This window comes from Scyliorhinus torazame, chromosome 6 (genome assembly GCF_047496885.1).
Source record: "Scyliorhinus torazame isolate Kashiwa2021f chromosome 6, sScyTor2.1, whole genome shotgun sequence".
NCBI lineage: Eukaryota > Metazoa > Chordata > Chondrichthyes > Carcharhiniformes > Scyliorhinidae > Scyliorhinus > Scyliorhinus torazame.
Window position 1 is genome coordinate 233709061 of NC_092712.1, and position 144179 is coordinate 233853239.

Here is a 144179-nt window from a genome sequence, read left to right on the forward strand (position 1 = left end):
GTGGGGGCACCCCCCGGGGCCAGATCACCCCACGCCCCCCCCCAGGACCCCGGAGCCCGCCCGCGCCGCCTTGTCCCGCCGGTAAGGTAGGTGATTTAATCTACGCCGGCGGGACAGGCATTTTAGCGGCGGGACTTCGGCCCATCCGGGCCGGAGAATCGCGGGGGGAGGGCCCGCCAACCTGCGCGGCGTGATTCCCGCCCCCGCCGAATATCCGGTGCCAGAGAATTCGGCAACCGGCGGGGGCGGGATTCACGCCAGCTCCCGGCGATTCTCCGACCCGGCGGGGGGTCGGAGAATCTCGCCCCATGTCTTTCGGGACTTGTGGGAGGAAACCGGAGCACCAGGAGGAAACCCATGCAGACACGGGGAGGACATACAGAATCCGCACAGACAGTGACCAAAGCCGGGAATCGAACCTGGGACCCTGGCGCTGTGAAACAATAGTGCTAACCACTGTGCTACTGTGCCGCCCAATCATAATCGCAAGGATTTTGAAGTGGAGTATTCAGTAACTGTGATGTTGTTGAATATCAAGGGGAGATGGTGAGATTCTCTCTTGTTGGAGATTGCCATTGTCTGGTAAATGTGTGGCATGAATGTTACTTTGCACTTTTCAGCCTAAGATGAACCTTGGGGAACCCGCTGCATACCTGCATAGACTGCTCTAATATCTCATGAATTACGAATGGTGCTTCACTCTTCACAATCTTCAGTCATGTTATGGGCCAGGGTTTAGAAAATTCTAAAGTATATCATGGAGTTCACTTGACCTACAACTGTTTATCGAATTTGGCACATGAGCCTACCTTTCAGCTATTAGTCAACAGAGTTCTTAGGCGCTTTTAATCAAAAAACACAAGCTTTGTTCTACGAATTTAGTTAACATTTGTATAAATACACACATGCAAGAATTTTTATCAACTACAAATATAAATACCCACACAGCTACAGTAATCTATGTATAACCTTTAATGACTCCCCCTTAACTGTTCCAATTTAATAACAAGATCCAAGTAAAAACCAGAGCCCCATTTTCAAAGGTGTGGCCCAGCACACGGCACTCCTACTGGTAATAAGACTGTTATTGATACTCTTGTTTCCTTTCCAAACAGCAGGTTTGAATTCCTTCCAGAAAACAATTATCTCTTTTAAGTTATCAAGCAGTCTGGAAACAGCTTTAAAAATGAAGATAGAGAAACCCTTCTTTCAATCTGTGCAGTACAAACCAGTCCAAACTCAAAACGAAAGTAAAACCCACTGGGCCGCAAACCAGCTCCAAACTCAAAGCAAAAGTAAAAATTTACAGAGCCACAGCCCAGCTCCACCCACACAATGACATCACTGAAGCCATGCGATAAGACAAAAACATTTCTTAAAGGGACACTCCCATGACAGTAAACATCCCCACTTCTGACCTTATGATGGAGGGAAGCAGCTGAAGATGGTTGGGTTTAGGACACTACCCTGCAGAACTCCTGCAGCGATGACCTGGGGCTGAATTTATTGGCCTCCAACAACCGCAACTATCTGGTTTTGTGGCAGATATGATTCAGTGAAGAATTCTCCCCTGTTTCCCATTCACGTCAATTTACCTGGGGCTCCTTGATGCCAGACTCCTTCAAATACTGCCTTGATGTCAAGGGCAGTTACTCTCCTCTCACCTCTGGATTTTGACTCTTCAGTCCATGCTTGGACCACAGCTGCAATGAGATCTGGAGCTGCGTGGCCCTGGCTGCATCCAAGTTGAGCATCAGTGTAGAGATTATTTCTGAGTAAGTGCTGCTTGATAGCACCGTATCATGACTGTTTGCTTCACTTTGCTGATGATTGAAGATAGACTGAAAGGGAGGCAATTGGGCAGATTGCATTTATCTTGCTTTTTGTGTATAGGACAAACCTGGGCAATTTTTCACATTGCTGGGTAGATGTCAGTGTTGCTGCTGTACTGGAGTAGCTGGCTAGAGGTATGGCTAGTTTTAGAGCACAAGTCTTTTATACTGGAGCTGGAATGATGTCAGAGCCTATAGCCTTTGCAGTATTTAATACACTCAGCCATTTCTTAAGATCATGTGAAGTGAATTAAATTGGTTGAAGACTGACATTTGTGTTTCTGGGGTTCTCATGCAGAGGCTGAGATAGATCATTCACTTGGCACTTCTAGCTTATGATCGGTGCAAATGCTTTATCCTTGTTTTTAGCACTGATGCATTGAGCTCCTCCATCACTGAGGATGGGACTATTGTTGGACCCGCATCCTCCGCCTACCAGTAGTTGTTTAATTGTTCACCCCGGTCATGCATGGTTGTAGCCGAATTTCAGAGCTTTCACCTGTTTCATTGGTTCGGGATCGCTTTGCTCTAGCGTATGCCACTTTCACTGTTTAGCATGCATGTAGTGCGGTACTGCAGCTTCACCCGGTTTGAACCATCAATTTTAGGTACACCCGGTGCTGTTGCTGACATGCTCTCCTGCACTCCTCACACGAGAAACAAGTTGATTACTTGGTTTGATGGCGGCACGGAAGCACTGTGGTTAGCACTGTTGCTTCACAGCTCCAGAGTCCCAGGTTCGATTCCCAGCTTGGGTCACTGCCTGTGCGGAGTCTGCACGTTCTCCCCGTGTCTGCATGGATTTCCTCCGGGCGCTCCGGTTTCCTCCCACAAGTCCCGAAAGACATGCTTGTTAGGTGAATTGGACTTTCTGAATTCTCCCTCAGTGTACCCGAACAGGTACTGTAGTGTGGCGACTAGGGGATTTTCACAGCAACTTCATTGCAGTGTTAATGTAAGCCTACTTATCATAGAATCATAGAACTTACAGTGCAAAAGGAGGCCAATTGGCCCATCGAGTCTGCACTGACCCTTGGAAAGAGCACCCTACCCAAGCCCACACCTCCACCCTATCCCTGTAACCCACCTAACTGTTTTTGGACACCAAGGGCAATTTAGCATTGCCAATCTGCACATCTTTGAACTGTGGGAGGAAACCGGAGCACCCGGAGAAAACCCACGCAGACACGGAGAGAACGTGCACAGACAGTGACCCAAGCCGGGAATCGAACCTGGGACCCTGGAGCTGTGAAGCAACTGTGCTAACCACTGTGCTACCGTGCTACTTGTGACGCTAATAAAGATTATTATCATATGATAGAGTAAAGTTTCAGATTGTGCTAGAATATAATTCTGTGCTGCTGATTGCCCACAGTGCCTCATGGATGCCCAGTTTTGAGCGACTTGATCTTTTCTGACTCTATCCGATGGTGGTAGTGCCACACAACATGATAGAAGGTATCCTAGTATGAAAACATCTCTACAAAGTCTGCGCAGTGGTCACTCCTAACAATATCACTTTAAAATTAAATGTGATATTATAAGCCTGATTTATTTTTGGTGACATTAGATACAACATATAAAATATATGCAATGCATGCATATGATAAAGCCTGCTAATTTAGTGAAGACAATAAACTATTTAAAATAAACAGATTGATTCACTCCTTTGTTAAAATACTGGACATCATAAAACTGCATTAGGCTCCATCACCAAAAATAATTTTCAGACTATAATGCTGACTATTATAAAGGTGATTTGAAGGAGGATCAGCAGCACATTGGGCTAGAAATCAGTCTTTTCATCGCTGGGACCTTGGTTTGTATCCAGCCCAGGCAGATGGAATGAAAATATCTTCTCTCTGCTGAATATAAGGGTCCAATGTGAATGGAGTGTTGGTAATCTCATTTCTTAAGTGGTGTGTGCGTACAGTAAAGGTGCAAATTGCATTAAATAGGCAATCTTGGAGAACCCTTAGGATGGCTGGTGTGAAAATAAACATGTTTACCATGCTGCCGTAGGGAATGCTTTTTCAAGGTTTTGATTGTTCATACAGAATAGAAGGATGTTTTACTCTGCATCTGCTACATGCCACACTTGACCTGGAAGTGCTTGATGCTGACACTGGGCTTGCAAAAGAGGAAATGTGTTACATTCTTTGGCAATGAATCAGCCCCCTTGAAGTGTGTATAAAAATAGACACAAAATATGTATATAAATAAAGTTGTAATGTAAATGAAAGCTCAATTATGTTGATAATACGAACAGAAGTTTGACTATAACATTTATAACTAATAAACAATTTTAAATGATCATAGTTTTGGCTTTCTTATGAATAAACTAGGTTAATCCCCTCAGGGGTCAACAAATCACAACAGATAATGCACATTGCAATGGGAATGTAATGATATACAAACCATTGTTTTTTGATCCTCTTTAGTGCAGGTTACCTCCCATCATGCTGTGCAAATCTCTACTATTTTACAGGTGGAGAGACCTTACAGCAACTGACACAGACAGATGACATATTTATTAGCTTGTCAAAGACTCCCCTGTTCATGGAACACTCACCTAGCTAAACAAAACAATCAGTTTTTCATTGGATAATTTGTATGGCTCCCATTGCGAGCCTCAGCAAAGTGCTTGATGAGGCATAAAATGATGATTAATTAATTTACTGCTCAGTTGATCATCAAACTGAGAGGTTTATGATTCTCTCAGCGGTCATTGGTCTCCATTCAATGTGCAGCAGCATGAAGAGTCTTTACTCCAGCCTACTGCTGCCTTTGGTTTGACCTGAAGCATTGCATCCTGACTGAAAGTTTCACAGCACAACAGCTACACAGATAGTGGACCCTCTCTCCTGCCCTGTAGAAACAAAGAGGGTTTTCACATGTCTCATTACACAATCAATTAATCAAGTTAAGTTTTGTCTGACGTTGTTATCTTTAAGTGGAATCTTAACATACAATAGTTTCTTTAATACATACAGAATTGACCAGTTTGATTAGTTGAGCAAACATTAAATCATTAACTGTTGACAGAATTATAATGTTAATAAATGAATCAGGATGACATTATTCATGAGAAAGTGATGACAATCAGATAGACAATGATGTAAAATATTTATTTGGGGATAGTAATGAGAATATAGACTGAGATGAGCAAAACAAGAATTACGATCCTTTTAAGTGATAACAACAAGCTTTCCAGAGGCAGTTTTGTCACCATTTCAGCAGAAACATGCTGTAGGACCTTTCTTACAAGACAATTACTGAATTTTAATGGTGCATGCTACCAACATTAAATGATCTAGTGGAAGCAAGGCAGCAGCATGGAAAATGTCAACACATGTTATATTGTTGTCTTGAGAAGGCTCAAAGTTTTGTTGTGTATTTTTAAAAAAATCGCCAACCAGAAATCTGCATTTGTTTTACAAAAACTGCAGCTTCATGAAACAATGCCGCATTCCTCAAGTGATAGAGGCAGCATTCAATTTCTGGAGAAGGCATATATTGTGGGGTGAATAAACACTCCAGAAGCTTTGTGAGACTTGTCTGGCATGTAGAATATTAAATACATACTGCATTGGCACAGAAACTAAAGAAAGCAGGGAACCAGGTGAGGCAGCCAAGGCCCTAATGAGATGGCATCTGCTCCCATTTCATGTTTCCAGTTCCACAGAAAATACATTGATAGATAATCAACCCTTGGAAAGGCAGCAAAACTCACAGAATGTGCAGTTGTCATTTTAACAACCCTTCACTGTGCAAGCACAAAGTGGATAAAAATGTGGGTATGCTCTTAAACACCTCCATTCTTATTTCACCCAAAGGACATCATTCATTGGCCTTGGGTCAAAAGTTCCAATCAAGCCAGGGTATCAAATTACTCAAAATGTAGAAATTCCAGGAGCAACGATTGTGTAGTAGCTAAGTCACAGAACGGGTAAATGCTCTGTGAATATTGGTTAATCGCACCATGGCAACTGGTGGAATTTAAATTTAGTAAATAAATCTGTAATATTAATCTAGTCTCAGTACTGGTAACAATGACAACTACCATTGATTATTCTAAAAACTCATCTGGTTCACTAATGCCCTTTAAAGAAGCAAATCTGTCATCCTTACCTGGTCGGGCCTACATGTGACTGCAGACCCACAGCAATGTGGTTGACTCTTAATTTCTCTCTGAAGTGGTGTTACAAGCTACTCACTTCAAGGGTAATATATGGGCAACAAATTGTTGGCCTCAATTGTGAACATGTGAACAATGCTCACATCCCATAAAATAATTTTAAAAAATAAATATTCATGCACCTTATTTTCAATCTACATGTCCATTACGTTGACAATGATACCTAAAATAATTCTCTTTCTAATAGTAAATGCAGTGAGAAATTTGGCCTTTTGGTGCCTGCTTTTTAATTTGCCTTTTGTTTCATACTTTTCCTTTATATGCCTAAAATATAGAAGTGTATAGCTGAACATTATGACTGCTACATAAATAATATTGTGATCCCCTTGAGACTGATAACTGGTAAAAGGAAATTTAAATTTCCAGTGACTGGAAGGATTACACAACATAATCTCAAGTTTTAATACTTTTACTGTGACAGTAAAAGCAACATTGACTAAACACTATTTCAGCAGTAAACTGAGACTCTAAAATACAGAAACGTTTCCACATTTAACTTTCAAAACATCTGAAAATCCTCCTTCACCCTTATACTTTACTCTGTCCTTCATGCTCAGGCAACCAGTCCAAAATCAAGAATTCAGGCCGGGATTCTCTGACCCTGCCCCGGGCCGGGGAATCCCCGGGGAGAGGCACGAATCCCGCCCCGCCGCCGGGACGCCAGCTGCCCTATTCTCTGGCGCCGTTTTTCGGGGGCCGGCGGGATTCCCACCACGCCGGTCGGGGGCTGTTGATAGCGGCCCCTCTGGTGATTCTCTGGGCCCCGATGGGCCAAATGGCCATCATGCCATTCTGGGGGAGGGGGCAGGGGGATCCAAGCCCAGGGAGGCCCCCATATGGTGGCCTGGCCCGCGATCGGGGCCTACCGATCTGCGGGCGGGTTGGTTCCATGGGGGCCTTCTTTCCTCCGTGCCGGGCCCATGTAGGACTCTGCCATATTGCCTGGGGACCAGCACAGAGAAGGGAACCCCCGCGCATGTCCAGAAATACGCCGACCGTTCTGCGCATGCGCAAGATCACGCCGACCATTCCGTGCATGCGCAAACTCGCGCCGGCCCTTTGACGCCGGCTGGAGCTGCGGGAACCACTCCGGCGTCAACCTAACCCCCGAGAAAGTGGAGAATTCCTCACTTTCGGGGGCCGTTGATGCCGGAGTGGCTGGCGCCGGTTTTCACGCCGGCATGGGGAGATAGCCCCATTATTTCAGAATCCCTCCATCAGCTTCTGATTGGTTGCTTCTTTTTTTCCTTTGAATGCCAAATAACTGGTAATCCCCAAAATGACTGTCACAGTTAGGGATACTCTGGCCTTTCCTCCCTCCAGCCAAGGTGAGTTGAATCTTTCAGATTTATCTTAATCCACGAATTCCGTCTCTTCAATACAAACGCAAACTCCCACCCACATTCTGGATGATGACAATAGAGACAGCTCTCTCTCTTTTTCGTTCAGATTCTTGCAGACTGACATGTCTTGTGAAGTTCATGGCTATCATTAAAAAAATCCTGTAAACTGATGCTACAATATTTTCTAGGGGGCTGGATTCTCCATGGGATAACGGCAAAATAGCGAAACGTGATCGGCTTGAGAATCGGCTCAGACGCCGAAATCGGGGCTGACGCTGGTTCCGCACCGAAACAGCATTCTCCAGATTGATGACATCGCGGCCCCGACGCGCGGCCCGGAAGTGCATCTAATTATCGGTCGTGACGACCGATTCTCCGGGGCCTCAGCGATTCTGCGTCTCAGATGGGCCGAGTTCCCAATGGCGTATTTCTAATGTGGTATAAAAAATCATGAAGGTGGCGTGCTGACTAAGGTGGCTGCGAGAGGAGGTAGGAGGTGGTGTGAGGGAGACCGACCGTGCTTTCTGCGTTGGGCGGGAGGTTGCCCTGCCAGGGCCGGGGAGAGGAGAGGAAGGGGGAGGGAACATGCGGAGCAGCCGGAGAGCCCTTGACAGGACAGCCCATGCACCGAGCACCATTACGGTAGCCATCTCGCTGGCCACCCACCCCGGCCCCTGGATGTTCGAAGAGAAAATGACCACATGGGCGAATGCCACCCCGCTCATCGAGCACCCCACTGAACCGGCGACACCCACTGGGGGACCACCCAGGGCCATACCGATGGCAGCCCCCAGTGAGAGCAGTGCCATAAAACGGTGCACAGAGGAGCGGGCTGCAGAGGAGATGGTGGCAGCCGCTCAGGCTGCAGGGCTGCCCACCCAACAGGATGGTGAGGAGGAGGTGATGCCAAGGAGGCGCCTGATAAGGCCACGTGTCTACTGCGACCGCATGTCCTTTGATGACCTTGCAGACCGGGCATGCAGGAGGTGACTGCGGATGAGCAGGAAGACAGTGAAACACATCTGCCATATGATTGCACACCTGGCACCGCATGGGAATGGGGGAGGACAGCCCCCCTTGGTGGTCGTCAAGGTCACGGTAGCATTGCACGTCTACACGACGGATTCTTTCCAAATCGCCGAGTGGGGACCTGTCCGGCATCTCCCCGACATCGGCGCACAGGAGCATCCTTGCCGTCACGGATGCCTTGATTGCAATGCCGGACGGTACATACAGCACCCTGTGGACCACACCTACCAGGATGTCCGGGCAGCGGGCTTCACCGCCATCACCATCCTGCCTTCATGGATGCCCTGTATGCCAGGGCAGCACAATACATTGCCTTTGCATGCACTGAGCCCACCAGGTTGTCCAGACAGTGGGGATTCTGTGCCATTGCTGGCATGCCTCAGGTCCAGGAGGTGATCACGGGACACATGTCCTCCTATGAGTACAGGTCCATGAGGGGTTCCCCTTCACAAACCGGTAGCGGTTTCACTCCCCCAATGTGCAGCTGGTGCGTTACCACTGGCTGCACATCATGCACATCTGTGTCCGCTATCCAGGTAGCGTGCACGATGCCTTTGTCCTGGCACACGCGACTGGTGTAAGACACTTCCGAGGTGCCACTCCCTGAGTGTGGGGTTGTATCCTGTGCGACGTGGGCTATCCGCTGTGGTTGTGGCTGATAATGTCTATCCAGAGGCCTCAGACTGACGCTGAAAACCACTATAACAACGGCCATACAGCGACCAGAGACGTTCTCGAGCGGTGCATAGGCATCCTGAAGGCGCAGCTCTGGCGCTTGGACCGCTTTGTAAGGGCCCTGCAGTAGGACAGCACGGTAGCACAGTGGTTAGCACTGTGGCTTCACAGCGCCAGGGTCCCGGGTTCAATTCCCCGCTGGGTCACTGTCTGTGCGGAGTCTGCACATCCTCCCCGTGTGTGCGTGGGTTTTCTCCGGGTGCTTGGGTTTCCTCCCACAGTACAAAAATGTGCAGGTTAGGTGGATTGGCCATGCTAAATTGCCCTTAGTGTCCATAAAGGTTGGGAGGGGTTATGGGGTTGCGAGGATGGGGTGGAAGTGAGGGCTTGAGTGGGTCGGTGCAGACTCAATGGGCCGAATGGCCTCCTTCTGCACTGTATGTTCTATGTTCCATATCCTAGAGCCCTAAGAGGATCTTCTACATCATGGTGGCATGCTGCGTCCTCCACAAAATCACACAGCAGAGGGGAAATGTGCTGGAGGCAGAAGTGAAAGAACGCTATGCCACGTCCGACAAGGCGGATGTGGAGGAGGGTCAGGATTGACAGGACATGGGGCCTGGGCAGACTCAGGTGGCTCCGCACAATGTGTGCGCATAGGGAAACATGATTGACACCAGTTTCGTCAACTGGTGTGGTTGACTCACGTGTGATAGGGACATTGCAGCACATTGGGAATGCACTTGGTTGTTAACACAGTGGTTAGCACTGTTGCTTCACATCTCCAGGGTCCCTGGTTCAATTCCTGGCTTGGGTCACCATCTATGCGGAGTCTGCACATCCTTCCCGTGTGTGCGTGGGTTTCCTTCGGGTGCTCCGGTTTCCTCCCACAAGTCCAAAGATGTGCAGGTTAGATGGATTGGCCATGATAAATTGCCCTTAGGGTCCAAAAAAGGTTAGGTGGGGTTACTGGGTCGCGGGCTTAGAGTGGAGGTGTGGGCTTGAGTCAGATGCTCTTTGCAAGGGCCGGTGCAGACTCTATGGCCTGAATGGCCTCCTTCTGCACTGTAAATTCTATAACTAGGGAGCCTGGCCACCGGCAGCTCAACCGTCTCAACCCAACCCCACAACGCCTCCGCGCCCACCCCCATGAATACCATCCCCCCCCACTTCCCTGCACCCCATCCCCCACACCCCAGTACCAGTACCACCACCTCCCCTCCAAGTGTCCCACCAGCTACACCACAGTGTGTTGACCCGGGGTAGGCAGCATCAGACGGTCCGGTCCATGGAGCGGTGGATGATGATGACCAACTCCGTTGGTCAGACCTGTCTGGACAGTAGCTAGACTCTGGGGCATTGCTGCCCTCCGACCGTCCGCCACCCGAGGGGTTTCTACCCTACCTGATGTACCACTGGGTGTTGCGGGGTTGGGGCTGGGGGCGAGGGGCCCAGACGGTCCCACTTTGATCTTTGGCGGGCCACGGTGTTGTGACTGGGGGCAGGGGACACCATCCGGTTCCTCATTGTCTGGTGGTGACTCTGAAAGACCCAAGACAAGACTCATTGCAACTAGATTGCGGGAGGGAAAGGTGTGGTTGACTTATGTGTGATAGGAACATTGCAGCACATTGGGGACTCACTTGGTTGTCCCATATGGGAGGCAGTGGCCGAGTGGTATTGTCACTGGACTAGTAATCCAGAGACCCAGGGTACTCTGGGGTCCCAAGTTCAAATCATGCCACTGCAAATGGTGAAATTTGAATACAATAAAAATCTGGAATTAAAAGTCTAATGATGACCATGAAACCATTGTCGATTGTCGTAAAAACCCACCTGGTTCAGTAATATCCTTTAGGGAAGGAAATCTGCCATCCTTGCCTGGTTTGGCCGATACGTGACTCCAGACCTACATTAATGTGGTTGACTCTTAACTGCCCCTCAAGGGCAATTAGGGATGGGCAATAAATGCTGGCACAGCCTCCGCAATGGCGAGGGTCCAGCAGGTCCAGAAGGCCCCCTTTGGTTTTCTCTCTCTCCTGGCGGTCATGGGCCGCCTTCTCCTGGGGGACAGATAATGCACAATGTGAGACACTCATACACACACGGGGAAATAAGGGAATACACAGAGAATATACTGTTCAGCTGGTGGTGTTCTCTCGCAAACTCAGGCATCATATAAGGGTACTTTCTCTTTGTTCCTATGTATTCTTTGTTTATTCCCTTATTTCCCCTTTCTTTTCTTTTTGCTGTCACATTTGATTCATGGATGATTAATGGACCTGTGACTTTGAGGCAATGCAACTCGTAAATGTACTGTGCCTGTAATGCAAGCAGAGAATTTCAGTAGCAGGACAGATCAGTGATGACTCAGTTTGACTGATGTGGCTGGTGGCCAATTAATTGGCCCAGAAGGCAGTGCTCTGCTTGGTAACAGGTGATGATTGGTTCTGTTCCCACCAAAATGGTTCATAGACCAAAAGAGGTTTCTGTTGCACTTTTGGCAGTGAAGGGAGAAAAGCTCGCTTTTACCGCTCTGTTTTCTCCAGAAATAACTAGCAATTTCTCGCCAAAATGATCACTGTGTGAACCAAGTCTCTGCAGAACATGTTGATGCAAGCGGAAACCAGGGGCGAAATTCTCCCCAAACGGCGCGATGTCCGCCGACTGGCACCCAAAACGGTGCCAATCAGACGGGCATCGCACCGCCCCAAAGGTGCGGAATGCTCCGCATCTTTGGGGACCGAGCCCCAACATTGAGGGGCTAGGCCGACGCCGGAGGAATTTCCGCCCCGCCAGCTGGCAGAAACGGCCTTTGTTGCCCCGCCAGCTGGCGCGGAAATTACACCTTGGGGCGGCGCATGCGCAGGAGCGTCAGCGGCCGCTGACAGTTTCCCGCGCATGCGCAGTGGAGGGCGTCTCTTCCGCCTCACCATGGTGGAGACCGTGGCGGAGGCGGAAGGGAAAGCGTGCCCCCATGGCACAGGCCCGCCCGCGGATCGGTGGGCCCCGATCACGGGCCAGGCCACCGTGGGGTCACCCCCCGGGGCCAGATCGCCCCGCGCCCCCCCCCAGGACCCCGGAACCCGCCCACGCCGCCTTGTCCCGCCATTCAAAAGGTGGTTTAATCCACGCCGGCGGGACAGGCAATTTATCGGCCTGGAGAATCAAGTGGGGGGGCCCGCCAACCGGCGCAGCCCGATTCCCGCCCCCGCCGAATATCCGGTGCCGGAGACTTCGGCGACCAGCGGGGGCGGGATTCACGGCGGCCAACGGCCATTCTCAGACCCGCTGGGGGGTTGGAGAATGACGCCCCTGAATCTGATAACCCTCTCTGCAGAACAGTCTGGTCTAAAACTCTCCTGGAAAATCTGTGAGTAGGATATTGCTAACTGCAAGGAGGATCATTATGGGCTGTAAGCCAGAGACTTTAAAAAACACTCACACTGTGAAGAAAGTGCACTGAAGAACTCATCATCTGAAGCAATAACTCTTATCCTTTGGCCTTAATTCTTATTATTTTTACCCCTTTCTCCCGCTCTGTGTTTGTCTGACTTGTGTGTGTGAGTGGAGGGTGGGGTAGTTAGAGAGGCGTCAAGTATGAGCTCGACATTAAGCAGCTGTGTTTATTGTATATTTCATATTTGCTCTGGTTATAAATAAACAGCAGTTGTGTTTAAATCTACAAAGCTGGTGGCTGTATTTATTGGAGAGTTAAGGACCAAAGATTCCAGATATTTTTCTCAGAATTATTAGTTAATTTACTTGTGTTGTGACTCTGGGGTCTGTGGGGCTGGAATTGACCGCACACTAGCCCAGAGTGTCGTAACAATCATGAATGAACTATGGAGGCGGTCGATGGAGTTAAACGTGCCACCCCTCCTAGGACTCTGTGATCTTTATCTATTCCTTTCGTTCCTCTAAAGGGTGAAGCATCTGTGGAGTAATGCTCTGTGACAGAAGCTGCCCCTTCAGAGTCACCGGAGGAACAACTCATGGAGTTGTTGTCCTCACAAGTCTGCACTGTGACTGAGTACCAAGGGCATTTCAGGCCCAATCAGTCACTACCAAGCAGTCAGCCTCCAACTTATTCTCGTCCACAGTGTGAGCACCTCATGGGTGTGGCTGCGAGTGCAGGCCACCGAATTGGTAATATTACTGTGTGATTCACTTGTGTGCTTATGATGTGAATAATATTGAAGTGTTAATCAATCAATGGGTAAGTTGTTGCACTAAAACTGACTTGTGTTGTTCCATTTCATGTTGGCAAAACACAGGAGAATGGGAAGTGAGGGTTGGCAGAGCGACGGATTGTACTAGTGAAGATCGCATCAGATGGAGTGTCTGGAGTCTTCCTTCTCCTCCGCCCTCACCCCTTGGCCCCTGGTTTCCAGGGGTTTGTCTCTGTTCTGGCCGAAACTGATCACCATCACTCACAGCATATTCAGATAAGCTTGATCCCATTTCATCTAATGGCCTTCCTTCAGTGTAAATGGAGCATGGAGTCTTCCCAAACCTCCCCATTCTCCTCTGTCATTAGCCCATGAGACCTATTAGCAGAAGGTCCAACCCGCTCTCCACTATCCCACTGCTTTATCCTCCATGGTTCTGACCGTGACCACCTGCTTACAGTGAGCGGGTGCCTCTTCCCACTCCTGATGCTGCAGTTTAAACTCAGGGCATACTGGATTCACATTGTAAAATCTGGGGCGGACTTTGCCTGCCCCCTTTCCAGCCCTCAGCTACGAACAAAGTCCTGGGTGGGACTCTCCATAGCCCGATGCCGAAAACGTGATCGGCGATCGGGCGGAGAATGGATTCGGACCCCGAAATCGGTTTGATGCTGGTCCGCCATGCTCCGTACCCCATCCAAATAGGCATCATCATGATGCTCACCACATGCCGTTTCGGCGCTGTTGGTGCATAATTGGCTGGCCCATCCGCGATGCTCCGCCCAGGATGGGTCGAGTTCCCGACGACGCGGGACATGTGTGGTCTCAGCCAGTGTGCCGGCTGCGGACTGTGTCCAGCGCCGCGTCACTTGGCCAGGATCCGTACCGCTGGCTGGATAGGCTTCTGCTAGGACTGGTGGGTCTCGTGGGGGGTGGCCAGGGCATGGGCAGGGGGTGGGCTGTGGGGTCGCGGTTGGCAGATTAGGTTTCGCGCACGGCCAGTGCGATGTTATATTGCAAGACCGGTGCAGATCATCAGCCGTGTGCATGCGCAGTCCAGGACCCGACCATTCTCAGGCCGTTTTCGGCATGATCCGCGGGACTTTGACTCGGCGCCGGTGCTAGCCCCTCACCAGCACCGGAATCGGTGAGGGGTTGGCGCCAAATTTCCTGTCGTGAAAGTCCACACACACTACGCTGGCGTCAGCATTTAGTCTCATTCTCAATGCCAATTAGAGATTGGCTACAAATGCTGCCCTTGCCAGCAGCACTCATATCTCATGAACAAATACAGCAGGTGTTACTTCTAGTAAAGGAATCTCTTGCACCTCAGCAGTGCAATGTAAAAGTCACAGATTATTAGATTATTAGATTTATTTCAGAGTTATTTTTTATGTTTTGAGATTCCAGTGCTTTTCTTTTTGCCAATGGCAGGATTGAAGTTTTGTTCAGTATTTGAGACATTACCTTAGATTTTCGTCAGTAGTCATAACATTCTAAACACCGCATTTGCCTTTATATATTTCCCATGGATTTGTATAATTACATTCCTGCAGGATGTGTGTTAAACCTTTAATTGACAGATGGAACTGTTAATGCATTTGTTGATAGCCAGTCTTTGTTGTCAGCTCTTTGGTTCATCTTCAGAGTTTCTGTTATAATCTTGTCATTCTCATAGACTTGCTTTTGAATTATTTTGATCAAAATAACCGCACATAAAAATTTTCTGGAATATTCAATCGTGTTCACAAGATGTGAGCGTCACCCACAATGCCAGTATTTATTGCTATTTCTAATCGCCCTTGGGAAGGTGATGATGAACCACTGCAGTTCATGTGGTAAATAAAGTGCAAGGGCAAGCTTTAAGTTCAAAAATTAATGTTTTGAATATTATTTCAAAATCATCAATGTACTTTTTTTACAGTGTCTTTAAAGGCACTTCACAGAATCAAACAGAATTTCACAATCAACCATGTAAGGAAATTCGATGATAGGTGAGTCAAATAAATTCATATTCAGGAATGTGCTTAAGGAAGAAAGATTTGAAGAGCACGTAAGGATCCTTCCTGTTTATTCCTGGCCTTTATTTTGCCGTTCTTATTTTTGACCCATGGATGATTAATGGGCATGTATCTTTAAGTCAAGCAGCAGAATTCAGAAGTTACAGGAGAGAACGCTCTACAAAGCAAGTCTATGACAATGAGAAGATTATAACAGAAATTCTGAAGATGAATCAAAGAGCTCACAACAGGAGCTTCAGACTTGTCGGCACCAGAGAGCGAGAGATGGGGCGGGGCTCGGTTTGATTTATTGGCTGGTGACCAATGAATTGGCCCAAAAGGCCATACTCTGCCTGGTAACAGATGGTGATTGGATCCTATCCCAGTGGAATGATTTTCAGAGTCCCAAGGAGTTTCAGTTTGACTCATCATGGCACAGGGACCAGATCCTACTCTCCTCCGTATTTTCTCCAGAAAGGCTGTATTCCTAGGGCTGCAGAGAACCCAAATAAATGGATCTACAGGATAATCATTACAGACTGCAAACAAAGACAATAACCTTCTCTATCTCTCCAGAAAGGTAACAGAGTGCTGTATTTCTGAAACTACAGTGACCTGAATGAACCTACAATACAACCACAAACTGAAAGCAAGATTTGAAGAGGAGTAAATGCTGGAAATCACAATCTGAAACAAAGACTATTTTTTTCCCTTTTTCTTATGATTTGTTTTTATCCTTTCTTCCCCCCTCTCCCCCGCCCCTGCCACCACCATGCTTCTCTGTCCTGTGAGTGTGTGGAGGGTGCGGGACAAGTTAAAGTGGGGAATTAGGAATTAGATAATAGTTAACCGGTTGTATTTGCAACATACGTCATTATAGTTTTTGTTATAAATAAACAGTTATTGTGTTTACATTTACAACATATTTACAAACCTGGTGACTGTAATTATTGGGCAGCCAAGGGTCAAAGACTTTGGGTATTTTTCTGAGAATTATTGGTTAATTCACTTGTGTTGTGGCTCCGGGTCGAGTGGGGCTGGAATTGACCATGCACTAGCCAAGGGTTGTAACAAGCAGCAGAGAGGGTTAGGAGGGAAATTCGAGAGCTTAGAGCTCATCAGATGAAGAGACAATTGTCAATGGTGGAGCAAATAAAATTTATGATATTAAAAAGCTGGAATTGGAGGAGTATAGCTATCTTAGTAGGTTGCAGGGCTGGAGAAAAATACACCGAAAAGGAGGCATGAGGTGATGGAGGGATATCAGAGCAAGGTTGAGAATTTTTAAATCAAGGTATTCCTTAACTGGGAGTCAATACAGGTCAGTGAGCACAAGTATAATAGGGGAAAGGGACTAGGTGTGAGTTCATACATGAGCGGTAGAGTTCCAGATGGCCTCAAGGTAGAATGTGGAAGACCAGCAAGTGGTGCATTGGAATAACCACGACAAGAGATAACAAAGGCACAGAGGAACATTTCACCAGCAGGGGAGCTGTAGTGGAAACAGTCAGCAAAATTATGGAGGTGGAAATAGGCTGCCTTTGACATGGGGTTCAGATATGGGTTCATACATTCTTTTCAGGATCAACTGAAACCCATTCATCAGCCCTCATAATATCTCTCCCCTTGGAAATGTTGTTTGTAAATCAAGTTTCGCACTTTGGGTAGGATAAATATTGTACATTCTGCTAAGAATCTCAACTAACATGCAGATCTGTAGTTATGGAGATTGGTTTTAATTTAGGTTTAAGTAATTACATAATTACACCAGAGTTTAGATTTAAAATACTCATCGTACCTCTTCTTTTCAATACAAGTTGTGCAAAAACCTGCTTTTAGATAACATATAAAGAATAGACAAAGCAACTATAGGTGTAGTACGACATCTACCCCTTAGTCTTACATTGTACTTTTACAGCATTTAAGATAATTTAGTGAAGAAATTAATGTATATCAATGTATATTTTCCCCTGACTGACAATGGCAACTGCCTTTCATTGACTGTACAACACTTTGTAGTACTCCAAGTACAGGATAAGGCATGTAGAAATGAAATTCTTTCTGTCTCACATCACTTAACTTATAACTTTCCAAAATGACAGTAAAAGCATTAAATGTAAGTTGACAGTGTTTAGGGCAGTACTGAGAAAGTACTACATCGACTGAAGTGCCAATTTTTGGATAAGATTTTCAAATAAGATCTGTTCTTCCGGTTCCAGCACATGTGAAATATTCTGCTACCGTTTAAAGAAGATAATGGGAATTCTAACCGTAGCCTGGCCAACATTGCTTCCCATTTAATGACAGCAAAAATAAGGGCAACACGGTGGTGCAGTGGTTAGCGCTGCTGCCTCACGGTGCTGTGGTCCCAGGTTCAATCCCGGCTCTGGGTCACTGTCCGTGAGGAGTTTGCACATTCTCCCCGCCCCGGCAACCCAAAGATGTGCAGAGTAGGTGGATTGGCCACGCTAAATTGCCCCTTGGTTGGAAAAAATGAATTGGGCACTCTAAATTTATTTTTTAAAAATAACAGCAAAACTATATCGTCTGATCAGTCATTCATTTGTAATTTGTGAAAATTTCCTGTGCGTAATGTGAGGGCCCTGCCTGCTGATTCTCTTATTTTCCATTTCTTTATTTTTGCTGTTAATATTTTGATTCACGGATCCTTAATGGGCATACACCTTTAAGCCAAGCAGGGGAAGAAAGTTACAAAACTGTGCTAACAGTTGAACAGCAAAACTCAGACTTTTTGGTACCTGAAGGATTGGTGGGACTCGGTTCGATTGTTTGGCTGGTGGCGAATCAATTGATCAAAAGGCCATGTTCTGCCCGGTAACATGCGATGATTGGATCCTTCCTGAGTGGGATGATTTTCAGAGAGCCAGGGGAAGGATAGTTGGACTGCTGGACTTCCAGAGGAAGGTCGCTGCTCTCTCCCTTGTGTTTTGCCCAGAAAAGCTGAAAAGCTGTACACAGAATCTGCATGAATCGACTGTGAAAACCTCAAATTGAAAACCTAAATTGAAGAGAAGGAAGATCTGCTGTAACCAGTCAACGGGAATGCCGAAGAGTGGGAAAAGTGAACGCAACGTCTGGAGAATTCAGGCCATTAACTCTGCTGCTCTCACCACAGATTCTTCCAGACCTCCTGAGCTTTTTCCTGCATTTTCCGTCTTTAGCTCCATTATCTCCTAATATTTCTTCGTGTCAGATTTCATTCAATCACACTTCTGCAATATACTTTGGGATGTTTTACTACAGTGGCTAGTGCAGTGACTCCCCAGCTCATTACTGCATAAAGGACGTCACCAATGTATTGTTCAGGAAGACTGGAATGTTTGTGCACTACCACACCTCCATGTGCAAGGTATAACTGAATGAGTGCACATGGCTATTAGACACCCTTAAACAAGAAGTGCATCCAGTTGATTAACATGCAACTTGTATGTAACCATGGAAAACACATCCTGCAGGCCTGTGTCTAGTCCCTGGAAGCCATCATGGTGCATATAAATGTTGACAATCTCAGGTGCCACAGCTGTTCAATACCCGTGCATACCTTTTGGACTGGATTTTCAGGGACAAGGGGTACCCACTAAATACTTTTGATGTCAATGAAAAACATTTAGCAGCAATCAAAGAACACTACAATTTCTGCCTCTGGTAGACCGAACAGCCATTGGCCTCCTAAGATTGCCTGGGTCCATGGGTGGAGCACGCTCCAGTGAGGGTTTCCGGGATCACAGTCACTTGCTTTGCTCTGCACAATTTTTCACTGTAGATGGGGGAGGCCTTGCAACCAGAGGATTTAGATGAGTGTCACTCCTTATCTGATGAGGAAGATTCGAGGGTTTGGAACAGGCAGGACAGGATGATGCATCTCCTGAACTGGAAGCCAGAGCAATTGGGAAACGCACAAGCTAGAGGCACAGGAGATCCTAATTCACACACTCTTTCTGCAATCATAATGCCCTTTGTCTGCCAAAAAGGCCTCCATCCATGTTGGCATCCATCTCCTTCCACTTGTTACTCAACATCACCTCACGCTCAGCCTCTCCATGCTCACTGCCATATCTGAGGTGATGTGGATACTGTCAGCCTGCCCTCACACAGGCATGCAACTGAGGTTACAAGACACCATTCACTGCACTAATCACCCACTTCTCAATATATAACAACAATTTATTGAATCATTACTATCAATCCTTAAAATGTTCAAACTCTTCACATCTGTGACCCTGTGGTGCGTCCAGATAATTTCCTTCATATCCTTATGAGTGATTCTGAAGTGTGATCTCTGCATTTGAAACTGAATTGGAGGCAGACTTCTCGGAGCTTCCCCATGGTTTCGGATGAACATGACGCCCATCTCCCAGCTGCGTGAAGTGTGGAGGACCCCAGCAGAGGTGAAGGAACCCTCCTGTGTCATCATGGCTACTGGAGCTGTGATCATTGGCAAAGGGGATGAAGTGATGCTCTCCACACTCTGAGAACTCTGACAGAGTTCCCCAGGTGTGGAAGGCAGTCACTTCTCCTCCTTCAAGCTGCATAATGGCACCAATCACATCACAGAAACGGAGGAGCATCCGGCGGAGACTCCAGGTGCCTTGTTCCCCTCTCGCCTTATCACTGCTGGCTACAGCTCTGGTTTAAGGCAATGGCATGCATCTCTGTGCGCATCCACTGACTGGTCTGCTGGATCTGGCTCTCCATTAGGGTCACAAACCTCTCAATGAGGAAGCAATGCACATACATGCCTGAGATATGGCAGCACTCATTGCCTGTATGGACTCCTCCATTATCTGCACATGAATACACATGAATTCTGGCAGCTCCGCCAGATTTTCCCTTACCTGTTGCTGCAACTCCAGGTTGACACATGAGCTCACAGCCTCCTCACTCTTCGCTCATGCTCCAATTTTGCTATTTTGATTGACCAGCTGCCCTGCACTTTTGCCAATTCGAGGGCCTCGTCCTCTGCAGGCATTAACCATTCCAACACTGGTCTTGGCCCTCGCTCTGCTTTTGTGGGCATGATTCTCCTGCAGGTCGAAGGTGGAAACTGAATCTTCAAACAAAGATCAGCCAACCATATATGCAGCTGACATTTTCTGGCCAATGATTCCAAGATGTCTCCCTCATATATCACCTCTCATGGGATGTGAAGGGCGCTGTCAAAGGTAGACAGATGCTTGCCACCTAGATGTGGCCATGCAACAACAGGAGGTGCTGATGGCAGGGCTCATGGGGCCAATCCTATTCCATGTGGCGATTTGTCAATTGCAAGGATCAATGACCTGAACGATAAGTAAGAATCACCTTGGCACAGCCAGTTTTGTGGCACTTCAGTGCTGCTGGTCCCACTGGCTCCGACTTCTGCTGCTATCTCCATCCAGGCTTCCACATCAGGAAGGGGGAGTCCCGTCTTGCCACCTTTTGGGAAAAGTACCTTTTCTTGGGCAGCCTGGCAGAGAACTAAGAGAGAGATTTCACCAAACCGAGGGGTCTTCTGGGGTCTTCCCTCAGGCATGTTTGCTGCAGACTCCTGGGGTGGGATTTAACATTCCCCTACCGACCGGTCTGAATGTAGGGCAGTATGTTAAATCCAGTGGCCAATCTTCCCACTGCTTATTCACCCAACTCTGGGGTGCTCTGGCACTAGCACTCGTCCCGCTGCCAGGGGTACAGTTGGCTGGTGCTGCCCTTGCCAGTGGTACGCTCCATGGCCCCCGTCCTGCAACCCTTGTAGAGACATTGCCTTGGGTGGGACACATGATGCACTGCCGGCAGGTGGCGCTGGTTAGGGAGGGGAGGTATAGCGGAGGCTGGGGTGTGGGGGTGGTGGGGTGGAGGGTGGGGGCTGCAGTATGGGGAGTGATGGAGTCAGGACATCCATAGGGCTGGTCTCACTTTGCAGAGCCACGGACCAAGTGAGTGGTCTGTGGGAAATGCAGAAAGATGGCCACCTTTCAGGCCATGGAAATGGTGGTCCATGCCTGGACACCTGGTCACACTGGCCCCACGGTCTGTCCACTAGTCACCACCCCCCTCCCACCCCCTCCGCCGGCCGGTGGCATGACTGGCAACCCACGGTCACGCCTCTGCGTGTCATACCTCCTCTCTCCCCCTCAACAGGCACGGTGCCTGTTTCCCGATTTTTAAAAGTACAAGTGAACCTCACCATCGGGAATGATGCCCGATGGAGGTGGAGAATTGTGGAGACCCTGGAGAATACCAGGTCAGGCCTGCTGATGATATGCAAATGCTGTTTACTGTATGCGTGGAGTAGAATGCATTGGCGCCGCCGTTGAGGCACCGGCGAATGGTGATTTGGTCACGATTTTGGCATCAAGACCAATTCTCTGCCCAATTGCCTTTCCTGATTTCTGTATCAGCCAATGGAGTATCCCACCCCCAGTTGAGCTGTTGATATCCTCCCTTGAGCCTATAAACTGCCAAAGCCTGAAGGGCAACTGGTACTCCCTTCAGTGGGCTCCTTGCATCCTTTTCGCCGGAGGGGGGAGGGGAGGGGGAGCTGAGGGGATGGCTGGGGGGGGGGGGAGGGGGGAAGAGGGGGGGGAAGTGGGAGGGTCAGTGAATTCATTGCACTGTATAGTTCAGCTCCTGGTCCCTGTGGTGTTGGGTGTTCTGACACACAGATGAGCCAACACGGTTGTATATGGTACAACGCTATTTTATTTAAACTTACTATTTACAGTTTGGTCTTTGCACTCTGCACGTGGGGGTTCCCTGCTTGTGATGTTTTAACAGCTCTTTCTTGTTCCCTTCTCCCCAGACCTACTGACCACCAGGTGTCGTGCTCGTGCTTTTTATGTGGTTGGTGTTCTTGTCTGTGATTGGTTGTGGTGTTGTGTACTCTGATTTGCCTGTTAGTGTGTCCATCATGATGTGTGTGTTTGAATATCATGACATCCCCCCTTTTTACAAAGATATGTGCCTACGTGGTAATAAATATGATCGTGTCGTGAGTGCATCTAAGAGTGTGTGTGTGTCGTGTGCAGCATGTGCATATGACGGAACTATGTACATGGGGCGATGTCGGGTGCGTCACATGAACCAAGTTGTACCATAACATAACATAACATAAATGCGAACGAGAGAAGAAGAAAAAAAAAAAAAACTTGAACAGTTGTCCAGTCAGACGACATCTGGAATGATAAACAACAACAGGTTATCATGTAAAATTGTGCAACTTGTTAAACATATGAACGGTATTATAAGTCCAGTCTAATGGGCTTGCGACGAGTTCGGGTTGACCGTCAGGGTGGCACACCACTCATCGGCTGGATTGATGGCATTGACCTTGTTGACATCAATGACGGAAACGCGGAAGGCATCCTGGTCATCTGCATCACTTAACTGGAAGTCTTGATGCGTGGGCTGGACGGTCCTGACTTGTCTGCGAGATTGTCGAGGATGCGCCGGATCCATGGGTTGAGCCGAACGACAGTGGGCTGCGTAGTGGCCCATCTTGCCACATCTGAGGCACTGTCGGTTTTTTGCAGGACATTGCCCTTTTAAATGTAGAGCTCCACAATTGCCGCACGTCATGACGTCACGGCGTCCGTTGCGCCACTGCGCATGCGCAGTGCGATCTTGCGGTGGGCGCGCCTGCGCAGTGCGTCCCTCGTTGTGGCCGTTATTTGTGGCGCGCACCTGCGCGGGAGACCGCGAAAAGCGCGGGAAGCGGCCGCTGTCGTCCGGGCCGTGGGTCGGGAAGTAATCGACCGCCTGGATGCGTTCGACGTCGTGGGCGGCCTGGCTTGCCGATTCGACGGCTGGGGACCCCCTCCGTGCCAACTCGGACGCCTGAAATCGGGCAAAACGGCAGGTAGCATTTTCGTGGAGGACACAGGCTTCCACAGCAGACGCTAAGGTGAGGCTTTTCATTTTAAGAAGCTGCTGGCGTTGGCCACTAGAGGCAACGCCAAAAACAATCTGGTCCCTGATCATGGACTCTGTGGTGGTGCCGTAACCGCAGGACTGCGCTAGAATCCGGAGGTGCGTCAAGAAGGGTTGAAAAAGCTCCTCCTTACTTTGCAGGCGTTGCTGAAAGAGGTATCTTTCAAAACTTTCATTTACTTCAACTTGAAAGTGCTGGTCCAGTTTGAGGATGACCGTGTCATATTTGGATTGGTTTTCGCCTTCTTCGAACACCAGTGAGTTGAAGACGTTGGTGGCGTGCTGACCTGCGTAGAAGAGGAGCATTGCAATCTTCGTGTCATCCGAGGCATTCTGTTTTTCGGTGGCACGGATGTACAGGTCAAATCGCTGCCTGTAGAGCTTCCAGTTGGTACCTAGGTTCCCCGCGACTTGCATCGGCTGCGGTTTGTCGGTGTGGTCCATGTCCAGAATGGCAGGTTAGTAGGCAGGTATCGATCCACTCCTGTACCATGTGGTGTTGGGTGTTCTGACACACAGATGAGCCAACACGGTTGTATATGGTACAACGCTATTTTATTTAAACTTACTATTTACAGTTTGGTCTTTGCACTCTGCACGTGGGGGTTCCCTGCTTGTGATGTTTTAACAGCTCTTTCTTGTTCCCTTCTCCCCAGACCTACTGACCACCAGGTGTCGTGCTCGTGCTTTTTATGTGGTTGGTGTTCTTGTCTGTGATTGGTTGTGGTGTTGTGTACTCTGATTTGCCTGTTAGTGTGTCCATCATGATGTGTGTGTTTGAATATCATGACAGTCCCCTCCTTGGGAATTAAATTCAGCTCATAGTGCAATTACAGCCAGAAGGTGGCCTTAAGCTCATCAAGTCCATGCTGGTGCTTTGAAAAGCAATCCAGTAAGTCCCACATCCCCCCAGCGCTGAAGATGTTATACCTTTAAGACTTCATCTAATTTCCTTTAGAATTCATTGATTGTCTATGCTGCCACCATCTTAATGGGGAGCGGGTTCCCGGTTATTATCTCTTGTTATGTAAAATGATGTTCTTCCCCACATCCTCCCTGTCTCTCTTACACTATTATGACAGTCTGAGGATGCAGGATTGACCATTTATCCCCATTTAGGTCAGAGATGAGGAGAAATGTCTTCACCCAGAGAGTGGTCGGCCTGTGGGATACGTTACCACGGCAAGTAGTTGAGGCCCAAACATTGCATATTTTCATGAAGCAGTTGGATATCGCACTCAAGGTGAAGGGGATCAAAGGATGTGAGGGGAAAGCAAAATTAGACAATTGAGTTGGAAGATCAGCAGTTATCAGAATGAATGGCGGAGCAGGCTCGAAGGACCAATTGGCCTCCTCCCGCTCCTATTTTCTATGTTTCTATGACCCCCACAAAGAATATGGTGAATTACCGATTGATCTCCCCCTGGGGATCATGGAGTATGAGTTTCCATATTGAGCGGGCGGATGTCCCGAGCTGGGACAAGAGTGTTGTACACCATGGCTGCGGTTCTATTTCCGTTAAGAATGAAACCTTTGTTTTGCTTAACATAGAACATACAGTGCAGAAGGAGACCATTCGGCCCTTCGAGTCTGCACCGACCCACATTAAGCCCCCACTTCCACCCTATCCCCGTAACCCAATAACCCCTCCTAACCTTTTTGGACACAAAGGGCAATTTAGCATGGCCAATCCACCTAACCTGCACATCTTTAGACTGTGGGAGGAAACCGGGGCACCCGGAGGAAACCCACGCACACACGGGGAGAACGTGCAGACTCCTCATAGACAATGACCCAGCGGGGAATCAAACCTGGTACCCTGGTGCTGTGAAGCCACAGTGCTATCCACTTGTGCTACCATGTTTCCCCCTACTGTGCTTAACCTGGCCTCCGCTGGAGTTATTACATTGGCGACAAGGAGCAAGAATGGGATTCTGAGCAGCTTTTAAAGAAAGAAGACAAGTCCAGTAAAAAAAAATGGAAATGCCCTTCTTTGGAAAATTAGAGCTGTACAATGCAAGCTAAGAAGACTGGACCCTGTATGCTGAGCACATGTCTATTTCTTTCGTGCCAACAACATTGAAGAGGATGAGAAGCAGACGGTAATCTTTCTGACTGCATGCAGGGTCCAGGCATTTAGCATCGTAAAAAACCTAACATTCCCGGCGGCCCTTGACTCCAAAACTTTCAACATGCTCGTACAATTAGTGCAAAATCACTTAGACTCGAAGCCATCAATCATCCTCCAATGTTAACATTTCAATATGGCTCGGGGAACCCCAGGGGAACCCACTACAGAATTCCTTAGTAGATAACAGATATTGGCAGAATAATGCAAATTCAACTCGTCCCTGACCGAGATGCTATGCGATAGCTGGTGTGTGGAAATAATAATGTCAGAACCGAAAAGAAATTGCTGGCGGAGCTCAACCTAAATCTGAAAAGGGCCATTGAGATAGCCTTGTTCTGGGACGTAGAAACTTCAAGGGATACCGGACCGTAATGTTCTCAGGATGGGGGGAGGAACGTCATATAGAGAAGCCTCCAGTTCAAGTGGAGGCACTCATGTATATTAACCATTATTGACCAAATATTCCGTAGGCATGCCCTGGTGGTCAAAGAAACAACAAGAAAACCCAGATATACCTGTGAAATCTTTCTGGAGGAATGCAAATGTCAGCTGCTGGGCAGAACCCAGGCAAGGTTGTTGAAGTCAGCAATACACGTACCACCCAGGCAAGAAACCACAGTGAACTCAGGTATATCAGCCTCCAGATGAAGGGATGATGGAATTGAACTGCATCATCATGACCAAAGTCACCCCAATTAGGAAAAGGCTACTCATGAACAGTCATTCCGTACGGATAGAGGTAGACATCGGAGCTGCCACCTCTGTCATTGGTGTCATGTGTGTGACACACATTTAATTGCCTTCGAACAGGTATCCTGCCCTTAGACCTAAGAGATATCAAAGATAAGCTAATCTCTGCAAATCCCAGGGACCACCACAACCTCGGTAACCTATAGACAGCAGTCGGCCCAACCTCCCCACATAATCATGCGAACATCAGGACCAAGTCTCATTGGCAGGGATTGGCTCCAAATGATCTGACTGGACTGGCTGGAAATTTTTTAATTGGGGATTATATGAGATCATTACCAAATACCCAGAAGTCTTTCAAGAGGGCCTCTGTAAAATAAAAGGAGCAAGTGCTAGGATCTATATTGACCCCACTGCCGAATAAGGCGGTCTCATATTCCTTCCTCAAGAAGTTGTGACTGAATTTGGGCAGTTGTAAACCTTTGGAAAATATGACCCAGTGCAGTTTGTGGAGTGGGCTGCACCCGTTGTTCCAGTCCTCAAGCCTGACCAGTCGGTCCACCTTTGTGGGGATTATAAACTGACAGTCAACAGGGTTTCAAAACTGGACCAGTACCCATACATAGAAGATTTGTCTGCCAAATTAGCAGGTGTCCAGACATTCACGAAGCTAGACATGAGCCACATCTACCTCCAGCTCAAACAAGATGAACTGTCCCGTAAATACATCACATTTAACATACAAAGGCTTGTATGAGTAAACATGCCTTCCTTTTGGAGTCTTGTCTGCATGTGCCATGTTTCAGCGTGTCATGGAGAATGTCCTTCAAGGGCTACCGAAGGTGACAGTATACCTCTGACATTTAAATTACAGGGGATACAGAATGGGAGTATCGAGTGAACTTGGAGGTCTTGAGGCATTTTCAAATGCAGGAGTACGTCTCAAATGAGAAAAATGCATATTCCAGGTGAGCGAGGTAAGTTACCTAGGATACCGGGTGGACAGAAAGGCCTACATCCCATGGAGGGCAAGGCCAAGGCCATTGAGGAGGTGTATATCTCATGAAATTCAACAGAACTGACATTGATAAATTAGTATGGAAAATTCATCACAAATTTGCCTTCTCTACTGGCGCCACTACATCTGCTGCCAAAAAACCCACCAGAAGCGGTCATGGGAGGTGCCACACGATGAAGCCTTCGTGAAAGTAAAGCCAAACTACTGTCATTAAACATATTAGCCCTTGGTCAATCATTTGATTTTAAAATTCTTATATTTGTTTTTAAACCTTGTCCCTTTCTTATCTTTGCAATCTCCTCCAGCCACACAATCCTTTGAGATATCTGGAATCATCTATTTCTAACACTTGAGCATCCCTGATTTTAACCACTCCAAGGTTGGTGATTGTGTCTCCAGCTATCTAAGCTCTAAACTCTGGAATACCCTTCCTATGTCTCTCTACCTCATTTCCCCCCCTTTGAAACACTCCTTGGAACTTACCTTTTTGACCAAACCATCTGACCTAATATCTCTTAATGTGATGCGGTTTGTTTTGCGATGTTCCTGTGAAAGGGCTTGGGAGGGTTGATCACATTAAAGGCATAATATAAGTTGTTATTGTTTTAACACCTGAAGTATTCAATCAATATTACCCCCAACATTCTCAGAGCCAGCATATGCAAAAAATTCTGGTTACTTGCTAAATTACATCAATGCATCTTATGAGTCAGTGATATAATGAAGGTTATGACTGCAATCACATATTGCATTCTTACTGATATATCAATATCTACATTGATTTCTAGCTCTCCTTCAGTAGTGTTTAGACCGACATGAATTCCTGTGGTTTTTTTTGCCAGGACAGATTAAGAACATTTTCCACTATTATCATAAATTGCTCCAATATAATTTGAAAAATACCACCTTATTGAGAATTGCCAGCAAAGAGCACAAGGACGGGGTTGCAAAGTTCAATGAAAGTAGATCATCCTCAGGAACAAAAATCAAAAGCTTGGAGTTGTCCTGAGGCATATTGATGTGTCTGCAGTGAGATGAAAGATGTATTCACATGAAACACCTGGGTGGACATTTGAAACAGACGGTATCTCTTTTGATAGATGACATAGTTTAAATTTAAAAGTGTCAGCAATCAAAACTACACAACCTTCTCTGTTACACATCTCAGGCTTAATGTAATGTTCAAAGCATTTTAAATGAATTTAGTTCGAGAAAATGGGAACAGAAATCAGCTGCCATGTTTATTTATGGTAGTTATGAGACTATTTTCTCTTTGTTGCCAAAATTAATGACATTTATGAAATGTTTTATCTTAAACATCCTTTGTTGTACCTCACAAACAGTGTACATTCATAATTGCAGTAACACATCTCTTTCTAAATGTTCTAAATTTTCTAAATGTCTTGCTACTACTTCCTTAGTAATGAATTATTATTGTAATGGTAAAAAATTGCAGCATGCTGCTGTGCAGAGGGATCTGGGTGTTCTTGTGCATGAATCACAAAAAATTGGTTTGCAGGTGCAGCAAGTAACGAAGAAGGTAAATGGAATGTGTCCTTCATTACAAGAGGGATGGAGGAAGGTTATGTTGCAGCTGTACAGGGTGCTAGGGGACACACCTGGAGTACTGTGTGAAGTTTTGGCCTCCTTACTTGAGAAAGGATGTACTGGCACTGAAGGGTATGCAGAGGAGATTCACTCGGTTGATTCCGGAGTTGAGAGGATTAGCTCATGGGGAGAGACTAAGTAGACTTGGACTATACTCATTAGAATTTAGAAGAATGAAGGGGGAATCTTATAGAAACATATAAAATTATGAAGGGAATAGATTGGATAGAAGCAGGGAGGTTGCTCCCATTGGCAGCTGAAACTAGAACTAGCGGATGTAGTATCAAAATAAGGGGGAGCAGATTTAGGACTGAGTTGAGGAGGAACTTCTTCACCCAAAAGGTCGTGAATCTGTGGAATTTCCTGCCCAGTGAAGCAGTTGAGGCTACCTTGTTAAATGTCTTTAAGGCAAAGGTAGATAGATTTTTGAGCAGTAAAGGAATAAAAGGTTACGGTGAGCGGGCAGGTAAGTGGAGCTGAGTCCACAAAAAGATCAGCCATGATCTTATTGAATGGTGGAGCAGGCTCGAGGGGCCAACTGGCCTACTCCTGCTCCTAGTTCTTGTGTTCTTAAGTTCTTATGAATTACAGCATTTTCCCAATGGCTGGCTCATTATTTCCCATTTTCCGTTTCCCTCCTTTCTTGAATAGATGTTCAATATATTTGTAGTTTTCCTGTCCCCTTGGACCTTTCCAGAATCGATAAACACTGGAAGATTACAACCAACGCATCCAGTGTTTCTGCAGCCACTTATTTTAAGACTTTAGATTTGTCAGTCTAGTCCCATTAGTATTGTTAGTATCTTTCTCTTTAATGCGAGTGATTGTTTCAATTTCGCCTTTCTCCTTTTGCCCCATGATTTTCGTATCTTCTACCATGAAAACAGATGGAAAGTACTTGTTCAAAGTCTCTGCCATTTCATTTTTCCTGTGACTAATTCCCCACTCTCACCCTCTAAGAAACCAAAGTTTACTTCAGCTACTCTCTTCCTTTTGATATGCTTGTCGAAGCTCTGAATGTCCGTGTTTACATTTTCTACCAGTTTATGCTCCTCTTCTCATTTTCACTTTCTTTCAGTCATCATTTGCTAGTTTCTAAAGTTTTCCCAATCAGCTGGCCTGCCACTAATTTTGAAGAATTGTCAGCATTTTACGAACATAACATATGAATTAGGAGCAGGGGTAGGTCACTTAGCCCCTCGGTCCTGCTCCACCATTCAATAAGATCATGGCTGATCTAACTTTAACCTCAACTTCATTTCCAGCCTACCTCTGATAATCTATCATGCTCTTGCTTATCAAGAGACTATCTACTTCTGCATTAAAGATATTCAAAGACTGCCTCACCCACTTTTTGAAGAAGAGAATTCCAAAATCTCACAGCCTATTGATAGAAAAAAATAAACCTCATCTCTGTCTTACCTTGGCTTTTCTTTCAATTTGCTGCCATTCTTAACTTCCTTTGTTCGCCATAGGTGGTTCATCCTTCCCATAGAGTCTTTCATTCTCAATGGAAAATATCTTTGTGAGAGTAATGAAATATCTCTTAAATGTCTGCCCACAGATTCTCTACCATCTTACTTCTGTAGAAGTCATACCCTGTAGAAGTGGTCTCTGTTCTACTTGCTTACTTATTCAGCAATAATAATGCCATTGACTGTCAAAGCGAAATGTTTGGATTTGCTTTTGTTGGAGCTGGGCATTGATTAGCACTTGTGTGGTGTGAATGTTACTTGCCACTTATCAGCCCAAACCTGCATATTGTTCTGGTTGTGTGAAAGCGGGCATGGACCTTTCAGTACCTGAGGAGCTGCGAACGGTACTCAATGCTGTGTAATCATCAACGAACATCCCCATTTCTGACTCCATATTGGAGGATAGGTCATTGATGAAGCAGCTGAAAATGGTTTGGTCAAGTACACCACCCTGACGAACTCCTGCAGTGATGTCCTGAGACTGAGATGTTTGGCCTCCACTGACCACAGCCATCTTCCTTTGTGCTATGTATGACTTGAACCAGCTCAGCCTTTTCTCTTTTATTCCCATTGATTTCTATTTTGCTTGGGCTCCATGATTTCATATTCTGTCAAATGTTGTCTTGGCGTAAAGGGTAGTCACTTGCATGTCCCTTCTGAAACTTATCTCTTTGTCCATGTTTGAACCAAAGCTGTAATGAGATCTGTAGTCAAGCACTATTGGCAGAACTCAAGCTGAGCGTCAGCAAGCAGGTCTTTACTGAGTAAGTGCCGCTGGATAGCACTGTTGATGACACCTTCCACCACTTTGCTGATGATGAGAGTGGGGGCACAGTAGCATAGTGGCTATCACAGTTGCTTTACAGCTCCTGGGTCCCTGGTTCGATTTGCAGCTTGGGTCACTGTCTGGGCGGAGTTTGCACTTTCTCCCTGTGTCTGCATAGGTTTCCTCCTCTTGTTCCGGTTTCCTCCAACAGTCCAAAAATGTCAGGTTAGGTGGATTGGCCAAACTAAATTGCCCTTTGTGTCCAAAAAGGTTGGGTTGGGTTGGGGTGTGGGCTTAGGTCGGGTGCTCTTTCCAAGGGCCAGTGCAGACTCAATTGGCTATATAGCCTCCTTCTGCACTGTAAATTCTATGATTCTATGGACTGTTGGGGCTATATATTCCCAGATTGGATTTGTACTGTTTTTTAAGGACAGGACATAGCTGGACAATTTTCCATGTCCAGTGTTGTAGACGTTGGTGTTGTAGTTGCACTGGAACAGCTTGGCTAGGGTTGTGGCTTTAATCTGGAGCATAAGTCTTCATTACTAATATCGGGTGTTGTCAAGGCCCATAGGCTTTGCTATCATTCAGCTGTTTCTTGATATAATGTGGAGTGAATAGAATTGGCTGAAGACTGGCAATTGTGATGCTGGGGACATCAGATGGAGGCTGGGAGGAATCATCCACTCGATACCTCTGGCTGAAGATGATTATAAGCGTGTCAGTCCTTTTTCCTTTGCAGTAAAGTGCTGTGCTCCCCCATCATTGAGGATGAGTTCTTTGTGGAGTCTCCTCCTCTGATTAACTGTTTAATTGTACATCACCATTAATGACTGGATTTGGCAGGATTGCAGAGATTTGTTGGTTATGGAGTTGTTTAGCTCTTGTCTATGGCATGCTGCTTCGGCTGTTTAGCATGCCTGGTGCATAAACACTAACAAGAAGGGAAGGGAAGATAATTTTAACATGTGAAAATTTGACTCAGGTTCTTGATTCTTTTCTCTCGCCATCTCCTTCATTAGCAGGTATTTGGGTTTCAAGAGACTAAATGTTCTGCTGTCCTTTTCTTTGGCATGGGTCTCTGAATTGGGGGGAAAGTAAGACTTTCACTGGTCAAGGACATGCTCCCTGACTCTGACTGTGGTTGAAGTCTCAAGGTCATTAACATTTTGCAGGCAGTGTCTCTGGAGTTTTGACACAGCAGGTCTCGGGAGCCTGCCATAGATCTGAAGGCAAGCAGCCTCTGCGCTGCTTGCAAAATGTTTTATTTTAATTAAAAACATCCAACTCCCTCCCTGGGGCTATGTAAAGCAATGTACCTTGAATGCTTGCACAGGCCCTTTTCGCATAGAGTTTCTGAGCCTGTCTGTTGCCACCCATTGAATGCTGGACACCTGGTACAAGCAGGCTGTTCCTGCATCCAACCTTCTAATAGTAAAAATGTCAAGAAACATGCAGAGTACATGCTTTCCTTATTCGCAAGTAGTTTATAAGCACCTGTCCACGTATGATTGGGTGTTTTCTGATCAACAGGGCAAACCTTTGTAAAATGATGGGGGAAAACAATGGGGTAGCGTATATCACTGAGTAGTATTCTACCGATGCCTGTGACAAACATAGTGAGCACTTGGCATGGCAGGGGGCAGCGGAAAGCCTCAACAATGTTTTTCAGTAACCTTGTTAGATATTTAATCTTTTCCAATACAATATCCTTTGCTTCTATGGGATTTTCGCTATCCCATAGCTAGGCCTCCAAAATAACCCTGGTTTTAGACATTTGGTAATTGTCAAACCACGTCAATGCCCTTTCCTTAATAACCTGAGACAATTTCTGTCTCTGTGTTCTTTTGCTGACAACCTCATTCCTGATTTTCTGGTGGGAGTAGATTTTCAGTATCCTTCTGAATAATCACTGACCAAATGTGTCAAACCTTCTTTGCTTTTCCTAAAGAAAGTACAGGAAAGTAATGAGATCTGTTTGTTATGGACAATTGTTTCACTGCAAAATAACATGCCTCAAATTAACTTCATATTATAAACACCGTAATTTACTGTGAAGTGAAATTGTGAGTACTCAACAGGCTGTAGTTGTTTTGCATAATCAACAGTCATATTATTAATGTAATTTATAACACACATGTGTCAGTGTAATGATGAATTAATTCCCATAATGTTGTATTTTCAGAATAGCTTTTCTGCCTGAGTACAGTAACAGCTATATGGAGCCATGTTGTTTGCCACATTAATTATCAGTGTTTGTTTGGTGGTCATCCAATGCAATTATACATTTAAGTAAATGTGTCATAGGTCAGATCTTTAAATTCTAAAATTTGTGTCATGCCGTACACTCAGCCCCTGCCATTCACTGGAAATGCAAATAGTCTGAATATAAATCAAGCTGTCATGACTGCAGACTTTGAAAGATTCTGAATTTTTGTACATTTATACAAAAACGCAGGAGAGAAATGTGAAAGAGGAATGTGAATTTACACTTTCAGTGAAAACTGAGCTGAGAAATAACTGAGAGTATGTCTCCAGCAGCTTCAGCTCCAAAACAAGAATGGGGGAAATGGCTTCGAAAAGTTGAGATACTGCTAATGGGCTACCCATATTCAAGAGATCACGACCTGCAGGTCCCTAGTCTTGCAGCAAATGCCATGTAGGGGATCAGAGAACAAAATTTTCCGATCAGGAAAGTAACTGTTTTTATCCAATTTGGCTTTGTATTGTCCCTTTAAATCCACTCACAATATATAAGAGGGTAAAAAAATATGCTGTGCTTTTGTGGTGGATTAAACTTATAAACTTGCTTTATAATGGATGTGAGCTCCCCCATAATTCTTAAGGATGGGATTGTTTAAATAATAGGAGCAGATGCACATGTCTGGAGTAGTGAAACAGGCGCACGTGCCTCTTAAATCAATGTAATCTTGACATGCCCGACAACATTTAGCAATTGGTGATATGCATCACTGTAAAAACACAAGGGGTTAATGTAAATACACTTTGACTAAGTAAACACTAGAGGGTGCACCAGAGACGTCAGGACATGCAGACACATAGAATAGGACATGACCAATGGGCAGTCAAGACACCCAGAGGTGACACTACCACAAGGGGGCATCACACAACCCATATATAAGGACAGGGCACACATGCTCTGTCTCTTTCCACAGGCGACACTTAGAGAGTAGGACAGGGGCAGATCAGAAGCATCACACCCACCACGTGGCTTAGAGCAGACTGGCTAGTTAGACTGAGTTACTATAGCAAGATTAGCAGGAGAGTCAAGCTCATTGAGAACTGTGTTAATGATTCAATAAATCACATTGAACTTACTTCAAAGTCTGGAGTATCTTTTGGTCAAAGCTGCATCGAGTTGCAGCCTGTGTTATCCCGGAGAACATAACACAACAGCAATCAGTTTATATCTTCAGGACTTAGATGTATTACAACCCCAGACAAGACCTAATAGTGGCTAGGATACTGGACAGAAACCCCAATATTTAATTTTAATTTTGCATGACTGTGCGGGAAGGATATCTCACTCCAGGAGTGATTACAAAAAGAAATAGTGATTATGGTATATTAAAACAAACTTTATTATTAACACAGTAATAAAATATCTTTAACATCACACCAGAAAATAACTTATAATTACACCTTAAACAATGCTACGCAATACATGGAATACAAAACCCTTAACTTCCCTCTTTATTTTCACTCAAACAAGAATTTCTTTTGATGAAGAGCCTGCCCCTGTGCTGTTTTGTTCTTTGTTATTTTTTGCTCATCCAGACTCGAAACGTGAGCTCCCTTCTCTCTCCACAGATGCTTTCAGACCTGCTGAGATTGTTCAGCATTTTCTGTTTTGGAACAAGAAATCCCATCTCAGCTCTCAATCCTGGGGAGGCAGAGGCGTAATGGTATTGTCACTGGACTAATAATCCAGAGATGGGATGTTAAAGCTGACCCAGCAATGCCCAAATCCCATGAATGAATAAAGAAAAGAAAAATATCATTAGCACAGAGGAATACCTGCTTTACAGAGATGTTCTTTGGGAAAGAGAAGCCTTTTGACAGTGCTTTAAAACCAAGGTTTGACTCCTGACACTGCCTTGCAAAAACTCGAGCTGCATGTCTTCAAAAGCTTTTTTCAGCTTGTTTTAGCTCCCCTCATTCTCAGACAAGTCTGCATTGCTTTCAAGGCTGTTATTCTCTTTGTGCTGAACTGCAGCGAGAGCAAACTGCTTCACTTCTGGTCACAGCTTCATTCAGCTCACAACCAAACTGCTTACTGCAAAATGCCTGATGTTGTGGCTCCACCCAGCAACAACATTATCTTACCAAGCTGTAATCTAACTAAAATCTAATTAGCCAACGGCTTTTACGATATTTTAATTGCACCCCTGACTCCAAAGAACGTTGTTGTCTTTCAAATTGTGATTTATTTTAAAACATGACTGCAGCAGTCACACACACTAACCCAGGCATTTCACCTTCACTGCACCAAATACCTATAATACAATACACCTGAAATTCCAACATTCATCACATATTTCAGTTTGTCTCAAATATTGTACTGAAATCGCCAGACAGAACCTTTGGCAACACTCAGATGTACACCTGAATGCAGAATTAGGAGCAGGAGTCGGCCATTTGGCCCCTCAAGCCTACTTCTCCATTAAAATAAAATCACGGCTGATCTAATTTTAACCTCAACTTCACATTTCTGCCTATCTCCATTTCATCCCCTTGCTTATCAAGAATCTATCTGCATCTACACTGAAGATCGACTCTACCTCAACCACCTTTTGAGGAAGAGAATTCCAAAGTTTCACAACCCTTTGAGAGAAAATCTTTTCCTCGTCTCTGTCTTAAATGGGCAACTGCCTGTTTTGAAACAATGACTCAGAGTTCTTCCACAAGGGGAAACACACTTTCCACATCCACCCTGTTAAGACTCCTCAGAATCTTATGTTTCAAACAAGTTGCCTCTTACTCTATTAAACTCCAGTGGATGAAGTTTGTCCAGCCTTTCCTCATAAGACAACCTGCCCATTCCATGTATTAATCCAGTAAACCTTCTCTGAACTGCTTCCAATGCATTAACATCTTTCCTTGGATAAAGAGACCAATACTGTTCACAATACTCCAGTTATGGTCTCACTGGTGTCCTGCATAACTTCCCTACTCTTTTAATCAATTCCCCTCGCAATAAACAATACTGCTTTTTTAGCTTTGGTAATTAGTCGCTGCGCCAATATACCAAGATCCCTTTGGATCTCGTGGGGTGGATTCTCCAGTCGCTGACAGCGAAATCACGTTTGCGAATGGCCAGAGAATCCAAGTTTACGACAGAATCGGGGGTGGCGCCACTTTTGCGATGGCCCACCCCCTCCCAAGCGGCATACTCTGCGAGTACACCGTGCACCGTATCGACAGCCTCAGGAGATTGCCTGAGGCCCAGCCCCCGATGCTCAGCCCGTGACAGACCGAGTACCCGATGGCGTGGGCCTCTCATGGTCTCATCTGGCGGGAACTCAGCGTGGCGGCTGCAGACTGAGTCCAGCACCACCACAGTCAGGTGGGACATTATTCGGGGCTGGGGGCACTGTGGGGAGGCGGTCTGGGGCGCTAGACCTGACCGAAGGAGGGGACTATTACGTCCTGCGTATGCGCGGCCACGGACCCGGCAATTCTCCGGGACATATCGGCAGCTAGAGCCGGGTGCTCTTCGCTGCCGTCCTGCTGGCCCCCAGAAAAACGGGGAATCGGTGGTCGTTTTGCGCCGGTTTTCCTGCCACCGTTCCCACGCCGGTGTGGGGACATAGCCCCAGAATCGGAGGATCCAGTCCCATATCCTCTGCAATCTTTCACCATTTAGATATGATGTGGAGATGCCGGCGTTGGACTGGGGTGAGCACAGTAAGAAGTCTTACAACACCAGGTTAAAGTCCAACAGGTTTGTTTCGATGTCACTAGCTTTCGGAGCGCTGCTCCTTCATCAGGTGAATGAAGAGGTCTGTTCCAGAAACATATATATAGACAAATTCAAAGATGCCAGACAATGCTTGGAATGCGACCATTAGCAGGTGATTAAATCTTTACAGATCCAGAGATGGGGTAACCCCAGGTTAAAGAGGTGTGAATTGTCTCAAGCCAGGACAGTTGGTAGGCTTTTGCAGGCCAGATGGTGGGGGATGAATGTAATGCGACATGAATCCCAGGTCCCGGTTGAGGCCGCACTCATGTGTGTGGAACTTGGCTATAAGTTTCTGCTCGCCGATTATGCGTTGTCGCGCGTCCTGATGGCCGCCTTGGAGAACGCTTACCCGGAGATCAGAGGCTGAATGCCCTTGACTGCTGATGTGTTCCCCAACTGGAAGGGAACATTCCTGCCTGGTGATTGTCGCGCGATGTCCGTTCATTCATTGTCGCAGCGTCTGCATGGTCTCGCCAATCTACCACGCTTCGGGACGTCCTTTCCTGCAGCGTATGAGGTAGACAATGTCGGCCGAGTCGCACGAGTATGTACCGCGTACCTGGTGGGTGGTGTTCTCACGTGTAATGGTGGTATCCATGTCGATGATCTGGCACGTCTTGCAGAGATTGCCATGGCAGGGTTGTGTGGTGTCGTGGTCACTGTTCTGAAGACTGGGTAGTTTGCTGCAAACAATGGTTTGTTTGAGGTTGCGCGGTTGTTTGAAGGCAAGTAGTGGGGGTGTGGGGATGACCTTGGCAAGATGTTCATCTTCATCAGACGTGTTGAAGGCTGTGAAGAAGATGACGTAGTTTCTCCCCTCCGGGGAAGTACTGGACGACGAAAGGTATTCTGTCGTTTGTGTCCCATGTTTGTCTTCTGAGGAGGTCGGTGCGGTTTTTCGCTGTGGCGCGTTGGAACTGTCGATCGATGAGTCGAGTGCCATATCCCGTTCGTACAAGGGCATCTTTCAACGTCTGTAGATGTCTGTTACGCTCCTCCTCGTCTGAGCAGATCCTGTGTATACGGAGAGCTTGTCCATAGGGGATGGCTTCTTTAATGTGTTTAGGGTGGAAACTGGAGAAGTGGAGCATCGAGAGGTTATCCTTGGGTTTGTGGTAAAGCAAAGTGCTGAGGTGACCGTCCTTGATGGAGACGAGTGTGTCCAAGAATGCAACTGATTTTGGAGAGTAGTCCATGGTGAGTCTGATGGTTGGATGGAACTTATTAATGTCATCATGTAGTCGTTTTAGTGATTCTTCGCCCTGGGTCCAAAGGAAAAAAATGTCATCGATGTATCTGGTGTATAACGTCGGTTGAAGGTCCTGTGCGGTGAGTAGGTCCTGTTCAAACTTGTGCATGAAGATGTTGGCGTATTGGGGTGCGAATTTGGTCCCCATGGCTATTCCGTGTGTCTGGATGAAGAACTTGTTGTCGAAGGTGAAGACGTTGTGATCCAGAATGAAGCAGGTGAGTTGCAGAATTGTGTCTGGAGATTGGCAGTTGTCGGTGTTGAGTACTGGGGCTGCTGCAGCAATGCCGTCATCATGGGGGATGCTGGGGTAGAGTGCCAAGACGTCCATTGTCACGAGGAATGTTCCTGGTTCAACTGGTCCATGGTTGCTGAGTTTCTGTAGGAAGTCCGTCGTGTCGCGACAGAAGCTGGGCGTACCTTGTACGATGGGTTTCAAGATGCCCTCGATGTAGCCAGAGAGGTTCTCACACAGGGTCCCATTGCCTGAAACGATAGGGCGGACTGGTGTGTTGGCCTTATGTATTTTCGGGAGGCAGTAGAGATCTCCAATGCGGGGAGTACGTGGGATGAGAGCACGTAGGGTGCTCTGAAGATCTGGATCCTGCAACAGCCTCAGTACGCAACACCCAACAACTGCCAATCTCCAGACACAATTCTGCAACTCATCCGCTTCATTGTGGATCACAACGTCTTCACCTTCGACAACAAGTTCTTCATCCAGACACACGGAACAGCCATGGGGACCAAATTCGCACCCCAATACGCCAACAGTTCACGGCCACCGTGTTGAGGCTATCATTTTAAGTGGCTTTGCAACTCCCATTGTGTCCATCAAAGCTAAGGCCATTTCTGATCACTTCTCGTATCATTCACCACTGACCTCTGGGGTGGCCAATGATGGAGCGCAAGAATACCAGCCTCGCCCCCGCCAACTACCTAAATACACAAAGAAGATTGTGCTAAAAGGAACAGTGCCACTTCAATTACACTGCTGTGGCACGTTCAGTACTACTATCAAGGCACCTTGGAAAAACAACTTCAAAGCATAATATGTGCCACACTTCTGTCACAGAAGAGGATAAGATTATAATGTCCGGGCAGAATCAGTGTCAGTGCCTCTCAGTTTGAAAGTAAATGTTGTAAAAAAATTGTGCAGGAAATGAAAAAGAAAAAACACTGAGCAGGAATGGTGAGGCTGAGTGACTCGCTGACAAGGCAGCAAGTGCAAAACCTGCAGTTCACCTGGTGACCGTGGATGGATGCAGCAGAGGCCAAGATTCTTGATAATCTAGTCAACCTCCCTATGAGATTTGCATGCCACAGATCCATTACAAAATCTAAATTCTTTGGTATACAAACCTTCATTTCCCGTGATTCAATGTATTTATTCTTTGCAATAGAAAACTATTTAAAAATAATTCATTCATGACATTGCACACGTTTTTGCCCCTTCGTTGTGTCACAGCTTCTGCTGATCTATTCAAGCGAAGAACAGTGGAGTCAAAGGCTGGAATTTTAAGTTACTCTATCTCTGCTCCTGCCCCACCCGTAAGTATAAGATGATGGGAATTGGTAGCAGAACATTGCACAATTTATTCAGTTCAAAATGTTAACCAATAAAGGTAAACAGTATAACATTAAGTTTTGCTTCTTAAAGGCTGGAAATTTCTAAATAAAAACAAAGCACATAAAGGTGTCCAGTACAGAACAGGGGTAGACCAACTGAAAACCAAACCGTGTCGTATGTAACTGGGTAAATGGCCACTCTACCCACCTTCCACTTCCCTTTCCAAGAAAATGGCTCCCCTCTTTTGTTTGCCCCTACATCAAATTCGACTTTACTTCCAGCCACACTTAAATATCAGCTGCCTCGTTTCTGGCCCTCCATTCACCATAACATGTCTTTAGTTAGGTAAAGGTAAAGTTGCCAGCTGACCATAGGCTGTTTTCCCCCTTGAGGGGGAGAGCTGACTGGTGGTGATTTAACCTGAGGATCACCACACCTCAGGTGAGGGGCAAGGTTGAGAAGGTAGAACCTTAATGAATAACGTCCGTCTGTCGTTGCCAAACTGCTTGTTCACACCCTCACCTTCATCTTTAAAGTGCTGGTCATCATTTTCTTTATTCTTTCATGGGATGTGGGCATCGCTGGCAAGGTCAGCATTTGCTGCCATTCCTAATTTCCCTTGAAATTAGGCTTGCCACACTATTTCAGAGGGCAGTTAAGAATCAACTCCATTGCTATGAATCTGGAATCACATGAAGGCAAGCCCAGGTAAGGACAGCAGATTTCCTTCCCTTGAGGACATGAGTGAACCAGATGATTTTTCTGACAATTGACAATGGTTTCATTCCAGAGACTAGCTCTTAATTCCATGTTATTAATTGAATTTAAATTCCACCAGCTACTGCGGTGGGACTTGAACCCTTGTCATCAGAACATCAGCCGAGGCCTCTGAATTACTAGTACAGTGATAATACCACTCCGCCACCATCTCCTCATCAAAGCCATTATTTTCTCTCACCTGGGTTTCCTCCCACAGTCCAAAGATGTGCAGGTTAGGTGGATTAGCCATGCTAAGGTTTCCCTTAGTGTCCAAAAGGTTAGGTGGGGTTACTGGGTTACGGAGATAGGGTGAGGGCGTGTGCCTAGATAGGGTGCTCTTTCAGAGGGTCGGTGCAGACCTGTTGAGCCAAATGGCCTCTTTTTGCACTGTAGGGACTCTAAGAAAACTCTATTCTATTCTATGAGAGGCAGAAATGCGAGAGAATTATATGCAGTCCAATTCTCAGTGTGGTTTCTTACATGCTTAAAATATGTACTTAGCATTTTTGGAGTCATTGTAAAAGGAAGGTTATGCTGATTAAATTAAGAATATGGGGCTCGCAATGTTGGCTCAGTGCATGAACAGAGAAATCAGAAGGGGAGGGTGGGTAAAACTGACTTTGAAAGGAAAAGAAAACCAGATTTGGTTTAACATTCCCTGTTGATTCATTACTGTTCACCTCAGATATTACCAAAGACCAGTTTTACCACCACTATCTTTGCAGGTCATATGTCAACAGAACATTCCTGTCCATAACTATAGGTGGCCTAAATTGTGTGAATTTTGTTCATTGAGGTAAATCAAAGGTTCTTATTTTGAAATATAAAGAGAAAATTGCCATTAAAACATTCTGATAGCATGTTTGACTACAATGTCAAAGTACAGTGCCAGCAGAGGTTTCAATGCCACATTTCACATTAATAGCCAGGCTGTAGATGCTCTTATTCAAAGACTGAGAACAGAAAGCAGGTAATGGTTCTCAGGTATGAGACATGCCTTGTTGTTTACTTTACGCTTGTTTACCAACAATATGATATTTTCATATAAATATGGATACAATTGAAATTTGACCCCTGAATGTTTTTTTAATCTTTTGCTCATTTGGTTAGTATTCCTTTCTTCATTTAACATATTTATGATTTGGACAGCACGGTGGCGCAGTGAGTAGCACTGCTGCCCCTCACGGCGCCGAGGTCCCAGGTTCGATCCCAGCTCTGGGTCACTGTCCGTGTGGAGTTTGCACATTCTCCCCGTGTTGCGTGGGTTTCGCCCCCACAACCCAAAAATGTGCAGGCTAGGTGGATTGGCCATGCTAAATTGCCCCTTAATTAGAAAAAATTAATTGGGTACTCTAAATTTATGGGGAAAAAAACATATTTAGGATTTAAATTGTCGAAATTACCTTGTTAAATGCATTCAAACGTTATTTTGTGGAACAAAATATTTCTGTTTAAGTGGACCATTTGGTGGGTCAAAATTGAACTTACATTTAATTTAAGGTGTGAGTTGAGGCCACTGCCGAGGACACCTGGAATAATCCATGCCTCTAAAGAGAGTTGTCATGGAAGGAGTTGGCTCAAGAAATGATCACTGTTGGGGGAGTGAAAATTCCTGAAGCAGGAAGACCCAGAGTTGCCAACTTGAGGCCAGAAGCAACATTCTTCATCTTGTTTCTCCCACAAAGAACCAACAAAACTTGCTGGGCCTGCACTGGTCTTCGATCAAACACACGGCAGTTTTTCCTGATGCAGCTGACACTACGCAACCCCAATCCCGACATTTGAACATCTCCTACCTGCAGCAAGGGATTCACATGTTTCCCAAAACTCCAAGAAAAAGTGTCAATGAAAACAGAAAATGTTCGAAGTACTCAGCAGGTCTGGTAGTATCTGTGGAGAGAGAAACAGAGTTAACATTTCAGGGCATTGACTTTTGACTTGAAACGTTAACTCTTTTCTCTTGTCATTCAGAGATGATGCCAAACCGGCTGAGTATTTCCAGCATTTTCTGTTTTTATTTCTGATTTCCAACTTTCGCAGTATTTTAATTGATTGTGCTCAGGATAATGTCTTTCTCTCCTTTATGCCCGTCATATCTTTCCTTTTCCTTTGTTCTCCTGATGCCCTTGGGTCTGTCTTTTCTGCGTAGGTTGTTGTGTAATGCTGCTTCGTGTGGCATAAGCTGCTTCCTTAATGTATGCTTTGACAAAGGAAGCTCCAGACTATGAAATGTGTTCAATTTGTTTATTGAACAATTAACACAGTTCTTAAATGAGTTCGACTCTCTGCTAATCTAGCTGTAGTAACTCAATCTATCTTTACCAGCCTGCTTTTATGATGGCCAAGGCATAACTCAGTCAGTGATAGCCATGGCTGAGAGCCTCAACAACATCTCCGAGTTGCTGGGAGACATGTCCCTGATGCAGGTGGACCTTTCCGAGGCACTGCAGAGCATGTCCCTGCCTCAGGTAGGCATTGCCGAGGCACTGTGGAGCATGTCCCGGCCATTGGGGGATGTGTCCCATTCTCAGGTGGACCTTGCCAGGGCGCTATAGAGCATATCCCAGTCTCTCAGGTGGGCATTGCCCAGGTACTCAGAGCATGTCCCAGTCGCTGAGGGCAGTGTCCCACATGCAGGTGGACATTGGCGAGGAACTGCAGAGCATGGCTCACTCATAGAGGGGCATCGCTGAGGGCATCAAAACCATGGTGCAGACATTGAGGAGCTGCCAGGGCTGACAAATCCAGATGACGCAAGGGCATCCAGAGCACAAGCCAGCTTCCCCTCCACCCCGAGATGACCCCAGGGCCCTACGGGTACTGATCGGGAGGAGGGAGAGCTGGAGGCCGAGCCGGAGCCTCCTTACTGGGTGACGATAGTAGTCATCAGCTCTCTCGGGTCTAACCCCACTGAGAACGGAGATTCTCTGGATCTGCGGGCCGAACAGGATGGCACGGCAAGACATGTGCCACCGCCAAGTGGACGCAGCCCTCCTACCCCAGGCCATCCAGAGGATGCCTGCCAGAGGTATCAAAGGCCCAGGGGATGTGGTAAGCACCAGGCTGACCCCACCTCTGATGTATATGTTGGGGACACACTTAGACATAGCGGTGGAGCTTGGAGGGCTAAGCAGATAGAGGAACACTGAAAGGGTACTGTGGGGGAGGAGGGGTGGCACCATTGGAGTCTAGGGACAGTTGGGTGTCACGATTGTGCAACATTAAAGCACGATGCACCCGATATTTTTGTGAATCCTCCATCACGTTATACTGCACTGCATGTCGGACTGCTGCCCCCCTCTCCCAGTAGCCCTTCACTCTCTGCTGTCCCCAGCCCCCCGGGCTCCCAGCTACTAGACCCAGCCCCCCCCCCACCCCCCACCAAAGGCACACCATGTGCAGGTAACGGGTGTGTATGTGCACTCAGCCGACAGACAGGATGTCAGATTAAGCCATAGATTGAAGAGCACCAGAGCTCAGCTCACAGCAGGTTATCATCAACCTCCTGCCTTATATGTTGTTGTCCCGCTGGCATTGTCGACACAGGCCCATCACCCTGGGAGATTCGGTGGAGGGGAGGGAGCGGATAGTGGGGGAAGGGAACGGGTCATGGGTGGGTAGATAGATGGGGGAATGGTTGGGGGGGACGGAAGGGAGGGGGTGGTGTGAGGCGGACTGGGTGTGGGGGGTTCACGGGTGTGGGGGGGATGTTGTGGGGGGAAGACGAGAGAGAGAGAGATGACACACAAAGCCACGTCCTATGAAAAGTGGACGAGTATGAGGGCCTCCTTAGTCCTCCAGGCATGCCGGACCATTACCGCTGCCGCCTGTCCTCCACCCTCCATCTGGTCCCGTCGGCCTTCCCCAGGTTCATTCACCAGCCCCTCCTAGTCTGGCTCCTCCTCATCCTTCTCCTCCTCAGAGGTGGTCATATGTTCCTGCTCCTCCACCTCCAGCAGGTTGCCCCGCTGCTGTGCCAGGTTGTGGAGGAAAGAGCAGACCACAACAAAGTGGTCGGCCCTCTGGGGGATGTATCGCAGTGCACCACCAGAGCGGGTCAAGACATTGGAAGCGCATTTTAAGCAGTCCGATGCACCTCTCAGACGGCCCGGTTGGTCACATGACCCATGTTATATTGGGTCTCTGCATTGGTCTCTGGCTTCTGTACTGGCGACATTAGCCAGGTCTTAAGCATCACCCTTATGCCCTAAGAGCCAACTGGTCACTCTGAGTTGTCCATCGAAGATGCCGGGGATCTCCAGCTGCCCCAGGATGTAGCTGTCGTGCACACACCTGGGGAAGCGTGCACACAAGTTCATGATCTTGAGGTGATGGCTGCACACAATTTGGACGTTCAGGGAGTGGAACTCCACCTTGTTGATGAAGGGTGCACATGGAACTCCAGGTGCACGCAAGGCAACATGTGTGCCATCAATGCACCCTGGACCTGGGGCATCCTGGCAATAGCGGAGAATCCTGCTGCCCGGGCATCTTGATGGGCTTGGTCCAGGTCAAAGTTTATAGTCAGCAGCTGGACAAACAGGGTGGGCTGTTGGTTGGGAAATGCCAAGCAACTACCCGCTCATGCCCTGGAATGAAACTGAGGTGTAAATGTTCAGGCTGTGGTGAATTTGATAACCACCAGGAGCATGTATTTGTCTCCTCCACGTGTTGCCATGTCCATAAGGACATCTCCTTGTTGAGGCGGAGCCTCCTGCGGCACATGCTGTCTATCTTCTGTTCAAAGGATCAGCGACGCCTGTACACCTTGGGCCGTCACCAGCCTCCCTCCCTGGGGTTTTGGGCGGACGGTACCTCAGGGTGTGGGGCGGGGCCTGCACATGGGCCGCCACCACTCGCCTTTGTCAATGCTGCCGCCGCCACCTTCTCTGGCGTCTGGCCGCCTGGCCTGCCAACCCCACTGTGAGGACCGCTTCCACAGGGTCCAAGATATCACCCATAATGTGATATCTGTGTGGAATTGGAGTGGGTATTAGACTGACAATCAGTTATGGTGTCTACCCTGGTACCCTAGCATCTCCCAACCATCCCCTACCCTCAAATCCTCTGCCATCCCTCAGGCTGCTTTCCAACACGCCTGCACATGAATCCCCGACCATAGCAGTGGCCCCTTGACACCAGACCCTCAACCCCAGACACCTGCTGGAAATGTGAACTGGACCGGGTGTTGGTTCGCTCCCTGGTCCACACTCTGGTTGTGGGGATGTCCCCAATGCTATGGCCCAGATCCTGGGTTTTGGAATGCTGGCTGCTGCCTCTGTGGTGTTGCTGCCTCCGGAATTCAGGACAAGTGTCCAGGCCTCACAGCGTGCTTGGGATGCTAAGCAGTAACAAGCACCTGCGTCATAGCACGTGTACACATGGGGAGCCACGTGGGAGCTGTGAAGTGCTCACATTACTAGAATTGCCAATTCCCCATTAGCAATAGCCTTCAGCTGAATGGCCAGCGATCACTTGTTCGGTGACCCATTCACCATATTGCCACGGACGGGGCTTTCTCACAGGGGTGTCCGGTTGGACAGCCAGGCAGCAGCTGGAGCTGCCCCCATTATGGGTAACATGATCCGGGGGGTGGCATAGAGGACCCGCGGGCGCTGAGCCCCCTTGCCCCCAACCCAGGGGTGAAACCCCTAATGATGGCAGACCAACACCCCAACCTTCTTCCCCCCCAACAGAGCCTGTCGCCCCCCCTCCCCCGGGGGCTCACCACTTCCCCCCTCACCCTCGAACACTGGGGCAGCGGCCCAGGTGCCCCCGGGATGACTGCTCAATTTCAAAGATGGCTACTCACCTCCTCGGATCCAAACACCAGCCATTACGCTAGCTTCACTTTTTTTAAATAGGTGTCTGAACGGTGCCTGCTTGTCCATTCGCTGGGTAAGTGGCTAAATCACAGGAGGTCATTCTATAGGGGCTCATTCTTGTTGATGGGATGGAGATTGGTCTTGAATAGTGATTATTTGTTTCTTGCCATGCTGCTACAGGATCCAGATATCGTCAACGGGAGCGGGCCGGTTAGATCGTAAACTGATTGACGCGCTCAGATTCCCGCCCGGCGCAATGCGGCCGGTAGATTGTGCGGAACAAGTTCATGTTTTCCTTTTTCTTTCACAATTGTTCAACTGATAATTGTGAAGCTATTTCTTTGATATTGGTACATTCTGTGTTTAAATTAAAGTTTGTTTTATCATTAAAGATAGCTATTGATCATAGGGCAGCACGGTGGCACAGTGGTTAATACTGCTGCCTCACGGCACCAAGGGCCCAGGCTTGACCCTGGCTCTGGGTCACTGTCCATATGGAGTTTTCACATTCTCCCCATGCCTTGGTGGCTCTTTTTTTAGAATAATAATCTATGTTAGTGTCACAAGTAGGCTTACATTGACACTGCAATGAAGTTACTGTGAAAATCCCCGGTGAAAGTCCATACACTCTGGAGCCTGTTCGGGTACACTGAGGGAGAATTCAGAATGTCCAATTCACCGAACAAGCACGTCTTTGGACTTGTCTCCCACAGGGGAGCATCCAGAGGAAACCCACGCAGACATGGAGAGTATGTGCAAACAGTGACCCAAGCCGGGAATCGAACCCAAGTCCCTGTGCTAACCACTGTGCTACCATGTAGCATCAATAGGAATATTTAATGATAAAACAAACTTTAATTTATCCCCACAAACCAAAGATGTGCAGGGTAGGTGAATTGGCCATGTTAAATTGCCCCTTGATTGGAAAAACAAATGAATTGGATACTTAAAATTTATTTAAAAAAGAGATACCTATTGATCAGAGTAATCACTCCTGGGGTGAAGTTCCCTTTCCTCAGTTTTACAAATTTAAAAAAAGATTGAGATTCTTGTCCATTATCCTAATAAATATTGGGGTCTGGTCTGGTATCCGAACAATCGGGTAGATGTTGAGAGGATGTTTCCCCTCTTGGAGTAATCCAGTGGAGATGGGGCCATGAAAAGTTTGGGTATAACCTTATCGAATGGCAAAGCAGCCTCAAGGGGGTGTATGGTCTACTCTTGTTCCTATTTCTTACGTCCATCTTGTAAGGATCCTCTTGTTTAAACACTGTTTGTTTCCAGTTTCCCCCTTTCTCTTCTTTTTCACTATTACATTTTTGTCCATGGATGATTAACGGGCTGTGCCTTTAATGTGGACTTTGCCTTTAATTCTAGCAGATCCTGTGTTGGTTTGAACTGAAGATTGACCTGTGACCCTAAAGCAAAGCAGTCTGCATGAAGCTGTCTGTAATTCCAGCCAGCAGATTCCAGGGGGTTGTGCTGCTTTTGTTTCAAACAAGCAAATTCCAAAACAATTTCATAGAATCATAGAATTTACAGTGAAGAAGGAGGCCATTCAGCCCATTAGGTCTGCACCGGTCCTTGGAAAGAGCACCCTACCCAAGCCCACACCTCCACCCTATCCCTGTAATCCAGTAAATGCACCCAACCCTTTTAGACACTAGGGCCAATTTAGCATGGCCAATCCACCTAACCCGCACATCTTTGGACCAACATCAATGGTGACTTAGATTGATGGATTTGGTTGGCGGCCAATGAGCTGGCTCAAAAACGCAGGGCTTTTCCGATACCCGGTGGTGAGTGGTTTTGACTTTCCTGAAATGTTCTTCAGAGCCATGAGGTTCCATTTTTACTTTCAATTTGAATTCTGCCAGTGAAGGTGAAGGGCCCAGCTGAACTCTCTCTCCAGGGAAATGAAGGCTAAGCCTCTGCATGAAAAGATCCAGCCAACTCTTTCTATCCAATAAAGCAGGGAATGATTGATTCCTGAAAACAGGGCCTGGAGACCCCATGAGCTGAGAGCAAAATCTGAAGGAACAAAACCTCTGTCACTCCAGAAAGGTGTGAGTTCAGTGTTTTGAAAAACTGCAGGAAAGCCAGTGTGGACCGCAGCATTAGAGATTTAAACATAACCATTACCAGGAAGAAGGTGCACTGAACAATCCAACAGCGAAATCAAAGACTCTTACCTTTCTTTTTACTTTAATCCTTATTATTTTCACCCCTTCCCACCCTTCTCTGTTTGTTTGTCTTGTTTGTGTGGGGAGAAGGTGAGACAGTTGGGGGGGGGGGGGGGGGTAGTAGCTTGCTGTTAGTAATTACTGCATATTTCACCTTTATTTCAGTTATAAATAAACAGTAATTGTGTTTCAACTTACACACCTGGGGCGTGATTCTCCGACCCCCCACCGGGTCGGATAATCGCCGGGGGCCGGCGTGAATCCCGCCCCCCGCCATGTCCCGAATTCTCCGCCACCGGAGATTCGGCAGGGGCGGTAATTGCGCCACGCCGGTCGGCGGGCCGACCCTCAGCGATTCTCCGGTCCGTGATGGGCAGAAGTCCCGCCGCTGTCAGCCCACGCCAGCCGGCGTGGATTGAACCACCTTTCGAACGGCGGGACAAGGCGGCGCGGGCGGGCTCCGGGGTCCTGGGGGGGGGGGCGATCTGGCCCCGGGGTTGCCCCACAGTGGCCTGGCCCGCGATCAGGGCCCACCGATCCGCGGGCGGGCCTGTGACGTGGGGGCACTCTTTTCCTTCCGCCTTCGCCATGGTCTTCACAATGGCGGAAGCGGAAGAGACCCCCTCCACTGCGCATGCACGGGGATGCCGTGAGCGGCCGCTGACGCTCCCGCGCATGCATCACACGGCAAAGTCATTTCCGCGCTAGCTGGCGGGGCGCCAAAGGCCTTTTCCGCCAGCCGGCGGGGCGTAAATGATGTGACTGACAGGTATTATGTGGTAGGCATCACAGAGACATGGTTGCAGGGGGTTCAGGACTGGCATTTAAACATCCAGGGATTCACAACCTATCGAAAAGACAGAGAGGTGGGCAGAGGGGGCAGGGTTGCCTTGTTAATTAGGAATGAAATTAAATCAATAGCACTAAACGACATAGGGTCAGATGATGTGGAATCTGTGTGGGGAGAGTTGAGGAACCACAAAGGCAAAAAAACCATATTGGGAGTTATGTACAGGCCTCCTAACAGTGGTCAGGACCGGGGGCACAAAATGCACCACAAAATAGAAAGCGCATGTCAGAAAGGCAAGGTCACAGTGATCATGGGGGACTTCAATATGCAGGTGGACTGGGTAAATAATGCTGCCAGTGGACCCAAGGAAAGGGAATTCATTGAATGCTTACAGGAGGGCTTTTTGGAACAGCTTGTGATGGAGCCCACGAGGGAACAGGCCATTCTGGACTTGATTAAAGATCTTAAAGTAAGGGAGCACTTAGGAGGCAGTGATCATAATATGGTAGAATTCAATCTCCAATTTGAAAGAAAGAAGGTAGAATCAGATGTAAAGGTGTTACAGTTAAATAAAGGTAACTACAGGGGTGTGAGGGAGGAACTGACAAAAATCAACTGGGAGCAGAGCCTAGTGGGAAAGACAGTAGAACAGCAATGGCAGGAGTTTCTGGGAGTAATTGAGGACACAGTACAGAGGTTCATCCCAAAGAAAAGAAAGGTTATCAGAGGGGGGATTAGGCAGCCTTGGCTGACAAAGGAAGTTAGGGAATGCATCAAAGCAAAAGAGAAAGCCTATAATGTGGCAAAGAGTAGTGGGAAGTCAGAAGATTGGGAAGACTACAAAAACAAACAGAGGATAACAAAGAGAGAAATAAGGAAAGAGAGGATCAAATTTGAAGGTAGGCTAGCCAGTAACATTAGGAATGATAGTAAAAGTTTCTTTAAATACATTAAAAACAAACGGGAGGCAAAAGTTGACATTGGGCCGCTCCAAAATGACGCTGGTAATTTTGTGATGGGAGACAAGGAAATAGCTGAGGAACTGAATAAGTACTTTGCGTCAGTCTTCACAGTGGAAGACATGAGTAATATCCCAACAATTCCGGAGAGTCGGGGGCAGAGTTGAATATGGTAGCCATCACAAAGGAGAAAGTGCTAGAGAAACTAAGAGGTCTAAAAATTGATAAATCCCCGGGCCCAGATGGGCTACATCCTAGAGTTCTAAAGGAGATAGCTGAAGAAATAGTGGAGGCGTTAGTTATGATCTTTCAAAAGTCACTGGAGTCAGGGAAAGTCCCAGAGGATTGGAAAATCGCAGTTGTAACCCCCCTGTTCAAGAAGGGAACAAGGAAAAAGATGGAAAATTTCGGCCAATTAGCCTAACGTCGGTTGTTGGCAAGATTCTAGAATCCATTGTGAAGGATGAGATTTCTAAATTCTTGGAAGTGCAGGGTCAGATTAGGACAAGTCAGCATGGATTTAGTAAGGGGAGGTTGTGCCTGACAAACCTGTTAGAGTTCTTTGAAGAGATAACAAATAGGTTAGACCAAGGAGAGCCAATGGATGTTATCTATCTTGACTTCCAAAAGGCCTTTGATAAGGTGCCTCATGGGAGACTGCTGAGTAAAATAAGGGCCCATGGTATTCGAGGCAAGGTACTAACATGGATTGACAATTGGCTGTCAGGCAGAAGGCAGAGAGTTGGGATAAAAGGTTCTTTTTTGGAATGTCAACCGGTGACGAGTGGTGTCCCGCAGGGTTCAGTGTTGGGGCCACAGCTGTTCTCTTTATATATTAACGATCTAGATGACGGGACTGGGGGCATTCTGGCTAAGTTTGCCGATGATACAAAGATAGGTGGAGGGGCAGGTAGTATGGAGGAGGTGGGGAGGCTGCTGAAAGATTTAGACAGTTTAGGAGAGTGGTCCAAGAAATGGCTGATGAAATTCAATGTGGGCAAGTGCGAGGTCTTGCACTTTGGAAAAAAGAATAGAGGCATGGACTATTTTCTAAACGGTGACAAAATTCATAATGCTGAAGTGCAAAGGGACTTGGGAGTCCTAGTCCAGGATTTTCTAAAGGTAAACTTGCAGGTTGAGTCTGTAATTAAGAAAGCAAATGCAATGTTGTCATTCATCTCAAGAGGCTTGGAATATAAAAGCAGGGATGTACTTCTGAAGCTTTATAAAGCATTAGTTAGGCCCCATTTAGAATACTGTGAGCAATTTTGGGCCCCACACCTCAGGAAGGACATACTGGCACTGGAGCGGGTCCAACGGAGATTCACACGGGTGATCCCAGGAATGGTAGGCCTAACATACGATGAACGTCTGAGGATCCTGGGATTATATTCATTGGAGTTTAGGAGGTTGAGGGGAGATCTAATAGAAACTTACAAGATAATGAATGGCTTAGATAGGGTGGATGTAGGGAAGTTGTTTCCATTAGCAGGGGAGACTAGGACCCAGGGGCACAGCCTTAGAATAAAAGGGAGTCACTTTAGAACAGAGATGAGGAGGAATTTCTACAGCCAGAGAGTGGTGGGTCTGTGGAATTCATTGCCACAGAGGGCGGTGGAGGCCGGGACGTTGAGTGTCTTTAAGACAGAAGTTGATAAATTCTTGATTTCTCAAGGAATTAAGGGCTATGTAGAGAGAGCGGTAAATGGAGTTGAAATCAGCCACGATTGAATGGTGGAGTGGACTCGATGGGCCGAATGGCCTTACTTCCACTCCTATGTTTTTTTTTAATGTATTTGTTAGCCTGATCTTGGTTGAAAGTTAGAGGGATGGCAGGGAAGGGAGTGCAATGTTCCTCCTGCAGGATGTTTGAGGTGAGGGATGCCGTTAGTGTCCCTGCTGATTTTACCTGCAGGAAGTGCTGCCATCTCCAGCTCCTCCAAGACCGAGTTAGGGAACTGGAGCTGGAGTTGGAAGAACTTCGGATCATTCGGGAGGCAGAAGGGGTCATAGATAGCAGCTTCAGGGAATTAGTTACACCAAAGATTGGAGATAGATGGGTAACTGTAAGAGGGACTGGGAAGAAGCAGTCAGTGCAGGGATCCCCTGCGGTCGTTCCCCTGAGAAACAAGTATACCGCTTTGGATACGTGTGGGGGGGGGGGACTTACCAGGGGTAAGCCATTGGGTACGGGCCTCTGGCACGGAGTCTGTCCCTGTTGCTCAGAAGGGAAGGGGGGAGAGGAATTAGTAATTGGGGACTCGATAGTCAGGGGCACAGATAGGAGATTTTGTGGGAGCGAGAGAGACTCACGTTTGGTATGTTGCCTCCCAGGTGTAAGGGTATGTGATGTATCGGATCGTGTTTTCCGGGTCCTTAAGGGGGAGGAGGAGCAGCCCCAAGTCGTGGTCCACATTGGCACTAACGACATAGGTAGGAAGGGGACAAGGATGTCAGGCAGGCTTTCAGGGAGCTAGGATGGAAGCTCAGAACTAGAACAAACAGAGTTGTTATCTCTGGGTTGTTGCCCGTGCCACGTGATAATGAGATGAGGAATAGGGAGAGAGAGCAATTAAACACGTAGCTACAGGGATGGTGCAGGCGGGAGGGATTCAGATTTCTGGATAACTGGGGCTCTTTCTGGGGAAGGTGGGACCTCTACAGACAGGATGGTCTACATCTGAACCTGAGGGGCACAAATATCCTGGGGGGGAGATTTGTTAGTGCTCTTTGGGGGGGTTTAAACTAATGCAGCAGGGGCATCGGAACCTGGATTGTAGTTTTAGGGTACGGGAGAATGAGAGTATCGAGGTCAGGAGCACAGATTTGACGTCGCAGGAGGGGGCCAGTGTTCAGGTAGGTGGTTTGAAGTGTATCTACTTCAATGCCAGGAGTATACGAAATAAGGTAGGGGAACTGGCAGCATGGGTTGGTACCTGGGACTTCGATGCTGTGGCCATTTCGGAGACATGGATAGAGCAGGGACAGGAATGGATGTTGCAGGTTCCGGGGTTTAGGTGTTTTACTAAGCTCAGAGAAGGAGGTAAAAGAGGGGAGGTGTGGCGCTGCTAGTCAAGAGCAGTATTACGGTGGCGGAGAGGATGCTAGATGGGGACTCATCTTCCGAGGTAGTATGGGCTGAGGTTAGAAACAGGAAAGGAGAGGTCACCCTGTTGGGAGTTTTCTATAGGCCTCCAAATAGTTCTAGGGATGTAAAGGAAAGGATGGCGAGGATGATCCTGGATAAGAGCAAAAGTAACAGGGTAGTTATTATGGGAGACTTTAACTTTCCAAATATTGACTGGGAAAGATATAGTTCGAGTACATTAGATGGGTCGTTTTTTGTACAATATGTGCAGGAGGGTTTCCTGACACAATATGTTGACAGACCAACAAGAGGCGAGGCCACTTTGGATTTGGTTTTGGGTAATGAACCAGGCCAGGTGTTGGATTTGGAGGTAGGAGAGCACTTTGGGGACTGTGACCACAATTCGGTGACGTTTACGTTAGTGATGGAAAGGGATAAGTATACACCGCAGGGCAAGAGTTATAGCTGGGGGAAGGGCAATTATGATGCCATTAGACGTGACTTGGGGGGGGATAGGTTGGAGAAGTAGGCTGCAAGTGTTGGGCACACTGGATAAGTGGAGCTTTTTCAAGGAACAGCTACTGCGTGTTCTTGATAAGTACGTACCGGTCTGGCAGGGAGGAAGGCGTAGAGCGAGGGAACCGTGGTTTACCAAAGAAGTGGGATCTCTTGTTAAGAGGAAGAAGGAGGCCTATGTGAAGATGAGGTGTGAAGTTTCAGTTGGGGCGATGGATAGTTACAAGGTAGCGAGGAAGGATCTAAAGAGAGAGCTAAGACGAGCAAGGAGGGGACATGAGAAGTATATGGCAGGTAGGATCAAGGAAAACCCAAAAGCTTTCTATAGGTATGTCAGGAATAAGCAAATGACTTGGGTAAGAGTAGGGCCAGTCAAGGACAGGGATGGGAAGTTGTGTGTGGAGTCTGAAGAGATAGGCAAGATACTAAATGAATATTTTTCATCCGTATTCACTCAGGAAAAAGATAATGTTGTGGAGGAGAATTCTGAGACCCAGGCTATTAGAATAGATGGCATTGAGGTACGCAGGGAAGAGGTGTTGGTAATTCTGGACAGGCTGAAAATAGATAAGTCCCCGGGGCCTGATGGGATTTATCCTAGGATTCTCTGGGAGGCCAGGGAAGAGATTGCTGGGCCTTTGGCTTTGATTTTTATGTCATCATTGGCTACAGAAATAGTGCCAGAGGACTGGAGGATAGCAAATGTGGTCCCTTTGTTCAAAAAGGGGAGCAGAGACAACCCCGGCAACTATAGACCGGTGAGCCTCACGTCTGTAGTGGGTAAAGTCTTGGAGGGGATTATAAGAGACAAGATTTATAATCATCTAGATAGGAATAATATGATCAGGGATAGTCAGCATAGCTTTGTGAAGGGTATGTCATGCCTCACAAACCTTATCGAGTTCTTTGAGAAGGTGACTGAACAGGTAGATGAGGGTAGAGCAGTTGATGTGGTGTATATGGATTTCAGTAAAGCGTTTGATAAGGTTCCCCACGGTAGGCTATTGCAGAAAATACGGAGGCTGGGGATTGAGGGTGATTTAGAGATGTGGATCAGAAATTGGCTAGCTGAAAGAAGGTGATGGTTGATGGGAAATGTTCAGAATGGAGTTCAGTTACAAGTGGTGTACCACAAGGATCTGCTCTGGGGCCATTGCTGTTTGTCATTTTTATCAATGACCTAGAGGAGGGCGCAGAAGGGTGGGTGAGTAAATTTGCAGACAACACTAAAGTCGGTGGTGTTGTCGACAGTATGGAAGGATGTAGCAGGTTACAGAGGGACATAGATAAGCTCCAGAGCTGGGCTGAGAGGTGGCAAATGGAGTTTAATGTAGAGAAGTGTGAGGTGATTCATTTTGGAAGGAATAACAGGAATGCGCAATATTTGGCGAATGGTAAAGTTCTTGGAAGTGTGGATGAGCAGAGGGATCTAGGTGTCCATGTACATAGATCCCTGAAAGTTGCCACCCAGGTTGATAGGGTTGTGAAGAAGGCCTATGGAGTGTTGGCCTTTATTGATAGAGGGATTGAGTTCCGGAGTCATGAGGTCATGTTGCAGCTGTACAAAACTCTGATACGGCCGCATTTGGAGTATTGCGTACAGTTCTGGTCACCGCATTATAGGAAGGACGTGGAGGCTTTGGAGCGGGTGCAGAGGAGATTTACCAGGATGTCGCCTGGTATGGAGGGAAAATCTTATGAGGAAAGGCTGATGGACTTGAGGTTGTTTTCGTTGGGGAGAAGAAGGTTAAGAGGAGACTTAATAGAGGCATACAAAATGATCAGGGGGTTAGATAGGGTGGACAGTGAGAGCCTTCTCCCGCGGATGGAAATGGCTGGCACGAGGGGACATAGCTTTAAACTGAGGGGTAATAGATATAGGACAGAGGTCAGAGGTAGGTTCTTTACGCAAAGAGTGGTGAGGCCGTGGAATGCCCTACCTGCAACAGTAGTGAACTCACCAACATTGAGGGCATTTAAAAGTTTATTGGATAAGCATATGGATGATAATGGCATAGTGTAGGTTAGATGGCTTTTGTTTCAGTGCAACATCGTGGGCCGAAGGGCCTGTACTGCGCTGTATCGTTCTATGTTCTATGTTCTATGTTCTATGTCTTATGGTCTTATGGTCTTATGGAAATCAGTCCGGCGCGGGCCTAGCCCCTCAAAGTGAGGGCTCGGCCCCTCAAGGTGCGGAGAATACCGCACTTTTGGGGCGGCGCTATGCCGGACTGATTCGTGCCGATTTTGGCGCCGGTCGGTGGACATCGCGCCGATTGCAAAGAATCCCGCCCCTGGTGACTAAATTATTGGACAGCCCAGGGCCAGAGAGTTTGGGAATTTGTTGTGAATTATTGGTTAATTCACTTGTGTTGAGACTCGGGGGGAGGGCCTGTGGGGCTGGAATCGACTGCACCCTAGCCCCACAGGCCCCCCCCCCCCCCCACCATCACACCGAGAGTATTGTAACGATATATCGATATATTGTTATAAATCCCCCCATCATAAGCATCCTTGGGCTTAGCATTGAGTAGAAACTGAAGCAGAAGGTTGTGGAGGCTGGATCATTAAACATGTTCAAGGCTGAAGTAGACAGATTTTTAATCAGTAAGGGAATCAACGGTAAGGGAAACAGGTAGAGATGTGGAGTTGAGGATTATCATATCAAATCAGCCATGATCTCATTAAATGGTGGAGCAGACTCAATGGACCAAATGACCTACTTTGGATCTGATATTTTATGGTCTTATGAGCTGGATCAGCCATGTAAATACCGTGGCTACAAGAGCAAGTCAGAGATTTGGAATTCTGCGGCCTAGAACACATCATACGCTGGTCACCAAAACCAATCCAACGTTTTATGTAGCCATTGACTTTGTGGCGACAAGGCACAAGTCAGACCTGTGGTGAAATATTCTCCTCTTGCCTGGATGAGTGCAGCTCCAACAACACTCAAGAAGCTTAGCACCATCCAGGAGAAAGCAGCCTTTTTGATCCGTATCCATCCATCAACTGAAATATTACTCCCTCCATGACTGATGCACAGTAGCAGCAGTGCGTACTATACAAGATGCACTGCAGCAACTCCCCAAGGCTCCTTTGACAACACCTTCTAAACCCGTGATCTCTACCACCAGGAAGGACAAGGGGAGCATAAGCATGGGCACACACCATCCTGACATAGAACTATATTGGCATTTATTCATTGTCAATGGATCAAAATCTTGGAACTCCCTTCCTAACAGCACTGGGGATGTACCTGCACAACATGGACTGAAGCAGTTCAAGAAGGCGGCCAATTCAAGAAACAAATGAAAAGGTATTAAATCTTCTCAAGTGGTTTCTCCAATATAAAAACAAACTACATAAAAGACAGCTCATCTTGTGATAGTCTCTTGAAACTGTCAATCAAAATACAGGGCCGGATTCTCCCGGATCAGCGAGGTGGCCGGTCACCGGTGTAAAGAACGGTGCGAACCACTCCGGCGTTGGGCCGACCGGAAGTTGCGGAATTCTCCACACTTCTGGGAGTTAGGCCGGCGCCGGAGGGGTTGGCGGCGCGCCAGCTGGCGTGAAAGGGACTGCGTGAGTTAGCGCATGCGCAGAACCGCCGGCATGTTTTGGCGCATGTGCAGACTGGCCGGTGTATTCTGGTGCATGTGCAGGGGGGGTGTCATCTCCATGCCGGCCACGGCTACAGGGGCCCCGATCGCGGGTCAGGCCACCGTGGGGGCCACCCCCAGGGCCGGATCCCCCCGCGCCTTCCCGAGGAACGCGCCAGCCGGCCTACCAGCCAGGTCCCGTGTGTGGGACCATGTCCAATCCACGCTGGCGGGACTGGCCAGAAACCGACGGCTGCTCGGCCCATTAGGGCCATGAGAATTGCCGGGGGGGGGGGCGCTGCCAATGGCCCCGACCGGCGTGGCATGATCCCCGCCCCTGCCGGAAATCCGGCGCCAGAGAATCCGACAGCCGGCGTCGGAGCGGCGGGGCGGGATTCACGCCGCCCCCCGGGGATTCTGCGACCCAGCGGGGGTCGGAGAATCGCGCCTTCAAACCCAGAACCACTGCTCAGACAATTAGAGCCATTGACATTCTGCCAAGCATTCATACTGATATAATAATAGCGCTTTGGGGAAACATCAACAAAGACTGGTTGTTGGAGGTCCCTGGTTATAGATGTTTCAATAAGATTAGGGAGGGTGGTAAAAGAGGTGGGGGGGTGGCATTATTAATTAGAGATAGTATAACAGCTGCAGAAAGGCAGTTCGAGGAGTATCACCCTATTGAGGTAGTATGGGTTAAGGTCAGAAATAGGAAAGGAGCAGTCACCTTGTTAGGAGTTTTCTCTAGGCCCCCCAATAGTAGCTGAGATGTGGAGGAACAGATTGGGAAACAGATTTTGGAAAGGTGCAGAAGTCTTAGGGTAGTAGTCATGGGCGACTTTAACTTCCCAAATATTGAGTGGAAACTCTTCAGATCAAATAGTTTGGATGGGGTGGTGTTTGTGCAGTGTGTCCAGGAAGCTTTTCTAACACAGTATGTAGATTGTCCGACCAGAGGAGGGGCAATATTGGATTTAGTACTGGGTAATGAGCCAGGGCAAGTGATAGATTTGTTAGTGGGGGAGCATTTTGGAGATAGTGACCACAATTCTGTGACTTTCACTTTAGTAATGGAGAGGGATAGGTACGTGCAACAGGGCAAGGTTTACAATTGGGGGCAAGGGTAAATACGATGTTGTCAGACAAGAATTGAAGTGCATAAGTTGGGAACATAGGCTGGCAGGGAAGGACACAAGTGAAATGTGGAACTTGTTCAAGGAACAGGTGCTACGTGTCCTTGATATGTATGTCCCTGTCAGGCAGGGAAGAGATGGTCGAGTGAGGGAACCATGGTTGACAAGAGAGGTTGAATGTCTTGTTAAGAGGAAAAAGGTGACTTATGTAAGGCTGAGGAAACAAGGTTCAGACAGGGCATTGGAGGGATACAAGATAACCAGGAGGGAACTGAAGAAAGGGATTAGGAGAGCTAAGAGAGGGCATGAACAATCTTTGGCGGGTAGGATCAAGGAAAACCCCAAGGCCTTTTACACATATGTGAGAAATATGAGAATGACTAGAGCGAGGGTAGGTCCGATCAAGGACAGTAGCGGGAGATTGTGTATTGAGTCTGAAGAGATAGGAGAGGTCTTGAACGAGTACTTTTCTTCTGTATTCACAAATGAGAGGGGCGATATTGTTGGAGAGGACAGTGTGAAACAGATTGGTAAGCTCGAGGAAATACTTGTTAGGAAGGAAGATGTATTGGGCATTTTGAAAAACTTGAGGATAGACAAGTCCCCCGGGCCTGACGGGATATATCCAAGGATTCTATGGGAAGCAAGAGATGAAATTGCAGAGCCGTTGGCAATGATCTTTTCGTCCTCACTGTCAACAGGGGTGGTACCAGGGGATTGGAGAGTGGCGAATGTCGTGCCCCTGTTCAAAAAAGGGACTAGGGATAACCCTGGGAATTACAGGCCAGTTAGTCTTACTTCGGTGGTAGGCAAAGTAATGGAAAGGGTACTGAAGGATAGGATTTCTGAGCATCTGGAAAGACACTGCTTGATTAGGGATAGTCAGCACGGATTTGTGAGGGGTAGGTCTTGCCTTACAAATCTTATTGAATTCTTTGAGGAAGTGACCAAGCATGTGGATGAAGGTAAAGCAGTGGATGTAGTGTCCATGGATTTTAGTAAGGCATTTGATAAAATTCCCCATTGTAGGCTTCTGCAGAAAGTAAGGAGGCATGGGATAGTGGGAAATTTGGCCAGTTGGATAACGAACTGGCTAACCGATAGAAGTCAGAGAGTGGTGGTGGATGGCAAATATTCAGCCTGGATCCCAGTTACCAGTGGCGTACGATCAGTTCTGGGTCCTCTGCTGTTTGTGATTTTCATTAATGACTTGGATGAGGGAGTTGAAGGGTGGGTCAGTAAATTTGCAGACGATACGAAGATTGGTGGAGTTGTGGATAGTAAGGAGGGCTGTTGTCGGCTGCAAAGAGACATAGATAGGATGCAGAGCTGGGCTGAGAAGTGGCAGATGGAGTTTAACCCTGAAAAGTGTGAGGTTGTCCATTTTGGAAGGACAAATATGAATGCGGAATACAGGGTTAACGGTAGAGTTCTTGGCAATGTGGAGGAGCAGAGAGATCTTGGGGTCTATGTTCATACATCTTTGAAAGTTGCCACTCAAGTGGATAGAGCTGTGAAGAAGGCCTATGGTGTGCTCGCGTTCATTAACAGAGGGATTGAATTTAAGAGCCGTGAGGTGATGATGCAGCTGTACAAAACTTTGGTAAGGCCACATTTGGAGTACTGTGTACAGTTCTGGTCGCCTCATTTTAGGAAGGATGTGGAAGCTTTGGAAAAGGTGCAAAGAAGATTTACCAGGATGTTGCCTGGAATGGAGAGTAGGTCTTACGAGGAAAGGTTGAGGGTGCTAGGCCTTTTCTCATTAGAACGGAGAAGGATGAGGGGCGACTTGATAGAGGTTTATAAGATGATCAGGGGAATAGATAGAGTAGACAGTCAGAGACTTTTTCCCCGGGTGGAACAAACCATTACAAGGGGACATAAATTTAAGGTGAAAGGTGGAAGATATAGGAGGGATATCAGAGGTAGGTTCTTGACCCAGAGAGTAGTGGGGGCATGAAATGCACTGCCTGTGGAAGTAGTTGAGTCGGAAACATTAGGGACCTTCAAGCAGCTATTGGATAGGTATATGGATTACAGTAAAATGATAGTGTAGATTTATTTGTTCTCAAGGGCAGCACGGTAGCATTGTGGATAGCACAATTGCTTCACAGCTCCAGGGTCCCAGGTTCGATTCCGGCTTGGGTCACTGTCTGTGCGGAGTCTGCACGTCCTCCCCGTGTCTGCGTGGGTTTCCTCCGGGTGCTCCGGTTTCCTCCCACAGTCCAAAGATGTGCGGGTTAGGTGAATTGGCCAATGATAAATTGCCCTTAATGTCCAAATTGCCCTTGGTGTTGGGTGGAAGTGTTGAGTTTGGGTAGGGTGCTCTTTCCAAGAGCCGGTGCAGACTCAAAGGGCCGAATGGCCTCCTTCTGCACTGTAAATTCAATGTTAATCTATGATTAATCTAGGACAAAGGTTCGGCACAACATCGTGGGCCGAAGGGCCTGTTCTGTGCTGTATTTTTCTCTGTTCTATGTAAGACTAAATTGAAACTGCATGACGACACAGTACTATTTTTCTAACTTGCACAAGTTAGCCTGTCAATCAATTCCTTCCAGCAGATGCAGTTTTAAAGTTTACCAACAACTTTCGGCTGTTATTTGTTTCCGTAGGGGATTTTTTTGAATCTTGAGATCTTGACATTTGAGCAGATTTTATCTGCTTTGGAAGAGCATCAATTTGTGATTCACACGCTTCAGATTTAGCCCTTACAACATCCAAAATGAGGTCTGTTTGAACTCATCACTAAATTCAAATGCCCTGCTGAGATTGGGTTTCCCTCGCCCCCTTCCTAATGTTGACAGAAATTGGGTCTGTTGGAAATGGGGCAAGACGTCTGCATTCAGGTCCTCCATGACATTTGTAAAGGTTTGCAGAATCTTACTTACTTTGCAACATTCTGGCCCTTTGTATTTTTTTAGATTGCTTAGGTCCCACATAATATACAATCCCTGAAAATCTGTGGGAGTTACCCCTTTGCACTGGAGCAACTTTGGAGATTAGTGAAGTCCTCCAGAAAATAGCCTTTCGTTAAGGCAGAGATATTGGGCGGGACCTGTTTACTGGTGCGGCACGCCCCCACGGGAAGCGGGATTCTTCATCCTGGCAGCCAGCCAATGGGGTTTCCCATTGTGGGTACCCCCACGGCGTCGGGAAGTCCGCAGGCGTGAGTGCGCTGCAGGCGAAACGGAGAATCCCACCGACGGAGAATCGAGCTGTGTGTCTTTTGGATGTCCTTTAGGATAGAGTTGCCTTTGATAAAAAAAAGTGTTGAAAATCTGTCAAGGAGTTTGATTAACTAGTGTAAATACCAACGTCACTAAAGGTCAGAGATCTGTTGTTGATAGTCTTTTCACCTGTGGCTAAGTAAAGGAAATGGATATATTCAGTTTATTAATAAGTAATCTTTATTCCTTCGTGGTACCTGAACATCATTACTATTGTTGGCTGAACCAACAACAATAATAGACAGAGATGGAAGTAATTATCTAAGTAATTAGGATGTTTATTGATAATATGTAATAGACAGTCTTTTCACTAATTAACTGCACAACACAGCTAACTTTAGCCTACATGCTGCCTGAAGCTATTCAGAACAATATTACTTCAATGTACAACTGTGTACATCAGGACCTTTCATCTTGAGCATATGCGGCACACCTAACCCCTCCCAAGACAGTTGGACTGGAGCAGTAAACAAAGAAAAATAAAGTCCTACCTTGAGTTCTGTAGTCATTCGTGATTTGAAGCTCTGCTAACTCCGAGAACTGCCTTGATTTCTGTTGCCTCGTTTGGTTGTCAGTCTGTGATGTGCCATCAATTAACACAAGACGAGTAGTGAACGAAACTGTGGCTTTAATAAGCTAAACAGAAAGCCTCCTGGCCACTGATCCCGAACTGGGATAGGGCCGGAGGTCACCCACCTTTATACCGAGCCCGAGGGGAGGTGGAGCCATCAGGCAGTGGTTTACCACAATACATGTAGTACAGTAACAGTTTACCACAATACATATAATACACTAACAGTGGTTTACCACATTCACCCCAGTGAAAAAAAGAGTCCAGCGGGAGTGAAGTGGACTTAAAGGTCGAGTCTGTTGGAGGCTTTGACCTTCCGCCGTGATCGCCTCAGTCCCGGCTGTGGTGTGTGCACTGGTGTCGAGACCTGCGTGTCTGGAAGCGTGTGTCTTCTTCTTTGCCCAGTAGCGGAGTCAGTGGAGGGGAGGGCAGTGTAGGGGCGGGGGTGGTGGTGATGGTCGGCGGTGGGCCTGCGGGTGCCAAATCTTGAAGTAGCTGGGTAGTGGTGGAGGGAGACGGTGTAGGGTCGGGGTGGTGGTGATGGTCGTTGGGGAACCTGCAGGTGCCAAGTCCAGGAGGGAGACTGTGTCCTGTCGCCCGTCATGATGTGCCACGTAGGCATATTGTGGGTTGACATGAAGGAGCAGGACCCTCTCGACGAGGGGATTTAATTTATGACTCCTTGCATGCTTCCGGAGGAGGACGGGCCCTGGGAGTGTCAGCCAGGACGGAGTGAGATCCCAGAGGTGGACTTCCTAGGGAAGACAAACATACGTTCGTGAGGGGTCTCATTGGTGGCAGTGCACAGGAGCAACTGGATGGAGTGGAGGACATCGGGAAGGACCTCCTGCCAGCGGGAGACTTCTAGACCATAGGGCCAGAAGGACGGCCTTCCAGACCGTTGCGTTCTCCCTCTCCACCTGTCCGTTTCCCCGGGGGTTGTAGCTGGTCGTCCTGCTTGAGGCGATGCCCTTGCTAAGCAGGAACTGACGCAACTCGTAGCTCATGAAGGAGGAACCCCAGTCGCTATGGATGTAGGTGGGGAAACCGAACAAGGTGAAGAGACTGTGCAGGGCCTTGATGACGGTGGCAGAGGTCATGTCAGGGCATGGGATGGCAAAGGGGAATCGTGACTACTCGTCAACAACATTGAGGAAGTACACATTACGGTCAGTGGAGGGGAGGGGCCCTTTGAAGTCGATGCTGGGGCGCTCAAAGGCGTGGGAGGCCTTTACCAGGTGTGCTCTGTCGGGCTGATAGAAGTGCGGTTTGCACTCCGCGCAGACTTGGCATCCCTGGTCATGGTCCTGACCTCCTCAATGGAGTAAGGCAGGTTGCGAGCCTTGATAAAATGAAAAACACAGGTGACCCCCGGTGACAGAGGTCATTGTGGAGGGCCCGAAGTCGGTCTACTTGTGCGCTGGCACATGTACCGCGGGATAGGGCATCTGGGGGCTCATTGAGCTTCCCAGGTCGGTACAAGCTATCGTAGTTGTAGGTGGAGAGTTCGATCCTCCACCTCAGAATCTTGTCGTTCTTGATTTTGCCCCGCTGTGTATTATTAAACATGAAGGCAACCGACCGTTGGTCAGTGAGGAGAATGAATCGCCTGCCGGCCAGGTAATGCCTCCAATGTCGCACAGCTTCTACAATGGCTTTTTGGCGCAGGAGTGTCGCATTTCGGAGGCATGGAGTGTACGGGAGAAGAAAGCCACGGGCCTGCCCGCCTGGTTGAGGGTAGCGGCCAGGGCAAATTCCAACAGATCGCCCTCCACCTGGAACAGAATGGACAGCGTCCACAGTGTGAATCGCGGCTTTGGAAATATCTGCATTGATGCGGTTGAAGGCCAGGCAGGCTTCAGCCGTCAGGGGAAAAATGGTGGATTTAATGAGTGGACGGGCCTTGTCCGCATAATTAGGGACCCACTGGGCATAATAAGAGAAGAACCCCAGGCATCTCTTCAGTGCCTTGGGACAGGGGGGGAGGGGAAGTTCCAGGAGGGGGCGCCTGCGGTCGGGGTCAGGCCCTAGGACTCCGTTTTTCACAACGTAACCAAGGATGGCTAGGCAGGTTGTGCAGAAAACACATTTCTCTTTATTGTATGTGGGGTTAAGGGACTTAGCGGTGTGGAGGAAATGCCGGAGGTTTGCGTCATGGTCCTGCTGGTCATGGCCGCAGATGGTGACATTATTTTGGTACGGGAACGTGGCCCGCAACCCGTACTGGTCAACCATTCGGTCCATTTCTCGCTGGAAGACCGAGACCCCATTGGTGACGCCGAAGGGAACCCTGAGGAAGTGGTAGAGGCGGCCATCTGCTTTGAAGGCAGTGTATTGGCGGTCCTCCGGCCGGATAGGGAGCTGCGGACTTCAAGTCAACAGTGGAGAAGACTCGATACTGCGCAATCTGATTGACCATGTCAGATATGCGGGGGAGGGAGTACACATCGAGCTGCATGTACCGGTTGATCGTCTGACTGTGGCCGATGATCATCCGGTGCTTCTCCTCAGTCTTGACGACCACCACTTGGGGTCTCCAGGAGCTGGTACTAGCCTCAATGATCCCCTCTCATTGGAGTCGCTGGACCTCCGACCTGATAAAGGCCCTGTCCCGGGCACTGTATCGTCTGCTCCTAGTGGCGATGGGCTTACAGTCCGGGGTGAGGTTAGCGAAGAGAGAGGGTGGGGCGACCTTAAGGGTCGCGAGGCTACAGACGGTGAGGGGGGGCAGGGGTTCACCAAACTTTAAGGTAAGGCTTTGGAGGTGGCACTGAATGTCGAGCCCTTGTAATAGAGGCGCGCAGAGATCGGGGAGAACGTAGAGCTTAAAATTAGTGTACTCTATGCCTTGTACCGAAAGGGTCACGACACGGTACCCCCGGATTTCTACGGAATGTGATCCGGAAGTCAGGGAGATTTTCTGGGTCGCGGGTAAAATTAGGAGGGAGTAGCGCCTTACCGTATCTGGATGGATAAAGCTTTCTGTGCTCCCGGAGTCGAAGAGGCAGGCCGTCTCATGCCCGTTGATCCGGACGGTCATCGTGGATTTCGTGAGATGGTGAGGTTGAGACTGATCGAGTGTGATGGAGGCGAGCTTCGGAAGGTGGTGGGTGGGCCGGTCGGAGGTAGCGGTGGCCAGCGTATGACTAGGTGAGCAGGGGTCCCGGGAGGCGGCGGAGTGGTTCCAAAATGGCGGCCCAACATGGGTCGCGCGTGGCAGGTGGCATCGAAGGTGGCATCAAAGATGGCGGCCCCCATGGGTCGCGTGTGGCGGGTGGAATCAAAGATGGTGGCGAAGATGGCGGCCCCCACGGGTCGCACATGGCGGGTGGCGGGGCAGATGGGGGCGGACCTGACAGACAACAGGCAATGCTGCCGGGCCTAGGAACTTTAGGGACAGGTAGGGCCTGGCAGACTTTGGCGAAGTGGCCCTTCCTCCCACACCCGTTGCAAATCGCGTTCCGTGCAGGGCAGCATTGTCTGGGGTGCTTACCCTGGCATCAAAAGTAGCATTTCGGGCTTCCGGCATTGGCGGGCTGCTGCGTGGCACAGGCTTGCGCTGCACTCGAGTCGGGTGATGGCAGCGCCCACGGCGTTCACGAGGGTGCCGTGTGGTCAGAGGTGTAGGCCTCCAAGTTCTGGAATGCCACTTCCAGCGAGTTTGAGAGCTGCACTGACTCTGGGAGGCCGAGTGTACCCCCTTCTAGCAATTGCTGGTGGATGTAATTGGATTTAATGCCCGCGACATAGGCATCCCTGATCAGCAGCTCTGTGTGTTGGACAGCCGATACCACCTGGCAAGCACAGTTCCGGCCGAGTACCCACAAGGCACGCAGGAATTCGGCTTGTGATTCTCCGGGGCGTTGTCGCCTGGTGGCAAGGAGGCGCCTGGTGTACACCTCGTTTACTGCATTTACGTACTGTCCCTTCAGCAGCATTATTGCCTCCGTATACGAGGGGGCATCTGTGATAAGAAGGAAAACTTGCAGGCTCACCCGTGCGTTGAGTATTTGAAGCTTTTGGAGGTCGGTGATGTCGTCGGTGGAGGATTCGAGGTAAGCTTCGAAGCAGCTCAGCCAGTGCTCGAATATCGCAGTGGCGTCGGCTACTTGTCGGTCCAGCTCCAGGCGATCAGGCTTGAGTGATGAATTCATCTTAAAAGGTTAGCTTTTTTAATTGATGTGCCATCAATTAACACAAGACGAGTAGTGAACAAAACTGGGGCTTTAATAAGCTAAACAGAAAGCCTCCTGGCCACTGATCCCAAACTGGGGCAGGGCCGGAAGTCAGCCACCTTTATACCGAGCCCAAAGGGAGGCAGAGCCATCGGGCAGTGGTTTACCACAATACACGTAGTACAGTAACAGTTTACCACAATACATATAATACACTAACAGTGGTTTACCACAGTCTGAGTGACCTGAATCTTGCTGCAGCAGAGATTTCAGTGGAAAGAGCGTTAGACCTTAAGCATTTGAGTTACCAACCTTCATGTCTTCACTTACCATCACCTTGATCGATTCAGGTTACTGAGCAGCAGGAGCACCAATAACAGTTTATGTTTATTTAAGTGTCTTTAACGTAGAAATATGTAAATATACGAGCTATTTCCCAGAAATGTGAGAAAAATGGATGACACGCTAAAGAAAAAGAGGGCAGGTGTCCAAAATCTTGGTTAAAGTGGGGGCAGAGGTTTAAAGATTTTTATGAAGGTGATGGGCAGAAGGATTTAGCGAGATAATTCCAGAGAATGGAACCAAGGTGTCTAAAGGCATGACTATCGGTGACCAGGTGTAGAGAATGGGGAATTGTTCATGGTGTCAGATTCAGATGAACAGCTGGTTCGAGGGAGAGGCTGGAGGCTGGAAGAGGTTACAATAATAATAATAATAATCGCTTATTGTCATAAGTAGGCTTCAATGAAGTTACTGTGAAAAGCCCCTCGTTGCCACATTCCGGCGCCTGTTCGGGGAGGCTGGTACAGGAATTTAGCCCACTGTGCTAAACCAGCCCCATTTGATAAGTAGTCAGTGTTTAGTGACGCATGCATCACCCCTTTTTCTGCACTGCCTTGTTTACAAAGGAAGAGATTTTACCCCATCAGAGTGTCTTCTTGATTTGTATCCAACAGTTCTTCAAAGCTAATATCATTAATTTCCCACTTAAGGGCCTCAATTGGCAGCAAGGTGGGAAGGCTTTCCATGGGCATTCCCGCCATGGACTTAATTGGGTTGGAGGTGGGAAAGTTGTGGGGAGCCCACCCGCCAACCTCTCTCCTGGTTAAATGCCTCCCCCTCCCCCACCGCCAAACATACCAAGGGGGACAGCACAAGATTCTCTCATTGGTCAGATGAAATAAAACAGCAATTGTTAAATTAATGAGCAATGTGACTCAAACACCTTTTTGCTTACACTCCATGCAGTGAATTATCAGTGTTGTGATATGATGACACGCACTTTTAAAGGGTGGATCTTAAACTACTACCAATTATTACCCACCTTGACAAGATGTAACTTGTAGCTGGTCTGGAAGCAGAGGTGGTAGAAGTCAAATGTACCATATTTCATCTCCAAGTGAACACTATCTGTATATATCGTCGTATCTTCAAATAAAGAAGACATATATTATTGTTTCAACATATGATTGGTATGTTTAAATCGAAGAAAAGAAGACCATGACCCAGTGGTAGGGTGGCAGCATGGTTGTGAAGATATTTGTGGGCAGAATACGAGCTTCAACATCTTCACATCCAGAACAAAAATAAATAACTGGTGTGAAAGTGAAATGTCTGTCAAAGCTCACCATGTGTAAGTGATTCGACAGCTCTATAGGAATTCTACACATTCCATACGTTTGTTCTGAGATCAAACCTTGATTCAGAAAGCAGGCAAGGCATCCTGGTAAGACAGTTCAAATCTGGGAGAGCTTAAATAGTTAAAGTCTACCTGCTTCAGAGCTTAAGTCGGAACAAAAATTAAACTCCAGGTCGTTTTGCTTTAAGGGGGACTCCAAAAACAAGAGAATTCATTACTGCTTACTGTCCCTATTGGTGATCTGGGGAAGTTAAATGCTGAAAACTTGGCTGGGAAGAAAAATCCATTCTGTAACAGCTCCTGATGCCTGGAAGAAGCCTGTAAATAAAGACTTGCATCCATTTTGCACCTAAATCACTGCTTTGTGAGCTGAGTTTAAAGTCAACCTGGGAAACTCACAGCGCCACCATTGTAGTCGAGCAATAACCTATAATCAGCTAAGGCAGTGACCACTAAAGATACCGCAACTCAAAGCTGAAGTAAAAGAGCTGGCGCAAACTTACATAACTGTGAAAAACTCCAGATACCATTACAAATGCTGCAAAAAGACTAAAACATCAACACAAAATTTACAATGCTCAGTTGGAAGACAATAAATCTCCTATCTGAGTTTACTTTTGTTCTGATGATGTGCCAAGCTGTGTTTTCTGAGCCTCAATATTTCCGAAACAGATGAACAAGGTATAACAATTAAAAATGCGATAAGCAATGAAGGCCTCCACAGACATTTCAGGTTTGCCCAATGACCATCTTAAAAATCCGGTTAAAATATCGGCAACACTCAAAGATAAGTTACAAGTGAAGCTTAACTTCAGAATACACCGCCTGGTATGCTTCTCTTTTAGGCAACAACCGACAGAGACCAGTGACCAAGTTGTAGGTAGATAGTGAGACAAGGGGAGCAATTGTGAATTTACGGCAGCAGAGCTAGCTGACAGATTCTGTAATAGCATCTACCCCAAAGGAAGTGTTCCAGAAAGACATCTTGTACCAACCCAAAGGTTACACCATGGAAGCAGTACTGCAAAGAGGATGCAAATATGAAGCCATATGAATGGGTGACTGTTTAAAGGTGATGCATAATTCATCCCCCATTGGCATGATAGCCATTGTTGGCAAGTCTTGTAAGTAATGCAAGAAGTGTGGACTCATTCACAAATCACAAGAATTTAGTATCAGGTACAAATGTGATTAGGAAGACAAATGGAAAGATGACGTTTATTGCGAGGAGAATAGAATATCAAAGTAGGGAAGTTTTACTGCAGCTGTACAGGGCCTTGATTAGCCTACGGGATGAATTCTCTGCCTCCTCAGTCGAGTGTTTCTCAGCGGCGAGCCGTCATTGTTAGCGGCAGTCCCCATTCCGCTTTTGGCCAATGGAATTTCCCATTGGAGCCACCCCATACCATTGGGAAACCCACGGGAGGGGGTGCGCTGCTGGTGGAACGCAGAATGCCGCCGGCGGAGAATACACCCCCTCATCTGGAGCACTGTGTACGGTTTTGGCCTCCTTATTTGAAAAAAGATAAAACTGCATTCGAAGCAGCTCAAAGAAGGTTCACTCAACTCCTTCCCAGGATGAAGGGCTTATCTTGTGTATCATTGGTACATTTGCATTCACGCGATGAAGAATGTAACAATCAAGAGACTTGTTATTAAAACTAGCTATCTCTAAAATCCTCTTGGGGTGCAGGTATAAAGAAAACATCTGCACTTCTTAAACAGTAGGGGCCAGCCTAGCTTAAGAAGTCTGGTATGATTGAATTTGGGTCACTTTCTTGGTTTGACATAAATAGTGAGCTGTGGCATCCCACAAACTGGCTTGTCCAGGCATAAAACAAAGCCTTAATGTCTGCGACAAGGACAAATTGTGCGAATTCACTTTGTTTTAAAATAGAACACTGAAACACCAGTCATTCCTAAATCTTAGCTGCAGAAAAAGGATTAAAGCTTCAAAATTCAATTTTGTAACACTCAGGTTTTCAGCAAGATGGGGGCTGTTTTGCCACCAAAATGATGTCTCTGGTGCATATGCATACTTCTGGTCTCGCAACGGTGTAGGTGCCATTTTGCTGAGGGTATTAGTACTTGTAAGGATGTCTGCTGGAAGTATGCAGATTAGCCAGATCGTTACATCATTGTCACCAGAGTTACCATTTTGAAGGTCAGTGCTCCAGTTTCTCTTAACCTAGCATAGTTGATCTGTTCAGCAGCAGGAAGGACACCCCACTACTGCTATTTAAAGAGGTCATCAACTATTTTCAAGTTATTGCTGACAGATTTCTGTTGGTTCTAGCTGACATTGTAGAAGGGCTTACTTGTTTCCAGAGTTATTTGAAGTTGCTTGAATCTGCAGGGAGTGGTGTGATATGCGTTGAATTACTTTGTTCTGACTTCAAGGACTCTGCATAAATGATTTGCTCTCAGACATGGGTGTGTCATTTGTATCTCCCTTGGACTGCAGCTTGATGAGTAGAGGTGACACAGAGCGCAACAAACTGATGGAAGAAGAAGGAGGAGGTGAGAGGAGGGCTGCCAGCAAGAAACCATATCCACCCATCCATCCAGCGGCATGGTTTCCTGTCCCCTCCCACAGGTGGGGTCTACCAGTCCCATTGAAATCAATCCCATGTGGCAGGCTAGAATCATAGAATCCCTATCATGCAGGAGGAGGCCATTCAGCCCATCAAGACCGCAATGACCCTCTGAAAGAGCATCCTACCCAAGCCCAATCCCCACCCTAACCATGTAACCCCACCTAGGAGCAATTTAGCATGGCTAATCCACCTAACCTGCACATCTTTGGACTGTGGGAGGAAACCAGAACACCCGGAGGAAACCGATGCAGACACGGGGAGAACGTAAAAACTCCACACAGTCACCTGAGATTGGTCTCAAACACAGGTCCCTGGTGCTGTGAGGCAGCAGTGCTCACCACTGTGCCACCCTGGTGCTACTCGGTAGCGGGACGGGTGACCCACCAAAAGCTCATAGACTTTGGTGGGACCAGAAGATCCCGCCGGTGGCCAATGGCTCACTGCATCCTGAAAATCCCAGCCCATGGAACAATTCTTCTACCCCAACTGCAGGAGGGCCAGTGTTCCAAATTGTCTTGCTTCACTGAGGCTGAATCCACCAACTACTGCAGGCTGAACTGCAGCCTCAGAGCAGGGCAAGGACAATATTGGCAGTTGTTGTGAAGGTGAAAATGGCCATCATCTATTTTATGTCTGACTCCTTCTAGGCTGGAACAGGAGATATTCCCAGAGAGAAGCAGGAAGAGCAAGCGCACAGCCTCTTGAGAATTGCAGGCTTCCCAATAGTGCAGGGTTCTATTAACTGTATGTATGTCACTTTATTGGTATCACACATCGATTCAGAGAAGCATCGCCACCGAAAAGGATTTCACTCCCTCAACGTTGAGACGACGTGTGACCAAAGATAATCCATCATGCAGTTCAATGCCTGGTATCCTTGCATCAATCATGGGCGAAATTCTCCCGAAACGGCGCGATGTCCACCGACTGGCGCCCAAAACGGCGCCAATCAGATGGGCATTGCGCCGCCCCAAAGGTGCGGAATGCTCCGCATCTTTGGGAGCCGAGCCCCAACATTGAGGGGCTAGGCCGACGCCGGAGGAATTTCCGCCCCGCCAGCTGGCGGAAACGGCCTTTGGTGTCCCGCCAGCTGGAGCGGAAATGACATCCCCGGGCGGCGCATGCGCGAGAGCGTCAGCGGCCGCTGACAGTTTCCCATGCATGCGCAGTGGAGGGAGTCTCTTCCGCCTCCGCCATGGTGGAGACCGTGGCGGAGGCGGAAGGGAAAGAGTGCCCCCACGGCACAGGCCCGCCCGCGGATCGGTGGGCCCCGATCGCGGGCCAGGCCACCGTGGGGGCACCCCCCGGGGCCAGATCGCCCCGCGCCCCCCCCAGGACCCCGGAGCCCGCCCGCGCCGTCTTGTCCCGCCGTTCGAAAGGTGGTTTAATCCACGCCGACGGGACAGGCAATTTATCGGCGGGACTTCGGCCCATCCGGGCCGGAGAATCGAGCGGGGGGGCCCGCCAACCGGCGCGGTCCAATTCCCGCCCCCGCCGAATATCCGGTGCCGGAGACTTCGGCAACCGGTGGGGGCGGGATTCACGGCAGCCCCCGGCGATTCTCCAACCCGGCGGGGGGTCGGAGAATGACGCCCCATATCTTTAATCTGCACATGTCTGCTGTGCCAGCTACATTTGAACTACTACAACAAATTCGGAAATGGTAATAATGGCTTTCCAATTTTTTATATATTTCATGGGATGTGGTATTCCTGACAAGGCCAGCATTTTTTGCCCATCCATATATGCCCTTGAGATGCTGATGGTGAACTGCCTTCATGAACTGCTGCAGTACATCTGGTGTAGGTACTTTCACAGTGCTGTTGGGGATTGAGGTCCAGGACTTTGGTCCATTGACAGTGAAAGCACAACAATACAGTTCTAAGTCAGGATGGTGTGTAGTTTGGCGAAGAACATGCAGTTTGTGGTGTTCCTGTGCATTTGCTTCCCTTGTTTTTCTAGGTGGCAGAGATTGCAGGTTTGAAAGGTGCTATTGACAGAGTCTTGGTGAGTTGCTGCAGTACATCTTGTAAATGGTGCACACTGCTGCGACTGTGCATTGTTGGTGGAGAGGGTGAACATTTAATTTGGAGGATGGGGTACCAATTAAGTGGGCTGTTTTGACCTGAATGGTTTCAAGCTCCTTGAGTGCTGTTGGAACTGCACTCATCCAGGCAAATGGATAGTATTGTATCACACTCCTGACTTGTATCTTGTAGATGGTGGACAGATTTTTGGGAGTCACGAGGTGAGTTATTCACCTCAGAATTCCCAGCCTCTGACCTTCACTTGTAGCCACAGTATTTATACGGACAGTCCAGTTCGGTTTCTGTTCAATGGTAACCTGAAGTATGTTGATAGTAGGGGATTCAATGATGGTAATGCAATTCAGTGTCAAGGAGAGATGGTTAAATTCTCTCGTGTTCGAGATGGTCATTCCCTGACAACTTGTGTGACACAAATGTTGTGACTGTGCACAGCCCATACACATCCAGCAGCAAGCTGGCACAGAACTCCACTGCTCTCTTTGACACTGATTGCCAGCTTTCTGGCAAGGTTACTGAAATACCAAACAGTTAATTGTGCACACCCATCAGTTTTTGACTGTATGCTGCTATATCGAGGTCCTCCTCTGAATCTTCAGCAGCAGAACATGTGTGCGACTTCACCCTCCAGCCAATTGGCACAGGTGCTACCCTGTTCTAAAGAACAGACAGATTCAACTCGAAACATTAACACTGGGCACAATTCACCCAAAACATTTCTAAGTGTCGCTTTGGGCGGGTTTCCCATCAGCTTTTTGGGGGAGATCGAGAAATCTTGCACCTTGGGGAGTTTCTCCATAACTTAGCACACACTGAGAAATCGAGGCACCATTTTGAAAGGGTGCCCAATCTCTAAGTGAGCTTCAGGGTCCCCCACACCGCTCACCAATGAACAGTGCCACCTCCCGCAGACATGGGCATTACTGCCCCACATCCCCACAAATGAGGACACCCTCTATGGGGTCACTGAGAGCCGCCCCCTTTCAAATCCCCCCAATCCCCCCTTCAGGGCTCCCTTTCACCTTACTAACCTCCGTGAAGCCCCTTCATAGCCCCAATCACTCCCCCCCCACCCTTCATACACCCCTCACATCCCCTTTCATGGGCATGTCTCCCCTCAGGTCCCAGCCATTGGCACTGCAAACCTGGCACCCTGGCAGCCTAATGACTCATTTAAATATGATTATCTGGATCACGCCCAACGAGGGTGTGATCAAGATCATGCGAGGTATCGCAGGTAGAGTGAGTCGCGCAAGGTTTCACACAAGGCATGAAGCCTGATTTGGGCCTCTCCCGCGCTGCACCCAATGCACCCGGATTGGTGCCAGGGACAATGCAGTGGTAGAACCTGGCCCACTGTTTCGCCCTCCACAGATGCTGCCAGACCACTGAGTATTTCCAGCAGTTTTTGTTTTTATTTCAGATTCCAGCAGTTGCAGTATTCTGCTTTGATTAATATTTTGGCACATCCTTGTCGGCCATTCAACACAGGTTCTTCACCACTTGCAGATCCTGTCTCTAACCTATTGTTACAACATCCCAGGCTAATGCACTTGCCCCCGAGTCACAACACAAGTGAATTAACCAAAATTCTTATAAAAATACCCAAAGCCTTTGGCCCCTGGCTGCCCAATAATTACAGTCACCAGGTTTGTAAATGTAAACACAATTACTGTTTATTTATAACAAGAAATATAATGGAACATGCAGCAAGTACAAGTGGTTAACTATTAGCTAAAGCCTAATCCTCACTTTAACCTCCCTCCACCATTTACACACACACACACACACAAAACACAGAGGGGTGGAAAGGGGTTAAAATTGTGCGGAAATGGAAAAAGAGTCTTTGTTTTTTGTTTCAGATGATAGTTTTTAGCACTCCTTTCTTCACAGAAAGCTTGCAGGTTAAAGCCTCTTTTTGTAGCCTGCAATGGTCTTCTCTGTAAAATCCTTCATTCAAGTCTGTATTTTCAGAAATGTAGCAGACACAGCCTTTCTGGAGAGAGGGATAGCAGTACAACACTCACAGGCGTTCTGGAGAGACATAGCAGCTTCAGACATAGCTGGAGAGATATAGCAGGTTCTGGTCTTTATTTGCACAGCCTGCACTGGTTCCCCTGTAAATATTCATTCAGGTTCTCTGCCAGTTCAAAAGTACAGCCCACACAGCTTTTCTGGAGAGGGAGGTAGCACTCTTACTCCTGGGCTGCCAGAATCAAAACTGAAACTCCTTGGGACTTTGAAAAGCATTCCACTGGAATAGGATCCAATCAACAGCTGTTACCAGGCAGAGTACAGCTTCTTGGGCCAATTCATCAACAACCAGCCAATAGACAAGTCGATTAATCATCGATGGATCAAAAATGTAACAGCAAAAATAAAAGAAAGGGGAAATAAGGGAATAAACAGGAAGGATCCTTACACTATATTTTGAAACGCTGGACTAGTCATGTTCAATTCCAGTCCCACTTGACCCAGAGTCATAACATGCTTGGAATTAAATTCATTTTAAAACCCGAGGTCTTTGGCTGTACCATTAACTACAGTCAGCAGGTTTGTAAATTTGAGCAGAATTCAGTTTTTATTATCAACAGTAACTATAATTAAATAGGCAATGCATACAACTGATTAATGACTAAGTAATCTCTTGCCCCTCTTTAACTCACTCCACCCTCTACACACACAGACACAGACAAACAAACATGAAGAGGAATGTTGAAATCAAAAGGATTAGAGTCTTTCTTTTCAGATGGACGTCTTCCGGTTAGTTTCTTCTTCAGTCTAGGCTTTCAGATTGATATTATCTTTTCTTTCAGTTTGTAATGGTCTTCACTGTAGACTCACAGAAATTACAGTCAGCCAACATTCGAGAGAAAGACAGCTTCTTCTTTCAGGGTCTAGAAGCTGCTGCCTTCAGACAGCAGCAGCAGAGCAGAGAGAGAGAGCTGCTTCCATCTGAGGATCCAGTGACTTCTTCTGGGTTCTCTCCGAAAACCCCAACCTGACAGGAACCAATTGCTGTTGGTTGCAGGGCAGACTACTGACTCTGGTCAATCCATTGGACATCTGCCAACCAATCGACACCAGCCCCTCCAATCCCCTTGGTGCCATAAAGTCTTCTTCCCAAAATACAAAACTATATAACACGGTGCACTATTTTGGTACTTTGAGTTACTTTCTCTGCTCGACTTAAATGAATGTCTCCAAATAATTGCTGGACTAGACAGCGACACCCACATCCTATAAATGAATTAAAAAATGTAATACATTTAATTGAGTTTTACTGTATCTTATAGCCTACCATGGCAGGGTGGCACAGTGGTTAGTACTGCTGCCTCACAGCACCAGGGACCCAGGTTCAATTCCACATTGGTTTCCTCCGGGTGCTCTGGTTTCCTCCCACAGTCCAAAGGTGTGCAGGTGAGGTGGATTGGCCATGATAAATTACCCCTTAGTGTCCAAAGATGTGTAGGTTAGGTTGAGGGGTTATTCGGATCGGGCAGGGGAGTGTGCTTGTGTGGAGTGCTCTTTCAGAGGGTCAGTGCAGACCCGATGGGCCGAGTGGCCTCCTTCTGAAAAATGAATGAAATGAAAATCGCTTATTGTCACAAGTATGCTTCAAATGAAGTTACTGTGAAAAGCCCCTCGTCGCCACATTCCGGCGCTTGTTCGGGGAGGCTGTTACGGGAATCGAACTGTGCTGCTGGCCTGCCTTGGTCTGCTTTCAAAGCCAGCGATTTAGCCCTGTGTTAAACAGCCCCTGCATTGTAGGGATGTTATAATTCTATGATTTCCTGATATTCTTTCTCTCTTGACTCTCTCAGTTGTCCAAAATGTGAACAAGTAATTCACTAGGACAATGGTTCGGCACAACATCGTGGGCCGAAGGGCCTGTTCTGTGCTGTATTTTACTATGTTCTACGTTCTCTGTTCTATGTTCTATGTCCTATGTAGGTGTCTGGAAAGTTCCTTGGGTAACAAGTGGGAGACCTTTACTGCCACTTGAATTATGTGGCAGATGTGTGACTAACCCTGCAGGTCTATTGTGGAGAACGTGGCAGGCGTGTTCTGTTAAACGTGGCTCAAAGAATGCTTGGTGTCCTGTGGGTCTCCTGGACATTTTATAAAGGCACAACACATTAATTATAATGTTTAAAGAGCATGGACACTCCTGTTTACACACTCAAGCTATTTACATTTTAAAAGCCAAATGTGGAAGCCCTGCTTATGCCTGTAAGTGATTTGCACCCAGGGCTCTGTCTTCAGCAGGCAAATTCCAGTTAAGTATAAATAAGGGACGATGTAATTGGGTCCAATGCTGCAACTCACTGAAACTATTTGAAATGCCACAACCAGAAAATTTACCACTTAAATATTTTAGTTCATGCTTATTTCTTTAAAAAAAAAAAATTTTTAGAGTACCCAATTAATTTTTTTTCCAATTAAGGGGCAATTTAGCGTGGCCAGTCCACCTACCCTTAACATCTTTTTGTGTTCTGGGGGTGAGAACCACGTAGACACGGGGAGAATGTGCAAACTCCACACTGACAGTGACCCAGGGCCGGGAATGAACCCGGGTCCTGAGTGCCGTGAGGCAGCAGTGCTAACCACTGCCACCGTGACGCCCAGTTCATGCCTATTTCAATCTAAGCTACAGTGGTGACATCTTTGGGAAGGATTATAAAAGAACATGAACGCATATTTTCCCTTTACAGGGTCTGATGTATATTTCCAGTGTTTCCTGTCTTTATTTCAAATCTCTGCCTCAGCAGCACTTATGCCCAATCACTTCTCTCAGAGCTACTTGTATTGTGCCAGCATGGCTTCACCAGAATTGTGGCAGCAACCTGGTTTGTTATGTCTAAACAATGTTTCCACTGCACTTCAGTTGAAGTGTTCAATTAAATTCTCAGTGTTGCTTTTTATTAGATTTTTTTCTGTTTGTTATGCCTGTCCTATGTCTATCTATCCTTTTTTGTTCCGTGGATTTAATTCCGCCTCTTAACTAAACAAGCTCGGGCAAATGTCTCTCAATATTAAAGCTGAGAGTTTCATTCATAGATCCAAAGTGACAAACTGGAAGTAGTGTCATGTGTGCCCCTTTGCCCCTCCAGCTTTCCTCATCCTGCGTATTATCCATCAGCCACAAGGGTGACCAGATTACCTTTCTCCAGTGTGGTCCAGCAGCCTTTGGGAAAAGAGCCAAGTGATCTCATGACTCAGCATCTGATTTACCTATTTTTGCCCCAATTCCATGCTTGCTCGTTTCCAAAGACTTGGATTGCAAGATTTCAGTGATGCGGGTGTTAGTTTAGAAACAAACTGGTGCCCACATCATTTCTGCCCACTTTCAGAGTGGTGTGTGCTGAATGTCATCTTGGTGAGGATAATAGAGTGGGCATTATGAGTTTGCAGAAGGCGTATGCATATTGTGACATGTGTCAATATCTAAAGCTAAGTTGTTGCCAGGCATACCATTTTGGACCTCGCCTCTCTATTTAATGTTGTCTCTTGAATACATTCAGCAGCATGAGGAATGCCCACGAGCACTGTTTAAATGCACCTGCATTCAACTAACAGGTTAGCTCTGTATTACTTTCTACTGATTCTGGTACTTTTAATGAACCTTAATGAAGACTGTGGGTGCTGCATGTGGGTAAGGTGTTCATTGCTGTACTGCAAGGGTTTGGGCACAATACTTGCTACGAGTCACAGGGGTTAGGATAGATCTTTGGGCTGCAGCATGAGAGGGAAATGGGACAGGGGCAACAAAGAAGGATAGAAGAGAGGGAGGAGGAAGAGGTTCTCTCAGCAGGAGGCCTTATCCATTTGCGGTCTTCCCACCTCCACCTCAGTCAGGAGCAATGTGTTTGGTGCCTGCAATTCACCAAGAAACCATTCACTCTGAAACTCTGCCACAGCTATGCACTGCTACCCAGTGTGCTGCATCAAGGCTGGTGAGGCTGTTGTCTTTCAGTGGGCTCTTCAGATGGCAATGCAGGACCCCCTCAATTGGCTCTGGGTCTAGAAAGTTTGGCTTCAACTGAATCATCTTTGCATAGACGGCAGCGGTTTAGGATAGCTGGCTAACAGGCATCACCAAGAGCAATGATGGAGTGGCAGTAGCGCAAACATGAATGCAGTTATCCTGAGAAAGAACAGCAGGTATGTACTCCATAGAGTCCTCCTGACTGGTGCCTCAGCAATCTGGGTAATCTGCTAGAACACAGATGAACAAACAACAAAGAACAAAGAAAAGTACAGCACAGGAACAGACCCTTCGGCCTTCCAAGCCCGTGCCGACCATGCTGCCCGACTAAACTACAATCTTCTACTCTTCCTGGGTCCGTATCCCTCTATTCCCATCCTATTCATGTATTTGTCAAGATGCCCCTTAAATGTCACTATCGTCCCTGCTTCCACTACCTCCTCCGGCAGCGAGTTCCAGTCACCCTCTACCGTCTGTGTAAAAAACTTGCCTCGTATATCCACTCTGTCTATGCCCCTCATAATTTTGTAGACCTCTATCAGGTCGCCCCTCAACCTCTATCGTTCCAGTGAGAACAAACCGAGTTTATTCAACCTCTCCTCATAGCTAATGCCCTCCATACCCGTACCAGCCTCCCCGAACAGGCGCCGGAATGTGGCGACTAGGGGCTTTTCACAGTAACTTCATTTGAAGCCTACTTGTGACAATAAGCGATTTTCAATTTTTTCATTTCATACCAGGCAACATTCTGGTAAATCTCTTCTGCACCCTCTCTAAAGCCTCCATATCCTTCTGGTAGTGTGGCGACCAGAATTGAACACTATACTCCAAGTGTGGCCGAACTAAGGTTCTATACAGCTGCAACATGACTTGCCAATGTTTATACTCAATGCCCCGGCCAATGAAGGCAAGCATGCCGTATGCCTTCTTGACTACCTTCTCCACCTGTGTTGCCCCTTTCAGACTGGACTCCTGTAAGATTCCAAAGATCTCCAAGAATCATAGAATCATAAAATGTACAGTACAGAAGGAAGCCGTTCGGCCCATCGGTCAATCCACCTGACCTGCACATCTTCAGACTCTGGGAAGAAACTAGAGCACCCTGAGGAAATCCACACAGACACAGGGAGAAAGTGTAGACTAAGCCAGGAATCGAACCTGGGACCCTGGAGCTGTGAAGCAACTGTGCTAACCACTGTGTTACTGTGCTGCCCACCGTCTCTTTGAGAACTGGAATTTGCACATATAGAATCATAGAATTTACAGTACAAAAGGATGCCATTCAGCCCATCGAGTCTACACTGGCCCATGAAAGAGCCCCATCCCTCAGCTCACACCTCCACCCCATCTCCATAACGCAGCAACCCCCCTAACCTTTTGACACGATAGGGCAATTTAGCGTGATCAATTCACCTAACCCGCACATCTTGGACTGTGGGAGGAAACCGGAGCATCCGGAGGAAACCCACGCAGACAGGGGGAGAACATGCAGACTCCGCACAGACAGTGATCCAAGCCAGGAATCGAACCCGGGTCCCTGGCGCTGTGAAGCAACAGTGCTAACCACTGTGCTACCGTGCCATCTGTTTGTTGGCACCAGCACTGCAACAAGCAGAGATCTCATGACCTCAGTCTGAGTTTCCACTGAAGCACAGAGACATTTGGTTGGATTTTATCAAAGCTTTCAGAACCCCAAAGTTGGGACCAAATGTGGGAACTCATGTATGACCCTCCTTCCCGGAGCTAGTACCCATGCAATCCTTTCCCTCTGATCTGGTTGTGGACCACTCATGTCCGGTGCCTCACCACATGCAGTTTCCGCCTCTATGCTAGCATCCAAATCACAGACAAGGCCAATTACTGAGTCGCTGACCAAAAATGTCAGATCAAGAGATGGTGTTCCTTCCTCCTCAGTCTATTCTCCCTCTTGGTCTCCAGCCTTTAAGACCAGGAAGCAGTTCTTGGGTATTAGAAAGAAAACAAATTCACAAGAGCAGAGTTAGAGGTCAGGGAAGAGAATACAAGACTTGCAATATTACTGCCACTCTCATGTCATACCAAATTGTGGATGAGAGGGCAATGGGATATGTGAATGTGGATGAGGTAGGAACACACCTCACCCTCGACGTTTCCAGCCCCACCACTGGCCATGGCCTTGGTGATAAGTGCTTCAATTACTCCCAACTCTGTCCCCACCATCAGAGTGAGGATGTGCAGTCGTATCTGTCATCAGCTGGTTGGGTGTTCTGCCTGGCAGATTGTGCAAGATGTAAATATGTAGCTGGCAGCAGTGCTAAGTATGTGAGGGGAGGCTGTGACTGTGATGCATGAATCGTAGTTACAGAGATTAGTGATAGGTGAGCGAAGGCAGTGCTGTGAATGGAATGGTTTGTGAGGCTAGTGGTGCAGCTGGAAGGATATGGAATTTTAAGATGGCATATGAGGCTATTTTACTTCTTTTGGCACTGCAACCAGGTCTTCAGTGTTATACAGCTGGCATTGTCCGCGATGTCTACCTGCCCCCTGTGGGTAGAGGACCTGCACCATTCTTTTACATTCTAGCAGGTGCTCAACTTTTCTGCAACCAGCTCCTGTTGTAGCCAGTATTCACCTCACCTTTAAGTTGTGCTGCCTGGTTTTAAGTAGTTCAGGCTAGCGATAAATAGTGCGAGCTTCATACCAACATGGGCCCCCTGCTGCGGTGTGCAGTGTGTTCTGGGCTTGACTGCACACCACGTTCATTATAATTAGCAGGCATCAGGAACTAACACAATGAGTGGAGTTTTTACTTACCTGTTGTGCAGGGAGCAGGACGGTGATGGGGGACGGTGGTGGACGGTACTAGCAAGACGGTGGGGGAGGGGGAGGAGAACGGTGAGCGGGCTGGCGAGACCAAAGGTGATGTGTGAGGGTTGGTTAATCATTAACTCAATGAATTACGTTCTATGCATATGCCACCATGCACTCCCAGAAGTATTTGTAGCTGTTTTACTTCAGTTTTAGAGGTTGCTTTATTGATCATTTTCATGCTCTAATGTTATTAGGCAACATGAAATGTTACGCTTGAATAATTTCTGGGGAAGTTAGAGATCGCCCACAACAAATTAGGGTCCTCACAACATTCCACATATATTTTACTTAGTCTTCCTCCTCCAACCCTCCAACATTGTGCTCACTGCTCCTTCGGTATTCCATGGGCTATTGCCTCAATGTGGTTGCTGGAATGGCTGGAGAAGTGGCAGGTGAAATTTGATGCAGCGAAGTAAGAAGTGATTCATTTTAGCAGGAAGAACATGGAGAGACAATATAAAATAAAAGGTACAAATGGGAGTACAGGAACAGAGACCCAGGTGTATGTGTGCATAAATCATTGAAGGTGGCGGGGCAGTTTGAAGATATGGTTGATAAAGCACACAGAATCCTAGGCTTTATAAATAGGGGTATAGAACACAAAAGCAAGAAGGTTATTTTGAACTTGATTCGGCCTCAATTGCATCTAATTGTGGGTCCTAGTTCCTCCTCCTAGTCCAGTCCTAGTCCTCCTCCTCCTAATCCTCCTAGTCTTGGTCACCCAGTCCTGTCCAGTCCTCCTCGCCCTAGTCCAAGTGCAGGTGAAATCGAGGTATTCAACAGGGAATTAGATCATTATCTGAAAATGAAATATTTGGAGGGCTGCAATGAGAAGGCCAGGGAGTGGCACTAAGTAAATTGCTACTGCAAAAATCCAGTGATAGTTGCCAGTGCAATCTGGCAAGGTTCCACTTCCTTAGGTCGGAAAAAAAGGAATGCTCATCCTCAGTGGCAGACAGGTCCACCAATAGCTGGAATGTAACATATGTATTGGCCTGAGCCACTAACCTGATTTTCTAAGCTGATCTTTCCAGGTCTAGGTTGACTTCAAAGAAGATCTAACAAAGAGAAGATATTTTGGCACAGTGAAGTATATTTATGCTATTCTGTTATCGTAAAGTTTGTCTTGTCGTAGTCCTCCTCCTCCTCTTAGTCCTCCTAGTCCTGGTCTTCCTAGTTCTGTCCAGTCCTCTTCATCCTAGTCCCAGTTCTGGTAGGGTCCTCATAGCTCTCCTCCTCCTTGTATTGGTCCTCCTAGCCCTCCTCATCCTCGTCACAATCCTCCTAGGATCCTCCTAGCCTCCTCCACCTAGTCCTGGTCCTCTTATCCCTCTTTCTCCTAGTCCCAATCATCCTAAGGTCCTCCTAGTCCTCCTCCTGCTCCACGCTCTCCTCTCCCCTCCTTGAGGTGAGTCGGCCAATGATAGAGCGCATGCTTCGCTTCACAAACAACAAAGATACTCGGGACAGTGGCAGAAGGAGACTCCTGAGAAATCCGGACAGATGACATCCCAGAGAAAAAACAAACAGGATGCTGGACAATGCCTAAAAATTACAGGGTGATCTCATAAAATATGGGTAGCTGGTCACCCTATGGGTATAAAGCCAGAAGTGAACCGGGTTTGGGAAGTTGTGCTGATTGGGTGAGTTACTGATTCCGATACAGGAAAGAAGTCTGAAGGAGGGTGGGTGGCGAACCTGGAGGCCATCAAGATGGACAGATGTTGGAGGTCTGGGGTTGGGGCAGGGTTAAAGGCTGGGTGTTGCGATGAGTAGTCTTGTGAGGGGGGGATGTTGGAGGCCTGCACTTGTGGAGGGCAGAGACCTTGTGGAGGATTCTGAGAGTTCAGGGGAAAGGTCGGGGGGGGGGATACTCAATCTCAGGCAGAGTGCAGGATGGAGGTGTAAAGGGACTCGCCTTTGAATCCCAATAAGGCCACAGATTAACTTACTTACCTTGCAGGTCAGCTGTTGAGTTCGGGAGTGAGAGCTGGGACCTTAGAATCAGCACGGGAATTTTGAAAAAGCGCGGGGGCTGCGAGGCAGAGGGGACCATTTAAAAGGTCGCTGTCTGTGGTGAGGTGAGTACAGATTAACTTACTTACCTTGCAGGTCAGCTGTTGAGTTCGGGAGTGAGAGCTGGGACCTTAGAATCAGCACGGGAATTTTGAAAAAGCGCGGGGGCTGCGAGGCAGAGGGGACCATTTAAAAGGTCGCTGTCTGTGGTGAGGTGAGTACAGATTAACTTACTTACCTTGCAGGTCAGCTGTTGAGTTCGGGAGTGAGAGCTGGGACCTTAGAATCAGCGCGGGAATTTTGAAAAAGCGCGGGGGCTGCGAGGCAGAGGGGACCATTTAAAAGGTCGCTGTCTGTGGTGAGGTGAGTACAGATTAACAACTTGCTTACCTTGCAGGCCAAGTCGATTTCAGCAGGAGCGGAGCAGGGTAGTCCATTTCAGCGGGGGCAGTGCGGAAGTGATTTCTGGGAGGTAAGTTTCTCCTTTAAATAAATTTTTTTAAAAATTCTAGTGTTTAAGGTGGGAACAGGAAGTCGACCCGTGGACTTCTGGGAAGACCCTCACCAATAAATTCTGGTGGAGAGGAAACCCGAGACACTACACGTGTAGTGTCTCCCACCCGCCCTCCTCCTCTAACCTAATAATAAAACCCATTGGTGTGAGGCAAGTACCATATTTTATTATTGGTATTAATAATATATATATTTTTTTAATATATAAAAAATTTTTAATTTAGTTGTTAGCCAGATCTTGGTAGAAAGTTAGAGGAATGGCAGGGAAGGGAGTGCAATGTTCCTCCTGCAGGATGTTTGAGGTGAGGGATGCCGTTAGTGTCCCTGCTGATTTTACCTGCAGGAAGTGCTGCCATTTCCAGCTCCTCCAAGACCGAGTTAGGGAACTGGAGCTGGAGTTGGAAGAACTTCGGATCATTCGGGAGGCAGAGGGGGTCATAGATAGCAGCTTCAGGGAATTAGTTACACCAAAGATTGGAGATAAATGGGTAACTGTAAGAGGGACGGGGAAAAAACAGTCAGTGCAGGGATCCCCTGCGGTCGTTCCCCTGAGAAACAAGTATACCGCTTTGGATACTTGTGGGGGGGGGGACTTACCAGGGGTAAGCCATGGGGTACGGACCTCTGGCACAGAGTCTGTCCCTGTTGCTCAGAAGGGAAGGGGGGAGAGGAGCAGAGCATTAGTAATTGGGGACTCTATAGTCAGGGGCACAGATAGGAGATTTTGTGGGAGCGTGAGAGACTCACGTTTGGTATGTTGCCTCCCAGGTGCAAGGGTACGTGATGTCTCGGATCGTGTTTTCTGGGTCCTTAAGGGGGAGGGGGAGCAGCCCCAAGTCGTGGTCCACATTGGCACTAACGACATAGGTAGGAAAGGGGATAAGGATGTCAGGCAGGCTTTCAGGGAGCTAGGATGGAAGCTCAGAACTAGAACAAACAGAGTTGTTATCTCTGGGTTGTTGCCCGTGCCACGTGATAGTGAGATGAGGAATAGGGAGAGAGAGCAATTAAACACGTGGCTACAGGGATGGTGCAGGCGGGAGGGATTCAGATTTCTGGATAACTGGGGCTCTTTCTGGGGAAGGTGGGACCTCTACAGACAGGATGGTCTACATCTGAACCTGCGGGGCACAAATATCCTGGGGGGGGAGATTTGTTAGTGCTCTTTGGGGGGGGTTTAAACTAATGCAGCAGGGGCATGGGAACCTGGATTGTAGTTTTAGGGTAAGGGAGAATGAGAGTATAGAGGTCAGGAGCTCAGATTTGACGTCGCAGGAGGGGGCCAGTGTTCAGGTAGGTGGTTTGAAGTGTGTCTACTTCAATGCCAGGAGTATACAAAATAAGGTAGGGGAACTGGCAGCATGGGTTGGTACCTGGGACTTCGATGTTGTGGCCATTTCGGAGACATGGATAGAGCAGGGACAGGAATGGATGTTGCAGGTTCCGGGGTTTAGGTGTTTTAGTAAGCTCAGAGAAGGAGGCAAAAGAGGGGGAGGTGTGGCGCTGCTAGTCAAGAGCAGTATTACGGTGGCGGAGAGGATGCTAGATGGGGACTCATCTTCCGAGGTCGTATGGGCTGAGGTTAGAAACAGGAAAGGAGAGGTCACCCTGTTGGGAGTTTTCTATAGGCCTCCAAATAGTTCTAGGGATGTAGAGGAAAGGATGGCGAGGATGATCCTGGATAAGAGCGAAAGTAATAGGGTAGTTATTATGGGAGACTTTAACTTTCCAAATATTGACTGGAAAAGATATAGTTCGAGTACATTAGATGGGTCGTTTTTTGTACAGTGTGTGCAGGAGGGTTTCCTGACACAGTTTGTTGACAGGCCAACAAGAGGCGAGGCCACATTGGATTTGGTTTTGGGTAATGAACCAGGCCAGGTGTTGGATTTGGAGGTAGGTGAGCACTTTGGGGACAGTGACCACAATTCGGTGACGTTTACGTTAAGGATGGAAAGGGATAAGTATACACCGCAGGGCAAGAGTTATAGCTGGGGGAAGGGAAATTATGATGCCATTAGACGTGACTTGGGGGGGATAAGGTGGAGAAGTAGGCTGCAAGTTTTGGACACACTGGATAAGTGGAGCTTGTTCAAGGATCAGCTACTGCGTGTTCTTGATAAGTATGTACCGGTCAGGCAGGGAGGAAGGTGCCGAGCGAGGGAACCGTGGTTTACCAAAGAAGTGGAATCTCTTGTTAAGAGGAAGAAGGAGGCCTATGTGAAGATGAGGTGTGAAGTTTCAGTTGGGGCGATGGATAGTTACAAGGTAGCGAGGAAGGATCTAAAGAGAGAGCTAAGACGAGCAAGGAGGGGACATGAGAAGTATTTGGCAGGAAGGATCAAGGAAAACCCAAAAGCTTTCTATAGGTATGTCAGGAATAAGCGAATGACTAGGGACAGAGTAGGACCAGTCAAGGACAGGGATGGGAAGTTGTGTGTAGAGTCTGAAGAGATAGGCGAGATACTAAATGAATATTTTTCGTCAGTATTCACTCAGGAAAAAGATAATGTTGTGGAGGAGAATGCTGAGCTCCAGATAAATAGATTAGATGGCATTGAGGTACGTAGGGAAGAGGTGTTGGCAATTCTGGACAGGCTGAAAATAGATAAGTCCCCGGGACCTGATTGGATTTATCCTAGGATTCTCTGGGAGGCCAGGGAAGAGATTGCTGGACCATTGGCTTTGATTTTTATGTCATCATTGGATACAGGAATAGTGCCAGAGGACTGGAGGATAGCAAATGTGGTCCCTTTGTTCAAAAAGGGGAGCAGAGACAACCCCGGCAACTATAGACCGGTGAGCCTCACGTCTGTAGTGGGTAAAGTCTTGGAGGGGATTATAAGAGACAAGATTTATAATCATCTAGATAGGAATAATATGATCAGGGATAGTCAGCATGGCTTTGTGAAGGGTAGGTCATGCCTCACAAACCTTATCGAGTTCTTTGAGAAGGTGACTGAACAGGTAGACGAGGGTAGAGCAGTTGATGTGGTGTATATGGATTTCAGCAAAGCGTTTGATAAGGTTCCCCACGGTAGGCTATTGCAGAAAATACGGAGGCTGGGGATTGAGGGTGATTTAGAGATGTGGATCAGAAATTGGCTAGCTGAAAGAAGACAGAGGGTGGTGGTTGATGGGAAATGTTCAGAATGGAGTTCTGTCACAAGTGGAGTACCACAAGGATCTGTTCTGGGGCCGTTGCTGTTTGTCATTTTTATCAATGACCTAGAGGAAGGCGCAGAAGGGTGGGTGAGTAAATTTGCAGACGATACTAAAGTCGGTGGTGTTGTCGATAGTGTGGAAGGAAGTAGCAGGTTACAGAGGGATATAGATAAGCTGCAGTGCTGGGCTGAGAGGTGGCAAATGGAGTTTAATGTAGAGAAGTGTGAGGTGATTCACTTTGGAAGGAAAAACAGGAATGTGGAATATTTGGCTAATGGAAAAGTTCTTGAAAGTGTGGATGAGCAGAGGGATCTAGGTGTCCATGTACATAGATCCCTGAAAGTTGCCACCCAGGTTGATAGGGTGGTGAAGAAGGCCTATGGAGTGTTGGCCTTTATTGGTAGAGGGATTGAGTTCCGGAGTCAGGAGGTCATGTTGCAGCTGTACAGAACTCTGGTACGGCCGCATTTGGAGTATTGCGTACAGTTCTGGTCACCGCATTATAGGAAGGACGTGGAGGCTTTGGAACGGGTGCAGAGGAGATTTACCAGGATGTTGCCTGGTATGGAGGGAAAATCTTATGAAGAAAGGCTGATGGACTTGAGGTTGTTTTCGTTAGAGAGAAAAAGGTTAAGAGGAGACTTAATAGAGGCATACAAAATGATCAGAGGGATAGATAGGGTGGACAGTGAGAGCCTTCTCCCACGGATGGAAATGGCTAGCACGAGGGGACATAGCCTTAAACTGAGGGGTAATAGATATAGGACAGAGGTCAGGGGTAGGTTCTTTACGCAAAGAGTAGTGAGGCCGTGGAATGCCCTACCTGCTACAGTAGTGAACTCGCCAACATTGAGGGCATTTAAAAGTTTATTGGATAAACATATGGATGATAATGGTATAGTGTAGGTTAGATGGCTTTTGTTTCGGTGCAACATCGTGGGCCGAAGGGCCTGTACTGCGCTGTATTGTTCTATGTTCTATGTTCTAAGGCCCTTGATGCAGTCCATCTTAAATGTACTCAAAGTTTAAAATCTGACTGATAGTGAGGCTTAATTAAAGCTCTTAATTATAGCTCCAACTCTCCTCCTTGGAGCAGGTTGGTCACCTCATGACTTCTTGGCCTCAGTTAAAGCTGCAAACAGGGATATTGGAAGTGGGATTGTGTTAGGAAACATTTCTCAGATTTTAATCCCCTAATGGACACAAAACCTTTTCTTAAGGCTAAAATCCCACTTTCTGTACCAAGAATATAGGATTGCAGACATGAGGGAAAAGGACACAACAAGCCTTTTCTTCTTTCTGACTTGATTCCTCAAAAATAATGGAAATTGCAGTATTCCAAATCTTCAATTTATGGATTTTAAACTGCCTAATTTGCCCCAAATTATTTTCCTGGCTGGAATTCATCACAAAGAGGATTAGAAACAGTTTGTGTAGAGAACACAGCTTCAGAGATGGCAATTGGAGGGGTTGTGAGTGGGGGTTGTGGGGTGTTTATATCAAGTGCACAAGTCAAAAGAATATGGTGTTTAGCTGCTAGCTCAAGCAGTCATTCTGTCTTTTCTGTGTAAGTAGTAATTGCTTTAGGAGTTTCTGAATCCACTTTTGAATTCAAAGCTTCAGACAAATAATTGGATTTCCTGCAAACATGCTGAGTTATGTTGCTCTCCCTGTCTTGCCTTGTCCTCAGGGCTATAGACTCTGCTTTATATCAGGCTGCACCTAGCAGGGTATCTGGGGGAGGGGTGGATCACTTGAAATTAAGATGGTCATCTGTGCAAAAATTACTGAATGTTTTCTATGATGTTTACCCTGAACCTCCACCTTTCTCCAACAAAGACAGTTCCACAGTTAAAGCATAGGCAGAATGTGAAATTATAGCCAATTTGGTCAACTATGGTTTATGTACAAAAACAATGTAACACTTGAAAGTGACAGAATAGGGAGCGTACAGAAAACGCACAGCAGGGCTTTGTAATTATCACATCAAGACAGCTCACCTCAGGTAAATTCTGCCAAACGCAGTTTAGTGGACAATTTAACATTTTTCAATATTGTGGAGAAGCTCATTACAATGACCAGCAGCTATGGAAGATAAAGGGCAGCATGATGTACACAGAAAGTAACTCTACAAATATTTGGTCTTGAAAAATAAAATCCAATAGCAATAGTGGATGTATAAACTGGGAATAAGAGACGGGGCAGAGTAGCTTTTGTTGTTTGACCCTATTGAAGGACCATGTTGGGTACCCCCTCCCTTAGTAGGGTGTCCCTATCCCCTAACCTGTTGTAAGGCATCATGACTGAAATCAGAAACAAATATTTAGATTGGATCAGAAAGAAAAGCAGATGCACAGTCTTACCCAAAACTAATTAGGAATTGTAGGTACGCCAATGGAGCATCAAGATTGGAAATCTCCTGTTTTCCAGGAATTCAAACAGTACCCTGCCCATGGACCATGGTCTTATCATGGACAAGGTGGAAGCAATAACAAAAAAGTGAAACATGTTTATCTATATAATAATCTTTATTATTGTCAAAGTAGGCTTACATTAACACTGCAATAATGTTACTGTGAAAATCACCTCGTCGCCACATTCCGGCGCCTGTTTGGGTACACCGAGGGAGAATTCAGAATGTCCAATTCACCTAACAGCACGTCTTTCGGGACTTGTGGGAGGAAACCGGAGCACCCGGAGGAAACCCACGCAGACACAGGGAGAACGTGCAGACTCTGCACAGACAGTGACCCAAGCACGAATCGAACCTGGGACCCTGGTGCTGTGAAGCAACGGTGCTAACCACTGTGCTGCCGTGCCACCCATAAGTGATGTAAAATAAAATAAAAACTTTATTTTACATCATGGTTGCGTCCCTATTATATGGGCAAAATGTCCCATTGTACACATGTGCAGCAATAACAAATGAAATATAAACGTCTTCATGTACAAAGAGTAAAATTGAGCCTTTATGATGTTTTGCCATCAGAAACAAATTAAAGCTTGAAGTATTTTGTTTTTAAACCTTGTATGACCTAATCTGTATAACTCCAGGTCTGGAATTGATTTTGGTGCTTTTCTTTAAAAAAGGCATTTCCATGGATTTCGCACAAACATATTTTAAAATAGAACTTGGCATTACTTTAGTTGCTAGTTTTTGTGATTCTGGAAAGAGCCAACAAATTATCCATGTGTGGTTAGTGCTGTTTGTCGGGTTCCTATTCCTTCAAAAGAAACAATGAGAAGTTGTCCAAAAGTAAGAAAAAAATAGCCTGATACTTCTAAACGCCATTAATGATAAGCTTGTGCAGCAGTTTTCAGACGCAGAGTCAAATAGAAGAGTAAGGCCCAATTTTCCTGACTGTTGCTCCCCAGGGAATGTCCATTTCCCATAGTGAAAAGATCAAGGAAAAGGGGCAATGACCCATTTCAATGGATCATCGCCCTGTGCATAGTGATACAAAATATTTAAAGCTTTCTGCATTGAACCCAACAGTGCTGTTTAGTTTTACACCTCAAATGAGCACCATTTGGATTTTTTCCAGTCTGTACACCAGCCACTTAATTTGGGTTAAGACTGCATAAACTCAGTTCATATGTGACCTTTACAGCCAGTAGCGAAAGGAGATAATCATAGATCAGTTCAAACCAGATTCAAATATGTTTTAACTTTACAAACCATAATTTGCCCTGTACATTCATTATGATGAGAAAGTTGACATGCTTAACAAGGCGTGCAAGACCTGTTTAAAAAAAAGGGGGTGCAGTCTTTCATGTATACCATTATTTTGAGTCTTACTTTTATTCTAAAATATTTTCACACAGTGAAAATCATAATTGTTTGCTCGTTGAAGCTATATTATAGGCTTATCAAGAGCAATGTATCCAGAATTACGTAAGAACATAAGACATAGGAGCAGGAGTACACCACTCTTTGTGCCTGCCCTCCGCTTCATTACAATCATGGCTGACCATAGCTTCGGCTTCACTTTCTCCTCCACTCCCCATAACCTTTGATTCGCTGAGAGATCAGAAAGGTAACTGTCTCAGTCTTGTATAAATTCAACGCAGGAGCACTCAATCTCTCTAATCTGGGGAACCTCATTATTGTGCTCTCCTTACCTTCTGCTATTTTTGATCTTCACCAGCTCCCCCCACCCCACTCCCACCGCCGCCGCTGATCCCATCACCAACTGTTAGCAGCTGCACATGTGCATGCATCCCTGACCTCCTCATTCCCCACAGGCCTAGCACTACCACCACCAAATAAACCCACCAACAGACACGCCTCTTAAACTGACCATTCAAAGTAGTCCAGACAGATGTTATTACAGGTGTTGTTATTTCAGCATTATTTAAAACCAGGTAGAAGTAAAATATTACAAAGATGATATTTATAATTTAGCTATTAGTAGAGGTATCCAAGAATGGGCGGGATTTTCTGCATCTCCTGTGGCGTGTTTTAGGATGGCAGAGGAGGCACGCCATTGGCTGGCAGCACGATCTGCCATTCCCACCACTGTCAACGGGTTTTTCTGTTGTTCGCACCCTCCGGACAGGAAGTTCCCACTGGCAGGAACAGCTGGAAAACTTTGGTTAACAGTCGAATGGGTACAATTGGTCTACGCCAGCAGGGTATGACGGGCTTGTCGCGAATCAGCAGTTGATTCTTTCCGATTCCCCATTCCACTGAAGCTCACAACACAATTCTTTATTTCCGAGTCTGAAGTGCCACTTTTGTTTTGTTGGAAATGAAAAATATTGGTGATATTTTCCAAGTTGTATGACTCGTAACTCCTTTCCGCTCAGGCTAACAGTACTTAGATTTTAGACCTGCAATAGGACGCACAGCTCAAGACAAAAATGTTAGGGTCCAAATGCAATATACTACGGATACTGGAAATCTGAAATAAAAGCCCAAAATGTTGAAAATACTCAGCAGGTCTAGGAGCATTGGCAGAGAGAGAAACAGAGTAAATGTTTTAATGTTTGACTTTTCATCAGGACCTCATCAGAAAGATAAGCACCTGAAAGGTTAACTCTGTTTCTCTCTCTCTACTTATGCTGCCAGACCTGCTGAGTATTTCAACATTCCCTGGTTTTATTAGATTTCAGGGTATCTATTTTCTTACTGAAAATCAATGGTGATTAGAAGCAAACACTATTATCAATAAGTGTTATAACCTGCCTACTTACCATTGGCTGGGGACTAATGACTATCCCACAATCCTGTGGCAGTATGAGCTTCCCCAATGAGGGGGGCAGAGAAACCACTAGTAAACTCCTAGTATAAATAAGCTGGTCAGTTCAGGAACCAGGAGGAAGGAGTATGTAGCAAGGGAAGTTACTGCTACTGTTATGTATATATGTTATAGTAAATAAATGTTGTTACTTTGTATCCTTTAAACTTGTGCTGAATTCTTCGTGGCCCTTACAAAAATAAGATTATAAAGAAACATCAGCATATATACAAACATACATCCTAACACCTGTAAATGATCAGTTAGGCGGTGACTAATAAATTCTTCTTCCTCTATGTCCAACTAAGTCATTCCACTCACTGCTAAGTGAGTGCCTTCAGACTTCTAATTTTTCTACCCCAAAACATGGCAGGCCTCCCAATCCATACATGTCCCAGCACTTGTTAACGATTGTTCATCACTGTTAACTTTATCTGTAGCTAATGGACCTCAAAGCCATCTCTGCAGGGGTCGAAGACGTTCATCACTTTGCAATGGTTTAGAGGGTTGCCTTGCTGAATTTCTTCATCTGAAATCCACTTAACCTGAGATGCAAATGACCCAACAGTCGCCTTATGGTTTTCTAGTCTGATACCCTAGGTCTCATTATAATCAGCTTGAGTTGGTAGTTTGCTAGACAATGGCAGTTGCTCACTCAGCTGGAATATCTAGATCACGCAAGTAACTGTGTTTAGATTAGTAGGAATAGCTTTAAGCCTCAGAAAACCATCTTACAGAGGTTTGCCCAGCCACACGGCACTCAGCAGGCACGCCGGTACATTAAACTCAGTCAAGTGACAGCACAGACTAAATCTGAGATATCTGTGCCTTCTTAAAAAGTTAATGGAAAATAAAACATGTGCAGTGAACACTAGCTGCCAATTTGCTGAGTCCCTTTCATGCTGCTGGTGTAGACCAGCTTCAGCCGTTTTGTATTATATTGGAGATTTGTGTCATATCAGAGAAGATAATGCAAACAACTACAGTGAGGGAGAACTGGAGTGAGTGCTTCAGTACAGCAGGTCAGCTGATACCCATTGCTTCTGTTCTGCTGTAGCCCCATCCCAAACTTTGCAGACCCTTTTGTTGAGATGAAGTGGAGTAATTGGACAAGTCTTTTTTGTACAGATCCTGAAAACAAAGAGTATTGATTTGATCATTTAGGAGATTAGAATGAATTAACTACAGCATCATTGGTTCTAATGTTGATGTTGTATGCCAGCCAACATTGAGGATTATTGGGAACAGAATTACATGGTTTGCAGAGGAAACGGATTTGATGGGCTGAAGGGCTGTTTTATTATTCCACAATTCCCTCCATATGAAGGAGCTGTTTTATTATGCATTGGATTCAGCTTCTAATACTCTAGAGGGTAGCACCACAGTTATCCCTGTTCTGCACTGCTGCACATAGAATCATTCCAATCTTTTATAATCTGTGTATCGGGTCAGCAAGCCTGTGGATTTAAGGTTGATCCACAGGTCGTTTTTGTATAGATCCAGAAAATAAGGAATATTGATTTGATCACCTAGGACATTAGAGGGAATTAGATATGGCATCATTGGTTCAAATGTCCATGTTGTAAGCCAGGCAGCATTATTACCGTAAAACTGCTTGAAGGATATTGAGAATAGAACTTCCCATTTAAATTCTTTCCAGATCTTTCTACTTAAATTAGAGCTGTTGGTAGGCAATATTATATGGAGCTTAAAAGCTATCATCCCTTGAGTCAAACTGCTGAATACTGAAACATTCGGAGTTGTTCAAAGAGTCAGTGAAGGCAATTCTCATAATCTCTTCATGCATACAATAATAACTTGCATTTATATAGTGCCTTTAAAATGCTAGTGGCAAAGGACTCCACAGGAGCATTATCAAACAAAATTTGACACTGAGCCTCATAAGGAACCATTAGGACATTTGAATAAAACTTAGTCCAAAAAGTAGGTTTTTGGAATATTTTAAAGGGGGAGAGAGAGCTACAGAGAGAGTTTCAGAACAGTGCTGAGTGTGATATAAAAGCAGTGGATAGTGTTGTAGAATTGGTTTGGGTTGAAATTGTGAATAGCCGGAAGGAAGCCAAGGCTGGGAGTAGTCTATAGACCCCCAAAATATGATCCCTCAAGAGGTCAGAGCAAAATGGGGAAATATCAAGGGAACCGCAATTATCATGGGAGATTTTAATCTGCATATTGATTGGACAAACCAAACCGGCAAGGGTAGTTTAGAAGAAGAATTTGTGAAATGCATCAGGGATTGCTTTTTAGAGCAGTATGTTGTGGAACCTACCCAGGAACAGGCGAGTTTAGATTTGGTTTTGCGTAACGAAGGAGGAATAATAAGGGATTTTGTGGTTAAGGATCACCTGGGGGATAGTGACCGTAATATGATAGAATTCCAGATACAGTTTGAGGGTAAACGCCATAGGTCCACAGCCAATGTTTTCAACTTAAACAAGAGCAATTATAATGGTATGAGGGAGGTGTTGTCGAAGGTGAACTGGGTAAACAAGCTAAGATACAGGTCAGTAGATGAGCAGTGGCAGATATTCAAGCAGCTGGTTCATAATAATAATCTTAATCTTTTCTATTGTCACAAGTAGGCTTACATTAACAATGCAATGACGTTACTGTGAAAAGCCCCTAGTCGCCACATTCCAGCGCTTGTTCAGGTACACAGAGGGAGAATTCGGAAATCTCAGCTGGTAGAGGAATTGAACCCACGCTGCTGGCTTTATTCTGCAGCACAAACCAGCTGCCTAGCTCACTGAGCTAAACCAGCTTAATGCTCAGCAGGAGTTTACCCAATCAAAAAGAGGGATTCCACGAGAAAGAGGCAAAATCCATGGTGAACAAAGCAGGTCAAGGATAATGTTAAATTGAAAAGCAGGATATACAAAGTGGCAAGGGATAGTGGTAGACCAAAGGACTGGAAAGTTTTTAGGATCCATAAGACCATAAGATCATAAGACATAGGAGCGGAAGTAAGGCCATTCGGCCCATCGAGTCCACTCCACCATTCAACCATGGCTGATTTCAACTCCATTTACCCGCTCTCTCTCCATAGCCCTTAATTCCTCGAGAAATCAAGAATTTATCAACTTCTGTCTTAAAGACACTCAACGTCCTGGCCTCCACTGCCCTCTGTGGCAATGAATTCCACAGACCCACCACTCTCTGGCTGAAGAAATTTCTCCTCATCTCTGTTCTAAAGTGACTCCCTTTTATTCTAAGGCTGTGCTCCCGGGTCCTAGTCTTCCCTGCTAATGGAAACAACTTCCCTACATCCACCCTATCTAAGCCATTCATTATCTTGTAAGTTTCTATTAGATCTCCCCTCAACCTCCTAAACTCCAATGAATATAATCCCAGGATCCTCAGACGTTCATCGTATGTTAGGCCTACCATTCCTGGGATCATCCGTATGAATCACCGCTGGACCCGCTCCAGTGCCAGTATGTCCTTCCTGAGGTGTGGGGCCCAAAATTGCTCACAGTATTCTAAATGGGGCCTAACTAATGCTTTATAAAGCTTCAGAAGTACATCCCTGCTTTTATATTCCAAGCCTCTTGAGATGAATGACAACATTGCATTTGCTTTCTTAATTACGGACTCAACCTGCAAGTTTACCTTTAGAGAATCCTGGACTAGGACTCCCAAGTCCCTTTGCACTTCAGCATTATGAATTTTGTCACCGTTTAGAAAATAGTCCATGCCTCTATTCTTTTTTCCAAAGTGCAAGACCTCGCACTTGCCCACGTTGAATTTCATCAGCCATTTCTTGGACCACTCTCCCAAACTGTCTAAATCTTTCTGCAGCCACCCCACCTGCTCCATACTACCTGCCCCTCCACCTATCTTTGTATCATCGGCAAACTTAGCCAGAATGCCCCCAGTCCCGTCATCTAGATCGTTAATATATAAAGAGAACAGCTGTGGCCCCAACACTGAACCCTGCGGGACACCACTCGGCACCGGTTGCCATTCCGAAAAAGAACCTTTTATCCCAACTTTCTGCCTTCTGCCTGACAGACAATCATCAATCCATGTTAGTACCTTGCCTCGAATACCAATATTTTACTCAGCAGTCTCCCGTGAGGCACCTCATCAAAGGCCTTTTGGAAGTCAAGATAGATAACATCCATTGGCTCTCCTTGGTCTAACCTATTTGTTATCTCTTCAAAGAACTCTAACAGGTTTGTCAGGCACGACCTCCCCTTACTAAATCCACGCTGACTTGTCCTAATCTGACCCTGCACTTCCAAGAATTTAGAAATCTCATCCTTAACAATGGATTCTAGAATCTTGCCAACAACCGAGGTTAGGCTAATTGGCCTATAATTTTCCATCTTTTTCCTTGTTCCCTTCTTGAACAGGGGGGTTACAACAGCGATTTTCCAATCCTCTGGGACTTTCCCCGACTCCAGTGACTTTTGAAAGATCATAACTAACGCCTCCACTATTTCTTCAGTTATCTCCTTTAGAACTCTAGGATGTAGTCCATCTGGGCCCGGAGATTTATCAATTTTTAGACCTCTTAGTTTTTCTAGCACTTTCTCCTTTGTGATGGCTACCATATTCAACTCTGCCCCCTGACTCTCCGGAATTGTTGGGATATTACTCTTGTCTTCTACTGTGAAGACTGACGCAAAGTACTTATTTAGTTCCTCAGCTATTTCCTTGTCTCCCATCACAAAATTACCAGCGTCATTTTGGAGTGGCCCAATGTCAACTTTTGCCTCCCGTTTGTTTTTAATGTATTTAAAGAAACTTTTACTTTCATTCCTAATGTTACTGGCTAGCCTACCTTCATATTTGATCCTCTCTTTCCTTATTTCTCTCTTTGTTATCCTCTGTTTGTTTTTGTAGCCTTCCCAATCTTCTGACTTCCCACTACTCTTTGCCACATTATAGGCTTTCTCTTTTGCTTTGATGCATTCCCTAACTTCCTTTGTCAGCCATGGCTGCCTAATCCCCCCTCTGATAACCTTTCTTTTCTTTGGGATGAACCTCTGTACTGTGTCCTCAATTACTCCCAGAAACTCCTGCCATTGCTGTTCTACTGTCTTTCCCACTAGGCTCTGCTCCCAGTCGATTTTCGTCAGTTCTTCCCTCATGCCCCTGTAGTTACCTTTATTTAACTGTAACACCTTTACATCTGATTCTACCTTCTTTCTTTCAAATTGGAGATTGAATTCTACCATATTATGATCACTGCCTCCTAAGTGCTCCCTTACTTTAAGATCTTTAATCAAGTCTGGCTCATTACATAACACTAAGTCCAGAATGGCCTGTTCCCTCATGGGCTCCATCACAAGCTGTTCCAAAAAGCCCTCCTGTAAACATTCAATGAATTCCCTTTCCTTGGGTCCACTGGCATCATTATTTACCCAGTCCATCTGCATATTGAAGTCCCCCATGATCACTGTGACCTTGCCTTTCTGACATGCACTTTCTATTTTGTGGTGCATTTTGTGCCCCCGGTCCTGGCCACTGTTAGGAGGCCTGTACATAACTCCCATTATGTTTTTTTTGCCTTTGTGGTTGCTCAACTCTACACACACAGACTCCACATCATCTGACCCTATGTCATTTAGTGCTATTGATTTAATTTCATTCCTAATTAACAAGGCAACCCCGCCCCCTCTGCCCACCTCCCTGTCTTTTCGATAGGTTGTGAATTCCTGGATGTTTAAATGCCAGTCCTGAACCCCCTGCAACCATGTCTCTGTGATGCCTACCACATCATACCTGCCAGTCACAATCTGGGCCACAAGCTCATCTACCTTGTTCCGTACACTGCGCGCATTTAAATATAGCACCTTTAATTCTCTATTGACCGTCCCTTTTTGTTTTCTTAGTGTGGTGGACCTTGGTTTACTGAGCCTTTCCATACACTGTGTCATATTTTGTGGGATGAGGACTATCGTAACCTCTCCTGAGTTTTGTCTTTCGTGCTTTTTTGTATTCCGAAGCAGCTACGCTTCCCACTGATTACTTCACCTCTTGGTTCCCTGACTTTCCCTTCCCCCCCCAATCTTTAGTTTATAGTCCTATTGACCACCCTATTTATTCTTTTCGCCAGAACACTGGTCCCAGCTCGGTTCAGGTGGAGACCATCCCAACGGTATAGGTCCCCCCTGTCCCAAAACTGATGCCAGTGTCCCATGAAAAGGAACCCCTCTTTCCCACACCACTCTTTCAGCCACGTGTTAACTTCCCTGATTCTTGCCTCCCTATGCCAATTTGCACGTGGCTCGGGCAGTAATCCGGAGATTATGACCCTTGAGGACCTGTTTTTTAATTTGAATCCTAGCTCTTTATAATCTCTAAACAGGTCCTCTTTCCTAGACTTGCCTATGTTGTTAGTACCGACATGGACCACAACAACTGGATCCTCCCCCTCCCTCTCCAGTATCCTTTCAAGCCGGTCAGAGATGTCCCGCACCCTAGCACCGGGCAGGCAACATACCATGCGGGACTCTTTATCCTGCTCACAAAGGATACTATCTATCCCCCTGATAATAGAATCCCCTACAACTACAACTTGCCTATTTACTCCCTCCCCTTGAATGGCCTGCTGAACCATGGTGCCTTGGTCAGCTGACTCATCCTTCCTGCAGCCCTGTTCGCCATCCACACAGGGAGCAAGTGCCTCATACCTGTTGGACAGAGTCAAGGGCTGAGGCTCCTGAGTTCCTGACTGCTGGTTCCCTTTACCTGCCTGACTTGCAGTCACACCCTGCTGTTCCTGGCCACTGGCAGGATTTAAACTACTTACTCTGACAGGTGTGACTGCCTCCTGAAACACAGTGTCCAGGTAAGTCACCCCCTCCCGGATGTGCCTCAGTGTTTGAAGCTCAGACTCCAGCTCATCAACTCTGAGCCGGAGCTCTTCGAGCAACCAAAACTTACTGCAGATGTGGTCGCTGCAGCTCGCAATGGGATCTGCCAGCTCCCACATCAAGCAGCTCAAGCACATCACCTGACCAGCCATCACTAATTAATTAATTAGTTTAATTTAAGTTTCTGAGTTTAGCTGTGTTTTTTTTTTTAAATTTGGGGCAGATTTGCTATCAACCACTCAGATCACAGCTTCACTCTGACGTCACTTTTGGAAAAAAAAACAACAACTGGAAAACAGGAAGTTACCGTGAGGTTTTTATACTCACAGAGACTGCTCCTCCTCCTCCCAACGGTTCCTGAAATTAGGCCCGACGAAAGAGAGAGAACAAAACAGTAGGGAAAAAGCACCTTTTCCCACTCTTCACCGAATTACCTCACTGCACCAAATTACCAAATTCCAGTCGCAAAAATCTAAAATGTTTATAAGAAGGATGAAAATGAATTCTGAGAGGAAACTTGCATGCAGTATAAAAACTTAGGAAACCATTCTCAGGCCTTGTTGCGCTCTCGCTTGAGCGACACGAGGTCGGTGAATAGCGGGAGAGGCCAAGCGCCAAACAGTTTGCGATGCAACCGACCCGCTCCTGTAGGCGAAATCGGGAGCCCGCCATAGTGTAGTGAGACACCAATTATCTCCACTTAAGCCTTATTTCCATACAATTAATGGGAACGACCCCATATCCAACGGCCTCCCATGATTCAGTGGCCTCACCAGCCAGTAGTTACACTGGCGCTGAGTAGTACTCCTTTTGAAAAACGGGAACCTGGCGGAGGAGCTTCCGTGGGGAGCTGAGGAGCAGGAGGTGGGGGACTCTCGCCTGGGGGGGGAGGTGGGGGAAGCACACCCACTGCAGAGGTGGGCTGCCATAAGAAGGGGGAGGGGCAGGAGGTGCTGGGGGGGGGGCGCAGCCTCACGTGGCACCAGCATGACAATCCCTGATCGTGTGTACCCGTTCTGGGGGAAACCCTAGCCCCTGCCCGTCTATCCCACCAACCACCCATTACCGCCATTGACTGCCGAGGCCTCTGGCCGTGCGGCTGAAGGCTATTGCTGAGAGGGAATTGGCAATTACGGTTGAGTGAGCACTTCACACATCCCAAGTGGATTCCCGTGGGTGGGCGCGCCATGCAGCATGTGGGAATCATTACCTAGCAACCCAATCATACCTTGATACATGGACACTGTGCTTGAAAACTGTGGGAGGCAACACCATACATGCAGCAGCCAATCTGCGAACACCGAGGGGACAGCGTCCGGGAACATGGCTATGGCCAGAGGATGGGTGAGTGCTACGGGGAGGGGGAGATGCCAGGGAGAGATGGACCAAGAGTTCGGAAGTTGGGTCACATTGCGGACGGAAGTGACAGAGGCGTCATACTGCTTGTGGTCAAGAGTTTGTAATGTGTCACAGGTGTCCAATAAGGCCCCAGTCTCCCTTTGCTGCCGCCCCACTCTCCCCACCACCCCCTCACCCCACACCCTCTACTGCGCCCCCGCCTTCTTCCCCCCTTCTCCCGGTGCCCTCACTGCTCCTAAAAGTGCTTTGCCTTCCTCGCTCCACCAGTACATCTAGGTGTGACCCTGGGTGCATATCTGAGGTGGAGGCAGCCAGCTGCTTACCATGCCCCTGGCAGGTGTCGCCTGGGGTCTCTGGGGCCAGAGTGCCCCGGCGCAATTGTCGACAGCACCCACCATGTCCTTTGTGCTAACGCGGCCTCATCAGAGGGATGGAAATTGGAGGAGCTGATAGCCAACCATCCCCACTCCATGGAATGGCTCCAGGTTGACACCCAGCACCCTCTTCTCCCGCTTGGTGCCCATAGGGCCCCCTGGTTCATCTCAGGATTGAGGGGCAGCTGGTTCGAGCCCTGGCTGCCCTGAGTCATCTGGATCTGCCAGCCCTGACGGCACCCCAATGTCTGCGCCATCGTGTCGATGCTCTCGACCCTCAGTAATTGGGCCATGCTCTGCAGCACCTTGCCAATGCCCACCTCCGACTGGCACAAGCTCCGCAGCGTGTCAGCCATTCCCATCTGACAGCGGGATGTGTCCAGCAGAACAACATCAAGGTCAGCCTGGAACTGGGTCACATTCCCCATTGAACATTCTGCTGAGGCCCTCAGCCATGGCCATCACCGACTGTGCCAAGCCTTAGGCACTTCCACTTATGGTGCTGATGTTGTGCACCAGGCTCTCCACTGTGGTTGACACCCAAGCAGTGTTGGCCATGGTGCCACGCATTACCGGCTACATCCCCTGCGCCCGGAGCCTTTGGGACTCCCATTCGGCTATGGATCTGCTGGAATGTTACTGACATCTCCCTCTGAATGTCCCGGCTGCTTCCTAACGTTAATGACCTCAAGGAAGGAACAGAATGTAAGATTTCCAAATTTGCTGATGATACAAAAATAAGTGGAACAGCATGTTGTGATGAGGATGTTGTGATTCTGCAATGGGATATAGATAGATTGGATGACTGGGCGAAACCTGTCAAATGGGGTTTAATGTAGAGAAGTGTGAGATCATGCACTTCAGTTGGAGGAATCAAAAGGCAAATTATTATCTAAATGTAGAGAGACTGCAGGTGAGTGAAGTTCAGTGGGATCTGGGTGTTCTAGAGCATGAATCACAAAAAGCTAGTAGGCAGGTGAAACAAGTAGTAAAGAAGGCAAATGGCATTTGGTCTTTATTGCAAAGGAGTTTAAAAAGAGGGAGGTTGTGTTGCAATTGTAGGTGGTGTTGGTGAGGGCTCACAAGGAATACTGCATACAGTTTTGGTTGCCTTATCATAGAAAGGATATAGTAACATTGGAGTACAGAGGAGATTCACCAGGCTAATTTCTGGGATGAGAGGGTTGTCCTATCCAGAGAGACTAAATAGTCTGGGTCTGTATTCTTTGGAGTTTAGAAGAGTGATGGGTGACCTTATTCAAACATGTAAAATCTTGAGGGGGCTTGTCAGTGCAGGTGGTGAGATGTTTTCACTAATGGGAGAATCTTGAACAAGGGGACATAGCTACAAGATAAAGGGCCGGTCATTTAAAACTGAGATATGCAGAATTTTCTTCTTGCAGAGGTTAGTGAATCTCTGGAACTCTCTGCCCTGAAGGATGGTGGAGGCTGGATCATTAGAAGTATTTAAAGTGGAGGTGGATAAATATTTGAAATATTTGATAGATCAAGGCCTAGAAGCTAAGGCAAAATGCCACAGAAAAGGAGCTGAGGCCGGCATGGATCAGCTATGACCATAATGAATGGTGAGGTATGCTTGTAGGGCCTGGTAATCTGCTCCTGCTTCTAATCCTTGCGTGTTCGGTTTACAGAGGCAGAATGGTTTCGGAAGGAAATTCCAGGGTTCAGGGCCATGGTACCTGAAGGCACAGCCACCAATGGTGGACTGCTAAAAAATGGGGATGTTCAAGAAGTCAGGAGCACAGAACACTTCAAGCATTGTAGGTTTGTAGCAGGTTACAGAGGTATGGAGGGCCGAGTCCATGGAGGGATTTGAAAAGTATATGAATTTTTAAATGCTCGGGGTGGGTGGCGGGTGGTGCAGAGCGAACAGCGGGATAAGATCCTCTACACCTGATGTAAAAGCTGAAGCCGTGTCTACTTCCCGCCTCCATCTGGAATATACTCAATGATAGCACCCACAGCTATCTGGGGTAAAGAATTCCCAGGATTTTGAGTGAAAAAGATTTCTCCTCATCTCAGTCCCAAATGGCTGACCCCTTATACTGTGATGGTGGCCCTGTGTTCCAAAATCCCCAACTCCCTTAAGAATTTTACATGTGTCATTTAGGTTAACTCTCTGCTACACCACAGGGAAAGTAGGTCTAGTCAACTCATTCTCACCTCATGGGACAATCCTGTCATCTCTGGAACCACTCCAGTTAAGGTTTGTCGCACTCTCTCTCTTGAGCAAGCATGTCCTTCCTTCGGTAAGATGATTAAAACTGCACACAATACTCTGTGTGATCTCACCAATTGCCTCTACAATGGTAATGAGTCTTTACTTTTTTACTCCAGTTCTTTTGTAATTAAAGTTAACATAATATTTGCTTTTCAAATTGATTCCTCTACCTGTATTTTAACTTTCTGTGATTTATGTACAAGGACACCCAGGACCCTCTGAACATAAACATTTCCCAGTCCTGCACAATTCAAATATATTGTGTGTGTTTGGCAGGGTGTTTCTTGGCAGTTGCAGTGTCGAGATTCATCTCACTAGTCATTGAAACTTTGCCAGTTTTTGGGTCTTGGGGAGTTCATCCCTGTTGAGGCCATGCTTTGCACTTTTCCTGCACTCGCAGGACTGGCTTCTTGCAGATTGGGGCGCTATTTTGATCGGCTGCCCAAATCTCTACACCCCACCTTTTAACACCCTCCCCACCTTTTTGGACCTCCCCCCTTCACACCCCCAACCTACTCATGGCCCCTAGAACTCACCGTCACGCCTCTCTCATGGGAAAACTCGCTGAGCCTGATCCCTGGCAGTGCCAACCAGGCACCCTGGCAGTGCCAACCAGGCACCCTGGCAATGCCCCTGGCACCCTGGCATAACTGTCCTGGTGGCACTGCCAGGCTGACAATGCCAAGGTTCCCGGGTGCCAGAGAGAGTGTCAGGGTAGAGTCTTTAATAGCCTGCAAGACCCTCCGAGATGCCATCTCGTCAGGTCCACATTTGTGGAAATCAATGCTAAATGGCACCCAGTTGCGGTCTCACAGGCATGGCCGTTGATTCCTGGGCACCAGGTGAAAGGGGAGTCTGGATATTTAAATGATCCAGGTGGAGTGAGTCAGGTGACTTACAATGAACCCGACGACCGACATAGAATCCACGGGATTTACCTGTTGCGCCCAGCTCCGCGCCAGCACATTGCGGTGGCTGAATTGCGCCCATTGTTTTTTTTTTACTTTTCCTACCAAAGTCGATAAAAATGGATTACATCCCCACATAGTATCCCATCTGTAATGTTCTTGCCCATTTAATTGACTTGCCTGTACCCCACTGCAGCCTTGGTTTCACCACTTAGCTTCCAACCTAATTGCGCATTATCATTCTCTTATCTAACTCATTAAAGCAGATTGTAAGTAATTGAGGGCTAAGTTCTTGATTGAGCCTACCAACCCGAAAATATCCTCTTTATTCCTACTCTGTTTTCCAACCATGAACCAATCTTTAATCCAGGCTAATATATTACCCAGAAAAGTCTTCCTTCCCGCCACTTGTTAACCTCATTTACCTTATTGCTCTGATACATAACTAGCATGTGTTGTTAATATCTCTGCCATTTCATGTACCCCATCATAATTTCACCTGTCTAATGGGCCCACATTTACTTTCAGTAATCTCTTCCTATTAGCAAACCTACATAAATGTTTACAATCTGTCTTTATGGGTTGGAATTTATGGGGGGCGGGGGTGGTCGGGCTGGGGGGGGGTCATGGGGCCCCAGTCCCTGATGTAAAAGTCAGAGTAGCATCCACTCCTCACTTTGCCAGCTCACTCCAAAGCCATTTACTGCCATTGGGCCATGAATTGGTTTGAGGTGGGCCTTCCATCGATCCTATGGAGGATATTATGCTTGAAGGAGCTACTGGTTAACCAAATGGCCAGGAGTGGCGGCCACTGATGAGAATATATCCAGTTCCCAGCAGCGATCGTCAATAGAGCTGGATGAAAATGGAAGTGGGGAGGGGATTACCTAGGGCAGCTTAGCAGATCCTAGTGAGGGGGTCGAAAGCAATGGCATCCACGGTGAACAGGGAAGTGGGGGAGAAGAAACATATGGGTGGGAAGAAATTGTGGAGCAGTGGAGCAGAAGATGTACCCCCCCATCCCTGCTCTTTGACTGGCCAGCAACCAGTGTAGTAAAAGCTGCCAAGCTGTATAGTTGGCATGAGCCTTTCCAGCTGCATGTTAAATCCTAATGGTGGTGGGAGGAGGCCCTTAAGTGGCTATTACTTGCCCATTTAAGGGCCTCAATTGGCCCACAGATGGATGAGCTTCCTGACACCTCCCCTCTGCTGGTAAGATTGTTGTGAGTGCATGGATGGGAACTAAATCCACTGTACGGCGCCCAATGCTAGCCCACCCTCAGGCATTATAAAACCTAGCCCTATGTCTTTGCTAATCTATTCTCATATTCTCTTTTCTCTTTCCTTATAAATTCTTGGTCCCCCTTTGTTGAATTCTAAATCCCTCCCAATCCTCATGGTTACTAATCTTTTTGGCAACTTTACAAACCTTTTCTTTACATGTAATACTCTCTTTAACTTCTCTCCTTAGCAATGATTGGACCACTTCTTTTGTGGATTTTTTAGGCCTTATTTTTTCCAAAAATATATTTGTTCCATACTATGTATGAATTCTTAGTCACTGCTTGATGAAATGGAAAATGTGCCTCTCACATGTAATTTGCTTTGTTTCGATTTAAGGCCCTAGTTTTAGGCTTCACTTTCAAACTCAATATAAAATTTTATTATGTTATGTCCACACTTCCCTAAAGGCCCTTTTACTCCAAGGTTATTATTTAACCCTTTCTCATTGCACAACACTAGATCCAAACAGCCTGTTATTAGTTGAATCCTTGACGTACTAACCCAGAAAATCATCTCCTATGTATTCCATGAACTTCACTCCCACGCTATTACTGCAAATTTGGTATACCCATTCCAGGTGTAGAGGGCAGGATGAAGGGTTGGAAGTGGGAGAGGATGACATGAAGAGAGGACTAGAGAGCCGAAGAAAGCGAGGACGGAGTGGAAACAGAAAGAAGGAAAGGTGGTCAGAAGAGGGAGTTGGAGAGGAGGAGAAAAGTAGTAGGAAGCTACATTGGTTCCATTCCCTGCTGGTGGGTGTCTGCTTGGCCCCTCTGATTTAAAACTTTTCACTTACATGTTGAAGTGCCTCTTGAATCTGACCTGCCTCAGTAACCCTCAATGTTCCAGTGAAGCTCAACGCAAACAGGAAGAACAACATCTCATCTTCCGGTTAGGCACGCCTTCCGGCCTGAACATCGAATTAAACAACTTCAGATGACCAGCTGTACCCCACCTCGACACATTTGTTTTCATCCCATTTGCCGCCGTGAATCCCGCCCCCGCCCCCGCCCCCGCCGAAGTCTCCGAAGGGAGAAAAGTCGGCGGGGCGTTAATGGCGCCGCTGCCGCGGAGAATGTCACGGGTCTGCGCAAGGCAGCCGATTTTCGGCCTGCCGATATTCTCCCTTCCGGATGGGCCGAAGTCCCTTCGACGTGATGACCGTGAATCAAACCTCCTTTTCATCGGCGTGACCCGGTGCTCCAGGCTCACGCCGACCAGCGTGGAGGTGAGTGACGGCCTGGGGGGTTGGCTCTGGGCAGGAAATGGCGTGGCCGCAGACTGATTGCGTGAGGAGAGGTGTGTCTCGGCTTGTGTGTGTGTGTGTGTGCGGCGGGGGGGGGGGGTGGTTAGAGTAGGCTGGGCTCCGGGGGAGTGCCGGGAGGGGGTCCGTGCCGGGGTGGAGGTTGGGGGGGGGGTCCGTGCCGGGGTGGAGGTTGGGGGTTGGGGGGGGTCCGTGCTGGGGTGGAGGTTGGGGGTTGGGGGGGGTCCGTGCTGGGGTGGAGGTTGGGGGTTGGGGGGGTCCGTGCTGGGGTGGAGGTTGGGGAGGGGGTCCATGCCGGGGTGGAGGTTGGGGAGGGGGTCCGTGCTGGGGTGGAGGTTGGGGGTTGGGGGGGGTCCGTGCTGGGGTGGAGGTTGGGGGTTGGGGGGGGTCCGTGCTGGGGTGGAGGTTGGGGGGCGGGTCCGTGCTGGGGTGGAGGTTGGGGGGGGGGTCCGTGCCGAGGAGGGTGATGGGAGGGCAAGTGAGTTGGTCCACCTGGCCAGGTGCCAGCCTCCAACAGTTGGACCCATGCGGTCCATGCCACCTGGCTGGGGGGAGGAGGGGATATGGGCAATGATGACATGTCGTCGTTCCCCTCCCCCCCCCCCCCCCCCCCCCCAACCAGGCCGTCATGTTTTCAGATCATCCAGCGATGTTGGCCGCCGTGGTGGCAGCCGCTCATATCTATGTTGCCCTGGATGAGGAGGAGGAGGAGGAGCGTGCCGGAGAGGCAGCGCAGGCTGCCGCAGAGGGGCAGGTGGCAGCCGCCCAGGCTGGAGGGACACCTGACCGACAGGACGAGGAGGGGGAGGAGGACGTCGCGGCCCCACGGCAACGGAGGCACCTGAGGGCGCCCCGTGTGTACCGGCCCCGACAGTCATACCAGGACCTCGGACCGGGAATGCAGGAGGAGACTCCGGATGAGCCGGGAAACCGTGGCACACATCTGCCACCTGCTGGCACACCTGTCACCGTGTGGCACTGACGGGGGACACCCTCTCCCCGTGTCCGTCAAGGTTACGGTGGCCCTGAACTTTTATGCAACGGGGTCATTCCAGGCACCGAGTGGGGACCTGTCCGGCATATCGCAGACATCGGTGCACCGGTGCATCCGGGCAGTGACAGATGCCCTTTATGCCATGGCGCACCGCTATATCCGCTTCCCCGTGGACCGGGCCAGCCAAGATGCCCGGGCCGTGGGCTTCTCTGCCGTGGCTGGGTTCCCCATGGTCCAGGGCGCGATCGATGGGATGCACGTCGCCGTGCGGCCACCTGCAGATAACAGGGCCGTGTTCACTAATAGGAAGGGGACCTATTCGATGAACGTACAGGTGGTCTGCGACCACCGCATGATGATCCTGCACGTCTGCGCCCGTCACCCAGGCAGTGTACACGACTCATTCGTGTTGTCGCGGTCATCCATCCCCGGCATGTACGAGGGACGCCATCCCCGGCTGAGGGGCTGGTTGCTGGGCGACAGGGGCTACCCATTGCGATCGTGACTGATGGCGCCTATACGGAGGCCACGCAATGAGGCGGAGAACCGCTACAATGATGCCCATGTAGCGACAAGGGGAGTGATCGAGAGGTGCTTTGGCGTGCTGAAGATGCGTTTCAGGTGCCTGGACCTCTCTGGGGGCGCCCTCCAGTATCGGTCAGATAGGGTCGGCCGCATCATTGTGGTGTGCTGCGTCCTGCACAACATTGCCCCTCTGCTGGGCTATGTGCCGCAGGCAGAGGAGGGCGGAGTGGAGGAGCAGCAGGAAGAGGCACAGTCCTCCCCAGATGAGGGGGTTGGGGGCAATGGTCAGGGCAGACGGGGTAGACACAGGCGGGTGGCTGTCCACCGTTACCGGCTGGCCCAGCGGGCACTGGACAGACTGATAGACGCCCGCTTCACTGACTAGATGGGCGTGGGAATCGGGTAGTATGGCCACAGACCGCACACCATGGCAACAGCCGACCACCCACACCCCCCACCCATCCACCCACCCAGCACCCTCACCCCCCTCTCCAACCCCACCCACCCCACCCGCATGCACCCCACCCCCCCACCCCCCCCCCCCATTGCCGATCCACCGGCGGCACAACGGGCCGGGCTCACACAGTTGCGGGTGGACGCTTGTCTATTGCAGGCCATGGAGGATGATGACAACCCGCCCTGCGATGAGCTCCTGGCTCTACATCGTTGGACTATGTCTGACCCATGGCCACAGTACCACCATCCACCCGGACCATCCCTGCATGCGGCTGTGACACTGCAGCGCACGGTCCCGTCCTCTGCCCGGGGGATGTTGATGGCGGCCCAGGGTGAAGGGGGCAGACTCACCTGGGGCTGAGGTAAGACCACCCCTCACACACACACTTGCGCTCAACGTACATCACACGCCCGCACACTTTGGACAGAGCACAAAGGCAGCTTCGGTAGGTGTAACATTGACTTTAATAACCAAAGGAGTTCATGCACGTGCCCTAGCCCCTAAAACTCATCTGTGCCCTGCACCCGTGCCAACTTACTCAGTGTCTAATTGTTTGGCCTTACGGGCCCTTTGACTACGTCGACGTGGTTCCCCAGACGGTACAGCAGAACTGGAGGTGGACTCCTGTGATTCCTGCCCTCTGACACTGGATCCCTTTGGCGGCCGTTTCCTGGGGCGTCCAGGTTTGCAGCCATGGAGCCCAGGGTGTTGGCAAACCCTGTCTGTGACAGTGCGACGCCAGCTCTCACATGGCCACTGGCGCCGATGCCCTCAGCGATGGCCTGCAGAGACTGGGCCATGGCCTGCAGAGACTGGGCTATGACGTTGAGTGCCTCTGCCATCTGGCGCTGGCACTGGCTCATGGCCTCCTGTGAGAGGGCAGCCATTTCCTGGGCCACAGACGCCGCCTGCACGGAAGGCCCCAGGCCTCGCAAACCGTTTCCCATGTCTGACACCGTCGCAACCATTGTCTCCACCGCGGACCCCACCCGTGCGGTGTCAGCCTGGGTGGCACGCATGACCGGGACCACTCCCAGCTCCTGGACGCGGGTGGACTCCTCCACCTGCGACCGCAGCCGCCGCAAGCCGCCCGTCACCCTCTTCGCTCGTCTCCGGGTCGGTGGTTGCATCGGATCTATGTGTGGGTGTGGTAACTGCAGGAACCCGGGATCCATCTGGGCGGCAGATGTTCGCTTGGCCTGGGCTGCCCTCCGACCGCCCGGTCCCTCTGCTGCTCCTACCTCCACCTGCTGTACCGGGACGGCTGTGTTGTGCGCACCAGTGAGTGTACCAGACGCCTCATCACTAAAGTGCCCAACCGTGGTGAGTGTTTCTGCGATGGTGGAGGGTGTTGGTGACAGCAGTGGCGTTGTGTCATGCTCTTCGTCCCACTCTGACTCCATGGCACTTTGGGGTGGGGGTTCGTCTCCACCCATCCACTCTGAGTCACTGTCCGGTATTTCGTCTTCCTGGGTAGTGCTGTCCTGTGTAGTGCTGTCCCGGGTAGGGGTGTCCCGGGTAGTGGTGTCCCGGGTAGTGGTGTCCTGGGTGGTGGTGTCCTGGCTCGGATGTGACGGGGGCCTGTGGCTGCCCCCCTCATCGCTGGGTGGTCGCTCCCGCACGTGATGGGGGTGTCGTCTCCCTGTTGCTCCAGGTCTCTCCGTCTCCCGTGGTGTGCAAGGGGCATCCTGCGGGCGTCGCATGCTGGAGGGTCCGGGTCTCTCCGTCTCCCGTGGTGTGCGAGGGGCATCCTGCGGGCGTCGCATGCTGGAGGGTCCGGGTCTCTCCGTCTCCCGTGGTCTCCGAGGGGCATCCTGCGGGCGTCGCATGCTGGAGGGTCCGGGTCTCTCCGTCTCCCGTGGTCTCCGAGGGGCATCCTGCGGGCGTCGCATGCTGGAGGGTGCGGGTCTCTCCGTCTCCTGTGGTCTCCGAGGGGCATCCTGCGGGCGGTGTGCATCTGCGGGGATGGGTGCCTGGACGTTTGGTCCTGCGATACACAATGAAGCACGCATGGTTAGACATCAGGCAGTGATCAGGTGATACGGGGAGGGGGATATAGGGGAGGGGGGATATGGGGACGGGCTGTCGGTGGCTCACTTGCTGGTGGGCCCCTGACCTCTGCATCAGCAACCTCCTGGTCCTCAGGTCCGCTAGCCAGTTCCAGGGCCCTTTCCTCGTGTACGGTCAGTGGCCTCTCATCAGCGGGCCCTCCTCCAGTCCTCACATGCTCCCTATTGTTGTGTGCGCGCTTCTCCTGTGGGGGGGGGGGGTGGTGGCAGGGGTAAAAGGCAACAGTGTTAGGCAGGTATATGAATGCACGCCATCGGTTGCGCGTGCATTGCAGAGGTTAAGGTTAGGGCTGGATTCACTTGGGGATATGGGGGATATGGGGGATGTGGAGGATATGGGGGAGGGGGGATGTGGAGGATATGGGAAGGGGGGGATATGGGGGAGCAGGGGGGATATGGGGGAGGGGGGGGGGATATGGGGAGGCTCACCCTGCCTGCTCTGACGAGGTCGTTCACCTTCTTGTGGCACTGGGTGCCTGTCCGTGGTGTCAGGGCCACAGCGGTGACGGCCTCTGCCACTTCCCTCCACAGACGCCGGCTGTGGCGTGGGGCAACTCTGCGGCCGTGCCCGGGATACAGGGCGTCCCTCCTCTGCTCCACCGTGTCCAGGAGCGCCTCCACATCGCGTGACTCGAACCTCGGGGCTGAGCGACGGCCAGCCATCCAGTCGGGTGTTGCGGTCGGGTGTTCCGGTCGGGTGGGGGGGAGCAGCGCGGCCTTATGAGCCGTCACGCCGTGCAGCGCGTATGACGCTGCACGGCGTGAACCACTGCGCAAGCGCGGATCCCGTTACGTTGCTGCTAGCCCATTTCGGGCCAGAGACTATCGACCCATTTTTATGACGTGACGCAAGTGGGATTTGCGCCGTTTTTTGCGCCGATCGGCGGACTTTCCGCCGATAACGGAGAATTTTGCCCCTGGTTCTGTGTTAAGGTGGCATATTCATTTGAATTTTCCACAGGGATGATTTACTTGGAAATTGTTTAAAATATATCATGGTACAATAATTTAATACACCCTCTATGTCAGTTAAAATACTTAACTCTTCTGAAGCTCAGAACAGAGAGATACAAGGTAATTTAGCTTTCAGACAGCTTGATCTGCCTGACCTGTCAAACGTTTTCAAAGCCACCAATGTCAAATAGTTTAGAAAGATTAACAACAATAGAGCTAGACCAAGGATGAACCAAGAATTACCTGGGAAAGGGAATTGGAATTGAGATGGTTAACTGCTTTTAGAGGCACACCACAGATTTGCAATGAAATCTGCATTTTGAGTTCAATAATAGCTGTTCAATTCGGGAAATTATTTTTCCCCAATTAAATGGTTGGAGTTGATTCTGAACAGAACAAAGTGTAGGGTGTGTATTTTGGACAAAAAATAGGGAAGGTGGACTGAAATCAGATTGGAGATGTGAATTTAAATAGTTTTACTATTTGAACTTAGCTTTGCTTTTTAGAGAAAGATGTCAAATCTAAAACCCTAACTGCACAATAACTCTTTCTCAATGGGATACTAGGCCTGGTAAATCTGTGACAGTCAAGGTGTGACATCCTTGACATTAAAGGCTCCAACTACAACACCAACTACTTCCCGGCTGGGTCACGGTCTGTGCGGAGTCTGCACGTTCTCCCCGTGTCTGCGTGGGTTTCCTCCGGGTGCTCTGGTTTCTTCCCACAGTCCAAAGATGTGCGGGTTAGGTGGATTGGCCATGCTAAATTGCCCTTAGTGTCCAAAAATGTTACGTGGGGGTTACTGGGTTACAGGGATAGGGTGGGTATGTGGGCTTGAGTCGGGTGCTCCTTGTAAGGGCCGGTGCAGACTCGATAGGCTGAATAGATTCTATGATACTGGTACAGCCTACCACAGATGGTACAATTGACAAAATTCCCATCAAAGTTGTCAATGAAACGCAACCTTAATGTACAAAATCTATATAATTGCATGAAGGATGCCCTGTGAGTCCGCAAGTACGGTTTGCTTGTCGTCCTCCCCGGATGCAAGCCTCCCCACTGCCCACCATTGGGTTGATACCAAGGCAGCAGAGTGTGGGCCTCAATTCGGGGCTGGGTAGGAAATCTCCCCACTGACGTTCTCACCACCGATATTTTGGGGTGGAAACAGGAAAGTGGCAGGAACCCCAACCGCTATTCTCCCACTTTATTAAATGACCTTTGCCAGCCAACTGGCCACAGGGGAGGACATTGAAATCTGCCCTTTCTTTCTTGTCACTTTTTCCTCTTTCTGCAAATATATATGTTTTGATATTTTTCATTAATCTCCTCTAAGTGTTTTGTGGGTATGTTTATAAAAATTGTTAAAATGCAGAACTTGTTTATATGCGATTGTGTGTTTCATCTCAGCCAATTAAAATATGGAGCAACGTGGCCGATAGAAACCGGGAGATCCCGCTCCCGGGATTTACACAGCTCGCAACACCTCGCGAGTTCTGATACGATGTTGTGAGACGTTGCAATGTCAATCCCACCCATTGTGGGCAGAATCACTTTTTAGCAAATCTGCACATTGAAGTGAGACAGCAAGTCTCATTCTAATGTGCAGATACCCGTGTTACCCGAGGTGTGGGATCAACCTCCTTTACCTCGGAGACCTTAGGCGAGCGCCGCTCAGCACTGGTCTCCACAGATGGGGCCAAACGGAGCAGCACTCGTGGGGATCTCCCAGGGGATTGGAGACCATCTGGGCAGGATGGTACCCTGGCACTGCCAGCCTTGCAATGCCAAGGTGCCCAGGTGACACTGTGAGCTGGAATGGACACTGCCAGGGTGCTAGGTTGGCACTACCAAGGTGTCAAGCAGGCATTTTTGAGCGCTGGTGATTGGGCTGTGGGTTTCCTGGCAGGTGATGGGGATGCGTGGGGGGGGGGGGCAGGGTGGTGTGGGGGGGGTGGGGGTGGGGTGGTGTGGTGGGGGGGGACCCTCATGTAGTTTGTTGGGGTTTGAGGGGAGGTCAGGGGTCACATCAGGGACCTCAGAGATTGGGACGCCATTTAAAAATGGAGTCCCGATCTCTTGCTTTTCTGAGGAGTTCTGGCAAGCGGAGCTCCTCAATGCACAACAGGGGTCTCTGTGTGGCCTCGGCCACACATTCCCCATTGAGGCCTCTTATCTAAAGCAAGTGACGTTTTATAGGCATGTGTTTCTCGGTGCTGCGAGCGCCAGGAAATATGTGGCTAAACGTATTCCCTTTGTGACTTTGTTCCTTTTAGTAAAATCGCACCCAAATTTCTTCTGCTGTTTCGGAGACCGTACTGCGTGTATTTCCCCCCAAAAATTTAATGCATGTGTTAATGTTATCCAAATAGATGGCCTATAGAAGGGAAGTATTTGGAGTCAGACTTACTGCTATAACCTATTCCCGACACATTTTATGGGTGCAAGCGTTTGGCGAATTGACTTCACTTGTCACAAATAATTTTCAAACCATGTGAAATTCAATCAGAAACTTAAAGCAAAGCACCAATTGTAGATTCAGTTCTTAAATAACTGTGGGAAAACAAAAAAAATTGAGCTTTCAACATACAATTAAAATAACCTTTAGCATCTTGAAAATGACAATCAGTTGGTGCCTTGGCCATTCTGGTGGTGCAGTCCAACACAATCAAAGGAGAGGTTGCTTCATTCTTGTATCATGATATGTTCAGAATAACAATTCTATGGCTCATTGCATTAGATAAGGCTTTCAAGAGAGTGAGATCAATATTTCAGATGCTAACAGAGGATTTGTGGACACAACCAAGTTAAGCCTCTGGTGAAACTATATAATCTAATACATGTGAACACAACAAATCACCTTTTTTTAAGATAAAATTTGAAAAATATCAGTGTGGTACTTTACTAAATCTCTTGCAAAATGCAAAAGAGAGAATATCAATCATTGGCCCACAAAGTGATTCCGTTTTATTTGTTCAAAACATCCTTGTCTTGTCATTTTCTGAGACCAAATATATGCTTTAAACCACTAAAACACATTCACCTGGCAAATAAGGCAAAATATTATTAATTGTACATTATATCATAGGTTTTAACCCTAACATAGTGACAGCATAAAACCAGAAAACCTTACAACGCTATACAAAACATTACAGTCCAAAAATGTACAGATTAGGTGGACTGGCCACGATAAATTGCCCCTTAGTGTCCTAAAAAAAGTAAGAAGTTTTACAACACCAGGTTAAAGTCCAACAGGTTTGTTTCGATGTCACTAGCTTTCGGAGACCAGCGCTCCGAAAGCTAGTGACATCGAAACAAACCTGTTGGACTTTAAATTGGTGTTGTAAAACTTCTTACTGTGCTCACCCCAGTCCAACGCTGGCATCTCCACATCCCCAAAAAAGGTTAGGTGGGGTTACGGGGATAGGGCGGGGGCATGTGTCTAGTTAGGGTGCTCTTTCTGAGGGCTGGTGAAGATTTGATGGGTTTAATGGCCTCCTTCTGCACTTCAGGGATTCTATGATTCTAAGAGGGGTCATTCAGCCCAATGGTCTGTACTGGGACATTGCTGGAACAGTTGGCTCTAAACCGTATCTTCCCTTGCTTCAAATGTTTATCTGCAAGAAAGTTTATTAGAAGATCTCTCATAGGGGCATGAGTCTGAAGCTATGTTGTTCCATGAGGGTAGGGGAATTGAAGCAGGCCTGAGAATCATGAGTAAAAAAATATTGGAAAGACATTTCGAAGAATTATGTCCAGAGACATTAAAGCATGCGTTTTTTGATTAAATATAATTCAAAGGTAATGGGGTGAAATTTGACTTGGGCAGTTACAAAATGCAGGTGATAATTAATTGGCAGCCTATTTTACTCTCTGGCGATATGCTTTTTTTAATTGACGTCAAATGGGGTGATTGTCTTGGAGGTTAGTTGCACTATCGGATCCCTGCAGTCTGTCAGAACTGGGAGAGGATCCTGGTCTTTGCCAGAAAAGAGACATGAGGATATGAGGTTTGGTGAAACTGGGGGTGGAATTTAATTTGCCAGGATCTGCCAGTTCTGGGAACAGACACATCCTGGGGTCTGTCAGCAGGACAAATATCTTGCAACTGATGTGTGAGTCACAGAAACTCCAGCACAAATGGCAAGAAGAGGAATTTCTGGATAGTTTTCCCGAGAGTGCAGTCACGCCTCAAAGGAAAGCAGAAATAATGGGAGAGAAGACTGTTATTGTCAGGCAGCAAGGTAACACAAATCTGGGAGAGATCGAGATCTCGCTGACAGGGGTCCTGCCAATGAGTGCACTCACTTGTCACCTGTGAGGATAAGGACACAGGCTGATGGGGTGGACAGCCAGAATGCTGACCATGGGTCCAGGGAGCAGGAGGCAGTCCTAGGCAGCAGGAGAAATGGAATAGAATGGGTTTAGTCATAGGAGATAAGACAATTAAGGTCAATAGATAGAATTATGTATAGTTGTGTCTGACAGTCATGTTATCTAGTAAATATAAAGGATATCTTGGAACAACTGGAAAGGAACTTGAAAAAGGAGGGAGAAGATTCAGTTGACTCAATTCATGTTACAAACAAAGAGGAGAAAAGCGAGATAAATCAGAAATTTGAAATCAGTTTAAAAAAACAAGACTTCTCTGGCGAAACTATAACACATGTCACATGTTATTTAGGGTAGGAACAAACAGATTAGCGCGGTGAACACATAAGGCTGAAGGTGTAGCTTTACTTCGTAGGAAGTAAAGTGCAACACAAGTGCTGTGAGAGTAAGGAACTGTGTAAATGGGACAGGCTCCACTTACACAGGGTTGGCACCAGTGTCCTATCAGAAAAAGAAATAGGGCAGTCAATAGAACTTTAACCTAGTAATTGGAGGAAGCAGATCTGGTGAAAATCACATCAATTGGAAGGTATGATGGATGAGCGGACAAGAACATTGCAGATGGAAAAAATGAAGCGAAGTATGAAGTTATCCATTTAATAATAATAATTTTTTAATCAATCAATGCTTTTTTGAAAGGTGTAAGAATGGGAAAAGTTTGTATTCAGAGGGTCTTGTGCATCGGTCGCAAAATGTTCTTCTTCATTGGAGGTCTTAAGTTCATCTGTTGCTAATCTCTCTTGCATGGTTGTGTTATCCTACAAAAGGAAAAAGATTAAAAGTCAAATTATGTTGTGAGATACCGTAAACTTAAATACCAAAGCAGTCTGCTTCTGATAGGCCAAAGACAACAAATCACAATTTAACAGAAAGGTTTCGAAGTGTGGTAACGAGCAGGATCTGCTGCGAGATTCCCGACGGTCGACCCGGCGAGGCAGTCGCGGGTATCAAATGTTAATTGGGCCACTTAGTAAGACCCCACAGGTTTAATGATGCAAATGATTGCCCCACGCTGATTCACCGGGCCCGCGCCAGCTAGCTTCCTGGTAACAAGGGGAAGCAGCACCGAAACCGATCCTGCAGAGCAAACCCCAGATAACAAATAGCCATGCCATAGCGCAGAGCAGCTCCACGATTCGGGGATGCCAACCTGACCAGAATGCTGGACATGGTGGAATACCCTGTTCCCCAATGTCACCTGGGATGAAGTGGCAGCGGCCATCAGCTCATGGAGTGTGAACAGGAGGACCAGCACCCAGTGCGGTAAGAAGATCAACGACCTCCAAAAGGCCACACAGGTGTGTTGGTACTAGCCCTGTGGCACCAGCCCCACCTGCCACACCTGCCCCTCCTGACGGTCATGCACTTGGCACCACCCAGCCCACCCATGTCCAGCAGTGGTGCCCGCATCTGCAAGCCCCACATCCCACCCCCACCCTGCAATGCACAAGGCGTGTGACTCACAATGCCCCCTTTGTGTTCCCGCTTGAGAAATTGGCTCACGATAGATGGGAGGGGGCCCAGATGGTCTGCAAGGCTCCGGACATCAGGATCCCCACCTCCTATGAGGAACGGGCCCTGGAGGTCGTGGGAGTGGCCAAGGACAGATCGGTCATCGATGTAGAGGTTGGTGTATGGCGCAGAGGTGAGGATCCACCGGCCCCCACCCAGATGACCTGTCACATGTGAGTTGTTAATGCCAGACAGAATGATCCTTCACTCCCACTGACCCCATGTCCATTCCCCCACAGGATCTCCATCGAAAGGTGCTGACCCATCTGGGGTGGTTCCATCTCCACCCACCTCCCCTCAGGGGGGAGCTCTGAGTAGAATGCCATTGATATGTCACAGCTGTCAACCCCACCATCCACCAGCACAGAGACCCAAACTTTGGTGGGTGAAAGTAGTGGACAGGCTTCTCGGGCACAATTTGGTGAGCACCACACAGTTGCTGATGCACATTAGGTGGAGGTAGGAATGTCTGTATGAGACTGCAGTCAGGGGTCTGCTGGATCCCAGGACCCAGTTGTCATAATATGCACCCATGCACATCATGAGGTAAAAGCAGGCAGTGACAGACACCCAGGTGAGCCAATCAACATACAGAACAGAACACAACCAATCACCAGACAGAATACCAGAGGGGGGCTTCCAACTATAAAACACACGAGGCATCAGCACTCTGCCTCTTTCCACTGGTGACAACTGTAGTGACAGTCAGGGTGTACAAATCATTCAACGACTTCTGTACGTGGATCAGACTAGCCTGGTATAGATATTTAGAGTTAGCTTACTTAGAGTAGTAGAGAGTCAACCCACAGGCAGCTGTGTGCTTTGTTACTGAAGTTCAATAAATCATATTGAACCAACGCCTATTGAACCATACACGCTTGGTGTATGCTTTATCGTTTATCTGCATCATGTTGCAGTCCGTGTTACCCCAGGGTGAATAACATGACACCAATCAGATGGTGAACCTCTGGAACAGTTTACTCGGATCTGCTGCAGTCGAAAGAGTGCAGCCGTCAGATTCAGTTGGGGATGTCAGCAACCCTCCAGCAGGTCCATAGCTGATTGGAGGACTCCCAAATACTACAGGTGCAGAAGATGTCACTGGGAATGTTTGGCACCGAGGCCAACAATGCTAGGGTGGCGACCGCAGTGGAGAGCCTGGTACACAACAACAACAGCTTGAGTGGTGGCATCCATGGTGTGGCTCAGTAAGTGGCGGCCACGCCGAGGGCCTCACCAGCATATCCGAGTCACTGGAGGACATGTCCCAGTCACAGGTGGACTTTCCTGAGGCACTACTGAGCATGTCCCAGTCTCAGGTGAACATTGCCGAGGCACTCCAGAGCATGTCTGATCGCTGGAGGACGTGTCCCAGTCTCAGGTCAAGCTTGCTGGGGCACTGCGGAGCATGTCCCGGACACTGAGGAGCATTGCTGAGGGCATTGACAACATGGTGCAGATATTGGGGAGTTGCTAGGGCCGGCAGAGCCAGAAATCGCAGGAGCATCCGGAGCACAATCCACCTGTTCCGTGTCATGAGCTGGTCCCCAAGGCCCTAGGGGCCCTGCCCGACAGGAGAGGGCGCTAGAGCCTCCCTCCAGGGTGGTGACGGCGGTCACCAACTCCCCCGTGTTCCCCCCCTTCGACAACGACGCTACTTGTAGTCAACCTCCAGAACAGGGTGGCACGGTGAGGAGGTGTGCTGCTGGAAAGTGTGCCGCAGCCCTCCGGCCCCAGGGTCCAGAGGACGCCAGCCAGGGGCATCAAAGGCCACTGGACGCGGTAAGCAGCAGGCTGCTTCCACCTCTTATGTGCATCCTGGAGACACACCTCAATGTTGCAGCAGAGCACGGAAGGTTCAGCAGGTCTAGGATCACTGAGAGAGCATGGTGGTGGTAGGGGGGGGAAGGGGAGGAGTGTTAGGAAAGTGGGGCAGCACCATTGGGGGCTAGGGGCAGTTGGGGTCACAATTGTACAGCATTAAAACACCCGTGACATGTGAAGCTTCTGGCATGTTATTCCCCCCGCCCCCACCCAAGGCACACCACATGCAGGTGATGGGTGTGAGCGCACTCTCAGCAGACTGACAGGTGTCAGACGATGGCATAAATTGAGGAGCACCAGAGCTCAACCCACAGCGGGTTATCATCACCCCCTTGCCTTCAACAATGACCCGCTGACAGTGCTAACACAGGCCCATCACCCTGGAGTGATGTAACACAGACTCTGGGAGGGTGGAACAGGGCAGTTGGGAGGGGGCAGATTAGGAGGATGGGTGGGTGGAGGGAGGGGGGGGGGTGATGCGGGACGGGTGGGGGATGGGGGAACAGGTGTAGTGGGACGGTGAGGGGCGAGGGTGAGGTGACTGACGAAGCCACATCCTATGAGAAGCGGGTGAGGATGATGGCCTTCATGGCTCTCCGGACATGCCAGACCCACGCCGCTGCTGCCTTATCTCCATCCTCTTGTTGGTCCTGTGGGTCCTCCCGAGGCTCATCCTCCAGCCCCTTCTGAATCCACCGCCTCCTCAGAGGTAGCTGCCTATTCCTCTTCCTCTACCTCCAGCATGTTGCCCCGCTGCTGTGCCAGGTTGTGGAGGGTATAGCAGACCCCCACTAAGTGGGCGGCCCTCCGGGGGGGGCGGGTGCTACAGGGAACCAAAAGAGCGGCAGAGTCATTGGAACCGCATTTTGGGCAGCACGATGCACCCCTCAAAGACAGCCTGGGTGGCCGCATGGGCCTCATTGTATTGGGCTTCCGCATCAGTCACCAGCCTCAGTACTTGCCTCATTAGCCAGGTCCTAAGCGGGTACCCCTTATCCCCCAAGAGCCATCCGGCCATCTTGGGATGCCCCTCGAAGAGACTGAGGATCTCCGAATACCCTAGAATGTAGCTTTTGTACACATTCCTGGGGAAGCGTGCGCAACGTGCATGATCCTGAGGTGGTAGTCACACATAAGTTGAACATTTAGGGCGTGGACCCTCTTCCTGTTATTTTTACACTTGCTTCATAGCTTATGATCTTGGTCAAGCTTGTCCAATCTTTTGTGTGGAGGCGGGTGTGTAGGGGGGCACACTTCCATGTTTTTTTCACTCAAGGGGCCCATGAGTAAATTTCAGACAGATAAGCGTCTGGATTCTCCGTTCGGGAGACTTGTTCCCCGTTGGAGTCAAATCACTTTTCCTATGCGCTGGCGCTGGGAGCGATGCCCAGCTGTGATTCCCTCTCCCTTGCCATGAGAATTTATGCATGGTGGGGATTGCAGTGGATTTTGATGTGAATCATGCTATCGGCCCATCATTTTGAGCGGGCGGCCTGATAGTTAGGTCCAGTGGCTATCCCCCTCCCCCACAATGCAAATTCTTCCCTCCACCGACAAGTAGGGGCATTCTCCTTGCCCCACCATGGGAATTGCAGCCCCGCCCCTATAGTACGCACATACGAGGATAACCTGACCCCCCACAACAACACCGCACCAGCGACCCCCACCAGAGACCCCCCTCGAACTCCCCCCACCAGAGACACACACCTAAGGCCCCCACCAGAGACTCCATTACAAACAGCAATGCTTATAAACATTCATGATGTGGGGATGCCGGCGTTGGACTGGGGTGAGCACAGTAAGAAATCTTACAACACCAGGTTAAAGTCCAACAGGTTTGTTTCAAACACTAGCTTTCAGAGCACTGCTCCTTCCTCAGGTTCATGGGGAGTCTCTAGTGCGGGGTCTGTAATGGGGGGTCTGATGGGGGTCTCCGGTAGGGGGTTCCGATAGGGGTCTCTAGTCGGTTGGTCTGATGCGGGTCGCTGGTGGGGGGTTCAGATGGGAATCTCTAGTGGGGTGGGCTGATGGGGGTCTCGGGGGGATCTGGAGGCGGGGTTGGGTAGTGGGGGGCTGGGGTTGGGGTGGCTGGGTTTGCATTGTGTGAGGCGGTGGCTCTCTGATTGGTTTTGGGCGCACCTACCTTTAACACTTCGTCTCTTGGCCCACTGCAAAGTTGATTTGATTTGATTTATTGTTGCATGTATCGAAGTACAGTGAAAACTATTTTTCTGCGGCCGAGGGAACATACACAATACGTACATAGTAGACAAGGAGAATAATCAGCAGAGAACATTGACAAATGGTACATCGACAAACAGTGATTGGTCACAGTGCGGAACAAGGGGACAAACAAAACAAACACATGAACAAGAGCAGCATAGGGCGTCGTGAATAGTGTTCTTACAGGGAACATATCAGTCCGAGGGAGAGTCGTTGAGGAGTCTAGTGTTCGTACAGGGACTAGTGTTATTATAGGGAACGGTTTAGTCCGAGGGGTAGTCGTTGAGGAGTCTTGTGGTGTAGACACTGTTCCTATGTCTGGATGTGCGGGTCCTCAGACTTCTGTACATTCTGCCTAATGGAAGGGTCTGGAAGAAGGCAATGCCTGGGTGGGAGGGCTCTCTGACAATGCTGTCTTCCTTCCTGAGGCAGCAAGAGGTGTATACAGAATCAATGTGAGGGCGGCAAGCTTGTGTGATGCGTTGGGCTGAGTTCACCACACTCTGCAGTTTCTTATGATCTTGGACCGAGCAGTTGCCATAGGGCAGCACGGTAGCATTGTGGATAGCACAATTGCTTCACAGCTCCAGGGTCCCAGGTTCGATTCCGGCTTGGGTCACTGTCTGTGCGGAGTCTGCACATCCTCCCCGTATGTGCGTGGGTTTCCTCAGGGTGCTCCGGTTTCCTCCCACAGTCCAAAGATGTGCAGGTTAGGTGGATTGGCCATGATAAATTGCCCTTAGTGTCCAAAATTGCCCTTAGTGGTGGGTGCGGCTACTGGGTTATGGGGATAGGGTGGAGGTGTTGACCTTGGGTAGGGTGCTCTTTCCAAGAGCCGGAGCAGACTCGATGGGCCGAATGGCCTGTTTCTGCACTGTAAATTCTATGATTCTATACCAGGCTGTGATGCAGCCGGATAGGATGCTCTCTATCGCACGTCTGTAGAAGTTTGTGAGAGTCGATGCAGGCATGCCAAATTTCTTTAGCTTCCGTAGGAAGTAGAGACATTATTGGGCTTTCTTGACTGTTGCATCAACGTGAGTGAACCAGGACAGACTGTTGGTGATGGTGACCCCCAGGAACTTAAAGCTATCGACCATCTCTACTTCGGAGCCATTGATGCAGACGGGAGTGTGTGTCGTGCTGCGCTTCCTGAAGTCGATGATCAGTTCCTTGGTCTTTCCGACATTTAGAGAGAGGTTGTTATCGGTACACCATGCAACAAAGTGATTTATCTCCCTCCTGTAGTCTGATTCGTCGTTGTTTGAGATACGGCCCACCACAGTCCTATCATCCGCAAACTTATAGATTGAGTTAGAGTTAAATCTTGCTCAACAGTCATGTGTGTACAGGGAGTACAGTAGAGGACTGAGCGCACATCCTTGCGGGGCTCCGGTGTTGAGGACTACTGTGGAGGAGGTGCTGTTGCCTATCCTGACAGATTGCGGTCTGTTGGTGAGGAAGTCGAGGATCCAGCTGCACAGGGAGTGGTCAAGTCCAAGATTGTAGAGTTTGATTAGTAGTCTTGTCGGGATAATGGTGTTGAAGGCGGAGCTGTAGTTGATGAACAGCAGTCTTACGTAGGAGTTCTTGTTTTCGAGGTGTTCGAGTGTTGATTGTAGAGCCAGGGAGATAGCATCTGCTGTGGACCGGTTGCGCCGATAGGCAAACTGCAGTGGATCGAGACCATCTGGGAGGCTGGCAGTGATCCGTCTCATGACTAGCCGCTCGAAGCATTTCATGATAACAGACATCAGGGCCACCGGTCGGTAGTCGTTGAGGCAGGCTACCTTGTTCTTCTTTGGTACTGGTATTATGGTAGTCATCTTGAAGGAGGTGGGGCCCTCAGAGCGGAGGAGTGAGACGGTGAAGATATCTGTGAATACACTCACCAGTTGGTCTGTGCAGGCTCTGTGTGCTCGCCAGGGACTCCGTCGGGGCCTGTCGCTTTCCGCGGATTCCGAAGAAGGCAACTCTTACCTCTAAGGCTGTAATAGTGGGTATAGCTATGTCCAGGGCTGTTGGGGTGGGTGGCACTGCATTGGCTGACTGCTCAAAGCGGGCATAGAATTTGTTCAGGTCATCGGGGAGGGATGCTCCAGCCCCAGATATTCCCCCTGGCCTTGTTTTACAGCCTGTGATCTTGTGTAGGGCCTGCCATAGTCATTGTGGGTTAGTGTCGTTGGCCTGGGACTCTAGTATTGACTTTTTGCATCCCTGATGGCTTTCCGAACATCATACCTGGATTTCTTATTTAGGTCAGGGTCGTCAGACTTGAACGCCTCTGTCTGGGACTTCAGCAGGGAGTGAACCTTTTGGATGAGCCAGGGTTGCCGATTGGGGAACACCCGTATTGTCTTCTTTGGTACACAGTCCTCGACACACTCACTGATGAAGTCTGTGACGGTGGTTGCTTACTCGTCCAGGTTAGCTGCCGCGGCATTGAATATGGACTAGTCCATAGACTCCAAGCAGCATCGGAGCAAATCCTCTGATGTCTCGGACCAGCACCGCACGGTTTTCTTGACTGGCTCAGCATGCTTGGGTTGCTGTTTGTAAGCTGGAAGTAGGAATACCGATTGTGTTCGGATTTGCCAAAGTGTGGTCAGGGAATGAAGCGGTAGGTACCTTTGATGCTCGTGTAGCAGTGGTCCAGGGTGTTTGCACCTCTGGTGGGGCAGGAGGTACGTTGATGGAGTTTGGGTAGGACCTGCCTGAGGTTGGCCTGATTGAAGTCTCCAGCCACGATTGTCAGGGCTTTGGGGTGATTTGTTTCTTAGTTGTTGTGACGAATGTGATATAAAATAGTTACTTTAGAGATATTAGTTAATGTAATGTAGAGGTAGGCCAGTTTAATTCTGGTGAGTTCACAGACAAAGGATTTCAGACCGCATGGAAAAGCAGGAAGAGGTGTGTCCACCAAAGCAGGAGAAAAGGATACTGAGTAATAGGGGCCAGAGGAAGGGATTGGAAGTGTGCCAATCAGAATAGATCAAACAGGTCAGGAGGGATATAGGATGACCTATGGGCATCGAGTATGTGAAACTTGATACCATTTGAATTGATTTGCAGAGATCCCTTTGTCTTTTTGTTCATTCGCTTTCCTGGATGTAGGAGACTGGACATATCCTATGTTTCTGTGAGAGGAATCAAGCTTGCAAGCTAAATAAAATAACTAATGCTGTACCTGCAAATCCATCTCGACTTTTATTGAGGCCAGACTGACGGGTAAAGAAACTTGGGATTCAACATTTGGTGCCGAAAACCCGGATTTCTCAAGACGGTTCTGACCAACTGCAAAATCAGAATTAGACTGATTATGAACAGGAGGATGGGGAAAGAGGGCCCACAATGCAGAACTTGAAAATGACCACGCATTGATTTTTCCCCTCTTCTTATTGTCTGATTAGTCTGGTCACTCGCGGTTGGTACGGAAAGATCGTCTCGACGAAATCAAAGGTCAGTCTGGGGATTAGCAATTTAATTGATGGGATTTCATATTGTTAATTCGGCTTTGGTTAGGTTATGGAGTTGATGAGACATTTGAAATTGAAAATGGTTCAACTCCATGTGTGAGTTCTGATTCGGCTTGGGTTAGGTTATGGAGTTGATGGGACATTTGAAATTGAAAATGGTTCAACTCTATGTGTGAGTGTTTTAAATATATAGTTGATTAAGCTAAAATTGTACCCTTGGACTGTGGTGGCGAAGGGCGCAGTTCTGAGGACTAGTTGAGATTGTGGGGAATGCTGCATATTGGTTGAAGCAGAAGTCTCTCAAAGGGTTAACAGCAGCAGCCAAAGTGTATTCGGATACCTTTCCTTTGAGTCAGTGAACTCCAGCAAAGTTACGTTTTGAATTAATTAAAGGAAACCAGTGGGTTTCTCCACCTCTTTGATAAAAGTTATTATTTTCAAAATCAATTGATTGAAATTGCCAGAATCTTAAGTTTTACTTTCTTGAAATAATGTTTATTTCATTTTATCTGGAGATTAATAGAAACTTAAAGAAGATCACGGACACCATTTTAAAAAGTGTAAATCTGGAGATGATAGTTGACTGTGCCAACATTTTTGTGAATGTAAGAAAAACTTGTTAAAAGAAAAATTGTTAAGATAAATAATTAATTAAGTTGTAAATGTTATACAAGTTTGTGTTAAGCAAATCGTAAATTTAGTTCTGGGTTGAGATCAGAGCTAAGCTTACAAGTTGCAGTAATTCAATTTGAATTTTCAAACATTTTTAAGTTTTTTAAAAAAAAAACACTGTTAGAACCTTTTCAATCGCTTTGCCAAAAAAAAACGCGCAAGTAGAGACAGGAAAGACGCGGGTCAAACAAGAGATGAGCTACGTAGTTCAATGGCTGGCCTTGAATTGACAGAAAATGATAAATTCAATAATTTAGAAAATGTTCACTAAAAGTTCCGACTGCACCTGTAGCATTGTCTGCACTAATTCCAGAACCACCAGAGTATAATAATTGATATCCAGTCACTGCTCCCAGATTCCAATTATGCCAGTAACTCAAGCCCTTTTGGGTGATAGTATGGGTCCTGATTTACCATCTTCACGATCAGTAGAGAAAGAGGAGCTTTGTTTCGCAAGCCCAGTTAGCTCTAGGACCAGATCTCGGACAGCGAGAGAAGGGCTTGATCCTCACCAGAAACAATTAAGTATACCACCTAAGTCCCTCCAAACTAAGGAGAAACCCGCAAGGGTTGTAGAACAAAGGAAGCTGCAACAGATGATTTTGAAGAGAAAGAACTCCCTCTAGTGACAGGGGGAGACATCGAAGAACCAGAGGAAATAGCTAGAGTGCCCCCTGGTGAGATTCGGAGACAGTTGCCGATTAGGAGGATACCAAACCCACCCAAAGGGACCCTCAGCTCCTTTTTATGGCCCACCGAATGTATCAACAGCTTTACAACCGCAGCCCCCTCTGAGGGGCCATTGGTCTACTGGGAGAAGAGGACGAGGCAGATATAGAGGGAGCAATGCATGTTTTAATTGCGGCCGTGCAGATCACTGGCAACAGGAATGCCCCTTTAAAAGACAGGCAGTAGAAGGAGATTATCCGACCCAAAGGAGGGGGTACCCACCAAGGGGAGGACAGACGAGATACACTGACTTCTCCCAGGAAAACCCTTTCCCAACACAGGATTGACTAGCTAATTTAGTCATAAGGACTCTCCAATCGGACAGGGAACCTATTATCTCTCTGCAGATCGGAGATCAACATCACCCATTTGTAATCGACACTGGAGCAGCCATGTCTTCTGTGCAATCAGAACTTCGACTACCACTATCCGACCACACGCAGCAATTGTCGGGGTTCCAAGGACAGGTGTGTGAGTATCCTATTTCTGAACCTGTGACAGTCACTTACGAGAATAAGTCTGCAGATCATCAGTTTGTAGTGACTACTGGATTGGACTGTAACTTGTTGGCCCGAGATTTACTGTGTATCTTCCAGCTACAGCTAGAGTGCGGAGACGAGGGGGTAACGGTTAAATCATGGAGGATGAGACAACAGTGCTATATTTCTATCACCCCCCAGTGGTGGACGTTAGACATTGAACATTCACTGCATCACGTTACCCTGGCCTATGACAGAACTGGACAAAACAGGGAGTTGGAGGACAAATACCGGCCATTAATTGGGACCGAATGGCCAGTCAAAGTTACAGCCACAGTCACGGGAAAAGAAGGTACAGCCGATTTTGTTACAATACCACCACATATATGGCCACAGTCAGCTTCGGTAAGCCCTCATATTACATGTCAGGTCCACGACCAGTACCATGCCAGGGATCTGGGGCAAATGGTAAGGAGGGCAGTGGATCATTCGGATCCAACAGAAGTACACACTTCAAGTCATGCCGGACGGCACTACCATAAAATATTTTGAGGTCCCTGAAACAACTGACACTCGACTGCAGCATCACTGGGGACATGATGTGTTGGAATATGTCAATCCACAGGTCTGGGCGGAATACCCATCACAAGTGGGAAAGACAAATGTTACACCCATAAAGTTAATGATTAAGGATCATGTAAAGCTACCTTCCATTCGGCAATACCCCCTGAAATCCCAAGCTGCTCTGTCAATAGACAAATTAATTCAAGAGCTGTTGCAACAGGGTATTTTGGTCCCTTGCCAATCAGAATGTAACACCCCCATACTTGCTATGCCTAAACCAGCCAAACCAGACCAGTACCGATTAGTACAGGATTTACGTTCATTCAATGCCATCGCATAGCCGTTACATGCTCTCACTCTCCAACAGGATATTACGGTGTATAGCTCCCACTCGGTCATCGCACTATTGGGGCAACTGCAGACTCAGCATCTTACCGCAGCTCGTCAGAATAGGTATGAGATATACCTTTTGAACAATCCACGTCTGACATTTAAATACTGTACCACTATCAATCCAGCCTGTTTTCTTAGCGGTCCCCCTGTCCATGAAGACGCACCTGGCCATGACTGTTTAGCCTTGATTCAGGAAACTACCACAATAGGGGGCGATTTGAGTGACATTTCATCAGAACAACCTGACATGATTATGTGTGGTCAAATATCCCACCGGGGTTTAGTTAATGACCTACTGCAGGCCCTTCTTATGCCCGCGCAGATTTCCGTTATTAAATGCGCTGCCCACACGAATGGTAAGACCCCAGTTGACGTTGGTAATGAACGAGCAGATTGTGCAGCGCGGACAGCCGCGCAAATTCAGCAAGTGATGGTGCCTAAAATGTTAAGTCAGACTAAACGATCTACTATAAATATGTCTGCTTCTGACAAGTCAATGCCAACCATCCAAGACGTCATAAGGTTACAGGAGGACGCTCCTGAGAGTGATAAACAAATGTGGAAACGGTTAGGTTGTACATATGATTCTGTTTCCTCTTTATGGACCACGTCAGCACATCAGACTTGTATGTCTGATGTACTGGCTTTATGGGTCATTGAATGTGTACACTTTGCAACTCATTGTGGGGCTCGAGGGACTAGTGATTTGTTGCTGGACACTTGGTGGCACCCTTAAATGCAGGGGTTGGCCCAGAGCATCAGTAATCGGTGTTTGATTTGTCAGCAATATAACACCAGAAAAGGTATCCCTTGTGGGATGGGGCAAACCCCGTTGCCCAGTGGTCCCTTTGAGACGCTCCAAATGGATTACATTGAGTTGGAAAGGTGTCAATGTTATAAATATGTTTTGGTCATTGTGGACGTGTTCAGCAGATGGGTCGAGGCGTATCCGACTATCGATAATAAAGCTGCTACTGTGGTTAAAGTCTTGATGCGGGAAATCATTCCCCATTACAGTAGACCAGCTCAGTTGAGTTCTGATAACGGGCCTCATTTTCTTGGACAGATTAACCTGCCTCCCTTCTCCAGTGCTATTTTACAGGTGTGGAGCATGATGGGGTGGCTACGCACCGTCTGTGTGATATTTGGCCTCACCTCGCTTGGAGTGTTATTGGCGATGGACATGGAAAAGGGGAATATTATCTATGTTTGTAACCCCAACCAATCTACAAGGATACATCACCTATGCAAAGGTGATGTTCTTCGCTGCCCCCATATACGAGGACATGGTATCGACTCATGGAAGGTCGTCAAAGTTAAGGAGAATGCAGGACTCATGAAGCAATTGCACCGGTCCCGGCGATGGGAAGGGAATATTATATGGACATTGCCTTGTTTTTGGAATACATGTAAATTTGATTTTGGATGTGTTAAGATTGGTGCAATAAAGGTAACATCAGGTCATCAGGAGAGCGTAGGAAGAGGCTATGAGAAAGAGAGAGGGACTAGAGAGAGGACGGGGCGTGTGAGAAGGGAAGTACAGCTAGAACGTAGGTTACCGGGAGATACACTTAAGTTAGTTAAAGGCCAAACTGAGGAAAACCCGGGTAGTATGAATCTCTTTTACCAGATTTACCACCGCTTGTGTGGCCAGGGACGGGTTGTCTGCTACCCGAACCCCGCAGCGGTGTCTAGGTTATTTTCTGTTTCACCACTTTGGGGCACTCCCCAAACGATGGTTCATTGTCAGCATTCCGAGCCACTGCCCGAGCAAGTCACTCTTCCTTACGATCCGGGTTCAGCACCACTGGCTATTTGCCTTCCCCTTCCTCGGGATAATTCCCATTCACAGTATGATAGGCTGCAACGGTGGAGGGCGTACATACCTAGCCACTTCACTCCCAATAGGGATTCCCGGTCGTACGAGAATTGTTTCCGCAGTGAAAGATACGGCTGTTTGCTGGTAGAGGTGGAAACGAATATAACATGTCTGTTCCCCACCCTTGTGGCTGGGCGAATGTCTCTCATATCACTGTTGGGACTAGGGCTTTCCGTATTGCTAGGCGGCCCGAATGGGCGTTTCAAAGCTGGATAAACTGGGCTACTGGGGGATCCTTACGCAACCGATATACTGATTGTGATGCTAGCCTGCACACGGAGCAAGGATACTACTTTTTATTTAATGGCACAGCGACCAACGTTTTGTCACCCCCATTTCCCCGCCAAATTGCTATAGGGACTCTAGTCCCTACCACAGTCCCCTGCCCTTCGGCGCGGAAGCTGCATAATCAGTTAGCACGCCGGGCAGTCTCTGCTGAATTTTGCAAGAACTGGAAAAAACCTCAGGTTCTTGCACCCAACCGGGGCCACTCAGCCGGGTGGGGGATTCTGAGCGTCTTGACACTGGGAGGTGTGGGAGGTTCCTTGGCTGTCAGCGATAGGAATTATTTTATTTGTGGCCTTACCATCTTGGGAAATGAAACCTTGGGAGCCCTCGGGGCAATAACCAAGGAATTGTCTCAGCTACGGTTGTTGCAATGCAGAACCGGTATGCTCTTGACTATCTTCTGGCCCGTGAGGGTGGGGTATGCGCCATAGTGCAGGGCAAGTGTATCATGGGAGTTCAGGACTTGACCGCTAACATCACTAAATTTATGGATCATATACGGGATCACCTGGACGGAATGCAGGATCCTGGCTCTTGGGGTAACTGGGGATTTGGGGGTTGGAAGGACTGGTTGATAAATATGGCCATGTATTTAGTGGTGGCTATCGGCTGCATCTTTGTGGGCCTGGCCATCCTTAAATGTGTGTTGGGTAGAATGCGGGGTGCACTGGAACAGATCAACGCCCCTAAAATCTTAACTGTTAAAATCCATGAGGGTGCAGCAGATGAGGGGGGGCTAAGCCAGGAATTGGAAATGCAGCGACAGATCTTTTTAGATGAGGAACCGTAGCTATGGATTGGGTAGTTTGGTTATCATGGAATGATAAAAGGAGGGAATGACGAATGTGATATAAAATAGTTACTTTAGAGATATTAGTTAATGTAATGTAGAGGTAGGCCAGTTTAATTCTGGTGAGTTCACAGACAAAGGATTTCAGACCGCATGGAAAAGCAGGAAGAAGTGTGTCCACCAAAGCAGGAGAAAAGGATGCTGAGTAATAGGGGCCAGAGGAAGGGATTGGAAGTGAGCCAATCAGAATAGATCAAACAGGTCAGGAGGGATATAGGATGACCTATGGGCGTCGAGTATGTGAAACTTGATACCATTTGAATTGATTTGCAGAGGTCACTTTGTCTTTTTGTTCATTCGCTTTCCTGGATTTAGGAGACTGGACGTGTCCTATGTTTCTGTGAGAGGAATCAAGCTTGCAAGCTAAATAAAATAAATAATGCTGTACCTGCAAATCCATCTCGACTTTTATTGAGGCCAGACTGACGGGTAAAGAAACTTGGGATTCAACAGTTGATGGTGGAGTTTAGTTTGTCAAGGGCTTTTTTCACTTCCGCCTGGGGTGGGATGAAGACTACGGTGATGAGTACAGAGGGGAATTCACGTGGGAGGTAGAAGGGGCGACACTTCACGATTAGGTATTCTAGGTCTGGGGAACAGTGGCACGCTAGGGACACCACATCCAAGCACCAGGTGGATTGAAAAACCTTCGGGGTAGATGGCACAGTCTGATGTGGCCGGAGTAAGCCATGTCTCGGTGAAGCAGAGCACACAGCAGTTTCTCACTTCACTCTGGGAGGTAAGTCTTGAATTGAGGTCATCCAGCTTGTTCTCAATCGCTTGGAAGTTCGCCAGGAGTACGCTAGGGAGAGGAGTCTTGAAGCTGCGTCACTTAACTTTCACCTTCAGGCCAGCACGTTTTCCCTGCTTCCTGGGTCAGCGGCAGTTCTTGGATGTCAAGGCTGGCTTTGCGTAAGGTAAGTGACTGCATTCAGAGGGGTCGTGGATGATGGTGGCGGTGTCAGGATCACTGGAGTGGGTTGTGCGTGGGCCGGTCTGGTCTCGTGGGGCGGTGAGGTTGGGTTCACCTTCCGGTCCGGGGTCGGTCGCTGGACGGGCGGTCACTGCTCGGGGGGGCTCCGGCCCGGGATCGGTCGCTGGGCGGGCGGGCGCAGCTCGGGGGGACTCCGGTCTTAACGCCAAAATCGTGGCGGGTGCTGGGTTCATGCCAAATCACAATTCTCCGCTGCCTCAACAGCAACGTCAATGCATTCCACTCCGCATGTACAATAAAAAAACTTTTGCACATCATTACCACCTGGCCAACCAGTGGCTCTCAATCACTCCCGGTCTTGAAGGACAGTCAGCTGAAAAAACAACTTCAACTTTTGAAGCAAGGACACTCATCTTCCATCTCACATTAATGCTCTTTTACTTTGCCCCTCCCCCTCCCTCTGCCTGTGCATGTCTTGCATGAGTTTAGGTAGAGAGTGGGATGGTAAAAATGGGGCGAGTAGGAGATTAGCTGGCCATTATTCTCGCATAATTATTGCCTGTCTTACTTCTATTTTTGTTATAAGTAAACAGTTGTTGTGTTTACTTTCAAATCTGGTGCCTGGAAGTCATTGGAGCAGTCAATGACCAAAGATCTCAGAAACTTTGTACAAATTATTGGTTAATTCACTTGTGTTGGGACTCCGGGGCCTGTGGGGCTGGAATTGACTGCGCACTCAACCAGGATATTGTTACAACCGGGGGAAATTTAAGAGACCCTGGGAAGTGGAGAGAGCTAAAGGGGATTGTAGAGACCTTGGGGGAAATAGAGAGAGCTGGCGGGGGAATGGGGGAGAGTTAGAAGTAGCAGGTAGAGCTTGGGAAAGTGGAGAGAGCTAGGGGGAAGCTAGGAGAGTTTGGGAAGGTGATGAGAGCCAGCCAGAGGGTGAAGAGAGCTGTGGCAATGGGGGGGGGGGCGGCGGGGGGGGCGGCCGGGGCGGGGGGGGGCGGCGGGGGGGGCGGCCGGGGGGGGGGGGCGGCCGGGGGGGGGGGGGGGCGGCCGGGGGGGGGGGGGGGGCGGCCGGGGGGGGGGGGGGCGGCGGGGGGGGGGGCGGCCGGGGGGGGGGGGGCGGCGGGGGGGGGGGGCGGCCGGGGGGGGGGGGCGGCGGGGGGGGCGGCCGGGGGGGGGGGGGTGGCGGGGGGGCGGCGGGGGGGGGGCGGCGGGGCGGAGGGGGGGTGGCGGGGGGGCGGCGGGGGGCGGGGGGGCGGGGGGGCGGCGCGGGGGGGGGCGGGGAGGGAGCACAATGAGCTGTGGGGAAGCAGGGAGAGCTGAGGGAAAGTAGGGAGAGCTGGTGGGAATTGAGGAGAGCTGGTGGGAAGTGAGGAGAGCTGGTGGGAAGTGAGGAGAGCTGGTGGGAAGTGAGGAGAGCTGATGGGAAATGAGGAGAGCTGGTGGGGAGTGGAGGGAGCCTGGGATAATCCGGGTGAGCCTGAGATAATCTGGGAGAGCTGGAGGGAAGCAAGGAGAGCTCCAGGAAATGGAGAGAGCTGGAAGGAAGTGGGCAGAGCTGGTGTGATGAATCTAGGAATTTCATATATATTGGGCATGATTTAACAGGAAAAGGGGCAACACGGTGGCACAGTGGGTTAGCACTGCTGCCTCACGGCGCCGAGGTCCCAGGTTCGATCCCGGCTCTGGTTCGCTGTACGTGTGCAGTTTGCATATTCTCCCCATGTTTGCGTGGGTTTAACCCCCACAGCCCAAAGATGTGCAGGCTAGGTGGATAGGCCACCCTGAATTGCCCCCTAATTGGAAAAAATAAATTGGGTATTCTCAATTTTAAAAAAAAAATGATTTCACGGGACAAAAACAGACCCCCATTTTTGACACATGTTGTGGGGTGTTTCTCAGCACCTGCAGTGCCAAGAATGAACCCGCTATCAAAATAGGACTCCACTTTTTTGGGGACATGACAGTAACGCCCCAGCGAGGCCGCACTTACCTTGCTTCTTGAACTGGTGTGGAGGAGGAGATCAGGCAGTGGGAGGAGCTGGGAGGTAAGTGGATAGAGCTGGTGGGAAGCAGGGAGAGATGCTGGGAAGCAGGGAGGGCTGGTGGGAAGTGGGGAGAGCTGGGGGGGTGGGGGCGTGAAGTATGGAGAGAGTGCAGGGGAAGCGGGGAGTGCCAGCTTCACTCCACTATTTCTCTCTCAATTTCTCCCTTTCCTACAATACTCCTCTTTTCCCTTCATTTACTCACAGTTGCCAGTGTCCGTTGCTCCTCCAATCACAGTTTATTTCTTGTCACATATGTTGCTGATAGGCTCGCCAGTAAGCCCATTCCGGCTATTTGTCTGATAAACATTCTCTGAACTGCTGTCAACGCATTTACATCCTTCTGTTTGGCCTGTGAACTTACTATGTTAGGAGATATTGGTTCAATAAACAAGCATTCTGTTTTATGGGAATGAAGACTAATTAATTGGCAGGACCTTCGGCACTGAATGCAAGGAAAATATCGAACGAAAGACCGAGAAATAAGGGTAACATAACTCTCCTGGAAAAATACCTTCAAGAGAATTCAGACAAGAGTTCTTTGATTTTCCTTTTCCATGTCCGATTTAAACCTTCCAGCCAATCTTTCATTTTAATTTCCTGAGTGAAAGATGCATCAAACAAAGAATTTACTGATAGGACCACCCAAGCTTTATTTTTCCTTCAAAGGAAGAGATAAAACTTCATCTACATCTTGATTTATCAAAGAAGGTACTTAATTATTAAATTATAAATTATTTCAGGAACAAAGAAGCTCCTGATCAACAGTATTTTTCGAAAGCTAACTCAGGCGAATCATAAGTGGGTCCGATACAATGGGCATTATCCAACTAATCTGACTGAGGAGGGACACCAAGGAGACGAGGTGATACAAGAGGCGCAGAGGACTTGTGAAGACAAATAGTATTATCTAAAGGGATGTTCAGAAATAGGAGGGGTGGGACTAGTTACCACTTTTAAATATACCACTGAATATCTCTTAATTGAAGATTTTAAATAAATTTGTGTTGGACGCTTCCCAATTGTGCTGGTTCATGGAAGATCTTACTTTTGGTGATGGGCAAATGTGTTTGAGCAGAAAATCAAAAACAAACTCTTGGAAACTAACGCAAATTTGAGCACAATTTGCATCCAGGTTGCTAATTGCGTTCAAAGCAGGAATTCTTGACTGATGTGGTCAAATGTGGCAAATAAAGTTGATGAGCTGCGGGCAGAAGGAGCCACATGGAATTATTATGTAATGGCGATAAGGTAGGCCTGGATCAAACAAGGGGAGGAATGGGCACTTCTTTCCTGTGCGCCCGAAAAGATAGGGAGGAAATAAAGAGCGATGAAAGAGGGCTGGCCGTATTGAACAAAGATACAGGGGCACCTTTTCCAGTCCTGCCCACCGTGAGAGTGATCATGGGCGGTACAGGAAATTTGACAGACCATTGACAGGTCTGTCGACCTCGGGTGGGAATTTTTGGTTTCGGGGTGGGTGGGATCGGAAAAGACGTTCATTTTACAGCACTCGAAAGAAAATTGTCCCTCAGCGTTCAGAGACAGAGGGCTGGATTCTCCGATACTGCGGCTATGTCCGCAGGATCCATCTTACGACCAGAAAGTCGCGCCGCCCCCGCACTGATACTCTGCCCGATGGGGGGCTAGCAGCCACACAGTGTAAAGCCGGCGGATACAGGCGCAGAATGGCCCGGTCCGTGGCAGCGCATGCGCATGGAGGCCGCGCCTTGCAACATGGCGCTGGACGCGCATGGACCCGGCCTGCCAAAACCTGCCCCCCTGTAACCAGCCTCACCACCCTCAGACCACCCCCTACCAGTCAACCCAGCCCCCGCTGAATCCCCCCCTGCCAGTGGGATGGCTCCCGCCCCCCGCCCCCCCCTGACTGTGGCGGTGCTGGACACATTCCACAACCGCCACGCGAGGTCCCCAAACGGTGTGAGCATACGCGAGCGACGCCGTCGGGCACTCGGCCCATCAGGGGCTGAGCATCGGGGGAGAGCCTCAGGTGAAGTCCTGAGGCTGTCCAAACGGGGAGTATGCCGTTTTTGAGGGGGCGGAGCATCGCATAAACGGCGCCGCCCACAATTTCGTCGTCAACGTGGATTCCTCGGCCAATCGCCAAACGCGATTTCGGCGTCACCGATCGGAGAATCTATCCAAGAATCTATTTGATTAGATTTAATGAACAAAGGAGGATCCATTACGTTGATGTGTGTATTTTGATTTGGGAAGAGTATAGAGAAGAAAATTTACAACAAATCACAAAAAGGTGCAAGAACTACAATGTACCGATGATAGAGAACTTCTCTTATCCTAATATAGGGTGGGAGAATAACAGTGTAATGGGGAAAAATGGGTTGGAATGCCTGAAATCTCTAAAATAAAACTTTAATAATCAGTTTATTTTGCCCAATGAGGAGGGAACCAGTGCTGGATCTGGGTAATGAAGTGGGGCAAGTGGAGCATGCTTCGATGGCAGAACATTTGAGAAATAGTGATCACAATCTCAATATCTTGAAAGAAAAGCACCAAAAACAATCAAATGTGAAACTATATAAGGGATAATTTCAATGAGTTGAATAGGGGCCTGGCCCAAGTGGATTGGAATCAAGGATTAACAGATATTACAATACGTAAGTAATAGGGAGTATTCAAAGAAGATATAGACACATAGAAAATAGAAGCAGGAGGAGGCCATTCAGCCTTTTGAGCCTGCTCCACCATTCATTGTGATCATGGCTGATCATCAAGTTCAATACCCTGATCCCGCCTCCCCTCCATATCCCTTGATCCCTTTAGCTCCGTGAGCTGTATCTATTAGCAGCTGTTTTAGCACAGTGGGCTAAACGGCTGGCTTGTAATGCAGAACAAGGCCAGCAGCGTGTGTTCAATTCCCATACATGTCTCCCCGAACAGGTACCGGAATGTGGCGACTAGGGGCTTTTCACAGTAACTTCATTGAAGCCAACTTGTGACAATAAGTGATTATTATTATTAGATTTCCTTCTTGAAATTACACTATGTTTTCACCTCAACTACTTTCCGTGGTTGTGAATTCCACAGAGTTATCACTCTCTGGGTGAAATAATTTCTCCCCTCTCTGCCTAAAAGATTTACCCCTTATCCTCAAGCTATGACCCCTAGTTCTGGACTCCCCCACCATCCTTTCTGAATCTACCCTCTCTAATCCTGCTAAAATTTTGTAAGTTTCTATGAGGTCCTCTCGCACTCTTCTAAACTCCAATGAATATAATCCTAACCTTTTTCGTCTCTTCTCATATGACAGTCCTGCCATCCCAGGAATTAGCCTGGTAAACCATTGCTGCACTCCCTCCATAGCAAGCCCATCCTTTCTCAGATAAGGACCCCAAAACTGCACACAATACTCCAGGTGTGGCCTCATCAATGCCCTATGCAATTGCAGTAAAACATCCTGGGCGCGATTCTCCGACCCCCCCACCGGGTCGGAGAATCGCCGCGGTCTGGCGTGTATCCCGCCCCCGCCGTGTCCCGAATTCTCCGCCACCAGGGATTTTGCGGGGGCGGGAATTGTGCCGTGCCGGTCGGCAGGAATTGCGCCAGTTAGCGGGCACACCCCGGCGATTCTCCGGCCCGCGATGGGCCGAAGTCCCGCCGTTGTCAACCCTCGCCCGCCGGCGTGGATTAAACTTCCTTTAGAACGGCGGGACAAGGAGGCGCGGGCAGGCTCCGGGGTCCTGGGGGGTGGGCGCAGGGCGATCTGGCCCAGGGGGATGCCCCCACAGTGGCCTGGCCCACGATCGGGGCCCACTGATCCGCGGGCGGGCCAGTGCCGTGGGAGCACTCGTTTTCTTCTGCCTTCGCCATGGTCTTCACTATGGCGGAGGCGGAAGCGACCCCCTCCCCTGCGCATGCGCGGGGATGCAATGAGCGGCCGCTGACTCTCCTGCGCATGCGTCGCCCGGCGAAGACCTTTCGGCGCCGGCTGGCGTGGCGCCAAAGGCCTTTCCCGCCAGCCGGCGGAGCGGAAACCACTCCGGCACGGGCCTAGCCCCTCAAGGTGAGGGCTTGGCCCCTAAAGGTGAGGAGAATTCCGCACGTTTGGGGCGGCCCGACAACGGATTGGTTCCTGCCACTCCATTACGCTGGAACCCCCCGTCCCGCCGGGCGGGGGAGAATCTCGCCCCTTATTCCTATACTCAAATCCTCTCGCTATGAAGGCCAACACCCCATTTGCCTTCTTTATTGCCTGATGTACCTGCGCTCTTACTTTCAGTGACTGATGCACGAGGACACCAAGGTTTTGCTGAGTATCCACCTCTCTCAAGTTACACCGATTCAAATGATAACCTTTCTTCCTATTTTTGCTCACATTTCTCCAAATTATACTGCATCTGCCATGCATGTGCCCACTCACTCAGCCTGCCCAAATCCTGCTGAAGCATCTCTGCATCCTCCTCACAGCTCACCCTCCCATCCAACTTTGTATTATCTGCAAACATGGAGACAATACATTGAGGTCCCTCGGCCAAATCATTATATAGTACAAACTTGACACATTCCCATGAATGGGATCCAAAGCTGGCATTCCCAGGATGAAATCGGTCAAGACTGTTTATTAGTTTGCATTATTTTTTCAGTTCATTTCACCCCAAATCAGCCAACCTAGCTGGAAGGTCAAAGGCATTTCAAACACAAGTTACATTCAGCATTGAGTTTCCACAATCCACTGCATTGGGTTAATGGGGCAAAAATTGGATAAGGCTTGAATAATGGGATCATGGTGCACGACACCATTGAACCATGCACTGCAGGGAGTTGTCAAATATCACATTGCCTCCTCATTATAATGGAAGTTGTGATGAGCCCAGTGTTAAATATGCTACTGAGCAGCTGCGCACCACAGGAGCGGGTACAAGTTCAGGTAAGGCGAGCGTTACTTAAAGCTGTCCTGCATCTCGTAAAGAGACAAGGCATTCGGCCTGTAGCTAGTTCTGGAACTGTTTGTGCAAGAGAACCGAAGCAAGAGGAAGTGAACAGAATGCAACAAGCCAAAATGTGTGTTACAAGGTTCATTGGCACAGCACCGGCGGCCTCGGTGCTGGAGGTAAACACGTGGAGGGAGGTCCTCTTTCCACAGGGACCCAGGCAGCCCTCCAGACTAACATTGAGAACGCAGTGGGAACTGACATCCATCAGTGTCAATGCAAGCAGCCTAGCCCCGAGGATCTGAATGCAATGCATGAAGAAGTTTACTGACTTCACGAGTGGTAAGTTCACTGAATGAATAGTAAAATGTAAGCAATATTGTTAAATGAGCCAATAACATCACACACTGCACCTCCCGTCTCAATTCACCTCCAAAATTCTCTTTCAAGCATGGCTCATAATTAAAATTTATAGCCTCACCACCATAAATATATTTCCAGCTATTCAACAATGACAGGCACATCATCCAAACACCTTGCACCACATTTCCCTCTCTCTTGCAGAACAAGATGACATGTAACAGCAGGCAGTAACACCTGCCAGGCACAGGACATTGTTGTATGCACTCAGACGAATGGAGGAGACATACAAACATATAGGGCTGTATTTTCCATTTAAGAGACTAAATGGCATGAGTTCTACAGCCCAAAGGCGACACCGGTGCCGGAGGGATTCAGGACATTCTAATCGGTGAGCACAGGCGCCACGTCGATTTGATGCAATTCCAACAAACACTGGCATGTGATTCGCCAGGGTCGGGATTGGCACTGGAGAGCCTGACAAGTAGGAGCTGCATACAGGCACTCCACTCCCCACACACCTCATCCCAGCCAAGAAGGTGGCACTGGTTGCACTGGAGGACACCAATCCCATTGATGGGTTGTCTGGGGCCAGAGCGTACCCAGGGGGTGGCCTGGGGAAGCACCCATACGACTTGTGGCACTGTGTTCACAGTGGGCAGTCAGTGGCGTACGCAGCTGTATGGCTGTGTTGCAGGCTATGCCCACCCACACTGACCCCACGGCCCAACTCCTGGCCACCCCTGCTACTCCCACTGGTTCTGGCCGAAATCCCCAGCCGGCGGCACAACTGTCACCAAACTAAAGCGATGTTCAACACTTTCATACCCCCTCTCTCTCCCTCAGCAGGCACGGCACCTGTTTCTCAATTTCCAATAACGCAATAGCTGTGGTCCCAAAACTGATCCCTGCGGAACACCACTAGACACTGGCTGCCATCCTGAAAAGACCCCTTTATCCCCACTCTCTGCTTTATGCCAGTCAGTCAATCCTCTATCTATGCCAGTCCCTTGACCCTAACACCGTGGTCTCTTATTTTATTTGGCAGATTCCTGTACGGTACCTTGTCACAGGCCTTCTGGAAGTCCAAAAAATCACGTCCGCTTGTTCTCGTTTGTCTACTTCTTTGTTACCTCTTCAAAGAATTCGAACAAGTTTGTCTGACATGACCTCCCCTTGAAGAATCTGTGCTGACTCAGCCCTATTTTGCCATGCACTTCTAAATTCTCCACAGTTTTATCCCTGATAATGGACCCTAAAATTGTACCAACATCTAAAGTCAGGCTGACCGACCTATAATCTCCTACCTTCTGCCTCCCACCCTTCTTAAACAGGGGTGTTAGATTAGCCATTTTCAAATCCCCTGGCATGCTCCCTGCCTCCAGTGATTCCTGAAAGATTTCCACCAATGCCACAATCTCCTTCAGAATCCTAGAGTGTAGACCATCAAGTCCGGGTGATTAATTCATCTTCAGACCTTTCAGATTCCTCAATGTCATAATATACACCAGTATATCATGGTGCAGACATACACTGATGGACACACAGTGGGACCAATCAACATACACAACACTGCAGTCAATCACCAGTGAGAGCACACGCACTATAAAGACAGGGGGCATCAGAGTTCCCGCTCATTCGAGTAGCAGCTAGCGAGGACCACAGAGCTCACAGCCTGCAACACAGACATTCACCATGTGCTGAGTGCATCGACTGGTTAGAACAAGTCAAAGGTCTTTAGTTAAAGCTAGTATCGTATCAACCCACAGTCTGAGTATGTTTAAACAGTTAATGGTTTAATAAAATAGTGTTGCACTATTTCAAGTGTTGGTGACCTGTATGTGATCCAGAACACCCAACACGTCATGATACCAGGCGTGGTGGGATATTAGCACTTCTTAGACCTAACTGCAAGTGATCTGCCTTCCGCCAGCATTCTGTCATCCTGCACCATGGACAACATCAGCCCGCCGCTGCCGCTCTGCATCGCCGGCAACCTCGGGGCCAACTGGAAGATTTTCAAACAGCGCTTCCAGCTCTTCCTCGAAGCCACGGACAGGGAGGGCGCCTCCGACACCAGAAAGATTGCTCTTCTCCTCTCCACGGCCGGGGACCATGCCATCCACATTTTCAACTCTCTCACCTTTGCAGATGATGAAGATAAGACGAAGTTCAAGACGGTCCTCCTCAAATTTGACACTCACTGCAGCGTAGAGGTGAATGAAAGTTTTGAACGCTTCGTGTTCCAGCAGTGTTTGCAGGGTAAGGATGAACAAAGAACAAAGAACAAAGAAATGTACAGCACAGGAACAGGCCCTTCGGCCCTCCAAGCCCGTGCCGACCATACTGCCCGACTAAACTACAATCTTCTACACTTCCTGGGTCCGTATCCTTCTATTCCCATCCTATTCATATATTTGTCAAGATGCCCCTTAAATGTCCCTATCGTCCCTGCCTCCACTACCTCCTCCGGTAGTGAGTTCCAGGCACCCACTACCCTCTGCGTAAAAAACTTGCCTCGTACATCTACTCTAAACTTTGCCCCTCTCACCTTAAACCTATGCCCCCTAGTAATTGACCCCTCTACGCTGGGGAAAAGCCTCTGACTATCCACTCTGTCTATGCCCCTCATAATTTTGTATACCTCTATCAGGTCGCCCCTCAACCTCCTTCGTTCCAGTGAGAACAAACCGAGTTTATTCAATCGCTCCTCATAGCTTATGCCCTCCATACCAGGCAACATTCTGGTAAATCTCTTCTGCACCCTCTCTAAAGCCTCCACATCCTTCTGGTAGTGTGGCGACCAGAATTGAACACTATACTCCAAGTGTGGCCTAACTAAGGTTCTATACAGCTGCAACATGACTTGCCAATTCTTATACTCAATGCCCCGGCCAATGAAGGCAAGCATGCCGTATGCCTTCTTGACTACCTTCTCCACCTGTGTAGCCCCTTTCAGTGATCTGTGGACCTGTACTCCTAGATCTCTTTGACTTTCAATACTCTTGAGGGTTCTACCATTCACTGTATAATCTTTTCTAATGCACCTCCGCATCCTTGCGCAATCTTGCAGCTATGGGTCCACATCCGACTCCGTGATACGTGACCAGATCGTTTTTGGTGTTCAGTCGGACCCCCTACGTCAGCAGCTCCTCAAAGTAAAGCAACTCACCCGAGCGACCGCCATCGAGACCTGAAAACGCCATGAGTCGGTATACCCATATACAAGCGGCTGAAACGGCACGGCAAGGTCTCCATGAGGCGGAACGGGTCCATGTTCCCGTAACAGCCTCCTCGAACAGGCGGCGGAATGTGGCGACTAGGGGCTTTTCACAGTAACTTCAGTTGAAGCCTACTTGTGACATAAGCGATTTTCATTTTCATTTCATTTCATTTTCATTTCATTTCATTTCATGTGATTGAGTCTCCAGGGCTTCAGCCTGGATGAGGGCGACCATTTTGGCACTTTTCATGGACTCACACGCTTGTACGCACCAAACGAGGGGACGGCGATGTTGAGGAATGTAATGCGCAGGTGCACACCACACACGACCGCACCGCGCATGTGCGGTGGTGCAGCGAACGTGCTGACGTCACGACGTGTGGCAACTGTGGCTCCGCCCATTTAAAGCGGCAATGGCCCGCAACATCTCGACAATGCCTACAATGTGGAAGACTTGGCCACTATGCTGCCTGCTGTCGAGCAGCTCAGCCTGCCAACTTATATCGCTTCAGCCAGCCTCGTAGGAATGTTCGGGCAATTCAACCCACGGTCACCGAGTCCGATGCGTCCTCCCACACAACAGTGACACCGAGGACCCAAACGCGCCTTTTCGAGCTGGTGTCGTAACGAAAAACAGGCTGTCCCCGAAGCAAAGACACCAGCCGCTGTCGGTATACAGCATCGATCCAGACGATGATTGGTGCCCCACCCTGATGGTCAACCAGTCCCAAATACGATTCCGCCTGGATAATGATGCCCCCGACAATTCATGGCGTGGTCTGCTTTCCAAAGCCTTTGTGTCAAACCAGCCATCCTTCCATCGGCCTGCCAGCTATTGGACTACAATGGCAACATCATTCCTGCTACCGGCTCGTGCCAACTTGAAGTGACGCACAAGTCACGAAAAGCCATCCTTCCTTTCGAGTTTGTGGACTCCTCGAAGGACTCCCTGCTTGGCGCACAGGCGTACAAGCTGCTGAACCTCGTTCAAAGAGTCCACTCTCTCTCTCCTGATGACACGTCTGCCTTCCAAGACGCTAACTTCAGGGCGCAACACGTCGCCATCATCTACCAGCACCGCGACATCTTCGAAACCATGGGCACGCTCCCATATACTTACAAGAAGCTACTCAAACAGAACGCCACGCCTGTGGTGCATGCACCTCGCAGAGTCCCAGCACCCCTCAACAACCTCAAGCAGCAGCTGCAGGATCTCCAAGACCAATGAGTGATCTCCAGAGTTACGGAACCAACCGACTGGCTCAGTTCCATGGTGTGCGTAAAAAAAGCCTTCTGGCGAGCTCAGAATTTGTATTGATCCCAAGGACCTGAATCGCAATATCATGAGGGAGCATTATCCAATCCCCAAGCACGAAGAGATCACATGCGAGATGGCTCGCGCCAAGCTCTTCACCAAACTTGACGCCTCGAAAGGATTCTGGCAAATCCAGCTCGACAAATCCAGTAGGAAACTGTGTACCTTCAACACCCCCTTTTGGCAGATATTGTGACAACAGGATGCCGTTTCGGATCATATCGGCTTCAGAAGTGTTCCACAGGATCATGGAACAAATGATGGAAGG

General features: G+C 48.1%; 1 long non-coding RNA gene across 1 annotated transcript; it reads right to left on the reverse strand.

Moving 5' to 3' along the window:
- Positions 1-3402: 3402 nt before the first annotated feature.
- On the reverse strand, positions 3403-81619 carry LOC140425785 (uncharacterized). The gene is made up of 3 exons (XR_011948004.1): positions 81566-81619; positions 67827-67930; positions 3403-4701 (listed from the first exon to the last, which is right to left on the reverse strand). It is a non-coding gene; the product is annotated as an uncharacterized lncRNA (long non-coding RNA).
- Positions 81620-144179: the final 62560 nt, after the last annotated feature.